A 129,251-nucleotide genomic window follows, 5' to 3' on the forward strand; every position below is an offset into this window, starting at 1 on the left:
GGTAGAATATAGTTGTGCATTAATTGGCTGTTGATTGCTGGTGTTGACTTCTTGATGAGTAGTGAGTGCCTCGCAGACGTCAAGACGCCTGCTATCGCTGTATCTATCGATGATTTCTGTGTTGTTTGCTAAGATTTCTCTGGTGATGGTTTGTTTGTGGGAAGAGATTATATGTTCCTTAATGGATCCCTGTTGCTTATGCATCGTTAAACGCCTGGAAAGAGATGTTGTTGTCTTGCCTATATACTGGGTTTTTTGAGGCTTACAGTCCCCAAGAGGGCATTTGAAGGCATAGACGACGTTGGTCTCTTTTAAAGCGTTCTGCTTTGTGTCTGGAGAGTTTCTCATGAGTAGGCTGGCCGTTTTTCTGGTTTTATAGTAAATCGTCAGTTGTATCTTCTGATTTTTGTCTGTAGGGATAACGTTTCTACTGACAATATCTTTCAGGACCCTTTCCTCCGTTTTATGAGCTGTGGAAAAGAAGTTCCTGTAAAATAGTCTAATAGGGGGTATAGGTGTTGTGTTAGTTGTCTCTTCAGAGGTTGCATGGCGTTTCACTTTCCTTCTTATGATGTCTTCCACGAAACCATTGGAGAAGCCGTTGTTGACTAGGACCTGCCTTACCCTACAGAGTTCTTCGTCGACTTGCTTCCATTCTGAGCTGTGGCTGAGGGCACGGTCGACATAAGCGTTAACAACACTCCTCTTGTACCTGTCTGGGCAGTCACTGTTGGCATTCAGGCACATTCCTATGTTTGTTTCCTTAGTGTAGACTGCAGTGTGGAAAACTCCGCTCCTTTTCATGACTGTTACATCTAGAAAGGGCAGCTTCCCATCCTTCTCCATCTCGTAAGTGAAACGCAACACAGAATTCTGCTCAAATGCCTCCTTCAGCTCCTGCAGATGTCTGACACAACTAACACAACATCTATACCCCCTATTAGACTATTTTACAGGAACTTCTTTTCCACAGCCCATAAAACGAAGGAAAGGGTCCTGAAAGATATTGTCAGTAGAAACGTTATCCCTACAGACAAAAATCAGAAGATACAACTGACGATTTACTATAAAACCAGAAAAACGGCCAGCCTACTCATAAGAAACTCTCCAGACACAAAGCAGAACGCTTTAAAAGAGACCAACGTCGTCTATGCCTTCAAATGCCCTCTTGGGGACTGTAAGCCTCAAAAAACCCAGTATATAGGCAAGACAACAACATCTCTTTCCAGGCGTTTAACGATGCATAAGCAACAGGGCTCCATTAAGGAACATATAATCTCTTCCCACAAACAAACCATCACCAGAGAAATCTTAGCAAACAACACAGAAATCATCGATAGATACAGCGATAGCAGGCGTCTTGACGTCTGCGAGGCACTCACTACACATCAAGAAGTCAACACCAGCAATCAACAGCCAATTAATGCACAACTATATTCTACCCACTTCAAGACTCCGCTCCAATATAGAAGCATCAAGAAATATGGACCAATAGGCTTTCTACAATTACTTCCATTCATTGTTTCGTGTTCTGTCTTGTGTTAGAATTTAATACCCATTTAATACCCATTGTTGAAAGTTCGTTTTCACCTCATCCACCTCACCCAAATGTAGATATAAACTCGAAGATGTGCAAAGCTCTATTCAGTTTCAGTTATGTGTTTGTAAACTAAAGTCTTTGAAAATGTAATAAGTTTTACGAAACGCGCTCAAGTGTCGCGTCAGACTAGAAATAAAAATGAATTTTGGAGAATTGATCTTTGAATTACCATCAACAGTGAAAAGAAACGTAAGAAAGATAGAGAAAATTCGTGTTAGAATTATTAATCTTACTTTTTCGGTCATATTTAATAATATATGTCTACAGGAAAGACTGCTACCAAAATATACCAATATATATATATATATATATATATATATATATATGTCGTACCTAGTAGCCAGAACTCACTTCTCAGCCTACTATTCAAGGCCCGATTTGCCTAATAAGCCAAGTTTTCCTGAATTAATATATTTACTATAATTTTTTTCTTATGAAATGATAAAGCTACCCTTTTCACTATGTATGAGGTCAATTTTTTTTATTGGAGTTAAAATTAACGTAGATATATGACCGAACCTAACCAACCCTACCTAACCTAACCTAACCTATATATATAGGTAAGGTTTGGTTAGGTAGCCAAAAAAAGCTAGGTTAGGTTAGGTTAGGTAGGTTAGGTAGACGAAAAAACATTAATTCATGAAAACTTGGCTTATTAGGCAAATCGGGCCTTGCATAGTAGGCATAGAAGTGCGTTCTGGCTACTAGGTACGACATATATATATATATATATATATATATATATATATATATATATATATATATATATATATATATATATATATATATATATATATATATATATATATATTATAATGGTTCCCAAGCCAATATGCAACTGAAAACTCCACACCCCAGAAGGATTTGAACAAAGATTGGTTAAGGTACCAGGTACGCCAAGGTGCATAGTGCTCCTGGCTGTCTGAGTTTGACTCCTTCTGGGGTGTGGAGTTTTCAGTTGCATATTGGCTTGAGGACCATTTAAGCTTTTTCGCATGCGTGGTGCTCGCGTGGCCCCACATAGTGAGGAGATTCGATGAAATATCTATGCCAGAGTTGACCATCGAGCGCTGTCAGATCTTGTATATAAATTGTCTCACAACTACCAAGATTTTTGAACAGTCGTATGGTCTAGTGGTTAAGGTACGCCAAGATGATTAGCGCGCCTGGTTATCTGGGTTCGAATTCTTCTGGGGTGTGGAGTTTTCAGTTATATCTATATAAATAAAAATGGAAATGTTCGTTTGTGCATAACCGCTAATCTCCGAAAGTTTTTCACCGATTGCTTTGAAATTTTCACACAACGTTCCATTTGCATCCGAGCAGGTTTTTATATACATACTCTATAGATGTCACGTCTGTGACAGTAAGAAAAAACATGCTTTTTCTGAAAAACTGTGTTTTGCATGTAAGGGAAATCTTCGAAACCTCTTTATCTTAATCTTTAATTTGCTTTGAAATTTTGACAACGTTGCATTCAAATAGGCGCGTCTTTTCATATATCTGCTATATACATGCCTCACCTGTGACAGGAAAAAAACATGCGTTTTTGAAAAACGTCATCTTTTGCACATAATAGCAACATGCACGCTAAACTAAATATGTCACAAATTCCATTTCACTGTTTCTGATTGCATTGATAAATTTTATTTTCATAGATTTCGATTTATTTTATTTTTTATTGAATTATTTTGTGTGACATTGTGTTGGAATTAGGCTGTGTTGTTTACCATACTGTTCATTTCGTAAGTATAAGTATCGATGCCACACCTGTGACAGGTAAAAACATTTTTTTTTATAAGAAACAGCACTATTTGTTGCACGTAAGAGCAACACACGTTATACTAAATATGTTACGATTCCATTTCAATGTTTCCAATTGCATTGACTAATTAAATTTTCATAGATTTCGATTTATTTAATGTTGATTTTAATATTTTGTGTGACATTGTGTTGGAATTGAATTGTGTTGTTTACCATATTGTTCATTTCACGAGTACAGTTTATTTTTTCATTGCTTTCATTTTGTTTTTTAACTGTTTTTCTTATATTTCAGTGATGGGAACATCAGATCATTTGATGTTTCCTATTTTCTAATAGGAAGATCAGATCACTTGGGAATGCATTGGGCGAGGGAGTGGGGAATGGTGGGTAGGACGAAGGGACGGGAGTGGGGGATGGTGGGTAAGACGAAGGGACGGGAGTGGGGGATGGTGGGTAAGACGAAGGGACGGGGGTGGGGGATAGTGGGTAAGACGAGGGGACGTGAGTGGGGAATGGTGGGTAGGACGAAGGGACGGGGGTGGGGAATGGTGGGTAGGACGAAGGGACGGGGGTGGGGGATGGTGGGTAAGACGAAGGGACGGGGGTGGGGGATGGTGGGTAAGACGAGGGGACGTGAGTGGGGAATGGTGGGTAGGACGAAGGGACGGGGGTGGGGGATGGTGGGTAAGACGAGGGGACGTGAGTGGGGAATGGTGGGTAGGACGAAGGGACGGGGGTGGGGGATGGTGGGTAAGACGAGGGGAAAGGGGAGGGAAGGGGGGTAATGGTGGGGGAGGACGAGGGGATGGGGGAGTTAGGGATGGTGAGGAGGACTAGGGGACGGTGAAGTGGAGGATGGTGAGGAGGACAAGGGGATGGGGCAGGGAGGGAAATGGTAGAGAGGACGAGGGGACAGGGGAGTGGGGAATGGTAGGAAGGACGAGGGACAGGGGAGGGGTGAATTGTGGGGAGGACTGGGAAACAGGGGAGGGTTCCTGGGGCTCAGCAATGCACATGCGTGGCTGAGCCAAAGCAACGTTTGGCCGGGTACAGCTAGTATGTATGAATGTATATATATATATATATATATATATATATATATATATATATATATATTCTAAAGTAATCAATTATATGAAATCAATAAATGTCTCAGGTATACTGGTCACCTTTAAGTCCTAACAGCTTCCAAAGTATTATCTAATTTTAATTTGATTTTGCCCCGAGGGGCGAGTTTATTGGGCAGCGCCACGTCTCATCCTGTGAGTGGACACACCGCCATAGTGACAGTATTGGGCAGCGTCACTCATCCTGTGAGTGGACACACCGCCATAGTGACAGTATTGGGCAGCACCACTCATCCTGTGAGTGGACACGCCGCCATAGTGACAGTATTGGGCAGGGCCACTCATCCTGTGAGTGGACACACCACCATAGTGACAGTATTGGGCAGTGTCACTCATCCTGTGAGTGGACACACCGCCATAGTGATAGTATTGGGCAGCGTCACTCATCCTGTGAGTGGACACACCGCCATAGTGACAGTATTGGGCAGCGTCACTCATCCTGTGAGTGGACACACCGCCATAGTGACAGTATTGGGCAGCGCCACTCATCCTGTGAGTGGACACACCGCCATAGTGACAGTATTGGGCAGCGCCACTCATCCTGTGAGTGGACACACCACCATAGTGACAGTATTGGGCAGCGCCACTCATCCTGTGAGTGGACACACCGCCATAGTGACAGTATTGGGCAGCGTCACTCATCCTGTGAGTGGACACACCGCCATAGTGACAGTATTGGGCAGGGCCACTCATCCTGTGAGTGGACACACCACCATAGTGACAGTATTGGGCAGCGTCACTCATCCTGTGAGTGGACATACCGCCATAGTGACAGTATTGGGTGCCGTCACTCATCCTGTGAGTGGACATACCGCCATAGTGACAGTATTGGGCAGCGTCACTCATCCTGTGAGTGGACACACCGCCATAGTGACAGAATTGGGCAGGGCCACTCATCCTGTGAGTGGACACACACCACCATAGTGACAGTATTGGGCAGCGTCACTCATCCTGTGAGTGGACACACCGCCATAGTGACAGTATTGGGCAGCGCCACTCATCCTGTGAGTGGACACACCGCCATAGTGACAGTATTGGGCAGCGCCACCCATCCTGTGAGTGGACACACCGCCATAGTGACAGTATTGGGCAGCGCCACTCATCCTGTGAGTGAACACTCCACCATAGTGACAGTATTGGGCAGCGCCACTCATCCTGTGAGTGGACACACCGCCATAGTGACAGTATTGGGCAGCGCCACTCATCCTGTGAGTGGACACACCGCCATAGTGACAGTATTGGGCAGCGCCACTCATCCTGTGAGTGGACACACCACCATAGTGACAGTATTGGGCAGCGCCACTCATCCTGTGAGTGGCCACACCGCCATAGTGACAGTATTGGGCAGCGCCACTCATCCTGTGAGTGGACACACCGCCATAGTGACAGTATTGGGCAGCGCCACTCATCCTGTGAGTGGACACACCGCCATAGTGACAGTATTGGGCAGCGCCACTCATCCTGTGATTGAACACACCGCCATAGTGACAGTATTGGGCAGCGCCACTCATCCTGTGAGTGGACACACCGCCATAGTGACAGTATTGGGCAGCGCCACTCATCCTGTGAGTGGACACACCGCCATAGTGACAGTATTGGGCAGCGTCACTCATCCTGTGAGTGGACACACCGCCATAGTGACAGTATTGGGTATCGCCACTCATCCTGTGAGTGGACACACCGCCATAGTGACAGTATTGGGCAGCGTCACTCATCCTGTGAGTGGACACACCGCCATAGTGACAGTATTGGGCAGCGCCACTCATCCTGTGTGTGGACACACCACCATAGTGACAGTATTGGGCAGCGCCACTCATCCTGTGTGTGGACACACCACCATAGTGACAGTATTGGGCAGCGCCACTCATCTTGTGAGTGGACACACCGCCATAGTGACAGTATTGGGCAGCGCCACCCATCCTGTGAGTGGACACACCGCCATAGTGACAGTATTGGGCAGCGCCACTCATCCTGTGAGTGAACACACCACCATAGTGACAGTATTGGGCAGCGCCACTCATCCTGTGAGTGGACACACCGCCATAGTGACAGTATTGGGCAGCGCCACTCATCCTGTGAGTTGACACACCGCCATAGTGACAGTATTGGGCAGCGCCACTCATCCTGTGAGTGGACACACCGCCATAGTGACAGTATTGGGCAGCGCCACTCATCCTGTGAGTGGCCACACCGCCATAGTGATAGTATTGGGCAGCGCCACTCATCCTGTGAGTGGACACACCGCCATAGTGACAGTATTGGGCAGCGCCACTCATCCTGTGAGTGGACACACCGCCATAGTGACAGTATTGGGCAGCGCCACTCATCCTGTGAGTGAACACACCACCATAGTGACAGTATTGGGCAGCGCCACTCATCCTGTGAGTGGACACACCGCCATAGTGACAGTATTAGGCATCGCCACTCATCCGGTGAGTGGACACACCGCCATAGTGACAGTATTGGGCAGCGCCACTCATCCTGTGAGTGGCCACACCGCCATAGTGACAGTATTGGGCAGCGCCACTCATCTTGTGAGTGGACACACCACCATAGTGACAGTATTGGGCAGCGTCATTCATCCTGTGAGTGGACACACCGCCATAGTGACAGTATTGGGCAGCGTCACTCATCCTGTGAGTGGACACACCACCATAGTGACAGTATTGGGCAGCGTCACTCATCCTGTGAGTGGACACACCACCATAGTGACAGTATTGGGCAGCGCCACTCATCTGTGCATGGGGGTCTACCACTGCAAACCACCTTAAACCCATCATCACACAGCAAAAATCTGCTATCAGAATAATAACTAACTCTGCTTTCAGACAACACTCAGCTCCCTTGTTTAAATCCCTAAACTTGCTAAATATTAACTCCCTCCACACATTCTCTTGTGTCAACTACATTTACAAAACCCTGTTCTTAAATGCAAACCATGCTCTGAAACTCTCCCTGGACAGATGTAATAGGACCCATTATCACCACACCAGAAATAAATATCTCTTTGATATCCCCAGGGTCAAACTTAATCTGTGTAAATACTCTATGCAAATTAAGGGACCTAGTCTATGGAACTCACTCCCTAGTGAATTGAAAAACTGTAAAACTTTTGCCTTATTTAAAAGCAAAACCAAAAAGTACCTAATTTCATCTTCTTAGTTTCCTACACTGAGCTTTAAATTTGCTCTGTACCTAGTGTTACCCAATCTCCTAATTTTTATGTAATATCAAACAACCTTATCATTGTGTTCATTGCTGTCTTCTTTAATGTGCTAGCCATATGCTGTATTGTGACTACCAATTTTTGTCAACTACCATTCAAGCTGTCATTGCAACCAATCTTATATTGTTTCTGCTGTATTGTGCCTACCAATTTTTTGTCAACTACCATTCAAGCTGTCATTGCAATCAATCTTAGCTACCTATGTGCTTTAATATACTGTACCTACAATTTTCTCTCATCTTTTTTTCATTTCATGTAATCTGTTATCATTTTTTGTCTATAATTTTTGCAAGTATTTACTTCCTTAAAATTTTCTTAGATTAAGGACCTGCCCGAAACGCTGCGCGTGCTAGTGGCTTTACAAGACTGTAATTACCATATTTGTATCCTCACATTCCTTATGTATATTCTTGTATATGCATAAATAAATAAATAAATAAATAAATAAATAAATAAATCCTGTGAGTGGACACACCACCATAGTGACAGTATTGGGCAGCGTCATTCATCCTGTGAGTGGACACACCGCCATAGTGACAGTATTGGGCAGCGTCACTCAGCCTGTGAGTGGACACACCACCATAGTGACAGTATTGGGCAGCGCCACTCATCCTGTGAGTGGACACTCCACCACAGTGACAGTATTGGGCAGCGCCACTCGTCTTGTGAGTGGACACACCGCCATAGTGACAGTATTGGGCAGCGCCACTCATCCTGTGAGTGGACATACCGCCATAGTGACAGTATTGGGCAGCGCCACTCATCTGTGCATGGGGGTCTACCACTGCAAACCACCTTAAACCCATCATCACACAGCAAAAATCTGGTATCAGAATAATAACTAACTCTGCTTTCAGACAACACTCAGCTCCCTTGTTTAAATCCCTAAACTTGCTAAATATTAACTCCCTCCACACATTCTCTTGTGTCAATTACATTTACAAAACCCTGTTCTTAAATGCAAACCATGCTCTGAAACTCTCCCTGGACAGATGTAATAGGACCCATTATCACCACACCAGAAATAAATATCTCTTTGATATCCCCAGGGTCAAACTTAATCTGTGTAAATACTCTATGCAAATTAAGGGACCTAGTCTATGGAACTCACTCCCTAGTGAATTGAAAAACTGTAAAACTTTTGCCTTATTTAAAAGCAAAACCAAAAAGTACCTAATTTCATCTTCTTAGTTTCCTACACTGAGCTTTAAATTTGCTCTGTACCTAGTGTTACTCAATCTCCTAATTTTTATGTAATATCAAACAACCTTATCATTGTGTTCATTGCTGTCTTCTTTAATGTGCTAGCCATATGCTGTATTGTGACTACCAATTTTTGTCAACTACCATTCAAGCTGTCATTGCAACCAATCTTATATTGTTTCTGCTGTATTGTGCCTACCAATTTTTTTGTCAACTACCATTCAAGCTGTCATTGCAATCAATCTTAGCTACCTATGTGCTTTAATATACTGTACCTACAATTTTCTCTCATCTTTTTTTCATTTCATGTAATCTGTTATCATTTTTTGTCTATAATTTTTGCAAGTATTTACCTCCTTAAAATTTTCTTAGATTAAGGACCTGCCCGAAACGCTGCGCGTGCTAGTGGCTTTACAAGACTGTAATTACCATATTTGTATCCTCACATTCCTTATGTACATTCTTGTATATGCATAAATAAATAAATAAATAAATAAATAAATCTTGTGAGTGGACACACCACCATAGTGACAGTATTGGGCAGCGTCATTCATCCTGTGAGTGGACACACCGCCATAGTGACAGTATTGGGCAGCGTCACTCAGCCTGTGAGTGGACACACCACCATAGTGACAGTATTGGGCAGCGCCACTCATCCTGTGAGTGGACACTCCACCACAGTGACAGTATTGGGCAGCGCCACTCATCTTGTGAGTGGACACACCGCCATAGTGACAGTATTGGGCAGCGCCACTCATCCTGTGAGTGGACACACCGCCATAGTGACAGTATTGGGCAGCGCCACTCATCCTGTGAGTGGACACACCGCCATAGTGACAGTATTGGGCAGCGCCACTCATCTGTGCATGGGGGTCTACCACTGCAAACCACCTTAAACCCATCATCACACAGCAAAAATCTGGTATCAGAATAATAACTAACTCTGCTTTCAGACAACACTCAGCTCCCTTGTTTAAATCCCTAAACTTGCTAAATATTAACTCCCTCCACACATTCTCTTGTGTCAACTACATTTACAAAACCCTGTTCTTAAATGCAAACCATGCTCTGAAACTCTCCCTGGACAGATGTAATAGGACCCATTATCACCACACCAGAAATAAATATCTCTTTGATATCCCCAGGGTCAAACTTAATCTGTGTAAATATCCTATGCAAATTAAGGGACCTAGTCTATGGAACTCACTCCCTAGTGAATTGAAAAACTGTAAAACTTTTGCCTTATTTAAAAGCAAAACCAAAAAGTACCTAATTTCATCTTCTTAGTTTCCTACACTGAGCTTTAAATTTGCTCTGTACCTAGTGTTACCCAATCTCCTAATTTTTATGTAATATCAAACAACCTTATCATTGTGTTCATTGCTGTCTTCTTTAATGTGCTAGCCATATGCTGTATTGTGACTACCAATTTTTGTCCACTACCATTCAAGCTGTCATTGCAACCAATCTTATATTGTTTCTGCTGTATTGTGCCTACCAATTTTTTTGTCAACTACCATTCAAGCTGTCATTGCAATCAATCTTAGCTACCTATGTGCTTTAATATACTGTACCTACAATTTTCTCTCATCTTTTTTTCATTTCATGTAATCTGTTATCATTTTTTGTCTATAATTTTTGCAAGTATTTACCTCCTTAAAATTTTCTTAGATTAAGGACCTGCCCGAAACGCTGCGCGTGCTAGTGGCTTTACAAGACTGTAATTACCATATTTGTATCCTCACATTCCTTATGTACATTCTTGTATATGCATAAATAAATAAATAAAGAAATAAATAAATCTTGTGAGTGGACACACCACCATAGTGACAGTATTGGGCAGCGTCATTCATCCTGTGAGTGGACACACCGCCATAGTGACAGTATTGGGCAGCGTCACTCAGCCTGTGAGTGGACACACCACCATAGTGACAGTATTGGGCAGCGCCACTCATCCTGTGAGTGGACACTCCACCACAGTGACAGTATTGGGCAGCGCCACTCATCTTGTGAGTGGACACACCGCCATAGTGACAGTATTGGGCAGCGCCACTGATCCTGTGAGTGGACACACCGCCATAGTGACAGTATTGGGCAGCGCCACTCATCCTGTGAGTGGACACACCGCCATAGTGACAGTATTGGGCAGCGCCACTCATCTGTGCATGGGGGTCTACCACTGCAAACCACCTTAAACCCATCATCACACAGCAAAAATCTGGTATCAGAATAATAACTAACTCTGCTTTCAGACAACACTCAGCTCCCATGTTTAAATCCCTAAACTTGCTAAATATTAACTCCCTCCACACATTCTCTTGTGTCAACTACATTTACAAAACCCTGTTCTTAAATGCAAACCATGCTCTGAAACTCTCCCTGGACAGATGTAATAGGACCCATTATCACCACACCAGAAATAAATATATCTTTGATATCCCCAGGGTCAAACTTAATCTGTGTAAATACTCTATGCAAATTAAGGGACCTAGTCTATGGAACTCACTCCCTAGTGAATTGAAAAACTGTAAAACTTTTGCCTTATTTAAAAGCAAAACCAAAAAGTACCTAATTTCATCTTCTTAGTTTCCTACACTGAGCTTTAAATTTGCTCTGTACCTAGTGTTACCCAATCTCCTAATTTTTATGTAATATCAAACAACCTTATCATTGTGTTCATTGCTGTCTTCTTTAATGTGCTAGCCATATGCTGTATTGTGACTACCAATTTTTGTCAACTACCATTCAAGCTGTCATTGCAACCAATCTTATATTGTTTCTGCTGTATTGTGCCTACCAATTTTTTTGTCAACTACCATGCAAGCTGTCATTGCAATCAATCTTAGCTACCTATGTGCTTTAATATACTGTACCTACAATTTTCTCTCATCTTTTTTTTTCATTTCATGTAATCTGTTATCATTTTTTGTCTATAATTTTTGCAAGTATTTACCTCCTTAAAATTTTCTTAGATTAAGGACCTGCCCGAAACGCTGCGCGTGCTAGTGGCTTTACAAGACTGTAATTACCATATTTGTATCCTCACATTCCTTATGTACATTCTTGTATATGCATAAATAAATAAATAAAGAAATAAATAAATCTTGTGAGTGGACACACCACCATAGTGACAGTATTGGGCAGCGTCATTCATCCTGTGAGTGGACACACCGCCATAGTGACAGTATTGGGCAGCGTCACTCAGCCTGTGAGTGGACACACCACCATAGTGACAGTATTGGGCAGCGCCACTCATCCTGTGAGTGGACACTCCACCATAGTGACAGTATTGGGCAGCGCCACTCATCTTGTGAGTGGACACACCGCCATAGTGACAGTATTGGGCAGCGCCACTCATCCTGTGAGTGGACACACCACCATAGTGACAGTATTGGGCAGCGCCACTCATCCTGTGAGAGGACACACCGCCATAGTGACAGTATTGGGCAGCGCCACTCATTCTGTGAGTGGACACACCGCCATAGTGACAGTATTGGGCAGCGCCACTCATCCTGTGAGTGGACACACCGCCATAGTGACAGTATTGGGCAGCGCCACTCATCCTGTGAGTGGACACACCGCCATAGTGACAGTATTGGGCAGCGCCACTCATCCTGTGAGTGGACACACCGCCATAGTGACAGTATTGGGCAGCGCCACTCATCCTGTGAGTGGCCACACCGCCATAGTTACAGTATTGGGCAGCGCCACTCATCCTGTGAGTGGCCACACCGCCATAGTGACAGTATTGGGCAGCGCCACTCATTCTGTGAGTGGACACACCGCCATAGTGACAGTATTGGGCAGCGCCACTCATCCTGTGAGTGGACACACCGCCATAGTGACAGTATTGGGCAGCGCCACTCATCCTGTGAGTGAACACACCACCATAGTGACAGTATTGGGCAGCGCCACTCATCCTGTGAGTGGACACACCGCCATAGTGACAGTATTGGGCAGCGCCACTCATCCTGTGAGTGGACACACCGCCATAGTGACAGTATTGGGCAGCGTCACTCATCCTGTGAGTGGACACACCGCCATAGTGACAGTATTGGGCAGCGCCACTTATCATGTGAGTGGACACACCGCTATAGTGACAGTATTGGGCAGCGTCACTCATCCTGTGAGTGGACACACCGCCATAGTGACAGTATTGGGCAGCGCCACTCATCCTGTGAGTGGACACACCACCATAGTGACAGTATTGGGCAGCGCCACTCATCCTGTGAGTGGACACACCGCCAAAGTGACAGTATTGGGCAGCGCCACTCATCCTGTGAGTGGACACACCGCCATAGTGACAGTATTGGGCAGCGTCACTCATCCTGTGAGTGGACACACCGCCATAGTGACAGTATTGGGTATCGCCACTCATCCTGTGAGTGGACACACCGCCATAGTGACAGTATTGGGCAGCGTCACTCATCCTGTGAGTGGACACACCGCCATAGTGACAGTATTGGGTATCGCCACTCATCCTGTGAGTGGACACACCGCCATAGTGACAGTATTGGGCAGCGTCACTCATCCTGTGAGTGGACACACCGCCATAGTGAGAGTATTGGGCAGCGCCACTCATCCTGTGAGTAGACACACCGCCATAGTGACAGTATTGGGCAGCGCCACTCATCCTGTGAGTGGACACACCACCGTAGTGACAGTATTGGGCAGCGCCACTCATCCTGTGAGTGGACACACCACCATAGTGACAGTATTGGGCAGCGCCACTCATCTTGTGAGTGGACACACCACCATAGTGACAGTATTGGGCAGCGTCACTCATCTTGTGAGTGGACACACCGCCATAGTGACAGTATTGGGCAGCGTCATTCATCCTGTAAGTGGACACACCGCCATAGTGACAGTATTGGGCAGCGCCACTCATCCTGTGAGTGGACACACCACCATAGTGACAGTATTGGGCAGCGCCACTCATCTTGTGAGTGGACACACCACCATAGTGACAGTATTGGGCAGCGCCACTCATCCTGTGAGTGGACACTCCACCACAGTGACAGTATTGGGCAGCGCCACTCGTCTTGTGAGTGGACACACCGCCATAGTGACAGTATTGGGCAGCGCCACTCATCCTGTGAGTGGACACACCGCCATAGTGACAGTATTGGGCAGCGCCACTCATCTGTGCATGGGGGTCTACCACTGCAAACCACCTTAAACCCATCATCACACAGCAAAAATCTGCTATCAGAATAATAACTAACTCTGCTTTCAGACAACACTCAGCTCCCTTGTTTAAATCCCTAAACTTGCTAAATATTAACTCCCTCCACACATTCTCTTGTGTCAATTACATTTACAAAACCCTGTTCTTAAATGCAAACCATGCTCTGAAACTCTCCCTGGACAGATGTAATAGGACCCATTATCACCACACCAGAAATAAATATCTCTTTGATATCCCCAGGGTCAAACTTAATCTGTGTAAATACTCTATGCAAATTAAGGGACCTAGTCTATGGAACTCACTCCCTAGTGAATTGAAAAACTGTAAAACTTTTGCCTTATTTAAAAGCAAAACCAAAAAGTACCTAATTTCATCTTCTTAGTTTCCTACACTGAGCTTTAAATTTGCTCTGTACCTAGTGTTACTCAATCTCCTAATTTTTATGTAATATCAAACAACCTTATCATTGTGTTCATTGCTGTCTTCTTTAATGTGCTAGCCATATGCTGTATTGTGACTACCAATTTTTGTCAACTACCATTCAAGCTGTCATTGCAACCAATCTTATATTGTTTCTGCTGTATTGTGCCTACCAATTTTTTTGTCAACTACCATTCAAGCTGTCATTGCAATCAATCTTAGCTACCTATGTGCTTTAATATACTGTACCTACAATTTTCTCTCATCTTTTTTTCATTTCATGTAATCTGTTATCATTTTTTGTCTATAATTTTTGCAAGTATTTACCTCCTTAAAATTTTCTTAGATTAAGGACCTGCCCGAAACGCTGCGCGTGCTAGTGGCTTTACAAGACTGTAATTACCATATTTGTATCCTCACATTCCTTATGTACATTCTTGTATATGCATAAATAAATAAATAAATAAATAAATAAATCTTGTGAGTGGACACACCACCATAGTGACAGTATTGGGCAGCGTCATTCATCCTGTGAGTGGACACACCGCCATAGTGACAGTATTGGGCAGCGTCACTCAGCCTGTGAGTGGACACACCACCATAGTGACAGTATTGGGCAGCGCCACTCATCCTGTGAGTGGACACTCCACCATAGTGACAGTATTGGGCAGCGCCACTCATCCTGTGAGTGTACACACCGCCATAGTGACAGTATTGGGCAGCGCCACTCATCATGTGAGTGGACACACCGCCATAGTGACAGTATTGGGCAGCGCCACTCATCTGTGCATGGGGGTCTACCACTGCAAACCACCTTAAACCCATCATCACACAGCAAAAATCTGCTATCAGAATAATAACTAACTCTGCTTTCAGACAACACTCAGCTCCCTTGTTTAAATCCCTAAACTTGCTAAATATTAACTCCCTCCACACATTCTCTTGTGTCAACTACATTTACAAAATCCTGTTCTTAAATGCAAACCATGCTCTGAAACTCTCCCTGGACAGATGTAATAGGACCCATTATCACCACACCAGAAATAAATATCTCTTTGATATCCCCAGGGTCAAACTTAATCTGTGTAAATACTCTATGCAAATTAAGGGACCTAGTCTATGGAACTCACTCCCTAGTGAATTGAAAAACTGTAAAACTTTTGCCTTATTTAAAAGCAAAACCAAAAAGTACCTAATTTCATCTTCTTAGTTTCCTACACTGAGCTTTAAATTTGCTCTGTACCTAGTGTTACCCAATCTCCTAATTTTTATGTAATATCAAACAACCTTATCATTGTGTTCATTGCTGTCTTCTTTAATGTGCTAGCCATATGCTGTATTGTGACTACCAATTTTTGTCAACTACCATTCAAGCTGTCATTGCAACCAATCTTATATTGTTTCTGCTGTATTGTGCCTACCAATTTTTTTGTCAACTACCATTCAAGCTGTCATTGCAACCAATCTTAGCTACCTATGTGCTTTAATATACTGTACCTACAATTTTCTCTCATCTTTTTTTCATTTCATGTAATCTGTTATCATTTTTTGTCTATAATTTTTGCAAGTATTTACCTCCTTAAAATTTTCTTAGATTAAGGACCTGCCCGAAACGCTGCGCGTGCTAGTGGCTTTACAAGACTGTAATTACCATATTTGTATCCTCACATTCCTTATGTACATTCTTGTATATGCATAAATAAATAAATAAATAAATAAATAAATCTTGTGAGTGGACACACCACCATAGTGACAGTATTGGGCAGCGTCATTCATCCTGTGAGTGGACACACCGCCATAGTGACAGTATTGGGCAGCGTCACTCAGCATGTGAGTGGACACACCACCATAGTGACAGTATTGGGCAGCGTCACTCAGCCTGTGAGTGGACACACCACCATAGTGATAGTATTGGGCAGCGTCATTCATCCTGTGAGTGGACACACCGCCATAGTGACAGTATTGGGCAGCGTCACTCAGCCTGTGAGTGGACACACCACCATAGTGACAGTATTGGGCAGCGCCACTCATCCTGTGAGTGGACACACCGCCATAGTGACAGTATTGGGCAGCGTCACTCAGCCTGTGAGTGGACACACCACCATAGTGACAGTATTGGGCAGCGCCACTCATCCTGTGAGTGGACACTCCACCATAGTGACAGTATTGGGCAGCGCCACTCATCTTGTGAGTGGACACACCGCCATAGTGACAGTATTGGGCAGCGCCACTCATCCTGTGAGTGGACACACCGCCATAGTGACAGTATTGGGCAGCGCCACTCATCCTGTGAGTGGACACACCGCCATAGTGACAGTATTGGGCAGCGTCACTCATCCTGTGAGTGGACACACCGCCATAGTGACAGTATTGGGCAGCGCCACTCATTCTGTGAGTGGACACACCGCCATAGTGACAGTATTGGGCAGCGTCACTCATCCTGTGAGTGGACACACTGCCATAGTGACAGTATTGGGCAGCGTCACTCATCCTGTGAGTGGACACACCGCCATAGTGACAGTATTGGGCAGCGTCACTCATCCTGTGAGTGGACACACCGCCATAGTGACAGTATTGGGCAGCGCCACTCATCATGTGAGTGGACACACCGCCATAGTGACAGTATTGGGCAGCGCCACTCATCTGTGCATGGGGGTCTACCACTGCAAACCACCTTAAACCCATCATCACACAGCAAAAATCTGCTATCAGAATAATAACTAACTCTGCTTTCAGACAACACTCAGCTCCCTTGTTTAAATCCCTAAACTTGCTAAATATTAACTCCCTCCACACATTCTCTTGTGTCAACTACATTTACAAAATCCTGTTCTTAAATGCAAACCATGCTCTGAAACTCTCCCTGGACAGATGTAATAGGACCCATTATCACCACACCAGAAATAAATATCTCTTTGATATCCCCAGGGTCAAACTTAATCTGTGTAAATACTCTATGCAAATTAAGGGACCTAGTCTATGGAACTCACTCCCTAGTGAATTGAAAAACTGTAAAACTTTTGCCTTATTTAAAAGCAAAACCAAAAAGTACCTAATTTCATCTTCTTAGTTTCCTACACTGAGCTTTAAATTTGCTCTGTACCTAGTGTTACCCAATCTCCTAATTTTTATGTAATATCAAACAACCTTATCATTGTGTTCATTGCTGTCTTCTTTAATGTGCTAGCCATATGCTGTATTGTGACTACCAATTTTTGTCAACTACCATTCAAGCTGTCATTGCAACCAATCTTATATTGTTTCTGCTGTATTGTGCCTACCAATTTTTTTGTCAACTACCATTCAAGCTGTCATTGCAACCAATCTTAGCTACCTATGTGCTTTAATATACTGTACCTACAATTTTCTCTCATCTTTTTTTCATTTCATGTAATCTGTTATCATTTTTTGTCTATAATTTTTGCAAGTATTTACCTCCTTAAAATTTTCTTAGATTAAGGACCTGCCCGAAAGGCTGCGCGTGCTAGTGGCTTTACAAGACTGTAATTACCATATTTGTATCCTCACATTCCTTATGTACATTCTTGTATATGCATAAATAAATAAATAAATAAATAAATAAATCTTGTGAGTGGACACACCACCATAGTGACAGTATTGGGCAGCGTCATTCATCCTGTGAGTGGACACACCGCCATAGTGACAGTATTGGGCAGCGTCACTCAGCCTGTGAGTGGACACACCACCATAGTGACAGTATTGGGCAGCGTCACTCAGCCTGTGAGTGGACACACCACCATAGTGACAGTATTGGGCAGCGCCACTCATCCTGTGAGTGGACACACCGCCATAGTGACAGTATTGGGCAGCGTCACTCAGCCTGTGAGTGGACACACCGCCATAGTGACAGTATTGGGCAGCGCCACTCATCCTGTGAGTGGACACACCACCATAGTGACAGTATTGGGCAGCGCCACTCATCTTGTGAGTGGACACACCGCCATAGTGACAGTATTGGGCAGCGTCACTTATCCTGTGAGTGGACACACCGCCATAGTGACAGTATTGGGCAGCGCCACTCATCCTGTGAGTCGACACACCGCCATAGTGACAGCATTGGGCAGCGCCACTCATCCTGTGAGTGGGCACACCGCCATAGTGACAGCATTGGGCAGCGCCACTCATCCTGTGAGTGGACACACCGCCATAGTGACAGCATTGGGCAGCGTCACTCATCCTGTGAGTGGACACACCGCCATAGTGACAGTATTGGGCAGCGTCACTCATCCTGTGAGTGGACACACCACCATGGTGACAGTATTGGGCAGCGTCACTCATCCTGTGAGTGGACACACCGCCATAGTGACAGTATTGGGCAGCGTCACTCATCCTGTGAGTGGACATACCGCCATAGTGACAGTATTGGGCAGCGCCACTCATCCTGTGAGTGGACACACCGCCATAGTGACAGTATTGGGCAGCGCCACTCATCCTGTGAGTGGACACACCGCCATATTGACAGTATTGGGCAGCGCCACTCATCCTGTGAGTGGACACACCGCCATATTGACAGTATTGGGCAGCGCCACTCATCCTGTGAGTGGACACACCGCCATAGTGACAGTATTGGGCAGCGTCACTCATCCTGTGAGTGGACACACCGCCATAGTGACAGTATTGGGCAGCATCACTCATCCTGTGAGTGGACACACCGCCATAGTGACAGTATTGGGCCGCGCCACTCATCCTGTGAGTGGACACACCGCCATAGTGACAGTATTGGGCAGCGCCACTCATCCTGTGAGTGGACACACCGCCATAGTGACAGTATTGGGCAGCGTCACTCATCCTGTGAGTGGACACACCGCCATAGTGACAGTATTGGGCAGCGCCACTCATCCTGTGAGTGGACACACCGCCATAGTGACAGTATTGGGCAGCGTCACTCATCCTGTGAGTGGACACACCGCCATAGTGACAGTATTGGGCAGCGTCACTCATCTTGTGAGTGGACACACCGCCATAGTGACAGTGTTGGGCAGCGTCACTCATCCTGTGAGTGGACACACCACCATAGTGACAGTGTTGGGCAGCGTCACTCATCCTGTGAGTGGACACACCGCCATAGTGACAGTATTGGGCAGCGCCACTCATCCTGTGAGTGGACACACCGCCATAGTGACAGTATTGGGCAGCGTCACTCATCCTGTGAGTGGACACACCGCCATAGTGACAGTATTGGGCAGCGCCACTCATCCTGTGAGTGGACACACCACCATAGTGACAGTATTGGGCAGCGCCACTCATCCTGTGAGTGGACACACCGCCATAGTGACAGTATTGGGCAGCGTCAATACTCTGGGTGCAGAGTATTGCACCCACAGCCTGTCTCAGCCTCCCACCTGCACCCACAGCCTGTCTCAGCCTCCCACCTGCACCCACAGCCTGTCTCAGCCTCCCACCTGCACCCACAGCCTGTCTCAGTCTCCCACCTGCACCCACAGCCTGTCTCAGTCTCCCACCTGCACCCACAGCCTGTCTCAGCCTCCCACCTGCACCCACAGCCTGGCTCAGCCTCCCACCTGCACCCACAGCCTGGCTCAGCCTCCCACCTGCACCCACAGCCTGTCTCAGCCTCCCACCTGCACCCACAGCCTGGCTCAGCCTCCCACCTGCACCCACAGCCTGTCTCAGTCTCCCACCTGCACCCACAGCCTGTCTCAGTCTCCCACCTGCACCCACAGCCTGTCTCAGCCTCCCACCTGCACCCACAGCCTGGCTCAGCCTCCCACCTGCACCCACAGCCTGGCTCAGTCTCCCACCTGCACCCACAGCCTGGTTCAGCCTCCCACCTGCACCCACAGCCTGGTTCAACCTCCCACCTGCACCCACAGCCTGGTTCAGCCTCCCACCTACACCCACAGCCTGGTTCAGCCTCCCACCTACACCCACAGCCTGGTTCAGTCTCTCACCTGCACCCACAGCCTGGTTCAACCTCCCACCTGCACCCACAGCCTGGTTCAGCCTCCCACCTACACCCACAGCCTGGTTCAGCCTCCCACCTACACCCACAGCCTGGTTCAGTCTCTCACCTGCACCCATAGCCTGTCTCAACCTACTACCTACCCGCCGGAGCCGTAAATGTTACATTTTAAAATCCATCTGGAAAAAATCACGAGGGCAAATGGGGTGTTGGACCTTTGAAAGCCGTTGGCTTCCTGTCCTGGTGGAGGCCACTAGTGTTAGTGGTCCTCAGATAAACTGAGGTTAAATGAAGGCGGCCACATTAGTGAGGGTGGAACACTGAGGTGGAGCCACACGCACGAGTCTCTTATCATCATCACTCAGGCTCTACTGCTGCCGGTGTTCACACTCTTATCTAAACCACAATAATGTGACGAAAGGAACGAGATTAAGGAGAGAGGAAGTGAATATATCATTATCTTATACAGTGGCGCCTTGATTCTCAGCTCAGCCTCACATATGAAGCTATTTATTCTAGTCTGTTTAGATTAATGCCTTTATTATCCACCATATTCTTATCCTGTGTGGTAGGTGTACGGTAACAGGAGGATATAACAGGCTTGAGAACTGAACCCCCACCTCACGTGTCGTTGGTATTTATATATTTGTTGCATAGCACAGTGCCGAGTTACGGGCTATTCATGCCCATGCCGCTTCTTTATTGGCTTAATCTTCATCAATCAATCAGCACAGTGCCATTGTGTCTACATTATTCTCCTCCATGTCCGTGTTTCCCGGCCGTCTGGCGTCTGCCGTGTTAAAAAGAGTCACAAAGAAGCAGTGTGTATTTTCCTGGCTCTACTCCCTTCAAAGTGTCGCCTTGTCATGATGAGGGAGCTCACTTACGACTCCTAAATTTGGGAGCACCGCTGGGGATGACGCACCCCTTCCTGCACTGGTCAGCGCTCGGCCTCCCTGGCTGCCCTGGTAGGAGGTATCCCTTGGCTCCAGAACCCAGACTTTTAGAATTGAAGCTGCATGTAAACTGAACAGACTTCTCATGGGGTGGATGACCAGGCCCCCGGGTTCGACTGTGATCGAAGACCTCTGCATGTAGCCCCCGCTACATTGGGCCCAGACCAAGCTGCTTCATTGACACTCTGGACTACCTCTCTGCTCCTCTCCCACCTCTGTGGCGGAGTTGGTCCCCACGCCCTCAGTGATGACCACCTCATCACCTGGAGCAGCTCTATCATTGTGACCACTGAACCTTTTACCCCCCATCGTACTGTGGGGGTGCTCGACACCGCTCCCTCCGCAGACGCACCCAGTCGATTCCTTCCAGTTATACTACGTTCCAAGTCTTTTTTGGTCCTGCTATATGGACTTGGACTATATGGTCCTGCTATATGGACTAAGTACTTTGATCTTCCTCCACAAATACCTCATTGATTTGATGGATTCCTTTGTTACTTTCAACCCTGTACTGGTACACGTCGTTGCTTCTCCTTCTGAGGAAGCAGCTACCTGTAGGCTCGTTGTCCAGCATTGGGGAGACCATTGTTCGGATCTCCAAAAGAGGCCTGGTTAAATGCCAGCATTGGCACAGTTATTCTCCCACACCATGTTGCAACTGGTATTAGAGACCTGAAAGACTGCTATGAGGATATTAAACATATCCTTGAAGCCCAAGGCCATTCTATCCTCCAGGTTGATACGTTCACTTGACCCCTTCGTGGTCGTCGCCGTCAGCCCCTTCGAGTTGTGAAGATCACTTATAATAGTAGATCCCTTCCACCTTCCACAATTTTTGCTGGTGCCTGATGCTCCATTCAACAGTACGTTCCCATTCCTAGACGTTCAGGCTGTGGGTGCAGGTGGTAGGCTGAGCCAGGCTGTGGGTGCAGGTGGGAGACTGAGCCAGACTGTGGGTGCAGGTGGGAGACTGAGCCAGACTGTGGGTGCAGGTGGGAGACTGAGACAGGCTGTGGGTGCAGGTGGGAGGCTGAGCCAGGCTGTGGGTGCAGGTGGGAGGCTGAGCCAGACTGTGGGTGCAGGTGGGAGGCTGAGCCAGGCTGTGGGTGCAGGTGGGAGGCTGAGCCAGGCTGTGGGGTGCAGATGGAAGGCTGAGACAGGTTGTGGGTGCAGGTGGGAGGCTGAGACAGGCTGTGGGTGCAGGTGGGAGGCTGAGTCAGGCTGTGGGTGCAGGTGGGAGGCTGAGACAGGCTGTGGGTGCAGGTGGGAGACTGAGCCAGGCTGTGGGTGCAGGTGGGAGACTGAGCCAGGCTGTGGGGTGCAGATGGAAGGCTGAGACAGGTTGTGGGTGCAGGTGGGAGGCTGAGACAGGCTGTGGGTGCAGGTGGGAGGCTGAGTCAGGCTGTGGGTGCAGGTGGGAGGCTGAGCCAGGCTGTGGGTGCAGGTGGGAGGCTGAGCCAGGCTGTGGGTGCAGGTGGGAGGCTGAGCCAGGCTGTGGGTGCAGGTGGGAGGCTGAGCCAGGCTGTGGGTGCAGGTGGGAGGCTGAGCCAGGCTGTGGGTGCAGGTGGGAGGCTGAGCCAGACTGTGGGTGCAGGTGGGAGGCTGAGCCAGGCTGTGGGTGCAGGTGGGAGGCTGAGCCAGGCTGTGGGGTGCAGATGGAAGGCTGAGACAGGTTGTGGGTGCAGGTGGGAGGCTGAGACAGGCTGTGGGTGCAGGTGGGAGGCTGAGTCAGGCTGTGGGTGCAGGTGGGAGGCTGAGCCAGGCTGTGGGTGCAGGTGGGAGACTGAGCCAGGCTGTGGGTGCAGGTGGGAGGCTGAGCCAGGCTGTGGGTGCAGGTGGGAGGCTGAGACAGGCTGTGGGTGCAGGTGGGAGGCTGAGACAGGCTGTGGGTGCAGGTGGGAGGCTGAGTCAGGCGAGGGTGCAGGTGGGAGGCTGAGCCAGGCTGTGGGTGCAGGTGGGAGGCTGAGTCAGGCTGTGGGTGCAGGTGGGAGGCTGAGACAGGCTGTGGGTGCAGGTGGGAGACTGAGCCAGGCTGTGGGTGCAGGTGGGAGGCTGAGACAGGCTGTGGGTGCAGGTGGGAGGCTGAGTCAGGCTGTGGGTGCAGGTGGGAGGCTGAGCCAGGCTGTGGGTGCAGGTGGGAGGCTGAGCCAGGCTGTGGGTGCAGGTGGGAGGCTGAGCCAGGCTGTGGGTGCAGGTGGGAGGCTGAGCCAGGCTGTGGGTGCAGGTGGGAGGCTGAGCCAGGCTGTGGGTGCAGGTGGGAATGACAGAGCTGTTTGTGTACAGTTAGCTGCAGGAACACCCCAGCTGCCGTGAGGGGCCAGGGTGTCTGATTCACTTACTATATTGAGTTGTCGATATTAGCGGTGTTGGTTCCCTATAATATAAAGCCTACAACACGCACTCCGTGATGGAGACGATGTTGGTGGTGAAGACGCCGCTTGGAGGGAACACTTAGCCTGGCCATATTCATGGTAGTGGATGACTCAACAATTTAATTTGATTTTCATTGGCGTTGCATCATCAGCAATTTATTCCCTGACCTTATCAGAGCATGCTATTCTTCGCCTCAATCGTATTAAAACATGTAATACAATTAAGTACCTGTGTGAGTTTACTTCATCTGCTGGTGTAAACGGGATTAAATGTAAACTGTAAACTATTCACACATTTTGCGCCACTATTTATGGTCGAATGTGAAAATATCTCGGAATTCGGAGATAATTCTGTCAATGGTGTTCAAGAAATGTAAATACTGCATTCAAAATAGTGTACCACAAGATATTTTAGACAAGTATCCTTAGTTTGCTTACAAGAGCTGCAGCCTGCAGCACACAGCTGTAATGTTGCCGCCCAGTTGGGTGCGCGCGGAGCTGGATCAGTAACTGGGACTCGCCGCAGTGTACACCACAGCCCACAGTCTGGTCCACTTCTTGAATCACTTGAAATACCGCAAGTCTGTGGTACCCGGTGGCACGCAAACTTGCCCCTCTATTCCCGACTCCAGCTTTTCCACCCAATATCCCCATTTTAAACATTCCCTATCTGTGTTTTTCCAATATTCTGAGCGTCGTTGATCGTGTTACTGAAATTAGCTGTCAAATTGGTATAAAAATTCTTAGGCTAACTTATACTAACTCTTGCACAGAAGCCCTCCAAAATTTCTTTATTGATGGTCAGCATTGTTCCAAATGGATAACTAAAACTGGAACTGAACTCAGAATGTATCAGATTTATCATTTGTACCGAGAGAAACAACAACGGCACTTTCCTGCACCGTGGGAGATTACACCCTTTCCAATTTTAATCCCTCCCTTTCCACCCAAGAAGCAAGTTAGAGATCAGCCCAAGCTTCGTCTTGAGGCAAAGCTCAACGCCTTAAGCCATATTGATGCTCTCTCCACAGAGCATTCTCTCTCTCTCTCTCTCAACTCATATACACTGATGGTTCCCTACACCGCACCACGGGTGCTGCTGGAAGTGCAGTTGTCCTGACAATGGGCGATGGCTTATATTTTGAGTGGGGAGTCCGTATAAACAACTGGGCCTCTACTCTTCAGACCGAACTATTTGCCTTGATCCTTGCACTGAAATGTGTACAAGTCTCCAAACTTGATACATTAATTGTAAGTGACTCTTCATCATCCTTAATTGCTCTCAACTCTTTAAGACATAACTGTAACATGTTCGTGTCCGAAGCTAGACACAAATACAACAAAATTATTAATGATGGTAACAGAGTCCATTTCATGTACTCACCTAGTTGTGTTTGCGGGGGTTGAGCTCTGGCTCTTTGGTCCCGCCTCTCAACCGTCAATCAACAGGTGTACAGTTTCCTGAGCCTATTGGGCTCTATCATATCTTCACTTGAAACTGTGTATGGAGTCAGCCTCCACCACATCACTGCCTAATGCATTCCATTTGTCAACCACTCTGACACTAAAAAAGTTCTTTCTAATATCTCTGTGGCTCATTTGGGCACTCAGTTTCCACCTGTGTCCCCTTGTGCGTGTGCCCCTTGTGTTAAATAGCCTGTCTTTATCTACCCTATTAATTCCCTTCAGAATCTTGAATGTGGTGTTCATGTCCCCCCTACCTCTTCTGTCTTCAAGCGAAGTGAGGTTTAATTCCCGTAGTCTCTCCTCCTCGTAGCTCATACCTCTCAGCTCGGGTACTAGTCTGGTGGCAAACCTTTGAACCTTTTCCAGTTTAGTCTTATCCTTGACTAGATATGGACTCCATGCTGGGGCTGCATACTCCAGGATTGGCCTGACATATGTGGTATACAAAGTTCTGAATGATTCTTTACACAAGTTTCTGAATGCCGTTCGTATGTGGTCTCCATCTCATGTTGGCCTCCAAATGCATGATAGAGCTGATGAGTTAGCCAAAGACTCTGCCTTTAAAGGAGATGTTGAGTGTAACCTTGGATTGTCAATAAGCAATCTGATAGCAATAGTACACCGAGAACTTCAACAAAATCTTGTAAATCTGAGGCGAAATGAATCAACACCAGTGATTCCATCTATCATCATACTATCATGCAAGAGGAGCCGCACATCTATAGATCATCCAACGGCTTAGACACGGTTACAAATATCTCTAAAATTATTCGCACACCCTCCGTCACTATGTGATGGAGTGCGAAAAGATACGTGAATTCAGAGAATTCCATAACAAATGTTCCAGCAATGTGTAAATATTTCATTCAAAATGATCTGCAAGCAGAAAGTTTAGCCAAACATCCCCAGTTTGCTAACTGTAGGTAGTAACTGACTGTAATCTACCCACCGCTGCCCTCTGGATGGGGGGCGGTGTGCAGGACAAACATATCAATTGTGACACTAGCTCTCCACATGTCAGTTGCTTAATTTAGAAACTGTACTTGTGGTCGGTCTCGAGCCCATTGTTGATGTGCACTGAATTTTTACCTTGCTTAGCTAACTTAATTGTGGGGTTCAGTCCCTGAGCCCATAATGTGTCTCCGTAACCCTTTCCACTACCGCCCACAGGATGGGTATGGGGTGCATAATAAATTAACTAAACCACTGTACTGGACTGTCTGGGTCTCTCTATGTCTGTTTTTGCTCTTATAAAACAATGTTCACCCTCACGCCGGGTGGCTCCTCCCACTGACATGCGGGTGGTCTGCCACTGGGAAGCTTACCAGTGTCAGATATTAACAAAATACAATGGGGCCCTGACAGCTGAGTGGACAGCGCTTCGGATTCGAAGTCTTGAAGTTCCGGGTTTGATCCCCGGTGGAGGCGGAAAGAAATGGGCATTTTCTTTCACCTTAATGCTCCTGTTACCTAGTAGTAAATAGATACCTGGGAGTTAGACAGCTGCTACGGGTTACCTGCTTGATGGGGTTCTGAGAGTTCTTCTACTCCCCAAGCCCGGCCCGAGGCCAGGCTTGACTTGTGAGAGTTTGGTCCACTAGGCTGTTGTTTGGAGCGGCCCGCAGGCCCACATATCCACCACAGCCTGATTGGTCCGGCACTTCTTTTGGAAAACAATCTAGTTTTCTCTTGTAGATGTCCACGGTTGTTCCGGCAATATTTCTTATACTCGCTGGGATGTTGAACAACCGCGGACCTCTGATTGATACATTGTTCTCTGATTGTGCCTATGGCACCCCTGCTCTTCACTGGTTCTATTCTGTAATTTCTTCCATGTCGTTCACTCCAGTAAGTTGTTATTTTACTGTGTAGATTTGATACCTGGCCTTCCAGTATCTTCCACATGTATATTATTTGGTATCTCTCTCGTCTCCTTTCTAGTGAGTACATTTGGAGAGCTTTGAGACGATCCCAATAATTTAGGTGCTTTATCGTAGTAAACCTAAGCAAACTGCCCCTGGTGAGGATGGTATAACTTATAACATCTTGAGCTTACTGAATGATGTCCCTAGCCACCCTCTGCTTGACCTCTATCAAATGAGTCTCTCACAAGGTATCTTGCCAAAGAAATGGACACAAAGTCTCATAATACCAATTCCTAAACCTAACTCTCAAAAATTCAGACCCATTTCCCTTACATCTTGCATGTGTAAAGTCTTGGAGAGAATTGTTCTCAATCGTGTCATGTTTCAGGTCAAAGAAAAACTGGCCCCAAACCTATATGGGTTCATGCCCAAGTGTAGCACACAAACATGCTTTGCTGAATATTTTGTAAACTCCCAGGATGGGACACAGGCAGCCTTTATTGACCTAAAGTCAGCTTTCGATGTAGCGAATGGCGAAATAATATTAGAGCAACTTGTTGAATTTGGAATCAAAGGTAATCTTCTGAGTTGGATAAAGAGCTACCTATCCAACAGGCGTGCTAGTGTCCTATTTAAAGGAGTTAAAAGTACAAGAACAGATGCATTCGAACTAGGCACACCTCAAGGCGGTGTCCTAAGCCCTATGCTCTTCAATATACTTATGCACAAACTTATCCATGACATACCTGTACAACCTACGGAAACAGTTATATGTTATGCTGATGATATTTGTATTATGGCACACAGTAAACCAAGGCTACAAATGTTACTTGATGCATTCTCCAAGAAAGTAGTAGAATGTGGCCTCATAATCTCTGTTGATAAAACAAGGGTTCTTATTCCCCATTCTCTTCATGCTAACTATACTATTAATGGAGTGCCCGTGGAGACTTGTGAGTCTTATAAATATCTTGGAGTCGAGGTTAATGATACAAATCTCATCAGCAACCTGCGTAAAAAACTTGTTGAGCGTCTTAAACCTCTCAGAACTCTTGTTGGCAAAGGATTTGGCATTAACATAAAATATGCTCGTAGTTTTTATATTGCCTTTATACGATCTGTTGTTGATTATTATGCCTTGCATCTTCTTAATTTTTCTCCTAAACAATTACAAGGCCTAGATGTAGTACAGAAGGATGCCATGCGCATCATCCTGGGTTGTCCTAGAACTGTCAGAATTGTTAACATGAGAAAGGAACTAAACTTACCTTCCATTTACGAAAGAATAGTTCTACTTAGTACTATGTTTTGCGCCAAAACTTTGAAAAATAATGGTCCCCCCAGCTCTATTCAAATTAAATTGAGATCCATTCTAAACAATTCTGACTGTTCCCTCAATCCGCCGCAAAAAGCTCCCTACAGTGTGTGGCTCAGTTGTTGTGTCTATAATCTTCAGAAACTGAATGTATCTCTTAACCCTGATAAAACTGTTCACTATATTCCCCCTTGGAAAGATGTGGAGGTCTCTCTGCATTATACTCCCATCAGTGTAAAACAAATGTATAACACTGACATTTTGAGATGTATAACATTAGAAGCTATTGACAGTCATCTTCAAATTCTCAAACCGACTGAATCCTATGCCTTTACTGATGGCTCTGTGCAGTTAGGCACTGGTAGAACAGGTTGTGCATGTGCAGTGTATAAAGGGAATGAAATGATCATGACTAGTAAGTAATTATCAAAAGAAGGCACCAAACCGGGAAGGCTATGTAGCACCATCAAATACGCAAAATAATCAGAGGGCGCTAAATATCACCAAGGATGCCAATACGAGAACAAAAACGCATAAGGCGAACGATATCAAAAGTATCCGAGTCACCAAGAATTCTATCGAGGGACAGGTGACCGCGAGGGGCGGTCGGAAAGCAAGACACACGCTCGTCCTGGAAGTCAGGACATTCAAGAAGGACATGCACGACCGTAAGAGGGACAATGCAACTAGGACAATAAGGAGCAGGGCGGCGCTCCATCAAGTGACCATGGGTTAAGCGAGTATGGCCAATACGCAACCTCGCCAGAGCTGTTTCCCACCGCCGGTTACGGTGGAAGGAGGACGGCCACGAGGAAACACAACATTTAAGAGTACGTAGCTTGTTACCAGTAACAGACAACCAAGAAGCCTGCCAACGGGTAAGGACTGAGGAATGGATAACCGGGTAAAAGTCGGAATACGGAATGCCTTTGCGAGAGATGGGACAAGAGCGGACAGCTTCCTTGGCAGCAGCATCCGCACGCTCATTTAAAGACACACCAATATGGCTGGGAACCCAACAAAACTCAACCGACTTAAATTTACTGTGAACGAGAAACAGCCAATCCTGGATCTCGACAACTACTGGATGAACCGGATTAAAGGACCCGAGAGCCATGAGGGCACTACGAGAGTCGACAACAACCACAAAGGAAGACTGACAACGAGAAAGCAGGAGACGAAGAGCATAGAGAATAGCATAAAGTTCCGCTGTAAAGATGCTAGTCTCCGGAGGCAAGCGACACATATAAGTGCGATCAGGAAAAACAACAGAGTAGCCAACACCGTCCGCTGACTTAGACCCATCGGTGAAGACAGAAACGGAGCGGGAGTGAGAAGAAAAGTGCTCGAGGAAAAGGCGTTTTAGAACCGTAGGAGGGGTAAAAGCTTTAGTGATACGGGTCAAGGATGTTCAAAACCGCGGAAGAGGGACCCTCCACGGGGGCAAAGAAGGAACAACACGAGGAGAAACATCAGAAATACGAACGGAAAGAGAATCCTGTAGGCGAGATAACCGGACAGAAAGAGGGAGGTGGTGAAGAGGAACAGGAACCGCAGGAGGGGTAAAAGTTAAAGCACGACAGAGGCGAGAGGAAGGATGTTGCAAGGACCGCGCAAGATAGCGAAGACAGTAGCGATCACGGCGGTCCTGGAGAGACAGGAAGCCAGTGTCAACTGTTACGAATCTCACTAGGATTCTGCATTACTCTTGATTCTCATATTACTTTATTGTCTTGTTCTTTAATATAGCATCTAGTTGTATGATATAGATTTGTATGTTATATATACATATTATAGCATGCAGTAGTGTGCATGAGTTACATTATATTGTGTGAGGCTTTTGGTGTTAATTTCTCATGTAGTTTCTCCGTGTGGGCGGTTGACCATATTTGGATATGGCCAGTGTGGGAACATTGTTGTCAATTGAGTGTTTATAGTTTCACCTTAAATTATGCCCATATTTGGTTTCTGTATTATTATATAGAATGTTGTACCAGTGTTTACTATTCTTTAGTTTAGCAATGTTTTGAATATTAGTGCTGCGTTTTATTATTAGATTTTCCACAATGTTTTGTGTGGACGGTTAGTTGATTTTTGGGTAGACGCTTGGCCTGCGGTCCAAGGCGTGGGCAGAAGCGTGGCAGCTGAAGTCGAGTGAAGATGTGTTTTAAGTTAAGTCATTGGTCACTGTTATTTTAGCCCATATAAATGTTAATTATCTGGTTAGATCATATTGTATATATCTCTCTAATTAATCCATGTCTTAGTGATAGTGCTCATATCTCAATAAGGAGGTTATTCTATGATTTGCATGCTGAAGAATATTTCTGGTTATTATACATTTAAGTGTTGTTATGATTGTCCCCCTTAGCATAAATATATTGTTCTCCATTTTTATGCAGTGATTTATATTTACCCCTAGACAGTTGTTGGCGAGGCCGATTTATTATTTTCTTTATTGCACTGCGGGGAGAAGAACCTTATTTAGTCTCAAGGGTGGTAACAAATGGGGGCCTGTCCGGGAGAATAAGCCTTAATTCCCTGTAATGTTGTACAATTAACAGTGCTAATTATTAATAGCAATTGCCTTCCTAGGTACTCTTCTGATTATCTAGTGACACCTAATCAAGCCTGTGAAATTATCTGTTCAATCTGAGCTGCTGTGAAAACTCAACGCTTCACGATTTGAGGTAAGTGTTTAGCTTGTGCCAGGGGCCAAGCATAATTTTCAGTGTTGTTTCAAGTGTAAGTTGTGATTATTGAGCCAACCATGGAGGATCAGGTTGCTGCGCTGGTAGATCTGCCAAATTTTGGTAAAATTAAAGACTTAAAGAAGTCTGGTTTGTTATTGCTGGCTGATAAATTGAACCTAGCTATTCCCAGTAAAATGTTGAAAGCTCAAGTGTTAAGAGTGATTGTCACACACTTGGTGGAGGAGGAGAGACTTGAAGAAGAGTGTTTGGGAGAGTTAGAAGAAGAGTCAAGTGACCAGGTGGCAATCTTAAAGTTGGAGTTGGAGACTAAATTAGAAATGGCTAGGCTGGCAGCAGACAAGCAGAGGTTAGAGTTGCAGAACCAGACAAAACATCTTGAGTTGGAGGCTCAGTTAAGACTAGCAGAGCAACAAACTAAGCAAACCGAGCAGCAGACTAGACAATTAGAAATTCAGCAGAGTATTGCTGAAAATAATAACAGGTTAGAACAGCAGAGAATTGCAGCAGGGCAAGGTAACACTAGTAATAATCCAGATAGTACAAATAGTTCTAAGTACAGTAAACATGTAGAATTACCTAAGTTTAATGAAGAAGATCCAGAAATATTTTTCTTGCATTTTAAGAAACTAGCAGTCAGCATGAACTGGCCTGTCGATCAATGGGTTAGCATATTACAAGGACAATTTAAGGGTAAAGCTCAAGAGGTATTTGCATCTTTGCCGGCTGAGAATTCTTTCGATTTTAAATTTGTTCAGCAGAGTATTTTGAATGCTTACCAGCAGATCCCAGAGGCACATAGAATAAAGTTCAGAAGTTTAAAAAGAGCACATGACCAGACTATTTCTGACTTTGTAAGAGTAAAATTAAATCACTTTGACAGATGGATTAAAGCACTTAATATTACAGAGTTTGAGACTTTAAGAGACCTCATAGTAACTGAGGAAGTAGTGGGATGTCTACCAGAGAAATTAGCTTTATTTATGGCTGAAAATAAACAAACCACTGATCTTATCAAATTAGCCAAGCTAGCTGATGAACATGAACTACTTACAAAAGTACCTTTCAGAGCACCAATTAACCATTTTAATGCTAGAACTAATCATTATGCTCATAAAAACCATGTTTTCCAGACTCGACCAGCTACTTCACCTTCTCCCCTTAACCCTTCTCCTGTAAAGCCTAAATCTGAGAAACCGACAGGGTTGTCACCCTCAAGTAATGTAGTGATTAAGCCTGCAGTGGGTTCGGCTGTTCCGACCACTAGCAGGTATTGCACGCATTGCAGGAGAAGAGGTCATGTGGTAAATTCATGTTATGCTTTGCACCCTGAGTTGAGACCAACTGGTCTAATTTTGAGTAGGGGTTTGCAAACCATTAATGCCAATGTTGCTCCAGTCATGCCCAAGTGGATGACTAATTTTGATCCATACCTACATTCGGGAACCCTACTATGTACTAGTGGAACCTGGAAACCAGTCCAGTTGTTAAGGGACACTGGTGCTTCCCAGTCTTTAATTTCTCGCCGTGTTCTTACTGATGTTAGCACAGAAGACACTGGAGAGGTAGTGTTATTGCAGGGACTTGGAGGGCATATTCAGCGTGTACCATTAATTAAGGTTAACCTGAATTCTTCTATTACACCAGGTTGGTGCACTGTAGCAGTCAGTGAGCAGTTGCCCATTCCTGGGATTGATATCATTGTAGGTAATGATTTTGACAAGTGTCAATTTAGTGGGACCGATTGTCCTGTTATGTATACTAAACCTAATGCAGTACTGGCTCAATCAGAGGCGGATGATGGTGTCAGTTATCCAGCCTGTGTTGTGACCAGATCCATGGGTAAGCAGAATGTGGTAAGTCCTGTTACTACCAAGGTGGATGTTCTCGAGGCCAGGACCCCTTCAGACAGGGAGGTGGAGGTGGACCTTGAAGATACATTTTTAGCTCACATGGATGTCGAGAGTGAGGCCGGTGCCAAAGCCCTAATTTATTCTGACCCAGATGGTCTGGAAGATGTGGCCCAGGTACCAATTCCTTGCCAGCTCGCTCCAGTTGTAGAGTTCCAGACCTTGCGTAAGTTACAGAGTACTGATCCCAGTCTTGCTGAGTGTTATGCAGAAGCAGCCGACTCCATTGATACTTTGGAGGAGAGTACGGGTTGTTATTTCAAGGATCAATGTCTGATGAGAAGATGGAGACCATCAGGAACTCCCTCATCAGATGATTGTGAGTCTAAAACCCAGCTCGTTGTGCCAACAGAGTATAGGGAGCAGGTATTGCAAGCTGCTCATGATGACCTGATGGGAGGCCATCAAGGCATTACCAGTATGTATCATAAGATCTGTAAACTTTTTTATTGGCCAAAACTTAAAAAAGATGTTGTCAGATATTGCCACAATTGTGTTGTGTGTCAAACTGTAGGTAAGCCTAATCAGACTGTGCCACGAGCACCATTATACCCTATTGTAGTGCCAGAGGAGCCTTTTACTCATGTGGTACTGGATTGTGTCGGACCTTTACCCCGTACCAAATCCGGAAATATGTATATGTTTACCATACTCTGTATGACCACCAGGTTCCCTGAAGCGTATGCTTTACGTAACATTAGAGCATCTACCATTATAAGGCAGTTGGAACGATTTTTCTCACTATTTGGTATGCCCCGTATAATTCAAACTGACAATGGGAGTAATTTTTGTTCCACCACTTTTCAACAATTTTGTAGAACTTATAATATAGCGCACAATTTTTCCAGTCCTTACCATCCTCAGAGTCAGGGGGGAATCGAGCGGTTCCACCAAACTCTCAAGAAAATGTTAAAGGCAACTGGGGAAGATTCACCCAGGCATTGGGATGATAATCTGCCATTTGTTTTATTTGCGGCTAGAGATGGATTGCACAGTGCACTAGGCTGTTCACCATTTGAGCTGGTTTTCGGACATCAGGTGAGAGGACCTTTAAAGATGTTATATGAAAAATTGTTAGGAGATGTTACAGCCAGGCAGAGTGAGCGTTATCTGACGGATGTCCAGAGCAAGCTGTCCAGAACGAGGGAGTTGGCTTTACGACATCTAAGTGAACAACAACAGGTAATGAAGCAGAAACATGACCAGAGGTTCAAGGCCAAACTCAGAGTTTTTGAGCCAGGAGATTTGGTATTGGTCTTGAAGCCTCGTATGGGTACATCTATGTCAAATAAATTTGCAGGACCGTACCAAGTATTGAAACGTCTTGGGGAAGTTACTTACAAGGTTTGCCATCCCAAGCAGAAACGACAGACCATGAGTGTGCATGTAAACCGGTTGAAGGCTTATTGTGGGCCTCGTGTTGTGGCTTGTTGTGTTGCTGAGGAGGTAATTCCTGAAGAGTCGAGTGTTGCTGAGGAAGATAGTAATATTTGTTTGTTTAATTCCAGTAGTTCCGGGGAAGAATTGTTGAGTCATTTGCAGGATGAGGAGAGAGCAGAGTTCCAGGACCTTTTGGAGGTGTCTTCTAGCTTGTTTGGGGAGGTCCCCACTCAGACTTCTCTCATTACTCATGATATCACCCTGACAAATGTGACTCCAATTCGGCTGCACCCTTATCGAGTGACACCCGAGAAACGTCGTATCATCCAGGAGGAGGTTGATTATCTTCTTCGACATGGGTTCATTAGACCCAGTCAGAGTTCCTGGAGTTCGCCATGTCTATTAGTACCAAAACCAGAAGATAAGTGGAGATTAGTAGTGGACTATAGAAAACTCAACCAGGTAACTGTAGTTGATGTTTATCCTTTACCATTATTGGAAGAATGTGTTGATACTATAGGTCATGCTAAATTTGTGTCTAAATTAGACTTATCTAAGGGATATCATCAGATACCTCTTACAGATTTTGCAAGGGAAGTGACAGCATTTATCACTCCTGATGGAGCTTACGAGTTTAATGTCATGCCTTTTGGATTAAGGAATGCTCCAGCCACTTTTCAGAAATTAATGAATTCTTTGTTGAAGGATGTACCAGACTGTAGGGCATATTTGGATGACATTGTGATTTTCAGTAAGAATTGGGTAGATCATATGTCCAGTTTAAAGAAATTGTTTAATGTGTTACAACATGCTAATTTGACTGTCAATATGAAAAAAATGTAGTTGGGCTAAAGGAACTATAGTGTATTTAGGACATGAGGTCGGACAAGGAAGGATAGTCCCATTGCACGACAAGATTCAGGCAATTGTGGAGTACCCAGTCCTAACAAATAAGAAGTCTGTGCAAAGATTTATTGGAATGTGTGCGTATTATAGGAGGTATTGTAAAAACTTTTCCATTGTTGCTGCACCCATAACAAATCTTTTAAAGAAACAGGTAAAATTTAAGTGGACGCAGGAGTGTCAGAACTCTTTTCAGAAGTTGAAAGGAATTCTCTACTTCACCTGTGCTAGCTAGTCCACAGTATGATAAACCTTTTATTCTTCACATAGACGCTTCAGATTTAGGAGCAGGTGCTGTTTTGTTCCAAGTAGGACCAGATGAGTTAGAACATCCTGTTTATTATTTCTCACGTAAGTTTGACAAGACACAAATTAATTACTCTGTAGTTGAGAAAGAAGCACTTTGTTTAATACTGGCAGTGAAGAAATTTGAGACATATTTGTCAGGTAATCAAGTGGTAGTATATACAGACCATAATCCATTGACATTTATCAACTCTATGAAGTGTAAAAACCAGAGAATACTTAGATGGTCATTGATTCTGCAAGAATTCAATATTGTAATTCGTCATATTCCTGGGAGGCAAAATGTTATTGCTGATGCCTTATCCAGGGGATTTCCTGTTGCAGTGCCATAATATGTAGTGTTCTATTCATAAGATGTATGAATTTTTGTATTTTTTTACTGTGTGAGATTTCATTGCTTTGCACTTGAATTTTAGTCGAAGCATTTTCCTGTTTATTTTCATGTTATATTTCATGCAGTCAAAAAAAAATGAAATCAACCTTCAGTTAATTTCATTTTTTTTCTTAGGGGACGGGAGGGATGTTACGAATCTCACTAGGATTCTGCATTACTCTTGATTCTCATATTACTTTATTGTCTTGTTCTTTAATATAGCATCTAGTTGTATGATATAGATTTGTATGTTATATATATATATATATATTATAGCATGCAGTAGTGTGCATGAGTTACATTATATTGTGTGAGGCTTTTGGTGTTAATTTCTCATGTAGTTTCTCCGTGTGGGCGGTTGACCATATTTGGATATGGCCAGTGTGGGAACATTGTTGTCAATTGAGTGTTTATAGTTTCACCTTAAATTATGCCCATATTTGGTTTCTGTATTATTATATAGAATGTTGTACCAGTGTTTACTATTCTTTAGTTTAGCAATGTTTTGAATATTAGTGCTGCGTTTTATTATTAGATTTTCCACAATGTTTTGTGTGGACGGTTAGTTGATTTTTGGGTAGACGCTTGGCCTGCGGTCCAAGGCGTGGGCAGAAGCGTGGCAGCTGAAGTCGAGTGAAGATGTGTTTTAAGTTAAGTCATTGGTCACTGTTATTTTAGCCCATATAAATGTTAATTATCTGGTTAGATCATATTGTATATATCTCTCTAATTAATCCATGTCTTAGTGATAGTGCTCATATCTCAATAAGGAGGTTATTCTATGATTTGCATGCTGAAGAATATTTCTGGTTATTATACATTTAAGTGTTGTTATGATTGTCCCCCTTAGCATAAATATATTGTTCTCCATTTTTATGCAGTGATTTATATTTACCCCTAGACAGTTGTTGGCGAGGCCGATTTATTATTTTCTTTATTGCACTGCGGGGAGAAGAACCTTATTTAGTCTCAAGGGTGGTAACATCAACATACAAGCTAAGGATGGGAGTCGAACGAAAGGCACCAGAACTGAGGCGCAACCCAGTATGGTGCAAAGCATCAAGACGGCGAAGAGTAGAAGGAGAAGCAGACGAGTAAGCAGGGCAACCATAATCGAGCTTAGACAGGACGAGAGAGGAATGTAAAGCAAGGAGAGTGCGCCTATCTGCCCCCCAAGAAGTATGGGACAAGACCCGAAGGAGGGTAAGGGCCTTAGAGCACTCAACACGGAGGTAAGAGATATGGGGAGACCAAGACAAACGAGTGTCAAGGAATAACCCCAAAAGCTTCGCGGAATCTTTGTATTCAAGGGGATGACCATAAAGTGACAAAGAGGGACGAAGAACAACCCGTTTCCGCGTAAAAGTCATGGCACAAGTCTTAGAAGTAGAGAACTTGAAGCCATGACCTGTGGCCCAAGACGACACGGCATCAATTGCAAGTTGAAGCCGGCGTTGAAGGAGAGGCGAAGCATCACCCTGACAACAAAGGGTAAGATCATCGACATAGAGAGCGGAGAAGACACCAGAAGGAAGAGAGGAAAGAAGACCATTGAGGGCAACCAGAAAAAGAGTAGTGCTCAGAACACTACCCTGGGGCACACCTTCGTATTGCTGAAAAGAGGGAGAGAGAGCGGTACCAAGGCGCACCCGAAAGGAACGACGAGAGAGGAAGCTGCGGAGAAAGAGAGGGAGATGACCACCAAGGCCAAAAGAATGAAGTTGAGATAGGATATGATAACGCCAAGTGGTGTCGTAAGCCTTTTCTAGGTCAAAAAGGACGGCAACAACGGAGGTCTTCGCAGCAAAAGCAGTACGAATATAGACCTCCAAGTTCACCAGGACATCTGTCGTGCTGCGGCACTTGCGGAAACCAAATTGAGAAGGGGAGAGGAGGTGATGGTGTTCCAGGAACCACATCAGACGAACGTTAACCATACGTTCAAAGAGTTTGCAGACACAACTTGTGAGAGCAATAGGGCGAAAGTCCTTAGGGGAAGTACCCAGAGACCCCGGTTTGCGAACAGGGAGGACAACGGCATCGAGCCAGTCCTCAGGGACTGACGACGACTCCCAGATCCGATTATACAGACTCAGTAAATACTGAGACGCGCTCGGAGGGAGATGGCGAAGCATCTCATAATGAATACCATCGGAGCCCGCCGCCGTAGAACCACACAGGGGGCCAGGGCAGAACGAAGTTCAGAGAGAGAGAAGGGATCATTATAGGGAAGCTGAAGATGAGTGCAGAAATCTAAAGGACGAGACTCAAGGACAGGTTTACGAAGAAGGAAAGATTGGGGAAGATGAAGACCAGAGCTAACAGAAGAAAAGTGGGAACCCAGTTCGGAAGCGACCTGCAACGGGTCCGCCACAAGAGTATCGTGGAGGTGAAGGACCGGTGAAACATCGGGAACGAACTTACCCGCTATCTTGCGGAGACGCTTCCAGATCTGGGCCAGAGGGGTTTCAGACGTAATTGTTGAGACATAAGATGCCCAACATTCACGTTTAGCCGTACGGATGGCCCTACGGGCCACCGCACTCGCTTTCCGAAAGAAAAGAAAAGAATCGGTCGTCTGCCTACGGCGGTGCCTCTTCCAGGCTGCACGCTTACAGCGGACAGCCCGAGCACAGTCCGCATTCCACCAGGGAACGCACTTCCGTGGACCCCGAGAGGAAGAGCGAGGAATAGAGCGGAGGGCAGCGTCGAAGACAGTGTCATGAAAAAGGAGGAGAGCGCGAGAGAGGGGCAGAAGGGAGAGGTCAGAGAGAGTAGCACTGAGGGAAAATAGGGTCCAGTCCGCCTTAGCAAACTGCCACCTAGGGAAAGAGAGGGAAGGGCGAAAAGAGAAAAAGGAAACAAGGATGGGGAAATGATCACTTCCATGGAGGTCATCAAGAACCTGCCACGTGAAATCTAAGTAAAGAGAAGAAGAGCAGAGAGAAAGATCAAGACAAGAAAGGGTGGGATCGAGTCCGAGAGTCCAAATGAGTGGGCTCACCAGAATTCAGAAGAGACAGGGAAGAAGAGAGGAGAAACGGCTCAAGGAGGCGACCCCGGGTATTCGTCAGAACGTCACCCCAAAGAGAATGACGACAATTGAAGTCACCCAGCAGGAGCACAGGCTCCGGCAAGGAGTCTAGGAGGTGTTTCAAATCAGGAAGAGAGAGCGGGACACTCGGGGGGAGATAAATGGAACAAACTGTGTACCATTTCCCCACAAAGATACGAGCAGCAGAACAATGGAGAGGCGAAGGAAAAAGTAAAGGAACAAAGGGAACATCAGCCCGAATCAAGAGAGCAGAAGAATTAGAAGCCCCAGCAATGGCTGGGGGGGGGGGGAAGAGAAAGGAATAGCCACGAAAACGACCAGGACGAGCACCAAGCATTGGCTCCTGGAGACAGACACAAAGGGGCGAAAACCGCGAAATCAGAAGTTGGAGTTCGAGGAAATTGGTCGTAATAACCTCGAACGTTCCATTGAAGAATGGACAACGACGAGAAGAGAAAGGACAAAAACAGAGAACAAGGAAGAAACAAAGGCGAAAGAGCAACAGAGCACGTTAAAGAATATCAGGGTCGGGATCAGGGTCAGCAAAGTCAGGGTTAGGGGGCATGGGTAAACTGAGCAAAGACGGAGGGAAGGAAACGGGAGAACAGATCAGAGGTGGGCGGGCAGGGTCCGGAGGAGGAGGAGGAGGAGGAGGAAGAGGAGACAACGGAGAGGAGCAGTCAAGGACAGCAGCAGGAAGAGGGGGAGTAGAAAGAGGGGAGCGCACCCCAGCAAGAGCAGCAACCGAAAGGGAAGCAGGGGCCAAAGAAACCTCCATAGCAGGAACGGGGGGCGCAAGAACTGAAACGGGAGGGGAAGGAGCAACAGAGCCAGGAGGAGCTGAGGAAGAAAGCGAAGCCTTCTTACCCGCCGGGGAAGAGGAAGGAGAGGAGCCAGGCTTACGCTTCTGACTTAAAGAGACCGGTGTCCCAGCAACTACGTACCGGGCAACGGATTCCAGTGTCTCAACAGGAGAAGCCGAACGAGAGCACACACGACGGCCGTTAGGAGAGCGATGGACATCCGCCCGCACCGACAGGCGGTGGGGAGAGCCGATAGATGGAGGAAGAGGATGGGAAGGAGGATCGGAGGGGGACGAGGAAGAAGACACAGAAGACACGACAGACCGGGTAGAAGGAAGGGGAACCCCAGACAGAGGACCAGGAGGAGGATCCTTCGGGAGAGAACCCAAAGGGACAGAGGAGGGGGCAGTGGGCGCATCAGGGTCCAAGGCCCGGAAACGGTTGTGAGTCTGAGGAAGGCGGGAAGGACGAGGAGAGGAAGAGCGCAACACGCGAGCATAAGAGATATTAGCATAAGGCGGGAGCCGGCGAACCTGGCGCCTCGCCTCAGGAAAAGATAAACGCTCCCGGTGCTTCAAGTTGAGGACGGCTGCCTCAAGCTTGTAATGGACACACGCACGGGAGAAGGTAGGATGGGCCTCACCGCAGTTGAGGCAACGAGCCTGGGGAGAAGCGCACTCCGACTTAGAGTGACCTTCGCCACCACACAAAGGACAGAGAGAGACAGTCCCGGAGCAGCGGATGGCACCATGCCCAAACCTCCAGCACTTGTTGCAGAGCCGAGGAGAAGGAATGTACTCCTGGACAGAGCACCTGGCACCAGCAAGAATGACAGAGGGTGGAAGGGTCCTACCATCAAAGGTAATCTTCACAACCCGGAGGGGTTGACGGCGACTACCACGAGGGGGACGAGTAAACGTGTCCACCTGGAGAATAGAATGGCCCTGGGCAGCGAGGATATGTCGAATATCGTCGTGGCAGTCGCGCAGGTCCCGAACACCAGTCGCAACATGGGGCGGGAGCAAAATAGTGCCAACACTGGCATTCAACTGAGCGTTCTTCGAGACCCGAACGGGGGTCTCGCCAAGGCAGGATAAGGCAGCCAAGCGGGAAGCAGCATCCTGAGAAGGAGCAGCAACGACACGTGTACCGAGACGAGTGGGGTTGAAAGTAATGGAGGCATCCACGGAATCAATGAGATGTCGATGGAGGGAGAAATCGTCAGGAGGCGCAGAATCAAGAGGGAGGAGATCAAAATATTTGGCCCACGAAGCGGGACCAAACAAGGCTTGATAGGTAGCAGAACTGGAAGGAATCGAGCGAGGGCGGCCGTGACGAGGACGGCGGTGAGAACCCCCAGAGAGAGAGGGGTTAAAAGGCGCAGTAGTTACAACTAGAGAAGGAGCCGCGCCAGGGGACGAGGTAGTCACCACTGGGGGCTTGGGGCTCGACCCAACCACAGAGGAGGGAGGGGAGCCAGAGGAAGGAGTCAGAGAGGCCAAAGGAGGAGCAAGGTCGGGGCCCAATGCAGCGGAGGCTACAGAGCCCGGTCTTCCAATACGGACCGACTCGGGGGCTTGGTCGCCCACCCCACGAGCCTGAGAAGGTAAACCAGAAGAAGCCGAAACAGGGGTTATCATCTTGACGAAAAGAAGAATTCACTCACGAATGTGCCCCCACACCCACCACGGAGCCACAATTAGAGGCAGGACACCCAACAAGAAGCTATCGCCGATCTTGTCGGGGCCTCCTAGGGGTGCGTCGTGAGTATACGCCCCACAAACGCCACCTTAAGAAACCGACAGTCCGTCGAGATCGGGTTCAGTGACGAAGTGGGGATTGACAATAAAAGGTTCCCCTCGCTCTCGACGTCGGGTACTGCAGTTCTACGGGTGCAAGAGTATGCCTCCTCAAGCACCCGGGCGTCAAAATAGAAGAAGTCCAAGGGAAGAACCAGAACGAGCAAAAGGTCGGCAGGAAACGGCAAGCAGATAGGAGAAGAGGGGGGAGAAAAACGAAACAGAAGGAAAAGGAAAAGATGCCCAGCAGAATTGGAGAGGACGGCAGCAGGAGCACAAGGCTAGAAAAGGACAGAGGACTGTCCCAAGGAGCATCACACTCCGGCAGCCGCCCACTAAGCCCCCACATGGCGACAACGAGCTGAGCGGGGAGGGGGGATTATTAGATAATTTCAGTTACTTTGTCCAAGACCTGAATTTACCTGAGGGCCACTAACACTAGTGGCCTCGATGAGGACAGGAAGCCGGCGGTTTTTCGACGGTCCCGCGAAGTGTTCTGAGGATCTATTCCAGTTTGATTTTAAAATGTAAAATTTTGGCATTTACGGCTTCGGCGGGTAGGAAGTTCAGTAGGTTTATAACCCTGTGAACGAGAAGCGGTGTTCTCAACGTGGTATGGACGTTGGCTATAACCCTGCGGGTGAAAAAGCATCTCCCTACCTTTTGCCTTAAAGTCATGAGACCCTACATCTCCTGCATTGCTCAGAGACAAATTATTTAGTGCTGTTAACACCCTATTGACTTGTGCCGACATACAGACACACTCCTTTTATGATAAATGGCTGAGCAAAAATGCCTACAATCTCATTAAACTCAACATTCCTTTTAAGTGCAATCTACCTGTCTCTGCTATTCCTCTTTATCTGTACCCCACCATTTAAGCATCATACACACCTGTCACCAAGAAAGATAATGAGAATCTTGCTCTTCTCAAAGCTGTCACACTCGAAACAATTGCCTCCTCCATCGCGAATTTAAGATCTCACGAGCACTGTGTCTACACCGACGGCTCAGTCCAATCCTCTACTGGACGGACTGCAGCAGAATGTAGGTTTTATATAAATAATATTTGCACAAAGACTGTCAGTGTCAGGTTAAACAACTGGCTGACCTCCACACAAGCAGAACTAGCGGCATTACAACTAGCTACCAGTACAGTACATTAAAAAACATTGGATGACTAATATTTTGTGATTCAAAGTCTGCTCTTCAAGCAATCGAAAACTTCTCCTGGAAGATCGACAGCAAGAACCTCATACTAGCAATTACAAATGACCTAATTGCTGCACAGAGTAAAGAGTCTTGAATCTCCTTTGTATGGATACCTTCACACATAAATATAACCCATCATAATGAGACAGACATTGCAGCCAAATTAGCGTGCAACAAAGATGAAGTTGAATTAGATCTAGGTATCCCCATCTCTACTGTCAAAACTGTATTGGTCCAAACACTCAGGTCTGAGAGGAAAGAAATTACTGACTCCCAACGACCTGAAAATACTAGCATAAATAAGTAAGTAATTATCAAAAGAAGGCACCAAACCGGGAAGGCTATGTAGCACCATCAAATGTGCAGAGTAATCAGAGGGCACTAAATATCACCAAGGATGCCAATACGAGAACAGAAATGCACAAGGCGAACAATATCAAAAGTATCCGAGTCACCAAGAATACTATCAAGAGACAAGCGACCGCGGGGAATGGTCTGAAAACAAGACACACGCTCGTCCTGGAAGTCAGGACATTCAACAAGGATATGCACGACCGTAAGAGGGACAATGCAATTAGAACAATAAGGAACAGGGCGGCGCTCCATCAAGTGACCATGAGTTAAGCGAGTACGGCCAATATGCAACCTCGCCAGAGCCGTTTCCCATCGTCGGTTACGGTGGTAGGAGGACGGCCACGAGGACACACAACCTTTAAGAGTACGTAGTTTGTTACCAGTAAGAGAAGACCAACAACCCTGCCAACGGGTAAGGACGGAGGAATGGATAACCGGGTAAAAGTCGGAATACGGAATACCTTTACAAGAGATGGGACAAGAGCGGACAGCTTCCCTGGCGGCAGCATCCGCACGCTCATTTAAAGAGACACCAATATGGCTGGGAACCCAACAAAACTCAACCGACTTAAATTTTACTGTGAATAAGAAACAGCCAATGCTGGATCTCGACAACTACTGGATGAACCGGATTAAAGGACCCAAGAGCCATGAGGGCACTACGAGAGTCAACAACAACTAAAAGGAAGATTGACAACGAGAAAGCAGGAGACGAAGAGCAAAGAGAATAGCATAAAGTTCTGCTGTAAAGATGCTAGTCTCCGGAGGCAAGCGACACATATAAGTGCGATCAGGAAAAACAACAGAGTAGCCAACACCGTCTGCTGACTTAGACCCATCGGTGAAGACAGAAACGGAGCGGCAGTGAGAAGAAAAGTGCTCGAGGAAAAGGCGTTTTAGAACCGTAGAAGGGGTAAAAGCTTTAGTGATACAAGTCAAGGATGTACAAAACCGCGGAAGAGGGACCCTCCACGGGGGCAAAGAAGGAACAACACTAGAAGAAACATCAGAAATACGAACGGAAAGAGAATCCTGTAGGCGAGATAACCGGACAGAAAGAGGGAGGTGGTAAAGATGAACAGGAACCGCAGGAGGGGTAAAAGTTAAAGCACGACAGAGGCGAGAGGAAGGATGTTGCAAGGACCGCGCAAGATAGCGAAGACAGTAGCGATCACGGCGGTCCTGGAGAGACAGGAAGCCAGTGTCAACATACAAGCTAAGGATGGGAGTCGAACGAAAGGCACCAGAACTGAGGCGCAACCCAGTATGGTGCAAAGCATCAAGACGGCGAAGAGTAGAAGGAGAAGCAGACGAGTAAGCAGGGCAACCATAATCGAGCTTAGACAGGACGAGAGAGGAATGTAAAGCAAGGAGTGCGCGCCTATCTGCCCCCCAAGAAGTATGGGACAAGACCCGAAGGAGGGTAAGGGCCTTAGAGCACTCAACACGGAGGTAAGAGGTATGGGGAGACCAAGACAAACGAGTGTCAAGGAATAACCCCAAAAGCTTCGCGGAATCTTTGTATTCAAGGGGATGACCATAAAGGGACAAAGAGGGACGAAGAACAACCCGTTTCCCCGTAAAAGTCATGGCACGAGTCTTAGAAGTAGAGAACTTGAAGCCATGATCTGTGGCCCAAGACGACACGGCATCAATTGCAAGTTGAAGCCGGCGTTGAAGGAGAGGCGAATCATCACCCTGACAAAGGGTAAGATCATCGACATAGAGAGCGGAGAAGACACCAGAAGGAAGAGAGGAAAGAAGACCATTGAGGGCAACCAGAAAAAGAGTAGTGCTCAGAACACTACCCTGGGGCACACCTTCGTATTGCTGAAAAGAGGGAGAGAGGGCAGTACCAAGGCGCACCCGAAAGGAACGACGAGAGAGGAAGCTGCGGAGAAAGAGAGGGAGATGACCACGAAGGCCAAAAGAATGAAGTTGAGATAGGATATGATAACGCCAAGTGGTGTCATAAGCCTTTTCCAGGTCAAAAAGGACGGCAACAACGGAGGTCTTCGCAGCAAAAGCAGTACGAATATAGACCTCCAAGTTCACCAGGACATCTGTCGTGCTGCGGCACTTGCGGAAACCAAATTGAGAAGGGGAGAGGTGGTGATGGTGTTCCAGGAACCACATCAGACGAACGTTAACCATACGTTCAGAGTTTGCAGACAACTTGTGAGAGCAATAGGGCGAAAGTCCTTAGGGGAAGTACCCAGAGACCCCGGTTTGCGAACAGGGAGGACAACGGCATCGAGCCAGTCCTCAGGGACTGACGACGACTCCCAGATCCGATTATACAGACTCAGTAAATACTGAGACGTGCTCGGAGGGAGATGGCGAAGCATCTCATAATGAATACCATCGGAGCCCGCCGCCGTAGAACCGCAGAGGGCCAGAGCAGAAGAAGCTGAAGATGAGTGCAGAAATCTAAAGGACGAGACTCAAGGACAGGTTTACGAAGAAGGAAAGATTGGGGAAGATGAAGACCAGAGGTAACAGAAGAAAAGTGGGAACCCAGTTCGGAAGCGACCTGCAACGGGTCCGCCACAAGTATCATGGAGGTGAAGGACAGGTGAAACATTGGGAACGAACTTACCCGCTATCTTGCGGATACGCTTCCAGATCCGGGCCAGAGGGGTTTCGGACGTAATTGTTGAGACATAAGATGCCCAACATTCACGTTTAGCCGTACGGGCCACCACACTCGCTTTCCGAAAGAAAAGAAAAGAATCGGTCGTCTGCCTACGGCGGTGCCTCTTCCAGGCTGCACGCTTACAGCGGACAGCCCGAGCACAGTCCGCATTCCACCAGGGAACGCACTTCCGTGGACCCCGGGAGGAAGAGTGGAGGGCAGCGTTGAAGACAGTGTCATGAAAAAGGAGGAGAGCGCGAGAGAGAGGCAGAAGGGAGAGGTCAGAGAGAGTAGCACTGAGGGAAAATAGGGTCCAGTCCGCCTTAGCAAACTGCCACCTAGGGAAAGAGAGGGAAGGGCGAAAAGAGAAAAGGAAACAAGGATGGGGAAATGATCACTGCCATGGAGGTCATCAAGAACCTGCCACGTGAAATCTAAGTAAAGAGAAGAAGAGCAGAGAGAAAGATCAAGACAAGAAAGGGTGTGAGTCCGAGAGTCCAAATGAGTGGGCTCACCAGAATTCAGAAGAGACAGGGAAGAAGAGAGGAGAAACGACTCAAGAAGGCGACCCCGGGTATTCGTCAGAACGTCACCCCAAAGAGAATGACGACAATTGAAGTCACCCAGCAGGAGCACAGGCTCCGGCAAGGAGTCTAGGAGATGTTTCAAATCAGGAAGAGAAAGCGGGACACTCGGGGGGGGGGGGGGGGGGGGAGATAAATGGAACAAACAGTGTACCATTTCCCCACAAAGACACGAGCAGCAGAACAATGGAGAGGTGAAGGAAAAAGTAAAGGAACAAAGGGAACATCAGCACGAATTAAAAGAGCAGAAGAATTAGAAGCCCCAGCAATAGCTGGGGGGGGGGGGGGAGAAAGAGAAAGGAATAGCCATGAAAACGACCAGGACGAGCACCAAGCATCGGCTCCTGGAGACAGACACAAAGGGGCGAAAACCGCGAAATCAGAAGTTGGAGTTCGAGGAAATTAGCGTAATAACCTTGAACGTTCCATTGAAGAATGGACAACGACGAGAAGAGAAAGGACAAAAACAGAGAACAAGGAAGAAACAAAGGCGAAAGAGCAACAGAGCACGTTAAAGAATATCAGGGTCGGGATCAGGGTCAGCAAAGTCAGGGTTAGGGGGCATGGGTAAACTGAGCAAAGACGGAGGGAAGGAAACGGGAGAACAGATCAGAGGTGGGCGGGCGGGGTCAGGAGGAGGAGGAGGAAGAGGAGACAACGGAGAGGAGCAGGCAAGGACAGCAGCAGGAAGAGGGGTAGAAAGAGTGGAGCGTACCTCAGCAAGGGCAGCAACTGAGAGGGAAGTGGGGGCTTAAGAAACCTCCATAGCAGGAACAGGGGGCGCAACCACCGAAATGGGAGGGGAAGGAGTGAGAAAGGCAGAAGTAGGGGCCGAGGAAGAAAGCGAAACCTTCTTACCCGCTGGGGAGGAGGAGAGGAGCCAGGTTTACGCTTCTGACGTAAAGAGGCAGGTGTTCCAGCAACCACGTACTGGGCAACGGATTCTAGGGTCTCAACAGAAGCTGAACGAGAGCACACATGACGGCCGTTTGGAGAGCGATGGACATCAGCCCGCACCGACAGGCGGCGGGGAGAGTCAAGAGACAGAGGGGAAGGAGGAACAGAGGGAGACGAGGAAGAAGACACAGGAGACACAACAGACCGGGTAGAAGGGGAACCCCAGACAGAGGACCAGGAGGAGGAACCTTCGGGAGAGAACCCAAAGGAACAGAGGAGGGGGCAGTGGGCGCATCAGGGTCCAAGGCCCGGAAACGGTTGTGAGTCTGAGGAAGGCGGGAAGGACGAGGAGAGGAAGAGCGCAACATGCGAGCATAAGAGATATTAGCATAAGGCGGGAGCCGGCGAACCTGGCGTCTCGCCTCAGGAAAAGATAAACGCTCCCGGTGCTTCAAGTTGAGGACGGCTGCCTCAAGCTTGTAATGGACACACGCATGGGAGAAGGTAGGATGGGCCTCACCGCAGTTGAGGCAACGAGCCTGGGGAGAAGTGCACTCCGACTTAAGAGTGACCTTCGCCACCACACAAAGGACAGAGAGAGAGTCCCAGAACAGCGGAGGGCACCATGCCCAAACCTCCAGCACTGGTTGCAGAGCCGAGGAGAAGGAATGTACTCCTGGACAGAGCACCTGGCACCAGCAAGAATGACAGAGGGTGGAAGGGTCCTACCATCAAAGGTAATCTTCACAACCCGGAGGGGTTGACGGCGACTACCACGAGGGGCACGAGTAAACGTGTCCACCTGGAGAATAGAATGGCCCTGGGCAGCAAGGATATGTCGAATATCGTCGTGGCAGTCGCGCAGGTCCCGAACACCGGTCGCAACATGGGGCGAGAGCAAAATAGTGCCAACACTGGCATTCAACTGAGCGTTCTTCGAGACCCGAACAGGGGGTCTCGCCAAGGCAGGATAAGGCAGCCAAGCGGGAAGCAGCAGCCTGAGAAGGAGCAGCAACGACACGTGTACCGAGACGAGTGGGGTTGAAAGTAATGGAGGCATCCACGGAATCAACGAGATGTCGATGGAGGGAGAAATCGTCAGGAGGCGCAGAATCAAGAGGGAGATCCAAATATTTGGCCCACGAAGCGGGACCAAACAAGGCTTGATAGATAGCAGAACTGGAAGGAATCGAGCGAGGGCGGCTGAGAACCCCCAGAGAGAGGGGTTAAAAGGCGCAGTAGTTACAACTAGAGAAGGAGCCGCGCCAGGGGACGAGGTAGTCACCACTGGGGGCTTGGGGCTCGACCCAACCACAGAGGAGGGAGGGGAGCCAAGGGAAGGAGTCAGAGAGGCCAAAGGAGGAGCAAGGTCGGGGCCCAATGCAGCGGAGGCTACAGAGCCCGGTCTTCCAATACGGACCAACTCGGGGGGCTTGGTCGCCCACCCCACGAGCCTGAGAAGGTAAACCAGAAGCAGCCGAAACGGGTTATCATTACGAAAAGAAGAATTCAGTCACGAATGTGCCCCCACACCCACCATGGAGCCACAATTAGAGGCAGGACACCCAACAAGAAGCTATCGCCGATCTTGCCGGGGCCTCCTAGGGGTGCGTCGTGAGTATACGCCCCACAAATGCCACCTTAAGAAACCGACAGTCCGTCGAGATCGGGTTCAGTGACGAAAGGGGGATTGACAATAAAAGGTTCCCCTCGCTCTCGACGTCGGGTACTACAGTTCTACGGGTGCAAGAGTATGCCTCCTCAAGCACCCGGGCGTCAAAATAGAAGAAGTCCAAGGGAAGAACCAGAACGAGCAAAAGGTCGGCAGGAAACGGCAAGCAGATAGGAGAAGAGGGGGGAGAAAAACGAAACAGAAGAAAAAGGAAAAGATGCCCAGCAGAATTAGAGAGGACGGCAGCAGGAGCACAAGGCTAGAAAAGGACAGAGGACTGTCCCAAGGAGCATCACACTCCGACAGCCGCCCACAAAGCCCCCACACGGCGACAACGAGCTGAGCGGGGAGGGGGCGGGCAAGGGAGTGTGGAATGGTCGGGATGACGAGGGGACGGGGGGGGGGGGGGAGTGTGGAATGGTTGTGAGGTTGAGGGGGGAATGGTGGGGAGGACTGGGGGAACAGAGAAGATTGCTGTGGTTCAGCAACGCACATGTGTTGCTGAGCCACAGCAACGCGTGGCCGAGTACTGCTAGTTAAAAATATATATAAAATTTAATGTTGAAAATTTCAATTCTCAGATCGGCTGCAAAAATATTTAACATCACCAATTGTTCATTAAGTGTTGTTATGCACTCAGAATAGTATATGATCTTCATTTTAATATTTAGAATACAGATTTTCAGTTTAGTTTACTGTAAAAAAAAATTGCCAATATGGCATTTTGAAATATGTACTATATTTAGACAAAATTTATAACAAATTGTTTAGTTTATAAAAAATCCATTCCAATAGGATTGTAGAACAGACACTGGCGCACACTATGTAAAAATGGCGAGAATCAAACTGGATTTTTTTTAAGCTGACTCAATGTTGAAACTCTGGTTTTAGAGATAATTGAAGTTGAAGTTATCGACAATGTATAATGTTCTAATGCATTAATTTACTTGTATGTTTTAATAAACATTGTTTGGGATCCGTACTCAAATGTAAAAAATGTAGGTCAATGTGTTAAAATGAAGTCAAGAAAAAAATACCTTCCCCAAAACACTAAATATAGTAATAATTATAATTATTTAAGGGTTATATTTAGGGGTATACAGTACTTTATATAAGTATAAAAAAAAAAAAAAAAAATCAAAACAATCTAAACAAGGAAAATAGTTTGAAATCTGGGGGAAAAAAAAAAAATTACTGTTTGGACATTGTTGAAAGTAACTGATAACATTGGGCAATGTATTTATGATACATAACAAAATAGAGCATAACATTATTTGTGTTATGTAATACTGTACCCAGCAATGCCATAAAGGCACCAGCTGCATATCCACTTTGTGCATCAGACAGGTGCTTGCATATGTCTATTACTGCATTTTCCCTTAGTTCCAGTTAATAGCTGTTCTCTATCAACAAAACGGTCTCTTTTTTTTTTTTTTTTTTTAAGTCTAAAATCCATTTCTGAAAATATTGGGATGAAACTTTCACGATGCTGAAGCCAATAAGTTGGAGATTTAACATTTAATATTAATTTTAACTTAATTCAAACATATTTTCACCTAGCCCCAACTTATACCCCCATTTACAGCCTAGGCTGTAGCAGTGTAAGGGGTTAATGATCACATTCCTAGCAAGAAGATCTGCAAAATACACATTACTTATGTAACCCAAAATTTCAAACTTTACACAATAATGTCAATGGGAAAATTTAAAAACCAACTATTTAATTTATTTAATACAAAAAATCACAACTGATGGTAAAATAAAACTACATTTATGAAATTACCTTAAATTAAAAATTGTACTCCTAGAAATTAATAAATGTAAGGAATGCCAGAGCTCTGGTTCAACAGCATTAGATATCCCTGGTTAGTTACTTGTAGAACCTCCAAAGGTATAGCATTAAATCTGCCTTATATTAATGGGGTCTTTACAACTAGAAAATTAAACAAGACTTTAGTATTGAGCAATTTCAAACCTATGCATGCTTATCCAACAATGGATTTCCTGTACAATGACACTACTTTATAGGCCTAATTACAATGGCTTATATTTTACAATCAGCTGCTCTTTAGTTTACAACAATTAAACAGTAAATGTAAAGAAAGCTGTCGGGAAGATGGTTAAACAATCTTCACATCTTTAACTTCACTCATCCATGCCAACCTCCCATCTGAATGGTCTTCCATACTGATTAGTATTCTTGAGATTGGCTCTTTAGTTTTCCAACCTTAGTTTCTGCCTTCTTTGGTAGCAGTACAGCCTGAATGTTTGGCAGCACACCTCCCTGGGTCAACAGAAAATACATTAATTCACCATTCATGAGCATTACTTAACTAATAGCTATTACATAAAAGCACTAAGCACTAACATCCAAATTCCTAGATATCCTCCAGATGGCCTCTATGTGAGAGAAAAGACATGTTGAAGACTCAATGAGGATTTTATTAAGGTCATGGGGCATATATGAGCAGTGCAAAAAAATATACATTTCTGATCCTGAAAATTAGGACAGCCTATTAGAACAACAACAGTTTCTGGGAGATGAATGGCTATGACTGAGTTATTCAGCAGCAGTCTTCTTGATCACTGAAGGCAACACCAATCCTACCTAGGTAACCAGTAAAAATCAAGACTAAAAAAATATAAATACCACAAGTGCACTTCACAAGTCAATGATAATTGACCGTTTCAAAGCATGACAATGTCAAAGTTGTGCAGTAAAAATACCTGTTTTGGAGCACAAGAATCAATGGATTTATCAAGGAAAATAAGCCAACTTCGCCAGAAAATATAGCAAGTGTGAAAGGATGAAGGCAATCTTCAATAAAATTCCACAATGTAAGAGCTAGCATTATATAAATTTAATAATCTGGTTTTCCTAGAGGTAACGCTGCGACACTGCAAACAGCTAGCAATATTTTGTTAAGCATACCTTGTAGTAAAAGGTGGCAAGGCAGAACATGACTCTTGAGCAAGTGCAATAGTCAAGAGGTAGTAGTGTAAATGGCAACTAGTATCCTGGGCAGTTTCAAAGGCAATATTGATCACGGCATCCTTACAACTACTGAAAACGCCCTCACAAAGTAGGAGTGCATTTCCAATAAGAGACTCAACACTCGGGATAGGTAGGGGTTGAAGATTATGCCAATGATCTTCGCACACACACTATATAGAAGTTGACTTCCATAAAGGGATTAAAGCAGACAACAAACTTTATAGTAAATGTCACAAGACTTCATAGTATAACTAAAGCCATGTTTGTTAGCCCAGTACAAGTTATAAACTGCAGGAATGTTGAAAAAATAACCAAGCTCTGCATACAATCTTTTTTAAAACTTAGATTGTACTATTTAAAATCCCTAACCACTAACTGGAGATATTAACTTAGTATAAATCACTAAAGGAAGGGGGTGTAAAGAACAAAGGGAAGGGGAACACGTTACTGAAAATAGTATATACCAACAAAGATAGGGCCTCGTAGCCTGGTGGATAGCGCGCAGGACTCGTAATTCTGTGGCGCGGGTTCGATTCCCGCACAAGGCAGAAACAAATGGGCAAAGTTTCTTTCACCCTGAATGCCCGTTACCTAGCAGTAAATAGGTACCTGGGTGTTAATCAGCTGTCACGGGCTGCTTCCTGGGGGTGGAGGCCTGGTCGAGGACCGGGCCGTGGGGACACTAAAGCCCCGAAATCATCTCAAGATAACCTAACCTCAAGATGGAGTGAGAAAAAATATTGGAGTCGATATAATTAAGCTCAAAGTCCCAGATATTGTCGCATTAACAGACGAAACTTGAAAATATTTTTAAATGAAGTCGTATTCCCAAGGGGCTACTCGGTTTGGAGACGCGACAGGAAAACTAGGAAGGGAGATGGAGTGGCTGTGCTGGTGAAAGATCACCTGAAGGTAAGTGTTAATAATTGAAAACCCTCGAGATATTGACATAATGGCATTGCAGATCTGGAATCAAGATAAGCTGATAATTTTAAATGCCTACAGCCCACCAGCAAGCAACACATGGACAAAGGAAGAACTGGATGACAAACTAGAGGGCCTCATAATGGTCATGAGAGAGATTATGGTAAGAGCTGACAAAGATAAATCTCAAATGTTGGAACTTGGGACTTCAACTTTAAGGCAATAGACTAGGAGGCCTATGAAGCAACAGAGGACATTTGGACAGGCAGATTTGTCTTGGAGACATTCATGTATCAACACGTCAAGCAAGCCACAAGAATGAGGGAAGGGGATATTCCGGCAATACTGGATCTAATATTCACCAGGAAAGAAGAGGTATTTGACATCCAGTACCATCCTCCCTTGGGAAAGTGATCGCGTCCTCTTGGACATTAAATACGCTTTGCGAAATAATCTATTAGAGAATGGGGACACTGAAACAGTTGCTAAATTCTATTTCAAGATATGGGGAACTTAGAATTTTTTTCATGGGTATAATTGGACGGACTTGTTGCTAGGTAAGCAAGTAAATGAGATGTATGCCATATTTTGCAAAATATACGATGAAGGCACACAAACATTCATACCAAAACAGAGATGCAGACCTAGGAAACAGGATTGGTTCAACAGAAATGGCAAGAGGGCCAGAGATCAAAAGACACAGGCATGGAATCATTATAGGAAGAGGCCAAACCCCCAAACATATCAGCAATACAAACATGCAAGAAACAACAACACATCAGTAAGGACAGAGAGGAGCTTTGAGAACGGTATAGCAGACAAGTGTAAATCAGATCCAGGCCTTTTCTATAAACTCATTAAAATGAAACTGCAGGTAAAGGATAATATTCAGAGGATGAAAATGGGGAACAGATACACGGAAAATGATAAGGAAATGTGTGAAACATTTAAACAAAAAGTTCCAAATTGTGTGGAATCTTCAGGGAACCAGACGCAATAAGAATTCCAGAGAACAACATAAGAGCACATAGAGGTGTCTAGAGAAAGTGAAACAAATGCTCTTGAAGCTAAGAAAGAACAAAGCAGTTGGCCCAGATTGAGTTTCACCATGGGTTCTGAAAGAATGTGCAGTTGAGCTCAGCATACCACTTCGGCTGATTTTTCAGATATCCCTGTGCACAGGAGTAGTAGCAGATGTGTGGAAAAAGGCTAACAGTTCCAATCTACAAAAGTGGCAGTAGGGAAGAAACCTGTATCATTGACAAGTGTAATAGTCAAAATATTGGAAAAAATAATAAAAACTAAATGGGTAGAACACCTGGAGAGAAATAATATAATATCAGACAGACAGTATGGTTTTTGATCTGGAAGATCCTGTGTAACGAATTTACTCGGTTTCTATGATAGAGCCACAGAGATGTTACAGAAAAGAAATGGTTGGGTTGACTGCATCTATCTGGACCTAAAAAAGGCTTTTGAGAGTTCCACATAAGAAGTTGTTCTGGAAACTGGAAAATATTGGAGGGGTGACAGGTAAGCTTCTAACACGGATAAAAAAAATTCTGATCCATAGAAAAAATGAGGCAGTAATCAGAGACAATGTATCGGATTGGAGAAATGTCAAGTAGAGTACCACAGGGCTCAGTTCTTGCACCGGTGATGTTCATTGTCTACATAAATGATCTACCAGTTGGAATACAGAATTATACGAACATGTTTGCTGATGATGCTAAGATAATAGGAAGGATAAGAAACTTAGATGATTGTCATGCCCTTCAAGAAGACCTGGACAAAAGTATATGGAGCACCACTTTGCAAATGGAATTTAATATGAATAAATGCTGTTATGTAATGTGGAATAGATGAACAGAGACCCCACACAACCTATAAATTATGTGAGAAATCCTTAAAGAATTCTGATAAAAGAAAGATCTAGGGGTGGTTCTAGATAGAAAACTATCACCTGAGGACCACATAAAGAACGTTGTGCAAGGAGCCTATGCCATGCTTGCTAACTTCAGAATTGCTTTTAAATACATGGTTGGCGATATACTAAAGAAATTGTTCACGACTTTTGTTAGGCCAAAGCTAGAATATGCAGCAGTTGTGTGGTCCCCATATCTTAAGAAGCACAACAAGCTGGAAAAAGTGCAAACACATGCTACTAAGTGGCTCCCAGAACAGAAGGGCAAGAGCTACGAGGAGATCTTGAGGTTATCTTGAGATGATTTCGGGGCTTAGTGTCACCACGGCCTGGTCCTCGGCCAGGCCTCCACCCCCAGGAAGCAGCCCGTGACAGCTGACTAACTCCCAGGTACCTATTTACTGCTAAGTAACAGGGGCATCAGGGTGAAAACTCTGCCCATTGTTTCTCGCTGGCACCCGGGATCAAACCCAGGACCACAGGATTACGCGTCCAGTGTTCTATCCGCTCAGCCACCGGCTCCCCTAGGTTAGAGGCATTAAATATGCCAAAACTAGAAGAAAAACAGGCGATATGATCACTACGTACAAAATAGTAACAGGATAGATAAAATCGACAGGGAAGATTTCCAGAGACCTGGAACTTCAAGAACAAGAGGTCATAGATTTAAACTAATTAAACAAAGACGCAGAATAAATATAAGAAAATTCACTTTCGCAAACAGTGGTAGACGGTTGGAACAAGATAAGTAAGGTGATCGAGGCCAAAACCGTCAGTAGTTTCAAAGCGCTATATGACAGAGTGCTGGGTAGACGGGACACCACGAGAGTAGCTCTCATCCTGTAACTACACTTAGGTAATTACACACATTTTCCAGACAAATATTTTTTCATCCCAATTAACTGGGAAGACCATATTGCCCAACTAAAAGACGAGGAGGGGGAGTAGCCATATATGTTAGGGACAATTTGAAATGTCTCAGAGGGAATCAAAACAGCCACACAAACTATTCGGATAGAATTAAACAAAAAAGCAAATACTGTAATCTTACAATAGGAGTTATATGTAGGCCACCAAATTTACACAGAATGGAAGCAAAGCATCTATGGGATGAAATATTTATAGCATCTAGGTTAAAAGTATTTGTCATGGGTGACTAATTTTAGAGGAATTAACTGGATTAAAAGAACGGAATAACGAAGCAGATTTTATAGAATTAAATTACGATTGCTTTCTAACGCAACACATTAAGGAACCAACGCGGGAAAATAATATTTTAGATTTAGTGTTAACTAACAGGGAAACACAGATTAATAACATCAAAATTGGCAGTGCAATAGGGAACAGTGATCACAAAGAAATCAGATTTAACAGAGTGGAATAAATTTGCAGGAGAAAATTCTGTTAAAGTGGCAGATTTTTGTAAAGCAAATTTTAATATCTTGAGGTTATCTTGAGATGATTTCGGGGCTTTTTAGTGTCCCCGCGGCCCGGTCCTCGACCAGGCCTCCACCCCCAGGAAGCAGCCCGTGACAGCTGACTAACTCCCAGGTACCTATTTACTGCTAGGTAACGGGGGCATTCAGGGTGAAAGAAACTTTGCCCATTTGTTTCTGCCTCGTGCGGGAATCGAACCCGCGCCACAGAATTACGAGTCCTGCGCGCTATCCACCAGGCTACGAGGCCCTAAGTAACAGGGGCATAGGGTGAAAGAAACTCTGCCCATTGTTTCTCGCCGGCGCCTGGGACCGAACCTAGGACCACAGGATCACAAGTCCAGCGTGCTGTCCACTCGGCCGACCGGCTCCTATCCTAAGGAATTTTTGGGTCAAATAGATTGGAAAGTCTTGGTCATTGGGGGGGGGGGGCCTTGGAGCAAGATGTGAACCTAGCGATGTGAGATGTAAAGGAGGATTTCGATTTGGATTCAAAATATAACTTATTTACAAATATTCTAAGCAAAGCACAGGAAAGTAGTATACCTTACAAATTGAATAGATCAAATTCAAATGACCCAAAATGGATAACAAAGGATCTGAAAAACCTTATAGGTAGCAAGAGTGCTTGGTACAAAAGGATTAAGAATGGGGAAGTCAGTTTAGAACAAGAATTCGCACAACTGGTTAGAAACGTTAGAAAAGAGACAAGGAAAGCAAAAATAAATTATGAAGTTCGTATAGCAGGCCAAGCAAAAACAAATCCTAAAGCTTTTTTTCAGTTATATCGAACAAAGGTTAGGGAAACGATAGGTCCATTAAAAACCGAGACAGGTCAGATAACGGATAATGACGAAGAGATGAGCAGTATTTTTAATAAATATTTTATCTCTGTATTTACTAAAGAAGAACTTGACTCTGCCTTCAGCCGAACAAGTCCTGCAGTTGGGGATGAGGACAGGTTGACTAGTTAACAGTTACCAGGGATGATATTAAACAAATAATAAAACTCAAACCAAACAAATCCCCAGGGCCAGATGAAGTGTTTGCCAGGGTGCTTAAAGAATGCAAAGAGGAGCTTTGCGATCCACTGTCTACCATATTTAATAAATTGTTAAAAATCAGGCAGTGCCAGAGTCGTGGAAGGTTGCTAATGTGGTACCAATTTTTAAGAAAGGAAATAGATCACTTGTGTCAAACTATCGGCCAATTAGCCTAACGTCTATTGTGGGAAAGTTACTTGAATCGACAATTGCAAATACAATTCATTTTCATCCTGAAAAAATTTTAATAAACGAGTCACAACATGGTAAAGTGACTCGAAGAGTACAACCAACAACCATTGTGATGGGATCCCTGGATTTGAAAGGTCTCGTAATCCATCCTATCATTTTTCTGGCTGACGCAATACTTGCTTGGTTATGTTCCCTAAACGTTAGGTCGTCGGACATTATTATTCCCAAATCCTAGACATGCTGTTTTCCTACTATGGGCAGATTTGATTGTGTTTTGTTCCCTGTATTATGTTTCAGATTGTCATTTTTTCCATACCTGTGTACCTGGAATTTATCACTGTTAAACCATGTTATTTTCTGCTGCCCAATCAAAAACTTTGTTGATATCTGCTTGTAGTTTTTCATTGTCTTCAGCCAAGGTAATTTTCATGATGATTTTTGTGTCGTCTGCAAACGATGACTGAAAGTTGTGACTTGCATTTTTGTCAATATCTGATATGATAATATGGAACAGCAGTGGTGAAGAACTGTACCTTGAGGTACAGAGCTTTTAACCGAGCTTGGACTATTTTATTTGAACGACGTTACTCTGTGTTGTTTGACAGGAAATCGAGTATCCAGCGTCCTACTTTACTAGTATTCCCATTGACCTCATTTTGTGTGCTATTACTCCACTGTCACATTTGTCGAATGCCTTTGCAAAGTCTGTGTATACACCATCTCCATTTTGCTTTTCTTCTAAGAGCTACTGTGATTTTGTCATAGTGGTTGAGTAACTGCGACAGACAGGATCTGCCCACTCTAAATCCATGTTGTCCTGGGTTGTGTAGCTCATTATTTTTCCATGAAACCAGAAATTTGATTCCTAATCACTCTTTCAAAACCTTTTATTATGTGTGATGTTAGTGCAACTGGTCTTAAATTTTTTGCCAAGGCTTTACTCCCCCCCTTGTGCTGAGGAGCTATATCTGCAGATTTAAGTGCAGCCGGTATCTCCCCTGTATCCAGGCTCTTTCTCCATTTTATGCTGAGTGCTCACACTACTGGTACTTTACATTTCTTTATGAATATTGAATTCCGTAAGTCAGGCCCAGGAGCTGAGTGTATGGACATACTGTCAATTTCTCTTTCAAAGTAAACTAAACTGATGTAGTAATCTATACTATAACCTATGATAACATTCTTTTACTACCACAGCCTTCCCTAACAACCACCTGGTCTGTGACTGTCTTCGTTGGTCAAATGATGACCCACTGACAATTTAGTCCTGTTATTCAGTTATATTATCTAGTCCTCTAGAAAGGTTTAACCATTATTCTAACATTTCTTTAATTCTTAGCAGCAAACTGTGAGCCTCTGATATGTACAAATCTTTAATTGTGCTTTTGGCACCCCAACCTATCATTGGATATATTTTCCCATGTGCTATTTGTGCTATTATCTCTCGCTCCACTACGTTTTAGTTCCATTGGAATCAGTTTCCAAACCATTGGTTTGGAATTCAACCTTCCAGTATTTCCATGTGCACAATAAGAGTGTTCTCTTCATCTCAACGAGTACTGCGAATATCCCAGTGGTTTAAGTGCTTGTTCAAATTTTTTAAGCGTTTAAAGATCACTCAAACTTGTTTGCTTTATATTATGCACTGCTAGTTAAAAGTTTACGAAACAATCAAATTCAAACTACTAGCAAAGTCTGGAAAAATACCTGAGCAATGGTGACGCCGGACAGCAACTTGTTAAGTTCTTCATCATTACGAATGGCAAGCTGGAGGTGTCGGGGGATGATGCGAGTCTTCTTATTGTCTCTGGCAGCATTTCCTGTAGATATCAAATTATGAAAAATTTAAGCCTTAAAAGTAGCACACATTGTTAACTACCATCTATACAGCACAGCTTCAACAATGAAGATGAACTTAATACTCCATAGGGACAAGGATTATCAAAAGTCAGCAATACTCAAGTTAAAACTTTACCCTTCACACTGTATTTTATGGGTCTTCACAAGTGATTTGGCATTAATTGGATTTCAAAGAAATTCATTGTATTAGGCACCATGTTATTTTAGCTTTGTAAAAAAATAATAAAAAAAGCATTCAATAAATTATTCAGTTAACTACAGCAGGTCATGCATATTAAGCTGGACCAACCATTTAAAATTATTTACCTGCCAACTCCAGGACTTCAGCAGCTAGGTATTCCATGACAGCAGCCAAATAAACTGGGGCACCAGCACCAACACGTTCAGCATAATTGCCCTTGCGAAGAAGTCTATGGATACGCCCAACAGGGAACTGCAGACCAGCACGACTTGACCGGGACTTTGACTTTCCCTTCACCTTGCCTAAAATATGAACAGAACAGAACATAACTTTTCCCATTTCAACTAATGTTCCCAATGCTTTTTGGAACAAATTGCTCAATGTACCAGAATGGAATGTTAAACTTATACACAGAATCTTAGGAATTTGCATACAGGCACCATGTACACTAATTGTAATTATTAAAATTGTCAAAATTTAAAATCTATAATTATAAAAGTAAACATCAGTCATTTAGCTCTTGCCATCACTGCCTTGAGTTTTTCCATTGGCTTGGCATAAAAAATTAATGCAATGACAATAACATTACTGTACTATAAAATTAACTGAACACTCATACATTGAAGATGACAAAGAAATAAGTGAAATCCTAAAAAATACAACGAGGCCATGTTTAGCTCCAAAAAACAGCACGAAAGTGAAAGATTAGCACAACTACTTTGTGTGTGATATCCAAACTCCCTGTAAATATAACAAAACACGAGCGTGGCAGATTTTGAAAGAAAATGACAACATGCCCATGCACTCGGCCCAGGGTCCAGACTTTGGAAATTCAATACAGTATTTATAAATGTAAAGTGCCAGTAGCACACGCACTCGCTATAGTGTTGAAGTATTAGTGATCAGGAGTCAGGTCACCAATTTCATGGAGACCAATTACCTTCACAACCCAGACCAACATGGATTTAGAGCGGGAAGACCATGCCTCTGACAGCTACTTAACCACTATGACATAATCACAGGCATTGGAAGAGGCCTTTGCCTTCGCAAAGGCATTCGATAAATGTGACATGGAGTAATACAGTAGTACAAAATGAGGTCAATGGGAATAACTGGTAAAGGAAAGATGGTCCACCAGGCTGTTGCTTGGAGCGGCCCGCAGGCCCACATACCCACCACAGTCTGGTTGGTCCAGCACTCCTTGGATGAATAAATCTAGTTTCTCTTGAAGATGTCCACGGTTGTTTCGGCAATATTTCTTATGCTCGCTGGGAGGATGTTGAACAACCGCGGACCTCTGATGTTTATACAGTGTTCTCTGATTGTGCCTATGGCACCTCTGCTCTTCACTGGTTCTATTCTGCATTTTCTTCCATATCGTTCACTCCAGTATGGTGTTATTTTGCTGTGCAGATTTGGGACCTGTCCTTCCAGTATTTTCCATGTGTATATTTGACATCTCTCGTCTCCTTTCTAGTGAGTACATTAAGATAGCTTTGAGACGATCCTAATAATTTAGGCGCTTTATCGTGTCTATGTATGCCGTATATGTTCTCTGTATTCCATCTTTCAGCAATCTCTCCTGCTCTGAAGGGGAAAGTGAGTACCGAGCAGTACTCAAGATGGGACAGCACAAGTGCTTTGAAGAGTACAATCATTGTGATGGGATTCCTGGATTTAAAAGTTCTCATAATCCATCCTATCAATTTTCTGGCCGACGCAATATTTGCTTTGTTATGCTCCCTAAACGTTAGGTCGTCAGACATCATTATTCCCATATACTTGACATGCTGTTTTCCTACTATGGGCAGATTTGATTGCATACTGTACCCTGTATTATGTTTAAGGTCCTCATTTTTGCTGTACAGTACCTGAATAACTGGAATTTATCACTGTTAAGATCATGTTATTTTCTGTTGCCCAGTCAAAAACTTATTAATATCTGCTTGTAGTTTTTCAATGTCTTCAGCAGAGGTAATTTCATGACAATTTTTGTATCATCTGCAAAGGATGATACGAAGACGTGACTTGTATTTTTGTCTACATCTGATATGAGAATAAGGAACAGCAGTGGTGCAAGGACTGTACCCTGAGGTACAGAGCTTCTAATTGCGCTTGGACTTTATTTTATATGGATGACTGTTGCTCTGTTGTGTTTGGCAGAAAACTAAATACCCAGCATCCTACTTTACCAGTTATTCCCCATTGATCTTATTTTGTGCGCTATCACTCCATGGTCATATTTGTCGAATGTCGTTGCAAAGTCTATGTATATAACATCTGCATTTTGATTTTCTTCTAAAGCTTCTGTGATTGTGTCATAGTGGTTGAGTAACTGACAGACAGGATCTGCCCGCTCTAAATCCATGTTGTCCTGGGTTGTGTAGCTCATTGTTGTCCAAAAAACAAGAAATGTGATTCCTAATCACTTTCAAAAACCTTTATTATGTGATGTTAGTGCAACTGGTCTATAATTTTTTGCCAAAGCTTAGCTCTTTCTCCACATTCCAGCGAGCGCTCGCACTACTGCTGACCTGGACACCTTCAGGTCAGCTCCAACACAAACAAGGACCAACAGTTTCAGGCTCAACAAGCCTGTGTAGGACTGACAACAGGAGATGCTTTCTCACCCACAGGGTTATATGCCCATGGAACCCCCTACCCGTCCAAGCCGCATATGACAAAACTCTTACCTTTTAAAGTATACCTGGAAAAGATCAAGGCAAATGAGGGTGGGGGAAACCTTCGACAGGCCGCAGGCTTCCTGTCCTCGTCGAGGCCAGGAGGGTTATTAGTGGCCCTCAGGTAAGTCGGGGACAAGCCAGCGGGTCGTGTGGTACACAGTGGACAACAACAACAACCTGGTGGATTGGGGAGTGTTGTACAGGTTGCTATGGCAGCGTGTCCACTCCCAGGCTGGGTGCCGCTCCCCAGTACCGCCACCCTCACCGGTAACATGAAAGAATCCCTGTAGGCGCCCTCCAGGGTCTCGTGGGCATTGATCAGTATACTTGTATGGTGTAGCCCAGGTCCCTCGTGCCGCCTCCACCAGGCTCTAGTTCACACCCTCCATGGGGCACACCGCCCCATCTTCACCAAAATAAACTCATTATCTCAGCATCACTGGCGCCGTGTCTCGATAAGACTGGGGTTCATCCTGAGGGTGGTAACGGCGTCAACACACCACTAAGGCTGTTCAAAAGTAGCGCCGGCCACATGATGATGCAACACTGGAGGCTGAGGCCGCCGCCGCCTCCTCCAGCGACCCTGGCGGCGGCCCCGCCCCGCCACACCCATACTCACCGCCTTTGCCGCGTCCAGACATCTTCCAGAGAGAATAAAGATAACAAGAATGATGAAGATCAGCCAGCAGATGTTAGCAGCGCGGGGTGCAGCGTGACACTGAGGCTTGCCCGCGCGCTCCACCAATGGCCGCCCGCCCTCACAACGCCAACCAATCACAACTCAGAGTTTTGGCGCGCACATGGAATTGACCAATGGTAGCCCTGAGGAAGAATTTTTTTTCATATTTTAAAGCTTCATAAATCTTTTTAAGCTATTTAATACATTTATTTTACGGTAATTCTAATTTAAATATTTTTTTGATATATATTTACTAGTATGATAGCAAATCCTCTAATAGTGATGTTGATCATATTATATCGCATATAAAGATTTTACATTTTTCTTAAAGCAGATAATTTTGTCAATGAATTTATGTTAATAAATGTCATGGATTATACAAATATGTGTAAAGTGTGTAATAACGAGAATGAGGTGTTGTTGGTGTTGTGGGTCGGGGCATGGCAGGACCCTATAGGTCAGGCAGGTGCCCTCATGTCCCCTACAAACACAACAATAACACCCTCGAGACACTCTCACACACCTCAAGACACTCTCACACACCTCAAGACACACCCACACGCCTCGAGACACCCACAGCTGGTGAGAGATGGCAGGTGTGATGCCAGGGACGCGGGAGGCAGCGTGGTGGTGGGTGGCACTCGTGTATCAACACAGCAGGCGGCCCCCGACCCCAGGTGAGTGCCACACATGTCCTGCCTTAACTACCGTGTTACCTGGCCCGTCACCGTGCCAGCACCAACAGGCAGGTGGCTCTGGTGTAGTGAGAGCTCAGCACGGACGCTCTTGTGGACGTTGTGCCAGTCTAACGTAGCAAGGGTTGGCACTGTTGAGGGTCACGTGAAGAGTGCCAGTGTGTGGTGGTGGTGGCAGCCTGGAGACACCTGCCACAGGTGTTGTCAGGTTGGTGGAGCCTGGCCGCAGGTCACCAGGGCTGGGCGGATCACTTCACTCACCACCATAATTCTGGAAGAGGACAGAATTATATTTAACATTTTGCTCCCATTTTGACACTTAATCCCCATATCTGCTTAGGTATTGTCATCATTGAGGCCCCAGGTGCCATCGGCTCTGGGCCCGGGCACCATCGGCTCTGGGCCCAGGCACCGTCGGCTCTGGGTCCGGGCACTGTTGGCTCTGAGCCCAGGCACCGTCGGCTCTGGGCCCGGGCACTGTCGGCTCTGGGCCCGGGCACTGTTGGCTCTGAGCCCAGGCACCGTCGGCTCTGGGCCCGGGCACTGTCGGCTCTGGGCCCGGGCACTGTTGGCTCTGAGCCCAGGCACCGTCGGCTCTGGGTCCGGGCACTGTTGGCTCTGAGCCCAGGCACCGTCGGCTCTGGGCCCGGGCACTGTCGGCTCTGGGCCCGGGCACTGTTGGCTCTGAGCCCAGGCACCATCGGCTCTGGGCCCGGGCATCGTCGGCTCTGGCAAGGACACCTTGTTAATTTGTAAAGTTGATTGCATTAATTTTTGCATTTTTGGGTAAAGTTATTATGACCCATTGCTCCTTGTTTTAATATACTGTACAGTACAGTATATAAAAAAAATGTTTTATGGTAGGATCTCCTGGATTACTCCGAAAACAATACAAGCACTCCCAAGTACAGTCGGGTTTGTTCTCAACACACAATCGAGACTTCCGGGTTTGAATCCCTGGCCGGACAGAAATGGTTGGACACATTTCCTTTCACCTATTGGCTATGTTCACCTAGCAGTAAGCAGGTAGATAGGAATTAGTCAGTAGGGTTGCACCTAGGCAGGGTCAGAAATTCAACCTTGGGGGGGGGGGGCCTCGATGTAAGCCTTTCATGTATGACTACACTCTGGCTTCCTGTCTCCCAACACAATGAATTATATTTACATTATTAATTATATTACTGTATTTATCTACAAGAAGGTACAGTGTGCAGTATCATTTTGTGATTAAGAACAAAAGTGGAGGGAACCAAAAAATGGAGTTTGGAATAATGTACAGTATAGTGGTTTGGTATATTTGAGATTCCACTGCAAATAATTATGTAAGTGATCAGAGTGGTAAAGCAGAAGTGGGCTGAACGTGACGTATTGGGTGTAAATGGTGTCCTTGGAATAAATGTCGGTGGCTTTAGATTAGATTAGATTATTTAGCTGCCCGAAACACTGCATTTTACAGCCTTTGCAAAAATGTAACATAAATGTTTTATATATTCACAACCCAATGTACCTTTTTATATGTAAATAAATAAATTTTTAAGATAAAATTTCACAAGTTAAACTATGTGGTTCTGGAGAAAAAAAGGTTAAAGTAAATAGGTGATACTAGAGAAGTATAGCAAATATAACTGAGGTTATCAGAGACAGGAAGCCTGTACTTTGGCTTGTCAAGGTCACCCTATTCATACTACTGACCTTCCCCAAGGTGCAACCCATAATGGTTACCTAACTCCTGAGGTACCTACAGTAGTTATTGCTGCCTGAATAAAGGTATCAAGTGAAATGTGCCCAACCGTTTCTCTACTGCCCTAGAATTGAACCCGGGTCCCACTATTGCGAGTCAAAGTGTTGACCACTGATTATGTGAGAGCTGATAAGAGAAGATCAGATAGCAAAAGGGTTATTATATCTAACAAGCATCCAAAAATAAATGGAAGTTGAATGAAAGAGAATGGGCAATTTAAACACATCTTGATCTTGAGGTGATTTCGGGGCTTAGCGTCTCTGTGGCCCGGTCCTTGACCAGGCCTCCTTTTTGTTACACCCCCCCCCCCCCCCAGGAAGCAGCCCGTAGCAGCTGTCTAACTCCCAGGTACCTAATTAACTGCTAAGTAACAGGGGAATCAGGGTGAAAGAAACTATGCCCATTTGTTTTCGCCTCCGCTGGGGATTGAACCCGGAACCTCGGGACTATGAATCCGAAAATAGACACATTTCAGTCCATCCTGGACCATTATCAAGTCATGTAATGGGGGGGGGGGTGGTAGAGACAAACAATTTATATACATGAACTGATAATAGTCCAGGACAGACTGAAACATTATCAATTCTTCATTTTCAGATTTATGGATTGGTTGTCTTAATTTTCAGCCATTAAAAAATGAGCATGCCAACACTTCCTTTCCCCACCACACAGACACACACACGCGCGCACGCGCGGAAAGTAATAGAGAAGATGATGACAGCAACTGCAGAATTTATTTTTATACAACTAACGCAACCATTGGAGGGATAGATGACTAGAGAACAAACTGTGTACTATTAACACTATCGGTCACTTTGGACCGGACTCGCGTCCATTATTTTTCTCCCGAGTCCTAACTTTGGACCGAACTTGCGTCCACTACAAAAAATATTTGTATAAAATTAATTTTTTATTCAATCGACCTCGGGATAGTATCAAAATAAGCGCCTTTAGAATACGCACAATTTAATACCAAAATGAAAGATGTAACATGAAACTTGATGTCCAAACACTTACATGATTATAAATAGGCTTTTGGTCAAAATTTTAAAATATTTGTTAAAATTCTATTTATTATGCTATTATGTTGGGACTAGTTTTAAAATGCTCGCCTTTACGTTGCGAACAATTTGATACCAAAATGAAAGATGTAACACAAAAATTTGTCAGAACACTAGAAAGATATAAATAATTTTGTGATGATGAGCGTCCAGAATTAAAATATTTGTTAAAATTCCAGTTACTGCTCTATTATTATGAGACTAGTTTTAAAATACGCGCCTTTTTATTGCGAACAATTTGACACCAAAGTTAAAGACGTAATACGAAAATTGCTGTTATCAAACTGAACGAGTATACACATTAGGTTGTAGTGTACAAATTGGTGCTCGTTCACGGGTAACTTTAGGCTTTTCTGCAGGGAGGCACTCCAAACTTTTGTACATTATATTCATACACATCTGTAGGGAATTTAATTGCGAACACCAAAAACGAAAAAAATACCAAAACGAGCAACGTAGCACAAGAATTAAGGTGAGAAAAATGGAACAAGTATGCACATTTTACTGATTTTGTGCGCTCACGGGTAATTTTTGCCGATTTTAGGCTTTGCTGTTTGGAGTCACGCCAGGCTTTTGGACATTATATTTATACACACCTGTAGGAAATTTAATTGCGAACACAATGATACTAAAACGAGCGGCGTAGCACGAGAATTAAGGTGAGAGCTGAAATGAGTATACACATTTAGGTGTCACCGCGCACTTACCCACATGCTCGGTACATGACCCACAAGTTGACCGCGCGCCTGCCTGGTGACTGATAGTGTTAACTGTAACTCTCACAACAACAGGAGGTGGAATTCAACTCTGGCTAGGTTATGTATTGCCAACCCAATTAGCTCATGGGCACTTCATGGAACAAAAACTTTGCCTTACTGTCAGAACTGCGATGTCCTAATGACTGCCATGCATGTACTCGTAGAATGTCCTAATTTTCATACAGTTTTGGCCTTCTGAATAATACGCATGCCTTTTTCACTGTTCTGTGCTACATAAGGTGTTAAATAATCTTCCAGGCTTGGTACCCTCTTTTGATAGTTACTTTTTGTATTTTTCCTGAAAATACAACTTTATTATTTCAGAAATGTTATTGGCACTATGCATAAACATAGTGGTGTCGGTAGTGGGCGCCGGTGCTGTGGTTCGAACTATCCCTGCAGTCTCCGAAATGTTCATTAATGCAGGGCTATTTGGACGGGACCTCTGCAAACGAGACCGCACTACAAAAGTGTAAGATTGTATTTAGAATGGTTGTATTGAAATTATATACTTAATATATTAATGCTGTAATTTAATATATTGTTTTGCTCTATAATTTCTGATAAAATGCAAGAGGTACTGTATTACCATGTCTCTTTTTACATTAAAAAATAATTGTTATCTCTTATTGATGAAGATTAAGCCACCCAAGAGGTGGCATGAGCATGAATAGCCCATACTGTAACCTTTACATAAGATGATAGCATGTAGCAAATCGGAATCTTGTATAGTACATTGGAACCTCTGTTTTCAAATGCCCCTCTTTTCAAATTTTTCATTTCTCGAGCTCAATTTCTTTGAAAAATTTGACTCGGTACTCAAGGTTTGCCTCAGTGCTCGAGTTTGTTGATACACATATGGGCCAACCGAGCACATGGTGCGCTGCAGTTTACCAGTATCTCCCGCCTAGTGATAACCGCACTTTAATTCTTTGTGAAGAATTTCATTGTTTTTGTGCTTTTTTTTATTTCTGAACATAAAAGTCCTTTTTATATATCATGCCAATTGTTCTTATTGGCCTGAGCAGCAAACCTATCTAACATGTATCAAGACTCTGTACTTTTACATTTAAGAAAATTACATTTGACCATATAAAATTTTGATTCAAAAGAATGTGTGTACAAACAACATAAGAGTAATGAACACTTGTGGGGACAGAAGTTAACACAAACTAACGAAGCCACTACAGTATTACGGTGTTTTGGGCAAGATGGCCAACATGTCTCGACTGCACACATCTTGTTCTGTTGATTCAAGTTGATGCTCGGAGAGCATCAACTTGAAGCATATACTTTATAGTTTAATTATTTGATATTATGTACAATTATTACAACCCAGTCTCCTGTTTTGGTAGTACTGTACTTATAGTAACAATGAGGACTATAGTATATATTCTGACTAAAAACAAAATTAGAATGTAGAAATTGGCACTATTGAATTGGACAAACCGGAGAACTATTTATTACTTGTGTTGCTTTGACAAACTAAGCTAACCGAACCTTCCTAGGCCTAATAAACGATATACGAGGCCTAATATACTATATGTGTGCGCTATACTAATCCTATAAATATTTGTTTGTGTTTTAGCTTCCTATTTTTAAATTCCTTGCTTGTCAGTATACTACTACAGTATCTGAAAACTAAGTACATACGAATTCGTGACTATTGATGATCGTCACAATAAGTACTACAGTATCTAAACAGGAGGATGGGTTGAATTATTAATAAACTGTTGAATCCTGTGTTCATTTTTTAAAATATTCCTTGCATTATTTTTTTTTCTGTAACAGGCCAGAATCAATGGGAATGGTGAGTGGGTCGGTGTTTCTCATCATCATGTTTTTGTTCCTGGGTGTTCCTTTTGGCCAACACTTCATACACCCAAGCAGCCCTTTTCCGCATGCTGCATTTTCTGAGTATCTCACGTCTCTCCTCTCCATATGCTGTATGCTCTTCTTGGGATTTGCAGATGATGTTCTGACTTTAAAGTGGAGGTAAGTGACACATAGTCAAAAACTTATTCTAGACAGTAAAATAACTGACATTTCAATTTTACAGTATATTCAGTGATTCGATGTCAAGAGCTTCAAAATTGATTAACCATTTTCCGAACTGATATTTGCTATATTAGTTTGGAGCTTCAGTCACATGGAGTTGTGCCTACAGGGAACCATGAGCCAGAACATGGCTCCCTCAGAGGAGCAGGGGGAGCAATGTCCTATGAAAACTCCACTCTTTGAGAGTGCAACGTATATTCATGTCTGCCATCCACCGTGGTTAGGCACCCAGAAAGGTAGGCATCTCAAAACAAACCCCAACTGGTAGAAAATTGTAACGCAAGATTGAACAGAGCCCAAGAACTGCCCTCAAGAAAAACAATGCAACAAGCAAAAGATCATTAAAACAACGAGCCACTCATTCTCTCCCCCCGTGTAAGGAAGGGGAGAAAGGGGCCCACCCGAGCCAGCTGCTTGCCCACCACTTTGTCAACTGAAGCCGACTGGGGCTGATGTTATTTCTGGCCTCGATCTCCTGTCAGGATTTTTCCCTTGCGGTTTTGCCTGCTGTGTAGATGGTGCGGTGGCCAGGAGAAAGCTGTACTTCGGGCTGCATGCCCTTAGGGCTCTCTTCCCTAGGTGCCCTGTAAATACTTCCCTTAGGTATCAGGGTTATCTTCTCTGGGGCTTCCTGGTTCTCACTCCCATAGGGGTTGCTGTCGCTAGGCATTGACCTTGCCCTTAGGGTCAGCGGAGGTCTTGGTGCTTTCATTTGGCCCTGCGTAGGGAGTGTTTGTTGCTGGTTGGGGCGCACGGTTCTGCACAGCTCACATAACTAGTGGTGGCTGTGTATGTGTCTCTGGCCTCCTGTTGTTGTGGTGCTCTTTCAGGGTTTTGCTTGAAGGTCTTTGAGCTTGGTCCTCCCACCGAGGCTTCTGGGTCTTCCCAACAGATCCCCTGGCATCTGGGGCTATGGGGGAAGTCGGCTTGGGGCTCTTGGGTCCCATTCGATCCTGCCTGGGCCTTGGTGCCCTCGGGGTGGGGTTTGCTGTTGCAGGGTTCGTATCCCCCTTCCCTGTATGAGTGGGTATGTTGTACCCACACGCCGCTGGATTGGCAGGAGGTTACTACTGTGTTACAGGTTTACTTGGGGGGGGGGGCATTTTTGAGCACCTCAATGCATGCCTTTACACCCCTGTGCATCCTCATGAAGTTGGCTTGCTCCAGTTGCATGCCCAGGTCCCCTCCCATTCGTCTGTCTTAGTTGCGGAGGATCTTCGCACACTTGGGCACCTGACCTCGGTCTTGCGCTTCTTTTCCCTTCTCGAGTTGTCCTCGTACTGGCTTGTGAAGGTGTTGGCGAGTGCCAGGCCGTCTTCTGAGGCATTGGCCTTGGCTGCTAAGGCGTCATCGGCATTGCTGAAACTTTGCGCTGATCCTCCGGGAGTTGGTGTGTGTGCTTTTTGCTTCTTGCCTTGCATGTCGGCATTCCGTCCTCGCTCTCTTTTGATTCAGGTTGGGCCCCTGGCTCTTAAGTTTCATCTCCTTTCTATCCGTTGTTGTTTTCGGACGAGATCGTTTCTCAGTTTTTGCAGGCTGCTTCTACCAGTTGCTGTCCTCTTTCAAATTTGTTGGTGATCCGGGGCGGGGCATTCTCACACTTCCCGGAAGAGTCGTGCTAGGGCTCGGGCTTTGGCAAGTTGAAGTGGGCCTCTTGGTGCCAGCTTATGAGCCGGTGCCTCCTCTGGAGCCATCTTTGTTTGGTCGGCACAGTCGTTGCTCTGAACGTATGTCGGCTTCTCAAAAGGGGCGCTGGTCCTTTCACAGGTTGCATTATTGATGGGGTGCTGAGGGGTAGGCTGGCTCTGTTTGCCCACCCTTGGTCCCACGATTCGTGGGCGTTTCGGGTCATGTCTTCTGGCCTGTGGTGGTGGTGGGCGGTGATTCCTCCTCTTCAGAGGTTCGAGGCTGGTGGGGCAGGCTTCTTCCTCTTCACTCCATTCGCTTCTTTCATCTTGGAGTGGGTGCACTTAGGCGTGGTTGAAACGACTTCATCCCTCAAGTGTGTTTCTCATTTGTTTCCAGTTCTGAAACAGAACTGTGCAGATCTTTGGTTCAGTCTGGACTTGACCAATCTGAACCTCTGGATTTCTTGCCCATCCTTTCATATGACCACTTTGTCCTGGGTTCGGCTTCTCTGGGAGCCGGGTTCTTGGATGGTGTCTGGACCTCCGGGATGCATATTGGCACATCCCTATTCACCTGGAGTTCAGGGACTGGTTAGATTTTGTGGTGGGGTGGCAGGCTTTCCGCTTTCGTTTCCTTACTTTCAGGCTGAATCTGGCACCTTGCGTTTTCACTCGTTTTATCCAGATTGTAGTGGCCCGCTTGCGTCTGGTAGGTGTTCAGGTTTTGGCCTACTTCGACGACTGGTTGGTGTTGCCAGACAAGCAGCCAGTCTGCTTGACTGCTCCCTAGAGGTTTGGTTCATTCCTAGCTCGCTGGGTTCAGGTTCCTGGTGAACTGGAGGAAGTCCCATTTGGTGCCATCCCAGGTTCGGACTTGGCTGGGCTTGTTTGGGATTCTTGGACGGCGTCCATGTCTCCCTCCTGCGGCTTTGCTCTGGCTGCAATCCCTCCTTCAGCTGTACTTGAGGTGAAGTCCTGGGTCACTCGGCAGTTGCTCGAGCAGCTGTGCGAGCGTTTGAACTTTGCTATGCTGGTTTACTTGCTGGGTCGAGTTTGACTTTGGAGGCTGTTCTGTTCCTTCGGGGCTGTCCCTTCTGCAGCTCTCGCAATCGCTGGGTTCAGCTGCTTTGAGCCTTGCATCAGTTGCTGTGTCTCTGGCTGCTGCTTCAGATTTTTGGGGGTTCAGTGCCTCAGCTGGGGCTTTTCGACCATTGCCCACCAAGCCGGCCAGGGGCGTTGGGCTCCGTTGTTCCATCGGGCTCACAGTACGGTGTGGGAATTTGAGGAGGTGTGGCTTTCGCTGCGGTGGATTCGGCTAGCTCGAGGTTCTAAGATCCGGCTCCATTCATACTGCTACCCAGTGGTTCACTGCCTGAACTGCAGGGGGGGGGGAGGGTGTCTTTGGGGCTGATCACTTCGTGACCAGCTGAGTTCTGCTGAGTTCTTGGGGTTTAGCTCTCCGTGCAGTTCACATCAGGAGCGTGTCCTACGTTCTGGTGGATGGCCTGTTTTGGTTCATTCCTCTGTCCATGGAATAGAGGGTCGACGCCGACTCCTTCAGTTGTCTTTGCTGGAAGTTCGGACCCCCAGAGGTGGACCACTTTGCATCGTCGTGGCGTCTTCCAGTTTGTCGCACCCTTTCCCGACTGTGAAGTCATCACGGTCAACACTTTTCGGCAAGAGTGGTCAATGTGTGAGTCCTTGTACCTCTTTTCCCTGGTCCAGCTGTTGCTTCGGGTTCTGGCTCGGCTGGAGTCCTATCGGGGGAGGGTTCTCCTTCTGGCCCCATGGTAGCCGGCCCAGCCATGGTTTTTGTCACTGCTAGCCCGTGTCCAACCCTGGGGCGTTTTCCGCGGCTCCGCCTCTTTCAGCAAATCGGGCCGGTGAAATACCTTGATGGTTCGATCTACTCTTCCGCTCTTTGTGTCGAGTATTTTTGACGCGTGTGTATGAAGTAGAGCCTGACAGCTGAGTGGATAACGCTTCGGATTCGTAGTCCTGAGGTTCCCAGTCATGGCTGACATGAATATACCATGTACTCTCAAAGAGTGTTGTTTTCATAGGCCCTGACTCCCTCAGAGGTGCAGGGAGCAATGTTCTGGCTCATGGTTCCCGGTAGGCAGAACTTAATGAGACTGGAGCCCCAGACTAATATTGCATATATCAGTCCTATAGCTCCAGGAAGCCTCTGGGACTAACCAAAAAAATGGTGTTTCATTAATGTACATTGAATGCTGGTTATTTTTTCACTAAACTTTATTACCATTTAAACTACTGTTACTAAAATTTAGATAAGTCCTAAATGGGTCAGACATGAAGTGTGATTACAAAGTAATTCCCAAGTGAGGTGGAAGGTATGGTTCTTGGGGGTTATTTTGCACATCTCAAATACTTGTGCTGTCTGTGGGGGAGCCCTCTCAGCTCCCTGGAGCTATTGAACTGATATAAGCTAATATTGGTATGGGGCTTCAGTCATATGGAGTTGTCATGCCAACCGGGGACCACTAGCCAGAACATGGTCCCCTCAGAGAGGTGCAGGGACCAATGGCCTATGAAGTAAGTAAGTAATTATCAAAAGAAGGCACCAAACCGGGAAGGCTATGTAGCACCATCAAATACGCAAAATAATCAGAGGGCGCTAAATATCACCAAGGATGCCAATACGAGAACAAAAACGCATAAGGCGAACGATATCAAAAGTATCCGAGTCACCAAGAATTCTATCGAGGGACAGGTGACCGCGAGGGGCGGTCGGAAAGCAAGACACACGCTCGTCCTGGAAGTCAGGACATTCAAGAAGGACATGCACGACCGTAAGAGGGACAATGCAACTAGGACAATAAGGAGCAGGGCGGCGCTCCATCAAGTGTTAAGCGAGTTAAGCGGGTTAAGCGAGTATGGCCAATACGCAACCTCGCTAGAGCTGTTTCCCACCGCCGGTTACGGTGGAAGGAGGACGGCCACGAGGAAACACAACATTTAAGAGTACGTAGCTTGTTACCAGTAACAGACAACCAAGAAGCCTGCCAACGGGTAAGGACTGAGGAATGGATAACCGGGTAAAAGTCGGAATACGGAATGCCTTTACGAGAGATGGGACAAGAGCGGACAGCTTCCTTAGCGGCAGCATCCGCACGCTCATTTAAAGACACGCCAATATGGCTGGGAACCCAACAAAACTCAACCGACTTAAATTTACTGTGAACGAGAAACAGCCAATGCTGGATCTCGACAACTACCGGATGAACTGGATTAAAGCACCCGAGAGCCATGAGGGCACTACGAGAGTCAACAACAACCACAAAGGAAGACTGACAACGAGAAAGCAGGAGACGAAGAGCATAGAGAATAGCATAAAGTTCCGCTGTAAAGATGCTAGTCTCCGGAGGCAAGCGACACATATAAGTGCGATCAGGAAAAACAACAGAGTAGCCAACACCGTCCGCTGACTTAGACCCATCGGTGAAGACAGAAACGGAGCGGGAGTGAGAAGAAAAGTGCTCGAGGAAAAGGCGTTTTAGAACTGTAGGAGGGGTAAAAGCTTTAGTGATACGAGTCAAGGATGCACAAAACCGCGGAAGAGGGACCCTCCACGGGGGCAAAGAAGGAACAACACGAGGAGAAACATCAGAAATACGAACGGAAAGAGAATCCTGCAGGCGAGATAACCGGACAGAAAGAGGGAGGTGGTGAAGAGGAACAGGAACCGCAGGAGGGGTAAAAGTTAAAGCACGACAGAGACGAGAGGAAGGATGTTGCAAGGACCGCGCAAGATAGCGAAGACAGTAGCGATCACGGCGGTCCTGGAGAGACAGGAAGCCAGTGTCAACATACAAGCTAAGGACGGGAGTCGAACGAAAGGCACCAGAACTGAGGCGCAACCCAGTATGGTGCAAAGCATCAAGACGGCGAAGAGTAGAAGGAGAAGCAGACGAGTAAGCAGGGCAACCATAATCGAGCTTAGACAGGACGAGAGAGGAATGTAAAGCAAGGAGAGTGCGCCTATCTGCCCCCCAAGAAGTATGGGACAAGACCCGAAGGAGGGTAAGGGACTTAGAGCACTCAACACGGAGGTAAGAGATATGGGGAGACCAAGACAAACGAGTGTCAAGGAATAACCCCAAAAGCTTCGCGGAATCTTTGTATTCAAGGGGATGACCATAAAGTGACAAAGAGGGACGAAGAACAACCCGTTTCCGCGTAAAAGTCATGGCACAAGTCTTAGAAGTAGAGAACTTGAAGCCATGACCTGTGGCCCAAGACGACACGGCATCAATCGCAAGTTGAAGCCGGCGTTGAAGGAGAGGCGAATCATCACCCTGACAACAAAGGGTAAGATCATCGACATAGAGAGCGGAGAAGACACCAGAAGGAAGAGAGGAAAGAAGACCATTGAGGGCAACCAGAAAAAGAGTAGTGCTCAGAACACTACCCTGGGGCACACCTTCGTATTGCTGAAAAGGGGGAGAGAGAGCGGTACCAAGGCGCACCCGAAAGGAACGACGAGAGAGGAAGCTGCGGAGAAAGAGAGGGAGATGACCACGAAGGCCAAAAGAATGAAGTTGAGATAGGATATGATAACGCCAAGTGGTGTCGTAAGCCTTTTCTAGGTCAAAAAGGACGGCAACAACGGAGGTCTTCGCAGCAAAAGCAGTACGTATATAGACCTCCAAGTTCACCAGGACATCTGTCGTGCTGCGGCACTTGCGGAAACCAAATGAGAAGGGGAGAGGAGGTGATGGTGTTCCAGGAACCACATCAGACGAACGTTAACCATACGTTCAAAGAGTTTGCAGACACAACTTGTGAGAGCAATAGGGCGAAAGTCCTTAGGGGAAGTACCCAGAGACCCTGGTTTGCGAACAGGGAGGACAACGGCATCGAGCCAGTCCTCAGGGACTGACGACGACTCCCAGATCCGATTATACAGACTCAGTAAATACTGAGACGTGCTCGGAGGGAGATGGCGAAGCATCTCATAATGAATACCATCGGAGCCCGCCGCCGTAGAACCGCAGAGGGCCAGGGCAGAACGAAGTTCAGAGAGAGAGAAGGGATCATTATAGGGAAGCTGAAGATGAGTGCAGAAATCTAAAGGACGAGACTCAAGGACAGGTTTACGAAGAAGGAAAGATTGGGGAAGATGAAGACCAGAGCTAACAGAAGAAAAGTGGGAACCCAGTTCGGAAGCGACCTGCAACGGGTCCGCCACAAGAGTATCATGGAGGTGAAGGACCGGTGAAACATCGGGAACGAACTTGCCCGCTATCTTGCGGATACGCTTCCAGATCTGGGCCAGAGGGGTTTCGGACGTAATTGTCGAGACATAAGATGCCCAACATTCACGTTTAGCCGTACGGATGGCCCTACGGGCCACCGCACTCGCTTTCCGAAAGAAAAGAAAAGAATCGGTCGTCTGCCTACGGCGGTGCTTCTTCCAGGCTGCACGCTTACAGCGGACAGCCCGAGCACAGTCCGCATTCCACCAGGGAACGCACTTCCGTGGACCCCGAGAGGAAGAGCGAGGAATAGAGCGGAGGGCAGCGTCGAAGACAGTGTCATGAAAAAGGAGGAGAGCGCGAGAGAGGGGCAGAAGGGAGAGGTCAGAGAGAGTAGCACTGAGGGAAAACAGGGTCCAGTCCGCCTTAGCAAACTGCCACCTAGGGAAAGAGAGGGAAGGGCGAAAAGAGAAAAAGGAAACAAGGATGGGGAAATGATCACTTCCATGGAGGTCATCAAGAACCTGCCATGTGAAATCTAAGTAAAGAGAAGAAGAGCAGAGAGAAAGATCAAGACAAGAAAGGGTGCGAGTTCGAGAGTCCAAATGAGTGGGCTCACCAGAATTCAGAAGAGACAGGGAAGAAGAGAGGAGAAACGGCTCAAGGAGGCGACCCCGGGTATTCGTCAGAACGTCACCCCAAAGAGAATGACGACAATTGAAGTCACCCAGCAGGAGCACAGGCTCCGGCAAGGAGTCTAGGAGGTGTTTCAAATCAGGAAGAGAGAGCGGGACACTCGGGGGGAGATAAATGGAACAAACTGTGTACCATTTCCCCACAAAGATACGAGCAGCAGAACAATGGAGAGGCGAAGGAAAAAGTAAAGGAACAAAGGGAACATCAGCCCGAATCAAGAGAGCAGAAGAATTAGAAGCCCCAGCAATGGCTGGGGGGGGGGAGAGAAAGGAATAGCCACGAAAACGACCAGGACGAGCACCAAGCATCGGCTCCTGGAGACAGACACAAAGGGGCGAAAACCGCGAAACCAGAAGTTGGAGTTCGAGGAAATTGGCGTAATAACCTCGAACGTTCCATTGAAGAATGGACAACGACGAGAAGAGAAAGGACAAAAACAGAGAACAAGGAAGAAACAAAGGCGAAAGACCAACAGAGCACGTTAAAGAATATCAGGGTCGGGATCAGGGTCAGCAAAGTCAGGGTTAGGGGGCATGGGTAAACTGAGCAAAGACGGAGGGAAGGAAACGGGAGAACAGATCAGAGGTGGGCGGGCAGGGTCCGGAGGAGGAGGAGGAGGAGGAGGAGGAGGAGACAACGGAGAGGAGCAGTCAAGGACAGCAGCAGGAAGAGGGGGAGTAGAAAGAGAGGAGCGCACCCCAGCAAGAGCAGCAACCGAAAGGGAAGCAGGGGCCAAAGAAACCTCCATAGCAGGAACAGGGGGCGCAAGCACTGAAACGGGAGTGGAAGGAGCAACAGAGCCAGAAGGAGGAGCTGAGGAAGAAAGCGAAGCCTTCTTACCCGCCGGGGAAGAGGAAGGAGAGGAGCCAGGCTTACGCTTCTGACTTAAAGAGACCGGTGTCCCAGCAACTACGTACCGGGCAACGGACTCCAGTGTCTCAACAGGAGAAGCCGAACGAGAGCACACACGACGGCCGTTAGGAGAGCGATGGACATCCGCCCGCACCGACAGGCGGCGGGGAGAGCCGATAGATGGAGGAAGAGGATGGGAAGGAGGATCGGAGGGGGACGAGGAAGGAGACACAGAAGACACGACAGACCGGGTAGAAGGAAGGGGAACCCCAGACAGAGGACCAGGAGGAGGATCCTTCGGGAGAGAACCCAAAGGGACAGAGGAGGGGGCAGTGGGCGCATCAGGGTCCAAGGCCTGGAAACGGTTGCGAGTCTGAGGAAGGCGGGAAGGACGAGGAGAGGAAGAGCGCAACACGCGAGCATAAGAGATATTAGCATAAGGCGGGAGCCGGCGAACCTGGCGCCTCGCCTCAGGAAAAGATAAACGCTCCCGGTGCTTCAAGTTGAGGACGGCTGCCTCAAGCTTGTAATGGACACACGCACGGGAGAAGGTAGGATGGGCCTCACCGCAGTTGAGGCAACGAGCCTGGGGAGAAGCGCACTCCGACTTAGAGTGACCTTCGCCACCACACAAAGGACAGAGAGAGACAGTCCCGGAGCAGCGGAGGGCACCATGCCCAAACCTCCAGCACTTGTTGCAGAGCCGAGGAGAAGGAATGTACTCCTGGACAGAGCACCTGGCACCAGCAAGAATGACAGAGGGTGGAAGGGTCCTACCATCAAAGGTAATCTTCACAACCCGGAGGGGTTGACGGCGACTACCACGAGGGGGACGAGTAAACGTGTCCACCTGGAGAATAGAATGGCCCTGGGCAGCGAGGATATGTCGAATATCGTCGTGGCAGTCGCGTAGGTCCCGAACACCGGTCGCAACATGGGGCGGGAGCAAAATAGTGCCAACACTGGCATTCAACTGGACGTTCTTCGAGACCCGAACGGGGGTCTCGCCAAGGCAGGATAAGGCAGCCAAGCGGGAAGCAGCATCCTGAGAAGGAGCAGCAACGACACGCGTACCGAGACGAGTGGGGTTAAAAGTAATGGAGGCATCCACGGAATCAATGAGATGTCGATGAAGGGAGAAGTCGTCAGGAGGCGCAGAATCAAGAGGGAGGAGATCAAAATATTTGGCCCACGAAGCAGGACCAAACAAGGCTTGATAGGTAGCAGAACTGGAAGGAATCGAGCGAGGGCGGCCGTGACGAGAACGGCGGTGAGAACCCCCAGAGAGAGAGGGGTTAAAAGGCGCAGTAGTAACAACTAGAGAAGGAGCCGCGCCAGGGGACAAGGTAGTCACCACTGGGGGCTTGGGGCTCGACCCAACCACAGAGGAGGGAGGGAAGCCAGGGGAAGGAGTCAGAGAGGCCAAAGGAGGAGCAAGGTCGGGGCCCAATGCAGCGGAGGCTACAGAGCCCGGTCTTCCAATACGGACCGACTCGGGGGCTTGGTCGCCCACCCCACGAGCCTGAAAAGGTAAGCCAGAAGCAGCCGAAACAGGGGTTATCATCTTGACGAAATTACGAATTCACTCACGAATGTGCCCCCACACCCACCATGGAGCCACAATTAGAGGCAGGACACCCAACAAGAAGCTATCGCCGATCTTGTCGGGGCCTCCTAGGGGTGCGTCGTGAGTATACGCCCCACAAACGCCACCTTAAGAAACCGACAGTCCGTCGAGATCGGGTTCAGTGACGAAGTGGGGATTGACAATAAAAGGTTCCCCTCGCTCTCGACGTCGGGTACTGCAGTTCTACGGGTGCAAGAGTATGCCTCCTCAAGCACCCGGGCGTCAAAGTAGAAGAAGTCCAAGGGAAGAACCAGAACGAGCAAAAGGTCGGCAGGAAACGGCAAGCAGATAGGAGAAGAGGGGGGAGAAAAACGAAACAGAAGGAAAAGGAAAAGATGCCCAGCAGAATTGGAGAGGACGGCAGCAGGAGCACAAGGCTAGAAAAGGACAGAGGACTGTCCCAAGGAGCATCACACTCCGGCAGCCGCCCACTAAGCCCCCAGACGGCGACAACGAGCTGAGCGGGGAGGGGGAATGGCCTATGAAACTCTCATGTATGAAAGTAATCAAGTCTGCCATTGACCTGGGTTGAGCACCCAGGAAGTTAGGTGCTCCAAGACATACCCTTCCTGGTAGAAAAAATACAACCCGAGACCAAACAGGCTAGACCCCCCCCCCTCCCCAAGGAAAACATGCTAACAAGCAACACGTCATCACACCTTGGTTCCTGCCCACCGAGCCTGCAGCCGGACTTTCAGTTTGTTGGCTGAAGCTAAATGGGGTGCACATCTGCTCTGGTCTCGGTTGCCTGATTGGCTTCACCCTGCTGGTGTTTCTGCTGTGCGTTCACAGTGGCCAGGAGTTCATACCAAGGGCTACATGCGCTTTGGGATCCTTTCCCTAAGCGCCCTGTGAATACACCCCTTGGGGCTCGGAGTTCTCTTATATGGGTTCTTCGGGTTCCCATTCCTGTAGAGGTAGCAGCTGCTTGGCTTTCTGCCTCGCCCTTGGGGTCACCTAAGGTCTCGGTACTTTCATTTGGCCCTGGGTAGGTGGGTGGTTGTTGCTGGTTGGGGCGCATTGGGCTGACCAGCTTACATAATCACAGCGCCCGTGAATCTTTCTGGTCCCCTGGGTTGTGGTGCTTCCTCGGGGTTCTCTCTTACCTATAGGTTTCTTTATTGCCCATTGGGAGGCTATTAGGTGATACCTAGGTTCAGTAGGGCAGTCCTCCTTTGAGCTGCTGAGATTGCTCACCTCACAGAGGCCAGTTTGCCTGTCATATATATAGGGTTACATCTTGCTGTGGCAGCACCAGTGTCTGGGCTTGCTGTAGGAATACATTCACCTGCGGCCCCTGGTAACCCCCATCAGGGCTTAGTTGACCAATGGATGTGTCCTCAGAGTCCCATCTCGCCTTGTGTGAATTTGTGGGTTGTTAGTTTTCCCTGTTTCAGTGTGATGATCACCTGTTTTGGCTCCGTCGTGCTGCTTGTTGGGTCGATGACACCTTCGACCTGGAGTCTTGTGAGCTTGTTCTCTGTTCGTACTCCAATTTACCCATTCAGTTATAGTTGAGTTTAGGGGTCCAGCAGCTCACTCATTGCAAGCTAGGTTTAGGTTGCCGCAACACGCTCGGTTAGTTGCCTGCTCGAATGCCTCGGAGCTGCCCTGTTTTGGTTTTAGGGATCCGGACTTTGGGGCATTGGTCGGTTCGACCTTGGTTCAGTCCTCACCCTTTCATCCTCCCCTTGTTGGTGTGGTTTACCATTTCCCCCCCTCCCCCCTCCCCTCTGCTTCCAGCTCCCAAATGCCTGAGGGTTTCGGAGTTGGGGCAGGGTTTAGCTGGGGGTTGAAACTCGGGCGGCTTCGGGGGGTTGCCCCATTTGAGGCGGGGACAAAGGCATTTGAGCCAGTTTGCTCTGCCTGCAAGTTGGGTTCTTGGAAGGGTCGTCGGCCCTTTTGCGAGTCGCTCCGTTGACGGGGCATTGGGGGGGGGGGGGCAGTTAGCTCTGTTTGCCTGCGCTTGGTCCCACGATTCGTGGGGGCATTTCGGGTTGTCTTCCAGCCTGAGGTGGCATTGGGTGACTCCTCCTACGGGGGGTTCGTGGCTGGCGGGGCAGGCTTCTTCCCCTTCACTTCGTCAGGTCATCCTGGAGTGGGTGCGCTTGGGCGTGAACGAAACGACCTCGTCCCTCAGGTGGGTTTCCCGCCTGTTTCCAGTGTCGAAACGGGACTTTGCGGAGCTGTAGTTTATTCTGGACTAGTCCCCGTCTCAACCCCTGGATTCGTTGCACTTCCTTTCGTGCATCTGGACCTGGGACCACTCTGTCCCAGGTCCAGATCCGGGTTCTTGGAAGTGGTGTCTGGAGCTCCGGGATGCATATTGGCACGTCCCTATTCATCTGGGGTTCAGGGACTGACTAGGTTTTGTGGTGGGTGGTAGACCCTAGAACTCCAAACACATGACTAATGCCAAAGTCTGACATTAGCATATCAGCCTTTTATAGCTCAGGGGAGCCTCCGGGTCTCACCCAGAAAATGGCATTTCATTATATTCAACGCTGGTTTTTTGACATTCAGCCTCAGAACTGGGGGTGGATAGCCGGCGCGATGGGTCTGGGGCCCCCCCTTCCCCCTCCCAGGGAGGGGGGAGCTGCGCGGACAACGGCACGGCGACGTGTGAAGTCATGATTGTTTGCTCGTTTATTTTAGGGAAGTTCTATCCACTTGTTCGGCTTGTGGTAGCAATTTTCACCAGAATAGGGGATTGTTTTGGGACGCTTACCTTTCTGGGTGCCTAACCCGGTCAATGGCAGACATAGAATGCTTCCAACCACACGAGGGTTTCTATAGGCCATTGCTCCCCTTGCCTCTCTGAGGGGGCCAGGTTCTGGCTCATGGTCCCCAGTAGGCCCATAGTACTCCATACACATGACTGATGCCAAAGTCTGACATTAGCATATCAGCCTAGTAAGTTCCGAGGAGCCTCCGGGACTCGCCCAAGAAATGGCGTTTCATTACATTCAACGCTGGTTTTTTATATGGTTGGTGCCCACCCAAAGGGGGAAGGGGAGGGAAGTGAACTATAAAGAGAAAGAACCAAACCATTATGACTGTATAGCATTTGGAAGGAATCAGGAAAAGGATTTGGGATGAGACATTGGGAAGAAATGGTGCCCAACCACTTGGACGATCGGGAATAGAACGCCGACCTGCATGAAGCGAGACCGGCCACTACAAGTGATTGGTAATATGATTGTGTTCATAATAAAGTTGATGCTTGGAGAATTTGGTCTTCTACAGATACAAGTTGGTACTTCCCACTCTTGCTTCACTGCCTTTGTTAATGGTATACTACATCAACATGGGTTCGACAACGGTCGTTGTTCCCAAGCTTCTTCGACAGTGGATTGGTCTGACACTTAACATAGGTCAGTAATTTACAAGAATTACATAGTAAGCATATCACTACCATCATCTGACTTTTCCCCACTTTTATTTGGCACAAGTGGACATGTAAATTCAATGCAAATTATCTGCTAAGATGTTACATTTTGCTCTATAAAAATATTAACATAATTTTGTATTGCTTTTCAAAAAGGGAAGAATTTGTTATAAATATTAGCAGTCCCTTGCAATTTAAATATGAAAAATAATAAATTTTCCTACTTGCAGTTGCTGTGTAATCATTTTGCCATCAAAATTTGATCTTCTTGATGGTTTTAGAATAAGTATAATTGGGCAGTGTGCCTAGCCTTGATGATTTGCAGCTATCTACTGGTCCTCTTGTGTGGGGGCTTCTTGGCCTTATGTTCTTTCTCCTGTGTTTAAGTTTGGTGTTGGTCTTCTTGGTGCCATGTTACGGTAATGTTTCTTTGTGTTGATTGCATTTGATGTTGTCTTTTCTGTTTTGGCTCTTCTTGATTTGCCAGTTGCTGCCTATACTGTCACCTGGTCTCATTTGGTCATGGTGGAGCTCTCCTTGCTGACATTTTGGGATTGTGATGTATCTTCATTTCTTTCTCCGGCTGTCTCGGGCTTTCTTTTGATATGTGGCCAGGGCCCATTAGGCACTGTGTGGCAGCAATGCAGAGTTTTTATGAGCTGTTAGGATTGGGGCTCTGTTTTCTGCACCTGCTTCTCACATCCCATGTTCCAAGCCCATCTTTTCCAGGTTCTGTGCATGATGGTTCTCTCCAGCTATCTGGCTGTGTGTCCTTGATCTGGGCATGTGTGGTTGTTTGAATTATGATTTGTACCGTTAAGGTTAATACATATGACAATTTATGTTCTTGTTCTTAAACAACTCACAATTTTTTCAGCTTAAATGTTATTAATTACAATACCAAATATTATTAGGGAATACTATATGTAATGATTTACTGACTCACAGTACACACAGGTAATGCCCCTAGAGATGCTTGACTTAGAAAAAGTGATTCAATATACTGTGTTCATAAAATAAATGGATTAACCGGTTACTCTGTGATTTTTGGAACATGGTAAATATGTATGGACGAGATGTACTTGGGAAATATATCTTATTACTTCAAAAGAAACAGAATATGTAGCCATATAAAAAAAATACTTGCACAAAAACATAAGTTGGTCAGTTAGATGTTTTGTCCAAAATTGAGACTTTAGAAAGGCTAGCTTGAGGGTATTGAATACCTGTCACTTAGAGACAATGTTCTGTATTTTGACAACTTTTAATGCTCATGTGCACAGGGGCCACTTTCCTGGATGTGACAGTTGCACATCACAAGAGTTGGGTATGCCCTTCCACAAGAAGACAGTCCTGCTTTAAAATTATGCATTCTGGTAGATTTTGCCTGGTTGTGTGGTTGCTCTCTGATCCCCTGCTCCTCTTGCCCCATTGTGAGCCACATTCTGGTCCTGGCTCGTGATGGGTGATGGACTGGTCTTTGAGGCCTGGTGTGGGTGTTGGGCTGGTGAGTACCAGAGTTAAGCTACTGGAGTGACTGTGAGCTCACCAGGAAAGTGTGTTTCATTACATTGAACCTTTCAGTTTTTCATGAGTTGTTTCTCTATCAGCTTGTAACTTTCACTACCAGTGTGTGTCAAAAAATAAGGTCATTTGGAATTTGGGTACTTATGCTTATAGAAGCTGATTTGGGATTCATTTTAACATATCTCGGAAGGATGGGCAATACAGTATTTAAATTTAAAAGTAAATCTGGCTGTACCCAAATTTTTACACCCAAGACCAAATGCCGGGAATTGTTGTTAGCGAGGAATACCCCATTGGAATTGGAATAAAAAAATATTTATTTATGGTTTCTGTAACAATGGGAAACAATGTTATATAAATACTGGTGACAGGTTTTTTTTCACATTTGTTTACGTTGCTAAGAAAGCGGCAGCATAAAATGGAAAACTTTCACATCTCATAATTTTTCTCTTGCAGGCCCTTTGTACTATTTGTACATGTCAATGCTGGCAGTGTTTTGCACTAATGCCATCAACATATATGCTGGCATCAACGGCCTGGAGTGTGGACAGGCCGTAGTTATCGGAGCTTCAGTAGCGGTGTTCAACGTGGTGGAGCTGGGTGGCTACCAGAGTGAATCTCATTATTTTTCTTTGTGTATTATCATCCCCTTCACTGCATCATCGCTGGGCTTGTTCTATTACAATCGGTACATCCATTATTGTTCTGTATTTCTTTAATTTTAGTTTTGTTTGGAGTACTATTTTTCTGAGGGGAGCTCCAGAGGCTCCACAAAGCTAATGGACTGATTTTCATCATATTAGTCTACAGCATCAGTTACTGGAATCCTTATGCCTACCTGGAACCACAAACCAGATCCTGATTCCCTCAGAGGCGAAGGGAGCATTGGCTTATGAACACTCCACTTTTGAGAGTATAGTTATGTCTGCCATCGATCGGGGGTACCACCCAGAAAGGTAGGTGAATCATTACAAACCCCAACTAGTAAAAACATTGCAACCAGAGGCTAAGAACTCCCTCCAGAAGAAAACGACAAACAAGCAAATGTCTACTCAACCAGCATGCCCACTCGTTAGCAACCCCCCTCGCATTGGAGGGGGGGAAGGGAGGGTCCCCAACCCAGACGACCCCAAGTGCTGATGCCGGCAGTTCGTCAACTGATGCCATAGAGCTGACGTTACATCTGGCCTCACTCTCTTGCTGGAATTTACCATGCGGGGTTGTGCCGGCTCTGTGTATCTATTGTGCGGTGGCCGGGAGTTCCAAGATAAACTTGGGCTGCATACGCCTAGGGTTACCTTACCTGGGCGCACGGTAGGTACTGCCCTTGCATGTTCAGGGTTTTCTTCTTTACGGAACTTTCAGAATTGCACTCCCGTTAAAGTTGTTGTCACTTGTCATTAACCTTGCCCTTGGGGTTCATCCGGGGTCGTGGGGCTCTCTGTCTGGCATTTGGTAGGGAGTGTTGTTGCTGGCTGGGGCACAGTATTTTGCACAGCGTGCATAGTCGCAGCAGCCATGTCTCTCTCTCTCTGGCCTCTGGTTGTTTGTGGTGTATTTTTGAAGGTTTCTGGTTTAGTTTTTAGTTTTCCTGGAGACGGTCTGCCTAGCTTCTGATTAGGTTCGCCTAGGTTGTGTTTGGTTGTCCTCCTTTGGGCCCCCAGGTTGCACACACGGTTTCCTGGGGTCAGTTTGCCCAGTATTAGACGAGGTACGGCCGACTTTAACTACACCTGTGCCTGGGTTTCCTCCTGCAGGGCCTGGTAAACCCCTTGGGGCTCAGTGTGGCTATGGATGTATCTTCCGAGTCCCCTCATGCTTTGTGCGAGTTTGAAGGTTTTTCGTTACCATTGTCTCACGGGTGACGATCATCTGTTCTGCCTCCATCATGCTGTTTGTTGGGTCGGTGACCCCTACGACCCGGGGGTTGTGTGGGACTTGTTCCACGCTCGTTGTCTACCTTACCCATTCTTCTTTGGGAGATCTTAGAGGTCAGGCGGTTTTTTATTTTTTGCCTCTCCTCGTGCATCAACAAGCTGTCCTTGCCCCCCTCTCTTTACTCCAATTGGGTCCTGACTCTTCAGTTTTCGACTCCTTTTTGTCCGTTGTTGTTTTTCTACAGAGATTATGACTGTCTTTGGCTGTGGTGTGTCATCCAGCTGCCGTCCTATTTCTGATTTGTTGGTGCTCGAGGGGGGGGGGGGAATCGTTCTCACTTTTCCTATGCCAGGCCTCTGGCTTCGGTAGCTCGAGGTGGGCCATTGGTGCCAGTGTCTTCTCTAGGACCTTCTTCGTTTGGGTGGCGCTGTGGTTGCTCAGACCATAAGCTCATTGAAGTGCAAACTAGCATAAATAACAGTAGTAGGTCTAAGACACCCAACAAGCAATTGTTCACGATTTTTGTTAGGCCAAAGCTAGAATATGCAGCGGTTGTGTGGTGCCCATATCTTAAGAAGCACATCAACAAACTGGAAAAGGTGCAAAGACATGCTACTAAGTGGCTCCCAGAACTGAAGGGCAAGAGCTACGAAGAGAGGTTATCTTGAGATGATTTCGGGGCTTTAGTGTCCCCGCGGCCCGGTCATCGACCAGGCCTCCACTCCCAGGAAGCAGCCCGTGACAGCTGACTAACTCCCAGGTACCTATTTACTGCTAGGTAACAGGGGCATTCAGGGTGAAAGAAACTTTGCCCATTTGTTTCTGCCTCATGCGGGAATCGAACACGCGCCACAGAATTACGAGTCCTGCGCGCTATCCACCAGGCTACGAGGCCCCATGGTTAGAGGCATTAAATATGTCAAAACTGGAAGACAGAAGAAAAAGAGGTGATATGATCACTACATATAAAATAGTAACAGGAATTGATAAAATCGATAGGGAAGATTTCCTGAGACCTGGAACTTTAAGAACAAGAGGTCATAGATATAAACTAGCTAAACACAGATGCCGAAGAAATATAAGAAAATTCACTTTCGCAAACAGAGTGGTAGACGGTTGGAACAAGTTAGGTGAGAAGGTGGTGGAGGCCAAGACCGTCAGTAGTTTCATAGTGTTATATGACAAAGAGTGCTGGGAAGACGGGACACCACGAGCGTAGCTCTCATCCTGTAACTACACTTAGGTAATTACACTTAGGTAATTACAGGGAATAGCTCAACTGACAGCTGAAGCTTACAAGGTCTGCTTGAAGTACGTGCCTGTGAGGAGGGTCAGAAAGAGGGCCACTCTAGAAAGAGAACGCAGACGACTGTACAGGAGAAGGAAAAAAATAATGGAAATACTTCGGCAGACACAACTATCAGAAGAAAGAAAAGTAAACCTAAGCAGGGAGATCGAAGAAATAGAACAAACGTTGAAGCGATCATATGAGTCAGGAAATGGAATTGGAACAGAAAGCTATACAAGAGATAAATAAAAATCCAAAATATTTTCTTTTTTTTTGAGATATATACAAGAGTTGTTACATTCTTGTACAGCCACTAGTACGCGTAGCGTTTCGGGCAGGTCCCTGGAATACGATCCCCTGCCGCGAAGAATCGTTTTTTCATCCAAGTACACATTTTACTGTTGAGTTAAACAGAGGCTACAGTTAAGGAATTGCGCCCAGTAAATCCTCCCCGGCCAGGATATGAACCCATGACATAGCGCTCGCGGAACGCCAGGCGAGTGTCTTACCTAGTGGTAAGACACCACGGAGACTGCTGCTTGCGTTCTCATACGCAAAATCAAAATAAAAAGACTCGACTAGTATTAGACCGTTAATTACAACTGAAGGTACGTACACAGAGGACAACAAAGAGATTAGTGAAATTCTAAGAAGCCAGTATGAGGCTTTGTTTAGCACACACCAATAAACAACATGAAATTTGATGACCCAAACAGCTTCTTTCTATATTATCTGCAGATAATATAACGGATATTAACACGAACTCGGAAGACTTTGAAAGAGAAATTGACAATATGCCCATGCACTCGGCTCCCGGGCCTGACTCAAGGAATTCAATATTCATAAAGAAATGTAAAGTACCAATAGCGCGAGCACTCAGCGTAATATGGAGAAAAAGCCTGGATATAGGGGAGATACCAGCTGCACTTAAATCTGCAGATATAGCTCCTCTGCTCAAGGAGGGGTAATAAAGCCTTGGCAAAAAATTATAGACCAGTTGCACTAACATCACACATAAAAGTGTTTGAAAGAGTGATTAGGAATCAAATTTCTAGTTTTATGGAAAATAATGAGCCACACAATCCAAGACAACATGGATTTAGAGGGGGTTTAGAGCTCTTTGGGTCTGGTCTCTTCGAGTGACTCGTTTGCAGGATTTTCGGGGTTTGGCTCTCCGTACGGTTCATGTCCGGGGAGTGTTCAGTGTCCTGGCGGACTGCTTTTGTCTGTCTGCGGAATGGATGGTCGATGCCGACTCCTTCAGTTTGCTCTGCCGGATGTACGGACTCCCGGACGTGAACCTCTTCGCATCGGCGTGGTCCTGGTGTCTTCCTGTGTATGTGGCACCCTTCCCCAACTCTGAGGCCGTTACGGCAGACGCCTTTCAGCAGAACAGGTTGAGGTGGTTATCTGTACCTTTTCCCCTCGGTCTAGCTGTTACTTCGGGTCCTGGCTCAGTTGGAGACTTAGCAGGAGAGAGTAGTCCTGTTGGCTCCTTGGTGGCCGGCCCAGCCTTAGTTTCAGGCGCTACTTGCACAGTGTCCAAACCCACGATGTTTTCTGTAGCTCTGCCTATTACAGCTGAAAAGCCCAGTCAGGTATCTGGCTGGTTTGGTTTTCTTCGCTCTTTGCATCTGGTCTTTCCGATGCGGGTCTATCATCCCTTGTATGGTGATAGGGGGGCTTAGTTGATGGTGTCCCACCTGCAAGTTTCGTCTCGGCGACAGTATGAAGTTTCCTGGCACTCCTGCCATTTTCTCTTCATAGGTTGTCCTTTATTTTGGATAAGGTTGTCTTGTCCTTTCTTTCTTGGCATTTTCAGGACTATTATTTGATGCCTAATACTGTCACCTCGTATCGTGTGGCACTGTCGGAGCTGCTTCAGCTTGCGTTCGGGGTGGATGTTACTTCCACTCCATTCCATAAGCTTTCTCATGCTTTGTTCCACCTCCGGCGTTCTCATACACCGCCTGAGCCGTCCTGGTTCTTGGACAGGGTGCTCTTCTTTCTCTCTTCTCGGTTTGTGGTGGCCCTTTCGGTCCAAGGTTGCTTATTGTACAAGGCTCTTTTCCTGTTGGCATTGGGTTCTGGGGGGATGGGTCAGGGATCTTCATGCTCTCCTCTGGTGCAGGGGTTTCTGCTCTTTCGATCCTGCTAGTATGTTTGTTCGTTTGCAGCTGTCTCTTTCTTTTCTGGCGAAGAATGAGTTGGCAGCTTTCCAGAGGGGTCCTTGATGCTTGGTTAGTCAGTCCGAAGGTGCATCATGTGTTGTGTCCGGATGTGGCTCTTCGCCGTTACCTGCTCATCACAGCCTATGTGGCCGGGGATGCGCTTTGGGTTGACCCTGTTTTCCTTGTTTCTTGTTCCAGGGCTCGGGTCTTCCAGGTTGTCCACAGAGTTATTCGGTCCAACCAGCCTGCATGGTATCCTCCTTCCCACGACTCATAAGTTTGCCGTCTTTGGTAACATGTCTTGGGCTGACATTCGGACACAGGGATTTTGGAGGTCAGACAGAGTCTTGGTTAAGCGTTACTTGGTCAACGTTCCTGGCCCTAGTCGGGCATGTGTTGCTTTGGGTTCCAGGTTGCAGCCAGTTGTTTTGACTTTGAGTTGAGATGTGGCGGCCTCCTCCCGGGTAAGTCCCTTTTGTCGCTTTTCTTTGTTTAGGTAGCTCCAGGGAGCCGTATGGGCTGTCCACAGAAAACCAGTGTTGAATATAATGAAATGCCATTTTCCCGGTCAGCCCTGCAGACTCCCCGGCATCCCTCCTACAGCCGGTGGTTTTTCGCGCACTTTTTGATGCTCAGCCTCAAAACTGAATGCTGAACGCAGCCGACACAGGGGTTCCAGGCCCCCCCTCTCCCCCTCCCCCTCCTGGGTGGGGCAGGGGGGGGAGGCAGCTGCTTGGATGATCGGTGCGATGGCATTAGTGAATTTTAATTGTTTTAATTTGGGAGTTCTGTTTCCCTAATTTGGTTTTAGGTAGCAATTTTTACCAAGTGGTACTTGTTTTGTCACACCTACCTTTTTGGGTGCCAAACCCCAGTTGATAGCATACATGGAATGCTTCCAAACACACGGGGGTTTCCATAGACCATTGCTCCTCGTGCCTCTCTGAGGGGGCCAGGTTCTGGCTCGTGGTCTCCGGTAGGCAAGAACTCCATTGACTGATGCCATGGTCTAATACATATCAGCCCGGTAAGCTCCAGGGCCCACCTAGAAAATGGCGTTTCATTACATTCAACGCTGTTTTTTTTTTTTTTTTAATGCCTTTTTGTGATTGGACTCGGTGGATTTATGTTTTAAGAAATATGCAGATGAGGAGTCACAATAACGTGGCTGAAATATGTTGACCAAACCACACACTAAAAAGTGAAGGGACGACGACATTTCGATCTGTCCTGGACCATTCTCAAGTCGATTGTCAAAATGTCATCGTCCCTTCACTTTCTAGTGTGTGGTTTGGTCAACATATTTTAAGAAATAGTTTAGAATGGCAATAAATACAAGATAGTCCATTTTTGTTGGGTACTGTAGTATGGTTTTATAAAGTAGTTCAATGGACAAAAGTTATAGTTTAGTTATTAATTAACACTTTAGTCCGGGCATGACGCAGCATTGCATCATCCATTTACTGTCGGTAATCTCGGGGATGACGCAATGCTGCGTCGTCCACTAAAATAATTGCCAAAAATCAGGTTTTTATCCGATTTTTTTGGGACTGGTAACTGTCAACAAGGCGAATGCAATCTGTGACTACAATACAAACATGAAAGGTGTTGATCACTTTGACCAAATGATCAAATATTATCACTTCATAAGGAAAACTCACAAATGGACGAAGAAAATGACCTATTTTGTGCAAATGGCTATCTACAATGCTTATGTGATGTACAACTACTACACAAAAAATACTAAACTCTAATACTAAATATACTAAAATACTAAATACTAAACATTTGTGGGCAGGGATTGGGAGTGTAGCTGGAAGGCGTCTGGGCGCTCACTCGCAGTTAACGCGTGGCCCGTCTTCAACTCGTCGGCGGGTGGAGCGTGACCAGGTTTTTTATTTTATATGCTAATATTCCTCTAGAGAATTCTATTGCGAACCCATTGATACCAAAATGAAAGACCTAGAACGAAAATTGAGGTGACCAGAGTGAAAAGAGTGAACACATTTTATCGCTTTTGCGCGCTCCTGGGTAACTCGTTCGCACTTTCTCTGTTTGCTGCGGGTAATTAGCTGGGCTTTTGGAGTTTATATGCATTTAGTGCTGTAGAGAATTCTATTGCGAACACAATGATACCAAATTTAATCTCGTAGGACGAGAATTAAGGTGACAAACTTGAAGAGAGTATACACTTCTCAGAATTAACGCGCGCTCCCGTGAAACTCTGGGACCCAAATCGCACAGTTGAGGGGTGGCGCGTGGGGTGCGCCAGAGTGTTAAGTAATTGAGCAAGTAAGAATTGTTACCATAATATGTGATGCCAGAAAAGTGTTTAAAAGAGGGTCAAATGCTAAAATAATGTAGGAAATTTAAATAATTACAGATAATAGTAATATATTTTTGGTACCGTATTCTTATTTGCTGGAACGAGCCACAAATATATATTTAATGGTTGAAAAGAATGGGCTCGTGTGCTGTCGTGCTCTGAATGTGAGAGGAACTACTATTTTGTGTGTTAATAAATTTGTTACAAATGGAAAGATGATATTCCCAAACTTTTAATATTTAATGTTTTTCTTTTCTTTGGAACAGGTATCCATCAAGAGCATTTGTAGGAGACACATTCACCTATTTTGCTGGGATGACGTTTGCAGTGGTGGCCATAATTGGCCACTTTAGCAAGACTGTTCTCTTGTTTTTCCTGCCTCAGATTTTCAACTTTGTGTATTCTGTTCCTCAACTGTTCCACTTTGTGCCATGTCCAAGACATCGTTTACCTAAGTATGTAATTTATTCAAGCTAAGAGTGTTAAAGAACTTAATGCTTGGCATGCTGGCTAGGAGAGATTGTAAGACATACATGGTATATTTGGATTTAGAAAAACATAAAATAATTATAGAGGGACTTTAGAAGAGTGATGAGCATGAATACATTTATCAGTGTACTGATAAATGCTGTGAAATGTTGTTGGTGAAATGTGAAAATGTGTATTGGTAGCGGTGCGTGTGTAAGAGTTACTAGTGTAACGAGTCATTTAAATCTAAGATTTTATTCATAAATGTTAGTATGTTGACTGACATACATATGTTAGTATGTTGACTGACATACATATGTTAGTATGTTGACTGACATACATATGTTAGTATGTTGACTGACATACATATGTTAGTATGTATCCTGTAAATGTTAGTACAGTACATTCATAATTGGGAAGGTTTACATAAAGAGTACAGTATTGTACGTTAATAACACGTCTATCACATGACAAGACTGACTGTACTATACAGGTGTATGATATTTAAATCATACATGCATTTTAGGCAGAGTGAGTGATATTTAGCTAAGAATTTATAAGATGATATACTGTAAAGACAACGGTTTAACATTAGAGACATCCATTCCAGAATGTCACCTTGTCATGGTGAAGGGACTCTCACACGACTCCCTGGGGGCCATTTGCGGGCTGCATTGGTTCGTAATTCATGTAGGTGCCAGATGCTTTGTTCAGGTCTCTCTCATCACATCTACAATAGGTGTTGGAAATTTGGACATGGTCTCTTGTGATGCACTAGTGAGGTGTCCCTGTGACCCTTGTGTGGAGCCTTAGGTGTTCTAAGACAGAGTGCTCTTCTCCTGCTTGTGCATACACAACAAATTTGAGGAAGCTATTCTCAATTTAAAATATTGTGATAGGATTTCTTTCCCAGAGGCAAGACGCCAAGTTCGTTGCCTTAACTTTTTCTCCAACAATTTATACTCGTATGTTGCATCCCATTTCTCACCCTTTCCCCCCCCCTCCTTTCTCGATTCCACAACTGTTTCCATGCGACTCTGATACCTCCACAAGTTCTACGTCTTCCATTCACCTCCATTCTGACCTTGATAATTTTCCTTACGGTTCACCCCCTGGTGTTTCAACCCTTCCCCTCCAAGTCTTCTCCTGTTGTTCAGTTTAGTGTCATCTCTCCATCTCCTCCCTCTTCTCTGTCCCCTTCCCAACCCCATCTTCTCAGTCCTCCCCACTGTCTTTTTGGTCGTCCACACTTGCACCTCCTGGCTGATGTCCATCCTCCTCCTGGTCGTTTTCATGTTGTCCGTTCTTGTTCTTCCTCTTCTGCTGAGACTGTGGAGGCTGTCACTTATGCTTCTGACTGAGATACACACCTGTATCTCGATCAGAAGTGTAAATTTGATTCCTCTCTATCTGGTAAGAATGCCTGGACTTCCTGCATTGCGCATACCCTGCAAGCCTTGGAAAACCCCCACTGGCTCGGTTGTACTATGTATACCTCTTCCGAGTGGGGCAGAGCACTCAACACTGGGAACTGCAGAGTGGCTGTGGTTCCCAGGGTTTGGGGGGGGGGGCAGGTTGGGGCTCTTGGGTTCCATTTGACCCTTAGTGAGCCCTCGTGCCCTCTGCGAAGGGTCTGTCATTGCAAGGGAAGTGTTTTTTTTTTTTATCCCCCCCTCCTTCTGTGTGTGCGTTTGAGCTAGGCAGTTCCCCGATTGGTTCATTTCCATGGGCCTTTGGGTTCCTTGTACTTGTCCTTCCAGAGGTTCTTCCTCCCGGGTTTCGTTGGTGGAGGCTCGGGGAGGAAGGGAGGGGGGCCTTTCAGCAATCCTCTGACGTGCCTTGAATTTCACTTGTATTCTGCGCCTTTCTTTGGTTTGGTTCATCCTCCTATTTTTGGGGAAGTGCAGAGGTTTTTTCCTGGCTAGTGGACTGTCGTTGTTTTTCAGGAGATCGGGCCGGTCCTGTACGTGACTGGTTCGCTCTTCTCCGCGAGTCTTTGTGTTTAGTGTTTTTGACTCGTGTTTATCACCATCTCTATGGTGAGCAGGTGGCTTCCTTGTTGGTTTCTCACCTGTGGGTTTCCTCTCGGCGGCAGTATGAAGTTTCCTGGCGGTCCTTCCGGTTCTTTCTGATCCTTCGTCGTTGTTCCTCGCTTTCGGTTCGGGTGGTGCTGTCCTTTCTCTCTTGGTTGTTTCAGGACCATCATCTGATGCCTAATACTGTCGCCTCGTATTGTGCGGCGCTGGCGGAGCCGCTGCAGCTTGCTTTCGGTATTGATGTTACTTCTCCGCTTTTTCTCAAGCTGTCTCGGGCGTTGTTTCACCTCCGGGCCTGCTCATATGCTGCCTGAACCATCCTGGTCTTTGGACAGAGTGCTCTTCTATCTTTCTTCTCGGTTTGTTGTGGCCCCTTTGGTTCCAAATTTTTTTGCTAAGGCTCTTTTTCTGTTGGCATTGGCCTCTGGGGGTCGCGTGGCGGAGCTTCATGCTCTTCTCTGGCGCAGAGGTTTTTGCTCCTTTGGTCGTGGTCTTCGGTATATTCGTCTGCAGCTGTCTACCTCTTTTCTGGCGAAGAATAAGACTGCTGCTTTCCGGAGGGGTCCTTGGGTTGTTGATGCTTGGTTTGTCAGGCCGGGGGTTCACCATGTGGTTGTGTCCGGTTGCGGCCCTCCACCGTTATCTGCGCACCATGGCTTCTGTGTCCAGGGACACACTTTGGGTTGATCCGGTTTCCCCTGTTCGCAGGTTCGGGTCCCTCATGTCGTTCGCGGGGTTGTTAAATCCAGCCAGCCTGCGGTCTATCCCCGTGCCTATGACGTTCGTAAGTTTGCTGCTCTTGTTGCCGTCTTCAGCAATATGTCTTGGGCTGACATTAGGGCACGGGGATGTTAACGGTCAAACAGGGTCCTGGCTGCACGTTACCTTGTGAACGTTTCTGGGCCCAGTCGGGCCTGTGTTGCTTTAGTTCGGCAGATGCTGCCCGTTGTCTCGACTTCGCGTTGAGGATTAAAGCGCTGACTGCCTCCCGGGTAAGTCCCCATGGTTTTCTTTGGTAGTCTTTGGTGAAGTAGCTCTGGGGAGCCGTAGGGGCTCCCCCCAGAAAACCAGCGTTGAATGTAATGAAACGTTATAATGTAATGAAATTATTATTATTAACACTTTCGCGCTATCTGGACGCGCCGGCGCGTTCGGTTTCGTCTAACGTAAATGCATAGTGGACATAAAGTTATGTCTACTTTTAAAATATTTGTATAAAATTCAATTTTTATCCGATTTACTTTGGGTTTGTTTCAAACTGCGCGCTATCAGGCTCTCTTTCTCACCACTAGGCTGCATGGTACAATAAGTTCATGAAAGGTGTGGATAACTTCGATCAAATGGTATTTTGTCCCAAACGGGTTGCAGGTGGGTGACTTTAGCCGTTTATACTGGTAATTCTTCCCCCATATCATGTATTATATGCATATGTCTGTTTAGGGAATTTTATTCCGATCAATATACAACCAAAAATAACTGTGTGCAACAAGTATAATCTTGACAAACATAACAAAAGTAAAAATATTTCATGTGTGTTTGACGCTCACTGATATGTTCCAGCGTTGTTTTATATTTGTCGCTATTCTAACTTACGCTTTGTTGATATTTTTTACCTATGGGCACATAGAACATTCTATTGCGAACACATTGACATAAAAATGAATGACGTACATAGAAAATTAATGTCATGAGAGTGAAATAAGTATAAACTTTCAAAGCGCCGTGCGTCGTCCCGTCACCGATACCGGGTAACAATTTCACCACTTCCCACACTCTTGCGGGCGGGCTGCATCATTATTCTACGCTTATATTCATATCACCGTGTTGGGAATTTCATTGCGAGTCCATTGATACCAAAATTAACGCTGTAGAACAAGTGTGGAGGTGATTACAATCCCAAGAGTAAAAACATTTTGTTGCTGATGGGCGCTCACGGCGAGTCATCTACGTAGTTATTTATTTGGTGCTGGTATCCCTATATGTTTCGTGACTTATTTTACTAATGTTCTTCTAGAGAATTTTATTGCGAACACGTTGGTACCAAAATGAAATACGTAGCATGAGAACTAAGGTCAGAAGAGTAAAAAGAGTATACACATTTTTGTTTTTACGCTTAAGCGATAAAAACGCAGCGCGCACATTCGGTTGGCTGAGTGACCTTTGCGGAGAGCGCGAAAGTGTTAATAATGAAAGCAGATGTGTGGGGCATCACATTAATTGTGCATAGTGAATATAAATTATTAGGACTGTATTACAAATACAGTACTTATTATTCAATGGGAACTCTGGTAATATAATTAATTACTAATCGTCATTTTCTGTTTGTTATGCAGGTATAATGAGAAGATGGACAAATTGGAACCCAGTGTTGCAGAGTTTAAAGCTAAAGATATCAGACAACCTCTGTTTGTTGCCCTTCGGTTGCTGACGCGTCTGGGCCTTGTAAACCTTGAAGAAGGGTTAGGGGAAGATGGGAAGATGTGTCGAGTAAATAATCTTACTCTAATCAATCTTGCTTTACTTAAACTTGGTCCTCAGCATGAAGCCAGCCTTACCAACAAATTACTAATTTTACAGGTGGTATGTACTGCTCTTGCATTCTTCATCCGCTATCCATTAGCGGATATGTTTTTTTAAAATGTTAAGTGCATATATGCATCATTCTGTGTGTGTGTGTGTGTATATGTGTGTGTGTACACTATGTTCAAAGAACTATGTTAATTTTTTTATAGTACAGTAATATGCACTGATTTTGGAAAAAAATCTGATATTCAAACTAAAGCTGTACTACCATAAATATATGACTTCAATACTGCTGCATCATACCACAGTTGACTCCACCATCCCATTGGGGTAATGTTTTTATTTTAAAGCTAAAAATTTTCACAATTATGTATTTGAGAGAGACAGACATAGACCAATGGATGGAGGGGATAGATTCATGGATAAATTGATACTGTATATGGATATAGATGAGTAGCTAAAAGATAAATAGATGGATGGGGGAAATGGAGAGAGATGGATTTATGTTAGATATAGATGAGCACATGACAGACAGACCCGGGCAATGCCTTGTGTGTATATATAGTGACCAAATTGCAGAATTGGGTTGTCTCGTTTGTTTTCATTAATCCAATCCAAATAGTTCTTTTTCTGTTACATTATTACAGGCATTATTATTATTATTATTATTATTATTATTATTTTAAAGAATTGTATGAGTATATGAAATTTGTATGGATTAATATTTTTCACTGAAAAGTACAATTTGGACTGCTAGGTTGTATTTTTGTTGGGTGTAATGACTTCTTGGAGGAAGCTTAAACAAACTACTGTTGAGAATTTTAAAGCACTGTTTTGTACAATTATTGAAGTAAATTTTTACTCAACTTGCTGTATGTACTTTATATTGGATACACTGTATGTAGTGTTGACCCAAGTCTTACTGATGTTTGTGTGTAGCAGAATATAACCAAATAGTATTGACTACTGCTGCATACAGTGTGAAATATTTTGATCACTCCGTACAAATTGATACTTTATTTCAAGTCTGACATGTTAATGTGGTGTGTGGGCACGCCCATGTCTGGGCATGCTGATAATATTTTGCAGAGTTACGAAGCTGTTTCTTCTACATTTCCTTGTTGATTTAATTACCCCTTGTAATGTTCAGCAATTTATTTGTAATCCCAAATTTCCAACATAATTTTATAAATCTACAGATATTTCTGGTGTTGACGTGTTGATAACTAGCTGATTGTTTTAATAATGATGACTGAAAGATGATGAAACATGAATGAGCAAGTGAATGTTAGCACTCCCACTTTTTAAGGCTCGTGTTACTTGGGGCTGTCTCCAACTTCCTTACGGCCTCTTCCCACAGTTAAAATAACTAGGGGAAGTTAATTAAGTAAAACAATCATTAATTAAAAGGAAACATTTCAGTATAATCTGTGGAAGTGTACAAATAATCAATATATGTCATGACAATCTCCTAAATCACTGGCACTTAAAATAAAACAGTATTATACTGAAAGTGACTGAACTTAAGCAGGTTACTTAAACTTGGCACACTCCTTAATGATCTTAACGCAGTTATGCATTCACACTGAACTTGTTCACAATTATAGCTCTAAACAAAACACAAGTACGTATCTAGACAGATGACACAATCCTCTCGTTGCAGTCTCCGGGCACCACTGGCAGAGAGGAGGAAACACTGCTACAAGGAACGATTTCTGCAACAATATTTACCATCTCCCCACTCTGGCCATTAATTATAATAATGTAATAAATTAATGTAAGGATGTGGGACAAAAATCAACTAGCATTAATAATGTTAAAGAATAATGTAGATGAACTACAAATTTGCTGCAGTTGGTCTGCCTGAGCCACAGCTGCCGCTCACATGATACAGACCCAGCTGGTCCTCCCTCACAACACCCAGGTGGTCCTCCCTTCCTCACAACACCCAGCTGGTCCTCCCTCACAACACCCAGGTGGTCCTCCCTTCCTCACAACACCCAGCTGGTCCTCCCTCACAACACCCAGGTGGTCCTCCCTTCCTCACAACACCCAGTTGGTCCTCCCTCACAACACCCAGCTGGTCCTCCCTCACAACACCCAGGTGGTCCTCCCTTCCTCACAACACCCAGCTGGTCCTCCCTCACAACACCCAGGTGGTCCTCCCTTCCTCACAACACCCAGCTGGTCCTCCCTCACAACACCCAGCTGGTCGTCTCTCCCTCACAACACCCAGCTGGTCCTCCCTCACAACACCCAGCTGATCCTCCCTTCCTCACAACACCCAGCTGGTCCTCCCTCACAACACCCAGGTGGTCCTCCCTTCCTCACAACACCCAGCTGGTCCTCCCTCACAACACCCAGCTGATCCTCCCTTCCTCACAACACCCAGCTGGTCCTCCCTCACAACACCCAGCTGATCCTCCCTTCCTCACAACACCCAGCTGATCCTCCCTTCCTCACAACACCCAGCTGGTCCTCCCTCACAACACCCAGCTGATCCTCCCTTCCTCACAACACCCAGGTGGTCCTCCCTCACAACACCCAGGTGGTCCTCTCTCCCTCACAACACCCAGGTGGTCCTCTCTCCCACACAACACCCAGGTGGTCCTCCCTCACAACACCCAGCTGGTCGTCTCTCCCTCACAACACCCAGGTGGTCCTCCCTCACAACACCCAGCTGGTCGTCTCTCCCTCACAACACCCAGGTGGTCCTCCCTCACAACACCCAGCTGGTCGTCTCTCCCTCACAACACCCAGCTGGTCGTCTCTCCCTCACAACACCCAGGTGGTCCTCCCTCCCTCACAACACCCAGTTGGTCCTCCCTCACAACACCCAGGTGGTCCTCTCTCCCTCACAACACCCAGGTGGTCCTCTCTCCCTCAACACCCAGCTGGTCCTCTCTGCCTCACAACACCCAGGTGGTCCTCCCTCACAACACGCAGCTGGTCTTCCCTCACAACACTCAGGTGGTCCCCTCTCCCTCACAACACTCAGGTGGTCCTTCCTGTCTCCGTCACAACACCCAGATGGTCCTCCCTCCCTCACAACACCCAGATGGTCCTCCCTCCCTCACAACACCCAGCTGGTCCTCTCTCCCTCACAACACCCAGCTGGTCCTCTCTCCCTCACAACACCCAGCTGGTCCTTCCTGTCTCCCTCACAACACCCAGCTGATCCTCTCTCCCTCACAACACCCAGGTGGTCCTCTCTCCCTCACAACACCCAGCTGGTCCTCTCTCCCTCACAACACCCAGCTGGTCCTTCCTGTCTCCCTCACAACACCCAGGTGGTCCTCTCTCCCTCACAACACCCAGGTGGTCCTCCCTCACAACACCCAGGTGGTCCTCTCTTCCTCACAACACCCAGCTGGTCCTTCCTGTCTCCCTCACAACACTCAGCTGGTCCTCCCTCAACACCCAGCTGGTCCTCTCTCCCTCACAACACCCAAGTGGTCCTCTCTCCCTCACAACACCCAGGTGGTCCTTCCTGTCTCCCTCACAACACCCAGGTGGTCCTCCCTCAACACCCAGCTGGTCCTCCCTCAACACCCAGCTGGTCCTCCCTCACAACACCCAGCTGGTCCTTCCTGTCTCCCTCACAACACCCAGGTAGTCCTCTCTCCCTCACAACACCCAGGTGGTCCTCTCTCCCTCACAACACCCAGGTGGTCCTTCCTGTCTCCCTCACAACACCCAGGTGGTCCTCTCTCCCTCACAACACCCAGATGGTCCTCCCTCCCTCACAACACCCAGCTGGTCCTCTCTCCCTCAACACCCAGCTGGTCCTCCCTCACAACACCCAGCTGGTCCTCTTTCCCTCACAACACCCAGGTGGTCCTCTTTCCCTCACAACACCCAGGTGGTCCTCCCTCCCTCACAACACCCAGGTGGTCCTCTTTCCCTCACAACACCCAGGTGGTCCTCCCTCCCTCACAACACCCAGATGGTCCTCCCTCCCTCACAACACCCAGGTGGTCCTCCCTCCCTCACAACACCCAGGTGGTCCTCCCTCCCTCACAACACACAGCTGGTCCTCCCTCCCTCACAACACCCAGCTGGTCCTCCCTTCCTCACAATACCCAGGTGGTCCTCTCTCCTTCACAACACCCAGCTGGTCCTCTCTCCCTCACAACACCCAACTGGTCCTCTCTCCCTCACAACACCCAACTGGTCCTCTCTCCCTCACAACACCCAGCTGGTCCTCTCTCCCTCACAACACCCAGCTGGTCTTCCCTCCCTCACAACACCCAGCTGGTCCTCTCTCCCTCACAACACCCAGCTGGTCCTCTCTCCCTCACAACACCCAGCTGGTCTTCCCTCCCTCACAACACCCAGCTGGTCCTCTCTCCCTCACAACACCCAGCTGGTCCTTCCTGTCTCCCTCACAACACTCAGCTGGTCCTCCCTCAACACCCAGCTGGTCCTCTCTCCCTCACAACACCCAAGTGGTCCTCTCTCCCTCACAACACCCAGGTGGTCCTTCCTGTCTCCCTCACAACACCCAGGTGGTCCTCCCTCAACACCCAGCTGGTCCTCCCTCAACACCCAGCTGGTCCTCCCTCACAACACCCAGCTGGTCCTTCCTGTCTCCCTCACAACACCCAGGTAGTCCTCTCTCCCTCACAACACCCAGGTGGTCCTCTCTCCCTCACAACACCCAGGTGGTCCTTCCTGTCTCCCTCACAACACCCAGGTGGTCCTCTCTCCCTCACAACACCCAGATGGTCCTCCCTCCCTCACAACACCCAGCTGGTCCTCTCTCCCTCAACACCCAGCTGGTCCTCCCTCACAACACCCAGCTGGTCCTCCCTCACAACACCCAGGTGGTCCTCTTTCCCTCACAACACCCAGGTGGTCCTCTTTCCCTCACAACACCCAGGTGGTCCTCCCTCCCTCACAACACCCAGGTGGTCCTCCCTCCCTCACAACACCCAGGTGGTCCTCTTTCCCTCACAACACCCAGGTGGTCCTCCCTCCCTCACAACACCCAGATGGTCCTCCCTCCCTCACAACACACAGCTGGTCCTCCCTCCCTCACAACACCCAGCTGGTCCTCCCTTCCTCACAATACCCAGGTGGTCCTCTCTCCTTCACAACACCCAGCTGGTCCTCTCTCCCTCACAACACCCAACTGGTCCTCTCTCCCTCACAACACCCAGCTGGTCCTCTCTCCCTCACAACACCCAGCTGGTCTTCCCTCCCTCACAACACCCAGCTGGTCCTCTCTCCCTCACAACACCCAGCTGGTCCTCTCTCCCTCACAACACCCAGCTGGTCCTTTCTCCCTCAACACCCAGCTGGTCCTCCCTCCCTCACAACACCCAGCTGGTCCCCCCTCACAACACCCAGCTTATTCTCCCTCCCTGACAACACCCAGCTGGTCCTCTCTCCCACACAACACCCAGGTGGTCCTCTCTCCCTCACAACACCCAGCTGGTCCTCCCTCATAACACCCAGCTGGTCCTCCCTCACAACACCCAGGTGGTCCTCCCTCCCTCACAACACCCAGGTGGTCCTCCCTCCCTCACAACACCCAGCTGGTCCTCCCTCCCTCACAACACCCAGCTGGTCCTCCCTTCCTCACAATACCCAGGTGGTCCTCTCTCCCTCACAACACCCAGCTGGTCCTCTCTCCCTCACAACACCCAGGTAATCCTCTCTCCCTCACAACACCCAGCTGATCCTCCCTTCCTCACAACACCCAGGTGGTCCTCCCTCCCTCACAACACCCAGCTGGTCGTCTCTCCCTCACAACACCCAGGTGGTCCTCCCTCACAACACCCAGCTGGTCCTCCCTCACAACACCCAGCTGATCCTCCCTTCCTCACAACACCCAGGTGGTCCTCCCTCACAACACCCAGGTGGTCCTCTCTCCCTCACAACACCCAGGTGGTCCTCTCTCCCTCACAACACCCTGGTGGTCCTTCCTGTCTCCCTCACAACACCCAGGTGGTCCTGTCTCCCTCACAACACCCAGGTGGTCCTCTCACAACACCCAGCTGGTCCTCCATCCCTCACAACACCCAGGTGGTCCTCTCTCCCTCACAACACCCAGGTGGTCCTCCCTCCCTCACAACACCCAGGTGGTCCTCTCTCCCTCACAACACCCAGGTGGTTCTCCCTCACAACACCCAGGTGGTCCTCTCTCCCTCACAACACCCAGGTGATCCTTCCTGTCTCCCTCACAACACCCAGCTGGTCCTCCCTCACAATACCAAGGTGGTCCTCCCTCACAACACCCAGGTGGTCCGCTCTCCCTCACAACACCCAGCTGGTCCTCACTCCCTCACAACACCCAGCTGGTCCTCTCTCCCTCACACCACCCAGGTGGTCCTCCCTCCCTCACAACACCCAGGTGGTCCTCTCTCCCTCACAACACCCAGGTGGTCCTTCCTGTCTCCCTCACAACACCCAGCTGGTCCTCTCCCTCACAACACCCAGCTGGTCCTCTCTCCCTCACAACACCCAGCTGGTCCTCCCTCACAACACCCAGGTGGTCCTCTCTCCCTCACAACACCCAGGTGGTCCTTCCTGTCTCCCTCACAACACCCAGCAGGTCCTCCCTCACAACACCCAGGTGGTCCTCTCTCCCTCACAACACCCAGCTGGTCCTGTCTCCCTCACAATACCCAGGTGGTCCTCTCTCCCTCACAACACCCAGCTGGTCCTGTCTCCCTCACAATACCCAGGTGGTCCTCTCTCCCTCACAACACCCAGGTGGTCCTCTCTCCCTCACAACACCCAGGTGGTCCTCCCTCCCTCACAACACCCAGCTGGTCCTCCCTCCCTCACAACACCCAGCTGGTCCTCCCTCCCTCACAACACCCAGCTGTTCCTCCCTCCCTCACAACACCCAGCTGGTCCTCCCTCCCTCACAACACCCAGGTGGTCCTCCCTCACAACACCCAGCTGGTCCTCTCTCCCTCACAACACCCAGCTGGTCCTCTCTCCCTCACAACACCCAGCTGGTCCTCCCTCACAACACCCAGCTGGTCCTCCCTCACAACACCCAGGTGGTCATCTCTCCCTTACAACACCCAGCTGGTCCTTCCTCCCTCACAACACCCAGGTGGTCCTCCCTCCCTCACAACACCCAGCTGGTCCTCCCTCCCTCATAACACCCAGGTGACCCTCTCCCTTATAACACCCAGCTGGTCCTCCCTCACACCACCCAGGTGGTCCTCTCTCCCTCACAACACCCAGGTGGCCCCCTCTCCCTCACAACACCCAGCTGGTCCTTCCTCCCTCTCAACACCCAGCTGGTCTTCCCTCACAACACCCAGCTGGTCTTCCCTCACAACACCCAGGTGGTCCTCTCTCCCTCACAACACCCAGCTGGTCCTCCCTCACAACACCCAGGTGGCCCTCTCTCCCTTACAACACCCAGCTGGTCCTTCCTCCCTCACAACACCCAGGTGGTCCTCCCTCCCTCACAACACCCAGCTGGTCCTCCCTCACAACACCCAGCTGGTCCTCCCTCCCTCACAACACCCAGCTGGTCCTCCCTCCCTCACAACACCCAGGTGGTCCTCTCTCCCTCACAACACCCAGGTGGCCCTCTCTCCCTCTCAACACCCAGCTGGTCCTCTCTCCCTCACAACACCCAGCTGGTCCTCCCTCACAACACCCAGGTGGCCCTCTCTCCCTTACAACACCCAGCTGGTCCTTCCTCCCTCACAACACCCAGGTGGTCCTCCCTCCCTCACAACACCCAGCTGGTCCTCCCTCACAACACCCAACTGGTCCTTCCTCACAACACCCAGCTGGTCCTCCCTCCCTCACAACACCCAGCTGGTCCTCCCTCCCTCACAACACCCAGCTGGTCCTCCCTCCCAACACCCAGCTGGTCCTCCCTCCCTCACAACACCCAGCTGGTCCTCCCTCCCTCACAACACCCAGCTGGTCCTCCCTCCCAACACCCAGCTGGTCCTCTCTCCCTCACAACACACAGGTGGTCCTCCCTCCCTCACAACACCCAGGTGGTCCTCTCTCCCTCACAACACCCAGGTGGTCCTCCCTCCCTCACAACACCCAGGTGGTCCTCTCTCCCTCACAATACCCAGGTGGTCCTCCCTCCCTCACAACACCCAGCTGGTCCTGTCTTCCTCACAACACCCAGCTGGTCCTCTCTCCCTCACAACACCCAGGTGGTCCTTCCTGTCTCCCTCACAACACCCAGGTGGTCCTCTCTCCCTGAACACCCAGGTGGTTCTCTCTCCCTCACAACACCCAGGTGGTCCTTCCTGTCTCCCTCACAACACCCAGGTGGTTCTCTCTCCCTCACAACACCCAGGTGGTCCTTCCTGTCTCCCTCACAACACACAGGTGGTCCTCTCTCCCTCACAACACCCAGGTGGTCCTCTCTCCCTCACAACACCCAGGTGGTTCTCTCTCTCTCACAACACCCAGATGGTCCTCTCTCCCTCACAACACCCAGATGGTCCTCTCTCCCTCACAACACCCAGGTGGTCCTCTCTCCCTCACAACACCCAGGTGGTCCTCTCTCCCTCACAACACCCAGGTGGTCCTCTCTCCCTCACAACACCCAGGTGGTCCTCCCTCCCTCACAACACCCAGATGGTCCTCCCTCCCTCACAACACCCAGGTGATCCTCTTTCCCTCACAACACCCAGGTGGTTCTCTCTCCCTCACAACACCCAGGTGGTCTTCCCTCCCTCACAACACCCAGCTGGTCCTCTCTCTCTCACAACACCCAGATGGTCCTCTCTCCCTCACAACACCCAGGTGGTCCTCTCTCCGTCACAACACCCAGGTGGTCCTCCCTCCCTCACAACACCCAGGTGGTCCTCTCTCCCTCACAATACCCAGGTGGTCCTCCCTCCCTCACAACACCCAGCTGGTCCTGTCTCCCTCACAACACCCAGCTGGTCCTCTCTCCCTCACAACACCCAGCTGGTCCTCCCTCACAACACCCAGGTGGTCCTCTCTCCCTCACAACACCCAGCTGGTCCTCCCTCCCTCACAACACCCAGCTGGTCCTCCCTCCCTCACAACACCCAGCTGGTCCTCTCTCCCTCACAACACCCAGGTGGTTCTCTCTCCCTCACAACACCCAGATGGTCCTCTCTCCCTCACAACACCCAGATGGTCCTCTCTCCCTCACAACACCCAGGTGGTCCTTTCTCCCTCACAACACCCAGGTGGTCCTCCCTCCCTCACAACACCCAGGTGGTCCTCCCTCCCTCACAACACCCAGGTGGTCCTCCCTCCCTCACAACACCCAGGTGGTCCTCCCTCCCTCACAACACCCAGCTGGTCCTCCCTCACAACACCCAAGTGGTCCTCTCTCCCTCACAACACCCAGCTGGTCCTCCCTCACAACACCCAGGTGGTCCTCTCTCCCTCACAACACCCAGCTGGTCCTCTATCCCTCACAACACCCAGCTGGTCCTCCCTCACAACACCCAGGTGGTCCTCTCCCTCACAACACCCAGCTGGTCCTCCCTCACAACACCCAGGTGGTCCTCTCTCCCTCACAACACCCAGCTGGTCCTCCCTCCCTCACAACACCCAGGTGGTCCTCCCTCACAACACCCAGGTGGTCCTCTCTCCCTTACAACACCCAGGTGGTCCTTCCTCACAACACCCAGCTGGTCCTCCCTCCCTCACAACACCCAGCTGGTCCTTCCTCTCTCACAACACCCAGCTGGTCCTCTCTCCCTCACAACACCCAGGTGGTCCTCCCTCCCTCACAACACCCAGCTGGTCCTCCCTCCCTCACAACACCCAGGTGGTCCTCCCTCACAACACCCCCCCCACCTCCCTACCAACCATCCACCAGGTTTTTCTCCCGTCTGGAAGATCCGGTTGGAGAACGGGCTTGTGTTGGGCACCTGGTCCTGCCCCTCCCTAGGTCCCTGCCCCTCCCCCGGGCCGTGCCCCTCCCCGGTCCCTGCCCCTCCCCCGGGCCGTGCCCCTCCCTTTCCTCCCCCCCCCCCCCCCCCGGCTCCCAGCACCGGTCTCTGACCCTCAGTGACTCTCATCAATTTATAGTCATCATCTTACCATTAACTGGATCATCTTACCGTGATGTTGCCTGGACCCAGGAGCTACAGCTTAGTCCTGCAGAAGCAAATATGTGACCTCACCAACATGACGTCACCAACTGACGAAGGTGTTGCGCCACACAATGTGTCTCGTCATACGTAATAAACATTGGGAAGAGTTCCTATAAAGTATAAATGAGCAAACAACACTTGTTGAAGTTTGGGAAAAGATACGAAAAATCTCTAGAAGCAGCCCAACCAAACCGCAGCACCACAGCCCACTAGAACAAGCAAACATTCTCCTTGATCAATGGGCACTAACATCAAGCTACGATTCACTCCCAATTAACATACAGCACAAACTTGATGACACACGCCCCAACAGACAACGAACCATCAATCTTGCCTGTACAGCTATCGACGTGTCGGACCTTAATGATGTAACTGAATGGGAATTAAATCATGCACTAAAGATGGGAAAATCAACTGCTCCTGGAGAGGACGGTATTACTTACAGTCTACTGAGATTAGTCTCACACGTACCAGGTAATCCATTATTAGTGTTGTACAGAATGAGTTTACGTGAAGGAGTATTACCCGATGCTTGGACAAAGAGTGTCATTGTTCCCATCCTCAAACCACACTCAGATAATTATAGACCCATATCTCTAACATCGTGTGTTTGCAAAGTGCTTGAACTTATTATTCTTAACCGGCTCATGTATCGTATACAGGGGCACCTGTCACAACTGTTTGGATTTATGCCTGGGCTCAGTACATAACACTTTTCCTGAGTACTTCGCACATATTGAAGCTTCCCCTCAAACAGTCTTCATCGACCTAGCAGCAGCTTTTGATACAGCAAACAGGGAAATCATACTGGAACAGCTTGCCGAGCTGGGAATACAAGGAAAATTACTGAAATGGATAAAGGGCTATTTGTCTAATCGAACAACATATGTTTTGTTTAATGGTGTTAAAAGCACAGAGAGCAAACACTTTGAACTGGGAACTCCACAAGGAGGGGTCCTCAGCCCCTTGTTGTTCAACGTTCTGATGCATAAACTTATTAAAGATCTTCCAACTAATAATGAAGACACTGTCATTTGTTATGCTGATGATATATGTTTACAGGCTGCCACCGAGCCTAGAATGCAAGTTCTGCTCGATGCTTTTGCTACTAGAGCTGAGGAATGTGGCCTCCTTATCTCTGTACAGAAAACTCGTGCCCTCATTCCATGTGGTATTCCACCACCCAATTATCATATAGATGGACGAGCACTTGAGAACTGCGAGTCTTACAGATACCTTGGTGTCCCCATTAACGACCCTGGGTACCTTTCTTCTCTCAAGAGGAGACTTTGGGAGAGATTAAAGCCCTTGCGGGTCCTTGTTGGTGTCAATCATGGGCTTAACGTGAGACTTGCTAGAATGTTTTATGTATCATTTATACGCTCTGTGATTGACTACAATGCTCTACATCTCACACTGCATACTGACAAAGAGCTGAAATCTCTTGAAACCTTGCAAAATGAAGCTATGCGTCTCATCCTTGGAGCTCCAAAGTCCACGAGAATAGTTAATATGAGAGCAGAGTTAGACTTACCTACCATAAGTGAGAGAATTTTGTCTATTAGCACAGTTTTCGGCGTGAAGGCATTGAGTAGATCTAGACAACACATGAAGTTTCAAGCTAAACTTTCTAATATGCTGCACTCACCTGAGGTCTATAGAAGAAGAACGAAATCTGATTATGTATATTGGTTCTACAAGGTAGCCAACTCCATCAAAATATTAAATATGTACCCAACTCAACTAATGATTAATCAGCCAATTACTCCATGGGATAACTGGGATCTATCAGTTGATTTTGTAAATGCGCCCAAGAAAGATAGTGTGCACTCTATATTATTGAAACAGTTAACACTGAAAAGCATCACTGAGAGTATGGGTAACGATGTGTATCAGTGCTATACCGACGGCTCTGTAGAAGAAGGTGGACGATGTACCGGATGCGCATGCAATATATTTGAACAATCTTCTCTCGTACATACAGCAATGAAGCGCGTCAATGACTGGGCAAGTACAACTCAAACCGAACTTGCAGGCATATACCTTGTCACTGAATTTTTAAAAGACAAAGGCAGTGGACTTATATACTGTGACTCGCAGAGTGCACTCCTGGCATTGAACACACATAGTAGTGACACCCAGAAAATAGTCAGTGATATTCGAATGAATGTTTTAGCTGCTAAAGAAAACAGATTTGAAATTAAATTCACAAAGACCTGAAAGTTGTAGCATTAAATATTATGATAGATATCGTGAGGGGACATTCACATATGGGACTAATAGAACAAGAACCCGGCAATGTGATGTTATAGTGGCCAGAATACGCCTGGGACATAGACGTATCTGGCAGCTTTCTCAAACCCCAAATGTCGAGTACACAATGTGTCAACTTTGTGAAAGAGAAAACATGCACTCTCTCTTGAACATTATATTGTAGAATGTCCCATATTGACTGACTTTCGCCCTCCTGGGCTAAGGTATGCTGAACTGTGTAATTACTATATGAGTACTGGAACACTTGATATATTGAACTTGTATCCAAGATTGACCATGTAATATATCATTTATACAATGTATATCTATGACGTAACTATATAACCTGAGCTTGTAAAAGCACCTTCATCACCTTCAGTGATTAAGTGCTTAATTGCACACTAGTTTTTTTATCAGCTATCTCACCCTGTCAGAGTAAATGAGACAGATGTATGTACTCACCTAATTGTACTCACCTAATTGTGCTTGCGGGGGTTGAGCTTTGGCTCTTTGGTCCCGCCTCTCAACTGTCAATCAACTGGTGTACAGATTCCTGAGCCTACTGGGCTCTATCATACCTACATTTGAAACTGTGTATGGAGTCAGCCTCCACCATGTGAATGCATGTGTGTGTGTATATATGTATGTATATGTGTGTGTGTATGTATATGTATGGGTATAAAGTATATATGGAAGCTGATCAGAATTACATTTCACCTTTGTGAATGTACATTAATGACACTATGTAAAAGACACATCTAACACTTTATGTAGGGCATACGTAAATCTGTGTATCTATGTATTTACGTATGTAGGTTAGCTTAGCATTTTAAAAACACCGAATCACCTTCTGTGGTTGAGTGTTCAATAAACCCTTGAACTATGTGTTTAACACATCTCTCACCCTGTCCATGGAGGACAGAAGAAAATGTATATATGCTGGTTAGCATTGTAAATGTGTGGCCACGTCTGTGGTAGAAAATAATAATAATAAAAAAAAAATGTGTCTCAGAATGGATAAAAAATAATGCTGAACAGGTCAACGGTATATCGATAGGAATGGAGAACCACTTAATTTAATTTAATTATTTAATTTTGCCCCGAGGGACGATTTGGGCAGCGTCACTCATCCTGTGAGTGGACACACCGCCATAGTGACAGTATTGGGCAGCGCCACTCATCCTGTGAATGGACACACCGCCATAGTGACAGTATTGGGCAGCGCCACTCATCCTGTGAGTGGACACACCGCCATAGTGACAGTATTGGGCAGCGTCACTCATCCTGTGAGTGGACACACCGCCATAGTGACAGTATTGGGCAGCGTCACTCATCCTGTGAGTGGACACACCGCCATAGTGACAGTATTGGGCAGCGTCACTCATCCTGTGAGTGGACACACCGCCATAGTGACAGTATTGGGCAGCGCCACTCATCCTGTGAGTGGACACACCGCCATAGTGACAGTATTGGGCAGCGTCACTCATCCTGTGAGTGAACACACCGCCATAGTGACAGTATTGGGCAGCGCCACTCATCCTGTGAGTGGACACACCGCCATAGTGACAGTATTGGGCAGCGTCACTCATCCTGTGAGTGGACACACCACCATAGTGACAGTATTGGGCAGCGTCACTCATCCTGTGAGTGGACACACCACCATAGTGACAGTATTGGCAGCGCCACTCATCCTGTGAGTGGACACACCGCCATAGTGACAGTATTGGGCAGCGCCACTCATCCTGTGAGTGGACACACCACCATAGTGACAGTATTGGGCAGCGTCACTCATCCTGTGAGTGGACACACCACCATAGTGACAGTATTGGCAGCGCCACTCATCCTGTGAGTGGACACACCGCCATAGTGACAGTATTGGGCAGCGCCACTCATCCTGTGAGTGGACACACCGCCATAGTGACAGTATTGGGCAGCGTCACTCATCCAGCGGTCCAAGAAATAATGCAAAAGCAAACAGAACTTGGGAACGCCCTTGATCAAAATAAAAGGACACAGGATCAAATCCTCCTGCTCCTGCAACAGCAGAGTCCGTCATGTGAAGGCCCAGCATGCCAGAGTCTGGTACAAGGTGATGAAGCACAAGCTGGCATGGTATATGACAGCGGACACAACCATGGTTCCATAACACCAGTACACACAGTAACACCAGTACACACAGTAACACCAGGTCACACAGTAACACCAGGTCACACAGTAACACCAGTACACACAGTAACACCAGTACACACAGTAACACCAGGTCACACAGTAACACCAGGTCACACAGTAACACCAGTACACACAGTAACACCAGTACACACAGTAACACCAGTACACACAGTAACACCAGTACACACAGTAACACCAGTACACACAGTAACACCAGTACACACAGTAACACCAGTACACACAGTAACACCAGTACACACAGTAACACCAGTACACACAGTAACACCAGGCCACACAGTAACACCAGGTCACACAGTAACACCAGTACACACAGTAACACCAGTACACACAGTAACACCAGTACACACAGTAACACCAGTACACACAGTAACACCAGGTCACACAGTAACACCAGGTCACACAGTAACACCAGTACACACAGTAACACCAGGTCACACAGTAACACCAGGTCACACAGTCACACCAGGTCACACAGTAACACCAGGTCACACAGTAACACCAGGTCACACAGTAACACCAGGTCACACAGTAACACCAGGTCACACAGTAACACCAGTACACACAGTAACACCAGGTCACACAGTAACACCAGGTCACACAGTAACACCAGTACACACAGTAACACCAGGTCACACAGTAACACCAGTGCACACAGTAACACCAGGTCACACAGTAACACCAGGTCACACAGTAACACCAGTACACACAGTAACACCAGTACACACAGTAACACCAGTACACACAGTAACACCAGTACACACAGTAACACCAGTACACACAGTAACACCAGGTCACACAGTAACACCAGTACACACAGTAACACCAGTACACACAGTAACACCAGTACAGACAGTAACACCAGGTCACACAGTAACACCAGGTCACACAGGTCAAGGGCGCTTTGCACTGCCTACGTGAGGCCAGTCTTAGAGTATGCCGCCTCATCATGGAGTCCCCATCTGAAGAAGCATATAATGAAACTGGAAAAGGTTCAGAGGTTTGCAACGAGACTCGTCCCAGAGCTACGAGGGATGGGGTATGAGGAGCGCCTGAGGGAACTGTGCCTTACGACACTAGAAAGAAGAAGGGAGAGGGGGGACATGATAGGAACGTATAAGATACTCAGAGGGATTGACAGAGTGAACATAGACGAAATGTTCACACGGAATAGTAACAGAACGAGAGGACATGGATGGAAGCTTGAAACTCAGATGAGTCACAGAGATGTTAGGAAGTTTTCTTTTAGCGTGAGAGTAGTGGGAAAATGGAATGCACTTCAGGAACAGGTTGTGGAAGCAAATACTATTCATAATTTTAAAACCAGGTATGATAGGGAAATGGGACAGGAGTCATTGCTGTAAACAACCGATGCTCGAAAGGCGGGATCCAAGAGTCAATGCTCGATCCTGCAGACACAACTAGGTGAGTACAACTAGGTGAGTACACAGTAACACCAGTACACACAGTAACACCAGTACACACAGTAACACCAGTACACACAGTAACACCAGGTCACACAGTAACACCAGTACACAAAGTAACTCCAGTACACACAGTAACACCAGTACACACAGTAACACCAGTACACACAGTAACACCAGTACACACAGTAACACCAGTACACACAGGAACACCAGGTCACACAGTAACACCAGTACACACAGTAACACCAGTACACACAGTAACACCAGTACACACAGTAACACCAGGTCACACAGTAACACCAGGTCACACAGTAACACCAGGTCACACAGTAACACCAGGTCACACAGTAACACCAGTACACACAGTAACACCAGTACACACAGTAACACCAGTACACACAGTAACACCAGTACACACAGTAACACCAGGTCACACAGTAACACCAGTACACACAATAACACCAGTACACACAGTAACACCAGGTCACACAGTAACACCAGGTCACACAGTAACACCAGGTCACACAGTAACACCAGGTCACACAGTAACACCAGTACACACAGTAACACCAGGTCACACAGCAACACCAGGTCACACAGTAACACCAGTACACACAGTAACACCAGGTCACACAGTAACACCAGTACACACAGTAACACCAGTACACACAGTAACCCCAGTACACACAGTAACACCAGTACACACAGTAACACCAGGTCACACAGTAACACCAGTACACACAGTAACACCAGTACACACAGTAACACCAGGTCACACAGTAACACTAGTACACACAGTAACACCAGTACACACAGTAACACCAGTACACACAGTAACACCAGTACACACAGTAACACCAGTACACACAGTAACACCAGTACACACAGTAACACCAGGTCACACAATAACACCAGTACACACAGTAACACCAGTACACACAGTAACACCAGGTCACACAGTAACACCAGGTCACACAGTAACACCAGTACACACAGTAACACCAGGTCACACAGTAACACCAGGTCACACAGTAACACCAGTACACACAGTAACACCAGGTCACACAGTAACACCAGGTCACACAGGTCAAGGGCGCTTTACACTGCCTACGTGAGGCCAGTCTTAGAGTATGCCGCCTCATCATGGAGTCCCCATCTGAAGAAGCATATAATGAAACTGGAAAAGGTTCAGAGGTTTGCAACGAGACTCGTCCCAGAGCTACGAGGGATGGGGTATGAGGAGCGCCTGAGGGAACTGTGCCTTACGACACTAGAAAGAAGAAGGGAGAGGGGGGACATGATAGGAACGTATAAGATACTCAGAGGGATTGACAGAGTGAACATAGACGAAATGTTCACACGGAATAGTAACAGAACGAGAGGACATGGATGGAAGCTTGAAACTCAGATGAGTCACAGAGATGTTAGGAAGTTTTCTTTTAGCGTGAGAGTAGTGGGAAAATGGAATGCACTTCAGGAACAGGTTGTGGAAGCAAATACTATTCATAATTTTAAAACCAGGTATGATAGGGAAATGGGACAGGAGTCATTGCTGTAAACAACCGATGCTCGAAAGGCGGGATCCAAGAGTCAATGCTCGATCCTGCAGACACAACTAGGTGAGTACACAGTAACACCAGGTCACACAGTAACACCAGTACACACAGTAACACCAGTACACACAGTAACACCAGGTCACACAGTAACACCAGTACACACAGTAACACCAGGTCACACAGTAACACCAGTACACACAGGAACACTAGAGCACACAGTAACACCGGTGCCTACAGTAACACCAGTACACACAGGAACACTAGAGCACACTAACACCGGTGCACACAGTAACACCAGTGCACACAGTAACACTAGTGCACACAGTAACACCAGTACACACAGTAACACCAGTGCACACAGTAACACCGGTGCACACAGTAACACCAGTACACACAGTAACACCAGTACACACAGTAACACCAGTACACACAGGAACGCCAGAACACACTAACACCGGTGCACACAGTAACACCAGTACACACAGGAACACTAGAGCACACTAACACCGGTGCACACACTAACACCGGTGCACACAGTAACACCAGTGCACACAGTAACACCAGTGCACACAGGAACACTAGAGCACACTAACACCGGTGCACACACTAACACCGGTGCACACAGTAACACCAGTGCACACAGTAACACCAGTACACACAGGAACACTAGAGCACACTAACACCGGTGCACACACTAACACCGGTGCACACACTAACACCAGTGCACACAGTAACACCAGTGCACACACTAACACCGGTGCACACACTAACACCGGTGCACACAGTAACAGCAGTGCACACAGTAACACCAGTGCACACAGTAACACCAGTACACACAGGAACACTAGAGCACACTAACACCGGTGCACACACTAACACCGGTGCACACACTAACACCAGTGCACACAGTAACACCAGTGCACACACTAACACCGGTGCACACACTAACACCGGTGCACACAGTAACAGCAGTGCACACAGTAACACCAGTGCACACACTAACACCGGTGCACACACTAACACCGGTGCACACAGTAACAGCAGTGCACACACTAACACCGGTGCACACACTAACACCGGTGCACACACTAACACCGGTGCACACAGTAACAGCAGTGCACACAGTAACACCGGTGCACACACTAACACCGGTGCACACAGTAACAGCAGTGCACACACTAACACCGGTGCACACACTAACACCGGTGCACACACTAACACCGGTGCACACAGTAACAGCAGTGCACACACTAACACCGGTGCACACACTAACACCGGTGCACACACTAACACCGGTGCACACAGTAACAGCAGTGCACACACCAGTCATAATAACGAAAGTGAAGACCATAATAATGTTCAAAGTGCAACTATTAGCAAACAACTTCAAAATGGATACTAACGGGGAACAACATCTCACTATACTACAATGGAACTGCAATGGAGTTCGCAATAGAATTAATGACATCATACAGTACGTCTGTGAACACCAAACTGACGTCATAGTGCTATAGGAGACGATGGTAGGTGATGACTTCAACCCAAGGTTCAGCGGTTATCACAAGTACTCCCTGCCCCATGGGGAAAGAAAATGGGGTCTCACTACCTTTGTAAGTACAATAACAACATTCCAGAACAGATTATTGATGACCTGCACATGGGGGATGAGTTTGAATCACTGGGAGTAACCCTTCACTTAAACAATAATGCTCTACATATAATCACTGGGAGTAACCCTTCACTTAAACAATAATGCTCTACATATAATCACTGGGAGTAACCCTTCACTTAAACAATAATGCTCTACATATAATCACTGGGAGTAACCCTTCACTTAAACAATAATGCTCTACATATAATCAACCTATATGTGCCACAGAGTAAACTTGACCTTGACGCACTGCCTGAGTTTGTTAATGAAGAACCTACCTTGCTGGTCGGTGACCTTAATGCCAGACACCCACACTTTGGTGCCAACTGTCATTAGCCCAATGTTAATGGACGGAAACTGTCACTCTTTGTCAGGGGAAGTGAAAACCTCAGAGTCCTGGGTTATGAACAGCCAACTCACCTCAGAGGAGGAAGATTAGACTATGCTCTCCTGCTGAATGCACAGGACACGGATGCCAGTACACACATTGTGCACAGTTTATGTAGTGACCATTGGGCACTGATTACCACCGTCGACATGAGCAAGAGAAGGAAAGAGACGAATAAAAGAAAAAGGTTATCACTCGGACCAGATATGAGGCCGCACTTCATAAACAGGATGAGTGACTGGTTCACGGAATACCAAATCCTAGAAGACATTGATACATTTGTTGATGACCTTAATCACCAAATTGAGAGCTGTCTAAGAGTTCCGCGCCGTACGCCTGGGCGAAGTAACCCTCAGAGGAAGAAGAAAATAAAATGGTATGAGAACGACTACATAAAGATAATGCAAATGTAAGAGATATGAGTAGAGAGTACCGGAGACATCCCACCGAAAGCAACCAAGAACTGTTCAAAACTGTGTGTCAAGTAGCCAGGGAAAAGAAGATTAGAGAGAGGGAAAGACAGCTCCATTGGAAGAGAAACATCTGCAAGACAAGTGTGGGCAAAAATTCAGATAGCTAAGGGGGGCAGAGCCCGGCCTGCGGCTCACAAAGACCCCCAGGGTAAGGCTAAGGAACTAATTCACAAGTGGAGTGATGCAGCATCCTCCTCCTCCCTCCCTGCAGAAATCAGCAGGGAACAGCTCCTGCGACATGATGACAGAAGAATTAGGATAACAAGAGCACTGTCTAGTGATGACGAGTATGGGGAACCAATCACAACCCAGGAAGTAAGGGGCGCTATGAAAAGGGGTAAAAGTACAGCACCTGGTGAAGATGGCGTCACCTACGACATACTCAATGCACTGTGTGAAGTGTCTGGGAATCCACTACTCCACCTGTTTAACAAATTATTCCTAAGTGGAGCATTGCCCACACAATGGAAACACGCAATAATTGTTCCCATACCGAAACCCAATGACCCTGGCAATTACAGACCTATCAGTCTTATGTCATGCACTTGCAAGATGCTTGAAATGATCATTTAAAACAGACTGTTGCACAAAATAGGCAGGTTAGCGGAAGGGGTCAATGGATTTGTTAAAGTCACCAGTTTCCGTGGTGTAGTGGTAAGACACTCGCCTGGCGTTCCACGAGCGCTTTGTCATGGGTTCGTATCCTGGCCGGGGAGGATTTACTGGGCGCAAATCCTTAACTGTAGCCTCTGCTTAACTCAACAGTAAAATGAGTACTTGGTTGTAACAACGATTCTTCGCGGCGGGGATCGTATTCCAGGGACTTGCCCGAAACGCTACGCGTACTAGTGGCTGTACAAGAATGTAACAACTCTTGTATATATCTCCAAAAAAAAAAGAGGACGGAGCACAGCAAACCGTACAGTTAATTACCTGGTTAATGACACAGCTAAGTACTCTCTATTTGTCGATATCAAAGGAGCTTTCGACAAAGCACAGGGGATTGCGATCCTGGACAAACTTGCATGCATGGGTGTCAAGGGGAGACTCATGAAATGGGTTGAAGACTACCTCACAGGGAGAAAAGCCAAGGTTTGCTTCAATGGAGCAGTCTCCAGAACAATGAATATGGAACTCGGGACCCCCCAAGGCGGAGTCTTAAGCCCTACACTATTCAATGTACTTATGAACGCCATTGCAAATATTGATTTTCCGGAAGGAACACAACAAGTGGGATATGCAGATGATGTCCTAATACAAGCTCCCACCTTGGGAAAAATTGAACAGTCCATTGAACTCCTTGGAAGGAAATGTATTGAGCTCGGTTTCACTCTCTCCACAAACAAGACAAAAGCATACTCCCATCACAAGCGGAGAGCAAATGAAGAACTACAAATTAATGGTGTAACATATGAAGAGGTTGACCTGGGCGTCACTGTCGGCTCTAAAAAGGGGAAGAAAAAGGAGCTCAGCCAACTTATAGGAACGTGCAAAAGTCGACTCAGGACACTGAAAGACATGACCTGGAATGGACATGGGGCCTCTATTGCTGTGCTAAAAATGATGTACACAGCCTATGTGCGCTCCGTCATAGACTATGCCGCACCAGTCTTATGCACCTACCCCCAAAGCGATATGAAAAGGCTCGAAAGCATTCAGAATGAAGCCATGACAATCATTCTTGGAGTTCCAAGAACTGCCAAAACGTCTAATCTACGAGAGGAGATGTCCCTCCCCAGTATTAAAGGCAGAATTGAGGAGCTAAATGCTAAGCTTGCAATTAAGATAGCCAGAGATCCCCATTACAATGATATTGCTAAGAAAAAACTAAGTTCTGTGCTACTTTCATGGGGAAACAGGAGAAGGAAAAAGTGGCATCACAGATCAGTCTGCTGCCTGGAAGAGCTTCACCTGCTTGAGCAAGCCCGTGAGCTCCTGCCTGTAGAGAGGTTACCTCCCTGGGAGGATGACTCATGCAAGATCATCATCAATGAAATGGCAATGAAAAAATTCAACATGATACCACAAGAAATGAGGCACAAGTATCTCGAGGAAATATATAAAGAAGCCGGAGATGAACTAGACCAAATCTACACTGATGGGTCATCTAATCCTGTCAATGGCAGGGCTGGTGCAGCATACACGGTAATCAAGGATAATGCTTTCCAACGCAGATATGAAGAAAAAGCACGTATTGAGAACTATGCCTCTTCAACGCAAGCAGAGCTAACTGCCATTGTTATGGCGTTAAGGTTTCTTGAACGGAACACTAATGGTGCAGTGATTTGCACTGATTCAAAAGCAGCACTTCAAAGCCTAAGTAAAAATCGGGCAGAAAATCTTGCAATAGTCGCTGAAATTAAGAGCTGTGAGAGTACTTACCAATCAGGGAAGAGTCATCAAGTTTCTGTGGATCCCCTCCCATGTTGGAATATGTGGAAATGAACGAGCAGATGTGCTGGCTGCTGAAGGCGCTGAAGGAGACCATATTGAATACTTCATACCCAAGACTCTACTACAAATTAGAGGTATTATCAGGCAACATCACCGTGACAAGGTAACTGAGGAAAGGAGGATAGAAGCACAAACCAGTGAATCTGTACGATGGTACAACATGGTTGCAGCTGGCAATCCCAATCATTATGGACGAAGAGGAGGAGGACGAGGGAGAGAATCAGTAATAACGAGAATCCGTCTTGGATACAAATTTCCATGGAGATACGGAATGGAAACAACTGAAGGAATGGAAGTATTTGGAGCTTTCACAGAAACCCATGGAGGGGAATTCTTAGACAGTGAGATCTGGATTCCAGGATATAATCTATACAGGTGTGATAGGAAAATTAGGTCACATGGAGGAGTGGGTCTGTATATTAGGGAAGACCTTGATGCTCGGAGCTCCTTAACGTTTGAAATGAGGTGGTAGAGGTACTGGGATTAAAAATAGAGAAAATAAATTTAGTGATTATTTTAATATACAAACCGCCAGATGCAACGGCCGAGAAATTCACAGAACAGATAAACAAAATAGAGAATAGCCTTGATAATTTGGAGAACCAGATACCTGATATTATCTTCCTAGGTGACTTCAACTTGCCTAGTCTCAGGTGGAGAATAGCAAACAATAATATTATATCAGGAAATCTATCAGGACCTAACCAACCACAGATTAGAGAACTACTTAGATTCTGTGACAAATTTTCACTCAATCAGCAGATATCAGAGCCAACGAGAAATGAAAATATTCTAGATCTGGTCTTTACGAACACTGAAGACATTATCAGAGACATTACGATATCAGATACCACATACTCAGATCACAAGCTCATTGAGTTGCAAACGACCATCAATACTCGGAATAGACCTAAAACGTTGATAAAGCGAGAGGGGCTATTCAGTAAATTCAATTTTAATAATAAAAGGATAGACTGGGAGATAATAAACAGGGAACTTACAAACATTCCATGGGAAACTGTTCTAAGTAATACAAGTCCTATAGAAGGAATAGAAAAACTGACTTCGGAAGCGTATCAAGTCTGTCTGAAACATGTTCCTTTGAGGAAAGCCAGAAAGAGATCCAACGTAGAAAGAAAACGCAGACGACACTATAAACGCAGGAAAAAAATAACGGAACTGCTTATGCAGACACGAATTTTCCGTCAAAGAAGGAATAATTTAAATAGGGAGATTGAAGAAATCGAGCGGAAATTGAAACACTCATATGAAACTGAAGAAAGGCAGTTAGAACAGAAAGCAATTCAGGAAATAAAGAAAAATCCAAAATATTTCTTCACATATGCGAAATTAAAAGCAAAAACCACTGCCAGTATTGGACCTATTCGTACAAGTGAAGGTTCATACACGGAGGATGACAAAGAAATTAGTGAAATCCTAAAAAAGCAGTATGAGGACATGTTTAGCACTCCAATAAACAACATGAAAGTGGAAGATCCAGACAATTTCTTTATGCGGGATATTCAAACCCCTGTAAATATAACTGATATCAACACGAGCGCACTAAATTTTGAGAGAGAAATTGAAAACATGCCCATGCACTCGGCCACAGGTCCAGACTCATGGAATTCAATATTTATAAAGAAATGCAAAGTGCCGGTAGCACAGGCACTCAGTATAGTGTGGAGGAAGAGCTTGGACACGGGGGAGATACCAGATGCACTTAAAGTAGCAGACATAGCGCCTCTACACAAGGGAGGGAGCAAAGTATTGGCAAAGAATTATAGACCAGTTGCACTAACATCACACATCATAAAAGTATTTGAGAGAGTGATTAGGAGTCAGGTCACCAATTTCATGGAGACCAATGACCTTCACAACCCAGGCCAACATGGATTTCGAGCGGGAAGATCGTGCCTCTCACAGCTACTTGAGCACTACGACAAAGTCACTGAGGCATTAGAAGAAAAACAGAATGCTGATGTGATATACACGGACTTCGCAAAGGCTTTCGATAAATGTGACCATGGCGTGATAGCACACAAAATGAAGTCAATGGGAATAACCGGTAAAGTAGGACGCTGGATACTCAGTTTTCTGTCAAACAGGACTCAGCGAGTAACTGTCAACCATATAAAATCTAGTCCAAGTGCAGTTAAAAGCTCTGTACCTCAGGGTACAGTCCTTGCACCGCTGCTTTTCCTTATTCTCATATCAGATATAGACAAAAATACAAGTCACAGCTTCGTATCATCCTTTGCAGATGACACAAAAATCAGTATGAAAATTATCTCGGCTGAAGACATTGAAAAACTTTAAGCTGATATTAATAAAGTTTTCGACTGGGCATCAGAAAATAACATGATGTTTAACAGTGATAAATTCCAGGTACTTAGGTACGGTAAAAATGAGGACCTTAAACATAATACAGAGTACAAAACACAATCAAATGTACCCATAGTAGGAAAACAGCATGTAAAGGATTTGGGAATAATGATGTCTGACAACCTAACGTTTAAGGAGCATAACCAAGCAAATATTGCGACAGGCAGAAAAATGATAGGATGGATTACGAGAACATTCAAATCCAGGGATCCCATCACAATAGTTGTACTCTTCAAGTCACTTGTGTTGTCCCGTTTTGAGTACTGCTCAGTACTCACTTCCCCCTTCAGAGCAGGAGAGATTGCTGAAATAGAGGGAATACAGAGAACATATACGTCACGCATAGACGCGATAAAGCACCTAAGTTATTGGGATCGTCTCAAAGCCCTCCAAATGTACTCACTAGAAAAAAGACGAGAGAGATATCAAATAATATACACCTGGAAGATATTGGAGGGCCAAGTGCCAAATCTACACAGTAAAATAACAACGTACTGGAGTGAACGATATGGAAGAAAATGCAGAATAGAACCAGTGAAGAGCAGAGGTGTCATAGGCACGATCAGAGAACACTGTATAAACATCAGAGGTCCCCAGTTGTTCAACACCCTCCCAGCAAGCATAAGAAATATTGCCGGAACAACCGTGGACATTTTCAAGAGGAAACTAGATTTATTCCTCCAAGGAGTGCCGGACCAACCGGGCTGTGGTGGGTATGTGGGCCTGCGGGCCGCTCCAAGCAACAGCCTGGTGGACCAAACTCTCACAAGTCAAGCCTAGTCTCGGGCCGGGCTTGAGGAGTAGAAGAACTCCCAGAACCCCATCAACCAGGTAATGATGACAAAGGTAAAGATTGCATGGCTTAGGTACATATATTGGGGGACTGGGTAGCACTAGACACAGTGTGAGTGTAAAGCACAAGGTAGGAAACTATGAAGATGAAATGAAGTACTTTTTATTTTTGAATAAGGCAAAAGTTGGACAGCTGTTCAATTCGTTAGGGAGTGAGTTTCATAGACTAGGTCCCTTTATTTGCAGAGTGTTTATACAGATTAAATTTTGACTCTGGGGATATCTTATTTCTGGTGTGGTGATTATGGGTTGTATTACCTGTGTCCAGGAAGAGTTTTAGAACACGGTTTGCATTTAAAAACAGGGTTTTGTATATGTGTAAATGGCACAAGAGAATGTGTGGAGTGAGTTTATGTTTAGCATGTTTAGGGATTTAAGCAGAGGAGCTGTGTGTTGTCTGAAAGCAGAGTTTATTATTGTTCAGATTTTTGCTGGGTGATGATGGGGTTGAGGTAGCATGAAGTGGTTGACCCCCAAGCACAGATACCATAAGTAAGACTAAGGGATAGATTAGCGCATAGTATAGTGAGAGGAGAGCAGAGTAGGGTACATAATATCTGATTTTAGAAAGTATACCAACCGCTTTTGAGATTTTCTTGGTAATGTGTAATGCCCAGACGACACACCATTATAACATATTCTTTAGTTGGGAATTGTCCCCCTGGGGCCCGGGCCTTACCCAACCCCGGGAGGTGTTACTCCCTTACCTTGACTGTCCCCCTGGGGCCCGGGCCTTACCCAACCCCGGGAGGTGTTACTCCCTTACCTTGACTGTCCCCCTGGGGCCCGGGCCTTACCCAACCCCGGGAGGTGTTACTCCCTTACCTTGACTGTCCCCCTGGGGCCCGGCCTTACCCAACCCCGGGAGGTGTTACTCCCTTACCTTGACTGTCCCCCTGGGGCCCGGGCCTTACCCAACCCCGGGAGGTGTTACTCCCTTACCTTGACTGTCCCCCTGGGGCCCGGCCTTACCCAACCCCGGGAGGTGTTACTCCCTTACCTTGACTGTCCCCCTGGGGCCCGGCCTTACCCAACCCCGGGAGGTGTTACTCCCTTACCTTGACTGTCCCCCTGGGGGCCCGGGACTTACCCAACCCCGGGAGGTGTTACTCCCTTACCTTGATTTTAACCAATTAAATTTCTTTATTATGCACCCCATACGCACCCCGTGGGCGGTGGTGGGAAGGGTTAGAGAGGCACATAATGGGTTCAGGAACTGAGGCCCAGAGTTGGTTTAGGTAAGCAAGTGACAATCTTGTGAAGGTAGTTACACAGTTATAACCCAACAGAACACTCACCTTTTTAACAACACTCCATCACATAATGGCGAAGGGTGTGCGAATAATGTTATAGGTGAAGAGGAACATTAGACGAAAGGAAATGTGCCCAACCATTTCTGTCCCGCCCGGGATTCGAACTCGAAATTCTAATTGTGAGTCGAGAACGGATCCGAAAAGTGGGACTCACAATTCTAACAAATAAAAGAAAACCATTGTAATTGGTAAGAATTTGACGAAGGATAATAAATAAATGTCTCCATTAGAACAGAAATAGTAAGATCCGGTGGCCGAGCTGACAGCACGTTGGACACGTGTTCCTGTGGTCCCGGGTTCGATCCCGGGCACCGGCGAGAAACGATGGGCAGAGTTTCTTTCACCCTATGCCCCTGTTACCTAGCAGTAAATAGGTACCTGGGAGTTAGTCAGCTGTCACGGGCTGGTGTGTGTGTGTATATATATGGTGTGGAGAGAAAACAAATAGTAGTAGAAACAGTTGATTGACAGTTGAGAAGCGGGCCGAAAGATCAGAGCTCAACCCTCGCAAGCACAACACGGTGAAGAGTAAAGGTAAACTGTTGAGTCCCCCCCCCCCCCCGCCCCCGCCCCCCCCACACAGGTGTAGCACAAGACAGGCTGGGGAGAGCACGTCAAGGTTTAGTACACACAGACACTTGGTAAATCCCAAAGTAGTCAAGGGTAAAAGTGAATGGCAAGGAACTGAGAGTGAAAACTAAGTATGGGGAAAGACCCGATGTGTCATTTAAGGGCGCCAGGGCGCATCCGATCATGGGATCGGATGCGCCCCGGCGTACGGTGAAGGGTTAATCGCGAAGCCCGGAAAGCTGAAACGCCAAGCCTAATCGCGAAACGAGTGACGGAAATCACGGGAAACTAATATGCCTCGCGGCAAAGAAACGCAGACAGGCAGAGGATTGAGGAGCCCCAAGAGTTCCTCAGGGTGACAAGCACCGGCCCCGCCCCACACAGAGAACACTGGGGAGCCCCAAGAGTCCCTCAGGGTGACAAGCACCGGCCCCGCCCCACACAGTGAACACTGGGGAGCCCCAAGAGTTCCTCAGGGTGACAAGCACCGGCCCCGCCCCACACAGAGAACACTGGGGAGCCCCAAGAGTCCCTCAGGGTGACAAGCACCGGCCCCGCCCCACACAGAGAACACTGGGGAGCCCCAAGAGTTCCTCAGGGTGACAAGCACCGGCCCCGCCCCACACAGAGAACACTGGGGAGCCCCAAGAGTCCCTCAGGGTGACAAGCACCGGCCCCGCCCCACACAGAGAACACTGGGGAGCCCCAAGAGTCCCTCAGGGTGACAAGCACCGGCCCCGCCCCACACAGAGAACACTGGGGAGCCCCAAGAGTTCCTCAGGGTGACAAGCACCGGCCCCGCCCCACACAGAGAACACTGGGGAGCCCCAAGAGTCCCTCAGGGTGACAAGCACCGGCCCCGCCCCACACAGAGAACACTGGGGAGCCCCAAGAGTCCCTCAGGGTGACAAGCACCGGCCCCGCCCCACACAGAGAACACTGGGGAGCCCCAGGAGTCCCTCAGGGTGACAAGCACCGGCCCCGCCCCACACAGAGAACACTGGGGAGCCCCAAGAGTCCCTCAGGGTGACAAGCACCGGCCCCGCCCCACACAGAGAACACTGGGGAGCCCCAAGAGTCCCTCAGGGTGACAAGCACCGGCCCCGCCCCACACAGAGAACACTGGGGAGCCCCAGGAGTTCCTCAGGGTGACAAGCACCGGCCCCGCCCCACACAGAGAACACTGGGGAACCCCAAGAGTTCCTCAGGGTGACAAGCACCGGCCCCGCCCCACACAGAGAACACTGCGTAACAAAACCAAAAACTCGGCCGCCAGCTAAAACACAAGTCTTCCAGTGCCCTCCGGCAGAGCAGAAGCCAGCTGCCCACCAACTCCCGGCACCTCTCGGCCAAGCCAGCTGCCCACCACGCCTGAGGGCACACCAGGAGCCAAGCCAGCTGCCCACCACGCCTGAGGGCACACCAGGAGCCAAGCCAGCTGCCCACCACGGCTGAGGGCACACCAGGAGCCAAGCCAGCTGCCCACCACGGCTGAGGGCACACCAGGAGCCAAGCCAGCTGCCCACCACGCCTGAGGGCACACCAGGAGCCAAGCCAGCTGCCCACCACGCCTGAGGGCACACCAGGAGCCAAGCCAGCTGCCCACCACGCCTGAGGGCACACCAGGAGCCAAGCCAGCTGCCCACCACGGCTGAGGGCACACCAGGAGCCAAGCCAGCTGCCCACCACGGCTGAGGGCACACCAGGAGCCAAGCCAGCTGCCCACCACGGCTGAGGGCACACCAGGAGCCAAGCCAGCTGCCCACCACGGCTGAGGGCACACCAGGAGCCAAGCCAGCTGCCCACCACGCCTGAGGACACACCTGGAGCCCACCACGACTGAGGACACACCTGGAGCCCACCACGACGGAGGACACACCTGGAGCCCACCACGACTGAGGACACACCTGGAGCCCACCACGGCTGAGGGCACACCTGGAGCCCACCACGGCTGAGGACACACCTGGAGCCCACCACGACTGAGGACACACCTGGAGCCCACCACGACTGAGGACACACCTGGAGCCCACCACGGCTGAGGGCACACCTGGAGCCCACCACGACTGAGGACACACCTGGAGCCCACCACGACTGAGGACACACCTGGAGCCCACCACGACTGAGGACACACCTGGAGCCCACCACGACTGAGGACACACCTGGATCCCACCACGACTGAGGACACACCTGGAGCCCACCACGACTGAGGACACACCTGGAGCCCACCACGACTGAGGACACACCTGAAGCCCACCACGACTGAGGACACACCTGGAGCCCACCACGACTGAGGACACACCTGGAGCCCACCACGAATGAGGACACACCTGGAGCCCACCACGAATGAGGACACACCTGGAGCCCACCACGGCTGAGGGCACACCTGGAGCCCACCACGACTGAGGACACACCTGGAGCCCACCACGACTGAGGACACACCTGGAGCCCACCACGACTGAGGACACACCTGGAGCCCACCACGACTGAGGACACACCTGGAGCCCACCACGACTGAGGACACACCTGGAGCCCACCACGACTGAGGACACACCTGGAGCCCACCACGACTGAGGACACACCTGGAGCCCACCACGAATGAGGACACACCTGGAGCCCACCACGTCTGAGGACACACCTGGAGCCCACCACGACTGAGGACACACCTGGAGCCCACCACGGCTGAGGGCACACCAGGTGCCCACCACGACTGAGGGCACACCAGGTGCCCACCACGACTGAGGACACACCTGGAGCCCACCACGACTGAGGACACACCTGGAGCCCACCACGACTGAGGACACACCTGGAGCCCACCACGGCTGAGGGCACACCTGGTGCCCACCACGACTGAGGACACACCTGGAGCCCACCACGACTGAGGACACACCTGGAGCCCACCACGACTGAGGACACACCTGGAGCCCACCACGGCTGAGGGCACACCAGGTGCCCACCACGACTGAGGACACACCTGGAGCCCATCACGACTGAGGACTCACCTGGAGCCCACCACGACTGAGGTCACACCTGGAGCCCACCACGACTGAGGACACACCTGGAGCCCACCACGGCTGAGGGCGCACCTGGAGCCCACCACGACTGAGGACACACCTGGAGCCCACCACGACTGAGGACACACCTGGAGCCCACCACGACTGAGGACACACCTGGAGCCCACCACGACTGAGGACACACCTGGAGCCCACCACGACTGAGGACACACCTGGAGCCCACCACGACTGAGGACACACCTGGAGCCCACCACGACTGAGGACACACCTGGAGCCCACCACGGCTGAGGGCACACCAGGTGCCCACCACGACTGAGGGCACACCAGGAGCCCACCACGAGTGAGGACACACCAGGAGCCCACCACGACTGAGGACACACCTGGAGCCCACCACGACTGAGGACACACCTGGAGCCCACCACGACTGAGGACACACCTGGAGTCCACCACGACTGAGGACACACCTGGAGCCCACCACGAGTGAGGACACATCAGGAGCCCACCACGACTGAGGACACACCTGGAGCCCACCACGACTGAGGACACACCTGGAGCCCACCACGACTGAGGACACACCTGGAGTCCACCACGACTGAGGACACACCTGGAGCCCACCACGGCTGAGGGCACACCAGGAGCCCACCACGGCTGAGGGCACACCAGGAGCCCACCACGGCTGAGGGCACACCAGGAGCCCCCCACGGCTGAGGGCACACCAGGAGCCCACCACGGCTGAGGGCACACCAGGAGCCCCCCACGGCTGAGGGCACACCAGGAGCCCACCACGCCTGAGGGCACACCAGGTGCCCACCACGCCTGAGGGCACACCAGGAGCCCACCACGGCTGAGGGCACACCAGGAGCCCCCCACGGCTGAGGGCACACCAGGAGCCCACCACGGCTGAGGGCACACCAGGAGCCCCCCCTCGGCTGAGGGCACACCAGGAGCCCCCCACGGCTGAGGGCACACCAGGAGCCCACCACGGCTGAGGGCACACCAGGAGCCCCCCCACGGCTGAGGGCACACCAGGAGCCCACCACGGGTGAGGGCACACCAGGAGCCCCCCACGGCTGAGGACACACCAGGAGCCCACCACGGCTGAGGGCACACCAGGAGCCCACCACGGCTGAGGGCACACCAGGAGCCCACCACGACTGAGGACACACCTGGAGCCCACCACGAGTGAGGACACATCAGGAGCCCACCACGACTGAGGACACACCTGGAGCCCACCACGACTGAGGACACACCTGGAGCCCACCACGACTGAGGACACACCTGGAGCCCACCACGACTGAGGACACACCTGGAGTCCACCACGACTGAGGACACACCTGGAGCCCACCACGGCTGAGGGCACACCAGGAGCCCCCCACGGCTGAGGGCACACCAGGAGCCCACCACGGCTGAGGGCACACCAGGAGCCCCCCACGGCTGAGGGCACACCAGGAGCCCACCACGGCTGAGGGCACACCAGGAGCCCACCACGGCTGAGGGCACACCAGGAGCCCCCCACGGCTGAGGGCACACCAGGAGCCCCCCACGGCTGAGGACACACCAGGAGCCCACCACGGCTGAGGGCACACCAGGAGCCCACCACGGCTGAGGGCACACCAGGAGCCCACCACGGCTGAGGACACACCAGGAGCCCACCACGGCTGAGGGCACAATGCCGTGGTCCGAGGCGACATGTGCGCTAGGTGCCGTACAACCGGACTGTTGAATAGGGATACCTAATAGCAGTATCAAA

General features: G+C 47.4%; 2 protein-coding genes across 5 annotated transcripts; one reads left to right on the plus strand and one right to left on the minus strand.

The window, feature by feature from the left end:
* Nucleotides 1–50,758: 50,758 nt before the first annotated feature.
* Nucleotides 50,759–63,618, minus strand: LOC123745416 (histone H2A). 2 transcript variants are annotated; one of them, XM_045725970.2, is made up of 5 exons: nucleotides 63,503–63,618; nucleotides 62,900–63,102; nucleotides 59,722–59,898; nucleotides 59,263–59,375; nucleotides 50,759–51,325 (listed from the first exon to the last, which is right to left on the minus strand). In XM_045725970.2, the coding sequence occupies exons 2-5, from the start codon at nucleotides 62,919–62,921 to the stop codon at nucleotides 51,233–51,235; spliced, it is 405 nt and encodes a 134-aa protein (XP_045581926.1). In that variant the 5' UTR covers nucleotides 62,922–63,102; nucleotides 63,503–63,618; the 3' UTR covers nucleotides 50,759–51,232. The 2 variants fall into 2 exon arrangements, with proteins under 2 accessions (XP_045581926.1, XP_045581925.1); XM_045725969.2 differs by lacking the exons at nucleotides 62,900–63,102; nucleotides 63,503–63,618 and adding an exon at nucleotides 62,290–62,656.
* Alg7 (Alg7 dolichyl-phosphate N-acetylglucosaminephosphotransferase) lies at nucleotides 63,497–97,770 on the plus strand. 3 transcript variants are annotated; one of them, XM_045725965.2, is made up of 7 exons: nucleotides 63,497–63,636; nucleotides 67,539–67,686; nucleotides 69,006–69,209; nucleotides 82,541–82,668; nucleotides 84,666–84,897; nucleotides 92,139–92,327; nucleotides 96,710–97,770. In XM_045725965.2, the coding sequence occupies exons 1-7, from the start codon at nucleotides 63,549–63,551 to the stop codon at nucleotides 97,011–97,013; spliced, it is 1,293 nt and encodes a 430-aa protein (XP_045581921.1). In that variant the 5' UTR covers nucleotides 63,497–63,548; the 3' UTR covers nucleotides 97,014–97,770. The 3 variants fall into 3 exon arrangements, with proteins under 3 accessions (XP_045581921.1, XP_045581922.1, XP_045581924.1); XM_045725966.1 differs by lacking the exon at nucleotides 63,497–63,636 and adding an exon at nucleotides 63,641–63,704; XM_045725968.2 differs by lacking the exon at nucleotides 63,497–63,636 and adding an exon at nucleotides 63,728–63,862.
* The last annotated feature ends 31,481 nt before the right edge of the window (nucleotides 97,771–129,251 follow it).

The sequence above is a fragment of the Procambarus clarkii genome, chromosome 44 (genome assembly GCF_040958095.1).
Source record: "Procambarus clarkii isolate CNS0578487 chromosome 44, FALCON_Pclarkii_2.0, whole genome shotgun sequence".
Taxonomy (NCBI): Eukaryota; Metazoa; Arthropoda; class Malacostraca; order Decapoda; family Cambaridae; genus Procambarus; species Procambarus clarkii.

Excerpts from the sequence above, each read along its gene's own strand:
- LOC123745416 (XM_045725969.2), bottom strand. The coding sequence starts at position 62,554 with ATGTTACCGGTGAGGGTGGCGGTACTGGGGAGCGGCACCCAGCCTGGG. Across the intron at positions 59,899-62,289 it reads TTCCAGGTATACTTTAAAAG|GCAAGGTGAAGGGAAAGTCA; the intron begins GTAAGAGTTTTG and ends TTCATATTTTAG. Across the intron at positions 59,376-59,721 it reads TGAAGTCCTGGAGTTGGCAG|GAAATGCTGCCAGAGACAAT; the intron begins GTAAATAATTTT and ends TGATATCTACAG.
- Alg7 (XM_045725965.2), top strand. The coding sequence starts at position 63,549 with ATGGCAGGTGTGATGCCAGGGACGCGGGAGGCAGCGTGGTGGTGGGTG. Across the intron at positions 67,687-69,005 it reads CGAGACCGCACTACAAAAGT|GCCAGAATCAATGGGAATGG; the intron begins GTAAGATTGTAT and ends TTTCTGTAACAG. Across the intron at positions 69,210-82,540 it reads GTTCTGACTTTAAAGTGGAG|ATACAAGTTGGTACTTCCCA; the intron begins GTAAGTGACACA and ends GGTCTTCTACAG.